This window comes from Phacochoerus africanus, chromosome 13 (genome assembly GCF_016906955.1).
Source record: "Phacochoerus africanus isolate WHEZ1 chromosome 13, ROS_Pafr_v1, whole genome shotgun sequence".
In the NCBI taxonomy this organism is placed as follows: domain Eukaryota; kingdom Metazoa; phylum Chordata; class Mammalia; order Artiodactyla; family Suidae; genus Phacochoerus; species Phacochoerus africanus.
The window spans coordinates 21,401,173-21,545,351 of NC_062556.1; the positions used below are offsets into that span (position 1 = coordinate 21,401,173).

The 144,179-nt window shown below is 48.0% G+C and overlaps 2 protein-coding genes across 4 annotated transcripts; one reads left to right on the top strand and one right to left on the bottom strand.

The window, feature by feature from the left end:
• Positions 1-390: 390 nt before the first annotated feature.
• Positions 391-60,992, top strand: SIAH3 (siah E3 ubiquitin protein ligase family member 3). The gene is made up of 2 exons (XM_047755715.1): positions 391-568; positions 60,336-60,992. Exons 1-2 carry the CDS (start codon positions 434-436, stop codon positions 60,990-60,992), a joined length of 792 nt encoding a protein of 263 aa, XP_047611671.1. The 5' UTR covers positions 391-433.
• A 50,197-nt stretch (positions 60,993-111,189) lies between these two features.
• CBY2 (chibby family member 2) lies at positions 111,190-121,524 on the bottom strand. Of its 3 annotated transcripts, XM_047755658.1 has the most exons (3): positions 121,450-121,524; positions 120,839-120,919; positions 111,365-112,582 (listed from the first exon to the last, which is right to left on the bottom strand). In XM_047755658.1, the coding sequence occupies exons 1-3, from the start codon at positions 121,522-121,524 to the stop codon at positions 111,365-111,367; spliced, it is 1,374 nt and encodes a 457-aa protein (XP_047611614.1). The 3 variants fall into 3 exon arrangements, with proteins under 3 accessions (XP_047611616.1, XP_047611614.1, XP_047611615.1); XM_047755660.1 differs by lacking the exons at positions 120,839-120,919; positions 121,450-121,524 and adding an exon at positions 119,824-119,893 and having other exon boundaries at positions 111,190-112,582; XM_047755659.1 differs by lacking the exon at positions 120,839-120,919.
• Positions 121,525-144,179: the final 22,655 nt, after the last annotated feature.

A 144,179-nucleotide genomic window follows, 5' to 3' on the forward strand; every position in this document is an offset into this window, starting at 1 on the left:
CCAGCACATTAAGAAAGGCTCTCATGTTAAATTAAGTCAATTAATAAATGGAGACACATTAAGCAATCAATTTTGTCAGCCTATCTCCCCAGCATTATGTATGGTTGGCTGTAATCACAAGATAAATGCAATGTGCTGATCTATGGTAATGTTCAATAATACATTCTCCGCCAGGCTCAATTCATCAGGGAGTTTCGGTAGGGGAGGCATTTGTTATTGGCTGTCTCTGCACCTCAAGGATAACATTTCTGTCCTTTTGATTGGCCGCCTCACTGCTGCAAGATTCTAACCGTCTTATTTTGATGATGAATATGAAGGCACGCTAAGCCGGGCTGGAGCGTAGTGTCTCAGAGGCTGCGCTCCTTGCAGAGCCCAAGGACTTAACAGCTTCCTCCGCTGCCTTGCTGTGCCAACAACCCCCCAAAAAGTTGGGATGCTTTTCTTCACCCAGTGCTTTGGGGCTGTGTTAGATCTCATTCACCTCCGCTTTCAGCATTACAAGGCTAAGCGGGTGTTCGCCGCCGCCGGGCAACTTGTCTGCGTCGTAAACCCCACGCACAACCTAAAGGTGAGTTGCTCTCTATCCCGCGGCTCGGGTTCAAGTCCTTCCTCCGGGGTCGTCAGTGAGCCATCCTCCCGCGAGCGCGTGGAGCTCCGGGGCAAAGGCTGGTCGGCTGGGTCCCGGGCACCGCTGCCTCGGCTCGTTCTCCCTCTCCTGGTGGCTGGATGCTCTTGGTGACAGTGTGTGGCCTCCCTGACGGGCGAGAGCAACTGGAGTGAGTCTGTGTCTCTTCCCCAAGGCGGCAGCCTAGGAGTGGGGTGGGGGTCAGGAGTGAGGGTGGTGGAGGGAGTAGGGGGCGTCCCCTTCCCTCTCCCAAATATTTGTGGGCCAGTGTTTAGGAGACAGGATCTGAAAAGTTCGCCAAATTGCAGTCTGTCCCAGGTGTTGGAAAAGCAGGCAAACACCAGGATTAAGTAGCTAGGGTGGGGGTGGGGGTGGGGGTGGGGGGTGGGGGTGGGGGTGGGGGTGGAGGCACAGGAATCCGGAGCCTGGGGTCTGGGGGTCAGGAGCGGGCTCCTGGGCAAAGCGTTTATCCTCGTGCTCAGACTCGGCGTGATGGGGGCGGGCAGGGATGTCAGGAAGAGTTTGTCTTCTTTTCTTGCTGGAAGCTGGATGTGCCGCCGGGGGCACTGAGGACAGGAAAGCAGCATAATGAAACCGGCTCGGAGCCGCCGCTGCCTGATTCACCGCCGGCGCTGCGGTGCCTGGTTGCTGTGGCCGCCGGGCTGCGCTTCTGGCGCCGCTGCCCGGCATTTGTGCCTTCGGGTCAATGCGCTTTAAGAGAACAGCCACAATATGGGATCGCGGGACATCACGGCCAAGACTGGGGAGGGGGAGGGGGGATGAATGAAGAGCCACGGGCTAGGGGAGGCGGGGCAGAAGGGGGAGGCAGGGCGGGAGGGGGCAGTGGGAGGACGCGGCTGAACTCCCCCAGCGTCGAAGTCTGAGCCGAGCCGACACGGCTCTGTCCCAAAATAAACGATGGAGTCCTTGAGAGTTGCTTTCCTGTCCTCATTATACCCAAGGCTGAGTGACGGGGGGAGGGCACGCTGCAGCCGAGCAGCAGAACAGTCTCTGCAAGAATAGATGTGTCTTTCTGACCACTGCTGCTGGCAGGAAGTGTTGCTTGTTGCTCATCACTTTCCTTAAACTCTCTTTCACTGGAGCCCTGCAGGCTGGTGCTGATGGATGCCTCCCAGCCACCCCCAATTCTAGAAGTCCCCAGGAGGGACAGGTGCCCGGAGCCCCTGGGGCCATATACCAAGGCCAGTCCTGAGTGGAGGGGTGATGGGTGACCCTCGGACTGCTATGCTGCTCTAGGAACTGGTTTTCTGTGGTACCCAAGCTGGGACTGACATCACCTCCCTCAACCACCCTCCCTCCCCCCCCCCAACCCCGGCTTCTCCTCATTCCCCTGTTTCCTTTTCTCTTCATGGCTGAGTTTCATAAATGCGAATTCACCCCAGTCATCCTTAGCAAAGCGAGTGTATGATGTCCATATTAAAAATATGATTCTGAATTCCATTTCATGGCCACTTTTGAGACTGCATTCAAACTCCTATTATTCTGTCACTTTACATTAGTTAGTTTCCTGTGGCAAGAAATTTTGTTTACTCCTGTTTTGCATTTTAAGACCTTTACAAACTGTTTATGAGACTTTGCATTTCCAAAGTTTGAATTTGTATGGTTCATTGGCTGCGGCTGATGACAGGGAGATGGATGCTAACATTTTGGTGCGGGGTGGAGGGAAGAGCATCGGTGTGTATGCTTCAGTGATGTCAGCCTAGATACTGACATGTGGCCCTGCTGCCTGCCACATGTCAAGTTGGAGTCCTTGGGTCAGCCCTGATCAGCTGTGACCTTGAATGACTCAACCTCTCCAAGCTTTCCCCTCCTCCCCTTCGAAAAGGACCAATGACTCTCTCTCCTGCCTCCTCCATAACTCTGTGAGACTGAAAAGAGACACTCGAGGTAGATGGGCTTTATAACACCCTCCTCCAAAAAATATGATGTTATTGCACATAATTCATAGGGTTCCATTAGGACCTGCAAAAGTTATCACTTAAAGCCTTCAGCCAACTGAGAAGCCATATAAGCAATAATATGAAAATAGGTGACATACACTCGGAGAGGCTATTTCCCATAGCTCACTTTTTCATGTACATTCTCATTTGGCTTTTCCTTTGCCATAAAAGAAAGCCACTTAGAGATTTTGCTCAGATGAGAGTCAGCACAGGTAAACACATCAAATCCAGGGCTGCTAATGTTACCGGAGGTGTAGCAGGACACACAGGATTTACAGAGGCTCTGCCAGGCAGAGACAGACCTTGACAGCACAGGTTGCCTCTTCGGAGGGCTTATCCAGGCTCCAGGGTGACCCATCCGCTAAGTTTTATCTGCTTCTCAAACCTGAGGGCTGGCAGCCCTTTGCAGAGCTTCTTGAAAGAAACAATTCTATAGAATTTCTTCCCTGTCACTTATATTAAAAAAGTGGAGAAAACCTCGAAGAAAAGTGCTCCTTCTAAGCATCCCTTTTCCATAGACAGACCACGAAAATATGCCTTGGATGTAATGAGCTGTGATCCACACAGGGAGAAAAATTCTTTTTTTCAAGGAAAGAAAGAAAAAAAGAAAGCAAGCAGTGGCAACGTTAACCCAGAAGAGCTATTGATCTGCGGTGCTTTCCCGCACTTTGTGTGACAGGCCTGGCACATGAAATGGTGACCAAGGACAGAGAGACTGCAACGTTGCTTTCAATTGTCTAGGTTGCATGGAGCTACAAAGAAGGCTGGGAAGCCTGTGTTTTTCTTTGTGGAAGCATTTGTTGCACTCTGTCCTGTCCCGGGCTTTCCTGAGAAGGCTAGCCATGCCTTTGGACCTGAGGCAAGGGCGGAGCTATCATCAAAATTCACTTACTGAGCAGAGGAAATTGTCTACCTACCGTGGGCTTCTATGGGTCACCTTCATTCTCAATCTTATTATGGTGATTACTCCATAACGTGGGATTCTTTGAAGCAAGCTGATGCCTGTCCTTCCAAATGGAAGGGAAGGCAGACACCCCAGTTAAAGCTGTCACAGTCCTTGAGCCCACCCTAATTAAAAGGGTATTCAGTCACTTCGCCTCCAACAGAACAGCATTCTGCTTCAAGAAGAATCCGCAGCAGAGCCCTCTCTGGGGAGTGCAAATGGCATTCTGTGTTGCCCTATGTCCGTCTGTCTCTGCCTGTAAGGATGGCTCCTTGGAGGGATTAGCCCCCTCCCCCTCCCCACGTCTCCTCCCCACCCCAAGTAAAGTGACCACCCAGGAGCTGGTGACTTGGCTGGCTGCCTCTACTTCCTCATTCACGAAGGTCACGGGCTTCAGGCTGGCACCAGGGAGGGCTCAGGCTCCTGGCCCTGATTCAGCACTGCTTTCTCCCTCGTGTCCTTTGCTTGTTTCCAAACCAAGAAAGCCTGTCTCTCCTGGCTCCGCTCCCGGTGACACTAGCGGCTTGTACAACGCCCTGCCTGGGGCTGCCCTCCCTTCCTCTGCCCTGTCACCAGAGGTGTCTGGCCAGTCTCTGCAACCCACCTTCTCCAAGGAAGGGTCTGTAGTGGCAGCTGGGGCCCCTCTGGGTTCAGTGCCCGGAGCTTCCCAAGCAGACAGGCACTGAGCAGAAGCTTGCTGGTCCACCTCCTCCCCTTAACCATGGGGCTTGAGCTCCAGAGAACCAGTTGCTAAAAGAAGTCTAGCAAAAGGCTTTCTGGCAAACCTCTGAAAGGGCCTGACCAGGTCCAACATCATTGCTGGGACCCCCAGTGCCCTCCCCAGCTCCCCGGCATATAGAGCCAAGGGCGGAATCTCCCCACCTCTCCTGGGAGGCTGTTCATGCCTCTATGCATCTGGTCTAGACCTAGCTCTTCTCTGCTGTAAGCCCTTAACCTTGAGTTTACAGACAGACACAGACACGGCCAGCCACTCACACACACACAGTGGGAGGAGCATATAGGACAAAGATGGCTTTAATTTAAGTGCCTGACAGATACCAAATCTAAAACTGGAGCATTTTAGTACCATTCCTTGAAACATGCATATGCCTTTCTTTCTTTTTTTAAAATTTTTTTATTATAGTTGATTTACCATGTTCTGTCAATTTAGGGTGTAGAGCAAAGTGATCAGACATATATATCATTTTCTTATATTATCTTCCATCATGCTCAATCATAAGGGATTGGATATAGTTCCCTGCACGATACAGCAGGGCCTCATTGCTTATTCATTCTAAAGGTAATCGTTTGCATCTACTAACCCCAAACTCGCAGCCCATCCCATATGCCTTTCATTCTAAGACCAACTTGAGAGGATGAATGTGTGTTGAGTGATGGTGGGGGTGGGGGATGGGCTTCCTGGAGGGGGAGGAATCATCAAAGGAGGGAACTGCAGAGAGCCGGGTGGCAAAGGCAAGCATCACTTCTACAGGTCATGGGCTAGTTTTGGGAACTCCCGTACCCACCACAGGGCTTTCACCATCTCTGCCTGACACAGCAAGGCAGGCAGCAGAAGGAAGGCTTAAGACCTGAGCATCGTTTCTAGAGACTTAGAGCCGGCCTTGGAGTGCTGAGCCTGCATACCTACCTTAAGGCAGTTAAAGGCTTCAGACAAGACTGTTGAATAGCGCAGGTGTGGTCACCCAGCTCTCCCTGACACAGCCACCTCTAAGGGTCCCATCCCTGGTTCTCTGGACATTTCACCAGCTCCCTTTGCTGCTCAGGCTGGAGCCTCTTCACAGCTCAATCAGCACCTTGGACAGGGCCAGGGAAAGGCGAAGGGAGGGGCAGAAGCTGGTGGTCCTGCCCCTGCCAGCTTTATTCTAACGGCTTTCCCTTGCCACCTCCTCCAGCCCTTTGGTTCCAGTGAATATTGCATGACCTCGGCTCTGCGGGCACAGAGCAGTCATGCGGCTTTTCTGGTTAATGGTGATTGCAAATGAGGCTCCCGTGTCACATAACTGGAGGCCGGAGCTCTGAGCAGTCGTTTGGATAGCGGAGGGCTGGTGATGGAGACACAGGGAGGGCCGTGGCTGGCGTGAAGATGAGGTGAGCCCATCACCTCTGCATTCATCCGACAGCTCCAGGGCAAATTTTGCGGAACTCCCTTCACCACAGTCCCTCAAGCTGCAGGGACTGTTTGGAAGAAATGAGAAAACGGGGACCGCGAGCTTTCTTTGAAATCCGCAGAGAGGTCAGAGTTATTTGGATGGCTTCCCTGGAGTAAGGCAGAGTATTTTTCTAGCAATTAACAGGAAGGGAAAAAAAAAACTGTCTGGGATAGTATTTTACGCTTAGCAAAAACTCAATCAGCTCTGTTCCGCAGAGAGGAGAGTTGGCTTGTTTAGACACTAAGTGTCACATGGGAGGGGTCAACCTGGAGAATGGAGCCACATTCTCCTGTGGGGGTCCGTGAATGCTGCAGAGAACATCAGAGAGGCTGAACCTTAGTTTACGGTTGAGGAAACTGAGGCTGGAGAGGGGAGTGACTTGTATTGGTTTCCTATGGCTGCTGTAACAAATTCCTGCAAACAGGACAGCTTAACCACAGAGAAACTATTTCCCAGAGAAATCAGAAGGCTGGAAGTCCAAGGTGTCGGTGGGGCCGGGCTCCCTCCAAGGCTCCAGGGAAGCCTGGTTCTCAGCCCATCTGGCTTCTGAGGAGTCCCTGATTTCCTGGGCTTGTGGCCACATCCCTCCAATCGCTGCCTCTGTGGTCACATGACCTCTTCTCACCTCTGCGTGCATGTCTTAAAACGATACAGGTGATTGCATTTCAGGCCTACCTGGCTAAACCAAGAGAAGCATCTCATTGCAAGTTCCTTGATATCATTCACCTGTGGCCACAGACCAGTCACTCTTTTGCCATTTAAGGTAATATTCACAGGTTCCAGGTGTTAGGATAGGACTAGATCTTTTCAATCCACTGCGTGATTTTTGCAGTGTCAACTGATTTAGCATCAGAATTGGAACCAGAAGTTAGGCTCGCTAAGGAGACTTATAACCCCTGCCCTGTCCTAGGCTGCCTTCCAATTAGCCCCAACTAAAGAGCCCTTGCTGGCTGCATGCTGTGGGAGCAGACACTTGCAGGGATCCCCCTCCTGCCTCCCGTCAGCCCTGGGCCAGCCGTGTGACCCCCTGCACCACACACCCTACCATCCCCCTCTGCCAGACCCCCATTGCCTTAGAAAACGGAGCCTCTCTCCTCCTCCCCTCCCCCCCTCCATAAATCTCCTTTCCTTTTCTTTTTCAAATTCGTTTAAAACTAATATAATTAACAGGGATACATGCACATCCTATTTTAAAAAGCAAATGATAGCTACATGGTCAAAAAGCCCAACACATTATAGTTTGCCCTTGGTGTATGTATTTTATAAATCCATCAGACCAAAACAGGAAGAAGCAGTGGATGCAGGGGAAAACAAAACAAAACAAAACAAAACACGGGCTTTGGGGAAAAACAAGGCTGAATTCAAATCCAGGCTGTGTCATTGGCGGATGTGTGACTTTGGACAAATGACTGAGCCTCTCAGAGGCTCCATTCGCTCACCTATAAAAAGGAGAAATGAAGACCCACCTTCCATGCAGCGGCGAGGAGTAAATGAGCTCAGGAAGGAAACTGTCTGCCGAGCCGGAGAGCGTAGGTAAATAGCAGCAGTTATTGTCAACACAGGTTATTACGGTCCAAGCTAAAAGCAGCTCCTCCAAGCTGGAGTCTGCTCCCCACAACCCCACGTTCTGTCCTCCTCTGCCTTCCCTCCCTCCCTGCAAGCCCCAGTGCTTGCTGTTCCTCGGTATTCGTGCATTGCCCTTGGCCTTGAAGAGCATCTTGAATAGAACAATGTCTTGCCTTATGGAAGAGTCAGATTTGTCCTGAATGTGGCGCTTCAAAGAAAGCCCTGAACCTGGCGTGGGTTCTGAGCCCAGCCTGGGTTGAGTCCATGAGTCCAGTGGGAGAGAGGATGGGTGGTCAGGGGGCAGGCATGCCCACATTGGAACAGGGGCTGGTGCCCAACGCAGAGCCAGGAACCATCTCTTCCCACCCGAAATGGCCCCCTCATGACTTATGCATGCCTTCTTTTTATTAGCAGCAGTGGAGGTAGCATGCGGGCTAAGTGGCTCTGTGAGAGGCACCTGACTTGGGGATTGTGGGTCTTAGGCTGGGGGACACCACAGAGAGATGCCATGGGTTGGGCAGAGGTAGGTGGGCAAAGCTGTATGTTCCCCAGGAGCCTGGACATGTTCTCTCTGCCCTTGGGTTCATTCTGCCTGGAGGAGGAAGTAGCTTCCTTCTGAGCAGGGCAGGGATGAAGGGGGTTGAGGCTTAGTGGGGGCTGCAGCCCCTGGAATTGGAGTGGGGCGGCGCGAGAAACCCTCTGACCTTTCTTAGCCAAGAAAGAATCCCTGGATCCCACTGTCATCAGACAATTTTATTTTATTTTTTTTGGCCTCTCCATGGCATATGGAGTTCCCCAGCCAGATATCAGATCTGAGCTGCAGTTGGGATCTATGCCCAGCTGTGGCAACTCTGGATCCTTTAAACCACTGTGCTGGGCAAGAGACTGAACCTGCATCCTGGCACTGCAGAGACACCACACATCCCAATATGCCATAGTGGGAATGCCTGTCATCAGACAATTTTTAAAAGCACCAAGCTAGGCCATTGGCTGAGTTCTCTTTTTACCACCCTGGGTTTCTACACACACACACACACACACACACACACAAAATCAGTGGCAATTCTGGGATGCTAACCTGTTTGGACCCCACGTGGTCTCTGACGGAACAAGATCACAGGATGCAAAGCCCAGGGGATGGGCAAGACTGGTCCCCAGCATTGTGGGGGAAAGATGGAGATGAACAAGACCCCCTCCCAGAGTTCCCATTGTGGCTCAGCAGTTAACGAATCTGACTAGCATCCATGAGGATGCAGGTTTGATCCCTGGCCTTGTTCAGTGGGTTAAGGATCCAGCGTTGCTGTGAGTGTGGTGTAGGTCGCAGATGCAGCTCAGATCCTGTATTGCTGTGGCTGTGGCCAGCAGCTACAGCTCCAATTCAACCCCTAGACTGGGAACCTCCAAATACTACCAGAATGGCCCAAAAAACCAAAAAAAAAAAAAAAACCCAACAACCTCCTGCACCCAACCTGTGGCTTTGGGGTCAGACTGATCTGGGTTTGACTCCAATGCTGCCACTTTCCTCGTGTAGTCTCTTTGACCTCCCTGAGCCTGACTTTCCTCAACTATGAAATGATTGTTGTGAAGGTGAAATATCATACTTCATATCAAATAAAGTCCTTAGCACAGCACCCAGCACCTAATACATACTCCATAAATGGCAGCTATCGTTGCTAGTAAGTGGAGTCCCTTAGAGATGTTATCTGATGCACCAGATGTGACCAAGATTTTTTTTTTTTACCCAACTTCATGGGTAATTAAACTTCTCTGATGGAGATTTTGAAGCATGGGAGACTCAGGCTAAGAGCACCAGAGCTATGCTCCAGTTCCGGGTCCTGGTCTGACAGATGAGGCACCAAGGGACGATGCCCAAGGTCATAGCTGATGAGGGACAGGGTCCACTGCTCTATCTGTGGCACAGGTGGGGGCTGGGATGTTGGACAAGGACACTGCCTCTCTAATATGACCCACACATGCTGGGCATCACAACAAAACAACTGGCCATAGGGCTAGTATTGAGTATACTTCATGAAAAACAGTGAGCCGGGATCCTGTCTCATTCACCCTGTGTGTACATCTATCAAGGGCTTCAAGACCTGGAGGACCTTGCCAGGGTATCACGCATCCAGGCAAGAGTGGAGCCTTAAAAAGACAATGTTCTTCACGTCTGGCACAAGTACACAGCAAGGCACCAGGATGAGGCTCTGGGTGAAATCACCCAAGTCATGAAGCCATAACCCTAGACTTTCAAAGAGCAGGGTGGGTAAGTTCTGCGACAAAAGGCTACATTTTCCTCTTGACCTTGGGGGCCCACGATGAAAGCACCATCAGAGAACAGATCTGAAACCAGCCTGTTTTTAGCAGAAGAAGAGGGTCCTTGTGGATAATTTAGAATAATGGTTTAACTGGAAATGTCAGTTTTACTTGCAAGATGCCGTATCTCTTAATAATTTCTCGATCCTTTAATGTATTTTTAATCAGGAAGCAGTGACTAGGAGGAAGCTGTGTGCTGTAGGACTGTCTCTAGGTGGCACCGGGAACTCCCACCAAGAAAGAGTGGCCTATGAAGGGGCAGAGCCTCGCCCTCCATCCCCGCCACCCCAGGATGAAACTACAGAGGGTCCTCTGTGGAGGGGAAAGGCCATTGCAGACCACGTTGGGAGGGGAAGACGGGGTAGCTTGGCATTAGAAGGCTCCACAGAGATGGAACCAAAGCCAAATCAATACCAGATTTCACGAAAGACGGGCCAGAAGTCTAGCCATCTGCCCACCTTTGTAGCCAGGCGCCAAGGTCCCTCAGATCTAATGCTGACAATGTTGCCAAGGATGGGTGTGCTGGGACATCCCAGGCAAGTTGCTACTTAGAAGCTCAGGTCCCCTTTCCATAAATTAGGGCTATGTTGTGACTTAGCCTAAGCCGGCTACATAGCCCGGAACGCACCGACAGTAGTTTCCTACTGTCTCAGTTATGCACACAACAATAACAATAATAAGAACAATCACAGAATAGCTACCATTTATTGGACACATGCTATGTTCAGGAACTGTGTTAAATGCTGTGCATTTAATTCTCCCTAGGAAGTGGCATATTATTATCATTCTATCAAAACAGAGGAAAGTGAAAGAGCTTGCTCAATGGTACACAACTCTTTGTGGCAGAGCTTCTTAAAATTAAAATCTTGTGCTTAAATTTTAAGTACTTCTTGGATTGTCATCCCTCAAGTGTTCTCTTTTCACAACAAACAACTGGCCATAGGACTAATATTGAGTATACGTCATGAAGAATATTGAGCTGGGATCCTGTCTCATTCACCCTGTGTGTACATACATCAAACACACACACATGCCCCAGCTCTTGGTGGACCATCCCAGGAGATGTGCTTTAGGCTTCCCTGGGCTGCCCAGAGGGATGGAGCCCAGTGGCCAATGACAGTGATTTTGTCCCTTCCTCCTGCTTCCTGGAGTCATTCCCAAAGAAACCACTGCATTCAAGTCCTGTCTTAGGCTCTACTTTGGGAGACCCCAAGGTAAAACTGTATACAAGGTTTATTGAGTACTTACTAAGTGCCAAGTGCTATACTAAGTGTCCTGAATAGCCTTTTTCAAAAATTTTCAGAACAATGCCTTCAGCCTATCCCCAAATTACACAGGAGGAAGCTGAGGCTCAGAGCAATTCAGTAACTTGTACAATGACTCATTCAATGAGTGGCAGAGGTTAGCTGGTGCTTTTAACCTCTATGCTAATCTGTCTCTCCCTTTTGGCCACAGAATTGCTAATCTGGAAGCTTCTACAAAGAATTTAGTCTTCCAGGTCAGGTGTGACAAAAAAATGATGATTTGCATAAAATACTTGAGGGACATCTTGGCAACAATGTTACCTAAATGCCCAACTCAAAAGTATCCTGCAGAGAAGGATGGTTGTGCTTCTTGACCATCTTTTTTAAATGGGTTCCATGGTGTGACGGGAAGATGGAGCATCTGTAAGGAGCACTAACCCCCAAATCTGGGACCTGTGATGGACTCATCAATACCTCACTTGCTTCTGAGATGCAAATACTCTCTGGGCATTGGGAGAACATTAAACAGGCTGCTTTTTCTTTCTCTGAGAAAAGAAGAAAAGAGAGGAGTTCCTGTCGTGGCTCAGTGGTAACGAACCCGACTAGTATCCATAAGGATGAGGGTTCTATCTCTGGCCTCGCTCAGTGGGTTAAGGATCCAGTGTTGCCATGAGCTGTGGTGTAGGTCACAGATGCGGCTCATATCTGGTGTTGCCGTGGCTGTGGTGTAGACTGGCAGCTATAGCTCTAGTTTGAGCCCTAGCCTGGGAACTTCTATATGCCACCAGTGTGGCCCTCCCCTGCCCCCTCCCCGCCCAAGAAGCAGAAGAAGACAGAAATCTGTTTATACAAAAGCAGAACTGTCCTTCAGGAGAATGTGGCACTTCCCTGTCACACCTGTTCTCTGAGAGCTAGAGCTCCACAGGCCTTTGAAATTTCCTTTCCCATTAGCAGCCACATTTTACTATGGAATTTTTAAAACACCAAAATCAAAGAGGAGTGACATTTTAATGACCACTTTCTACCTACTTTAACTCAGCCTCTACCTTGATTTCTGGTCAACCTTTTCTCTAAAGCTCTTCAAATATTTTCCCTTTCCAAAACTGCCATGGGAAGAACTGACTGAGAAAGGCGTCAGGGTGAGCGGGGAGCTTCTGGGAGGGAAGTTGGATGATGTTTGTGAACTTTGCTCCCCGTGTACAACCTGGAGCCACATGGGCAGAGTCGATTCTGACTTTAGAACCCACTTGCACAGGGAGCCTAGCCACTGCAGTCAGGTTCTTAACCCACTGTGCCACAGCAGGAACTCCTGCACAATTTTCTCTGCAGTAAACTGTAGCCATATTTTCTTAGGTCAGTCTCCAAGGCAAAAGAAATAACAGCAAGCACGAACTAAAGGGATGAATCAGACTTACGAGCTTTTGCACAACAAAGGAAATCATAAACACAACGAAAAGACAATCTACAGAATAGGAGAAAATATTTGGAAATGTTGCAACCAACAAGGGGTTAATTTCCAAACTATGCCAACAGCTCATATAGATCAATACCAAAAAACACACAACCCAATCCGAAAATAGGCACAAGACCTGAGGAGACATTTCTCCAAAGAAGACATACAGACGGCCAACAGGCACATGAAAGTATGGTCCACATCGCTGATTATGACAGAAATGCAAATCAAAACTACAATGAGATAACACCTCAACACCAGTCAGAATGGCCATCACCAAAAAAATCTACAAACAATTAATGCTGGAGTGGGTGTGGAGGAAAGAGAACCCTCCTCCACTGTTGGGGGGAATGCAAATTGGTACAGCCACTAAGGAGAACTGTGTGGAGGTTCTTTAAAAACCTAAACATAGAACTATCATATGATACAGCAATCCTACTCCTGGGCATATATCTGGAAAAGGCAAAACCTCTCATTTGTGAAGCTACATGCACCCCCACGTTCATAGCAGCACTTCTTACAATAGCCAAGACACGGAAGCAACCTAAGTGTCCATCCACAGACACATGGATTAAGAAGATGTGTTATATATACACAATGGAATAATACTCAGCCATAAAAAAGAAAAATAATGCCATTGGCAGCAACATAGAGATTAACACACTGAATGAAGTCAGAGGACAAGTATTATCATATCCCTTACAAGTGGAATCTAAAAAAAAATACAGATGAACTTATTTACAAAATAGAAACAGACTCACAGACCTGGAAAACAAATTATGGTTACCAAAGGCGGGGGGGGGGGTGAACTAGAGGTATGGCCATTAAGAGATACATACCACTATCTATCAAATAGATAAACAAGAATTCACTGTAGAGCACGGGGAACTATAGTCACTGTCTTATGATAACCTGTAATGTACAAGAATCTGAAAAGAATGTGTGTGTGTGTGTGTATATATATATATATATCTGAATCCCTTTGTTGTATACCTGAAACTAACACGATATTGTAAATCAACTACAGTTGAATCAAAACAAATAAAAAAAATGAGGGGAAAAAAGAAGCTGCCTCACAGAAGCCGAAGCGATACATCTGTTTATGATAATTAAATAAATGCCAGTTGGACCCTTCTCAGCTTCTCAGCGGAAGCCAGTGCCAGGCGTACAAGCTCTCTAGGAACCCAGGAGAAAGAGAATGGAAAGGCGGTCTCCAGGCACTTACCCCTGCTCCGTGGCTCCACCGTGGTTTCCTCAGACCCTGGAGGCTGAGCTTTGTATCTACTGTCTGGCCCCTTTCCTGTGGGGTCTTGAGCAAGTCATTTCACCTTGGCCCCTCCATCTGTCAGGAGGGGGGGTGACACTTGCTTTGTGCCTTTCTCCAAGGTGACCTTGGTGGGCTGAGACGGCTCTGAACCACCGACCTCCTCCACACGCAGCCTCTTTTCAAAGGGATTTGAGATAATTTACTCCAAATGGTGGTGTGAGCAGGTGAATAAAATGGAGGTAAAAATGGAGGATGCAAGTAGTTAATGGTACAAGATTAACGCACTTGCCACAGGGGCAGAACTTTAGTAGAAAGGTGAAAATTCTACAGATGTATTTTTAGACATCTCTCCATGTCCTGGAGGGATCATGGCCTTTGGACTCAGATGCGGCTTCAAATTTAGTTCCAATATTCATGCCTGTGTGACCTTTGGCAAGTGACTCAACCCCTCTGAGCTTCATTCTCCTTGTCTATAATAAGACAAACAGTGCGAAGCTGGTGGAGGGTTAATGTGACAAGTACACACCAAAGCACCTCGATGAGCGCCCAGCACATGGCAGGGGCCTCCTGCATGGTGATTGCTTTGTGCCTTCCTGTCTTCTTTCCTTCCTTCCGCTTTTCTGTTTTTCCCATGTGAAATAAGAAAGTCTCTAGGAAACCCTTCTGGTGTTATTTGATTAGTGGGTAAGAGAGGACTCTTTGGGAATGAGAAAGAGTTTGAAATTACAAAGAGAAGACGAGGAAGAAAGCCTTGTCGTGTAGGAAAGGGGTCAGGTAGGAAAGGGAGACATTTCCAAGATGATGAATGATGCTTATTCCATCACCGGATGTGTCTTTTACATTCTCTGAGTCTTGTTTTTGTTATCTGGGTGTGGAATTAAGAAGATGGGTTCTCTCTATACCTCAGCTCTCCCAAGGGTCTCTGGGAATAGAAAGGGGAATGCTGGGAGGATGCTTTGTCCGTGTGAAGTTGGGAAGACCAGGGGTGCAGCTCCAGACATAGGGGAAGCTCTGCAGCATCAGGACGCCAGGGTGGTCCAGGGGGCGCCGGAACTTGCCGTTCCCTTTTTCCTGGAGCCAGAGTTGGGACAGCAGATGTCTGCATATTTCCTACTAACCAATTAAAAAAATAAAGATGACAAATGCAATTTTTTTTTTTTGGCTTTTTAGGGCTGCACCCGCAGCATATGGAGGATCCCAGGCTAGGGGTCTAATTGGAGCTACGGCTGCCAGCCTACACCACAGCCACAGCAACGCCAGATCCAAGCCACGTCTGTGACCTACACCACAGCTCATGGCAATGCTGGATCCTTAACCCACTGAGCGAGGCCAGGTATTGAACCCACGTCCTCATGGATACTAGTTGGGTTTGTCAACTGCTGAGTCACGAAAGGAACTCCACAAATGCAATTTTTGCTCTCTGAGGTCTTGTGGGTGTGTCCAACAGGCAAAGAGACAATGAGCAAAATACCAGGCAGCTGGTTGGCATCAGGAACATGCAGCAGCTGGAAGCAGCCTGTGCCGCCTCCTCCGTGAAGCCTTCCCTGATCACCCCTCTCCCCTGGGAGAATCAATCCCACCTCATGTACCTCGCTGATCCCTGAATTGATATTCCTCACAGCCCTTACTGCCCAACCATTTGCACACCTGTGTCCCTGTCACACTGTGAGCCCCCAAGGGCTCCGTTTTCCCAGGCTTAGTATAAACGACCAGCTCATAGTAGGTGCTTAGCGACTGTGGGTCTAAATACTAAACAAAAGGCACAGGGCTGTAAGGCAGCCTGAAGGGCAGGGAGCCGGGAGAACTGAGTGAGTGAGCAAGACAGAGGCTCGAAAGCAGGGAAAGAGCGAGAGTCTGTGTCCCAGAGCTTGCGCTATACCGGAAACTCGGTATGATGAAGACAGTTGGGTTACAGAGTCAGAGCGAGACTGAGCAGTGAGACTTGACCCCCCCCCAGGTCCCTCCTGCCTGAGGATGGTGTTGGGTTTCTGAGCCTGGACGGGGTCTGAGCTCACAGTTGGGGTCAATGATACAAGCAAGCGTAGTGTGATGCTGGCGCCTTGCACACTGCCTGGGCTCAAGCTTACTGCCTCTACCGCTATAAGCCATGTGACCTTGGACTTTCAACTTTGCTTTTTTTTTTTCTTTTTAGGGCCGCACCCACAGCGTATGGATATTCCCAGGCTAGGGGACACATTGGAGCTGTAGCTGCCGGTCTACCCACAGCCACAGCAATTCGGGATCTGAGCCATGTCTGCAACCGACACCACAACTCATGGCAACGCCGGATCCATGACCTCGTGCTCGAGGCCAGGGATCGAACTGCATCCTCATGGAGACCCGTCAGATTCATTTCCGTTGAGCCACAATAGGAACTCCCGAAACTTAGCTCTTTTTTTTGCCTTTTCCAGGCCTGCTCCCACTGCATATGGAGGTTCCCAGGCTAGGGGTTGAATCGGAGCTGTAGCCACCAGCCTACGCCAGAGCCACAGCAACGAGGGATGCGAGCTGCGTCTGCGACCTACACCACAGCTCATGGCAACACCAGATCCTTAACCCACTGAGCAAGGCCAGGGATCGAACCTGCAACCTCATGGTTCCTAGTCGGATTCATTAACCACTGCGCCACAACGGGAACTCCAAAACTTAGCTTTTTTATGCCTCGGTTTTCCCCATCTGTAAAATGGGAGTAACAACCGTAGCCCTTGCACTCTAGGGTTGTGATAAAGGTTAAATGAATTAATACAGCAAAGTGCTTGTCACTGAGTAAATGCTCCTCAGGTGTTGGCTATTATTACTGTCACTGTTGTTGTTGTCATTATGGATGCAAGGCGGACGCCCGTAATGCATAGGTCCTAACGGTGGTGCAGAGCCAGGCGAAAGAGGGATCTGGTGGGTTCTGGCTTCCATCCATTCTGTTACAGCTGCTCTAACTTAAACTGGGTAGCTGGTCACCTGAAGGTCAGCTGTCTACATACAGGCTGTTGAGAAATGTTTTAGGTTCCGCTTTTGGAGAGCCTAGGAATCACTCCCAGGATGGTGTCACAGGTACTTTTGAAAAAACACGGGCTTGGGAGTTCCTGCGGTGGCACAATGGGATCGACGGTGTCTCTGCAGCAGTTCGATTCCTGGCCCAGCACAGTGGGTTAAGGATCTGGTGTTGCCTCAGCTGAGTCACAGCTGTGGCTGGGACTCGATCCCTGGCTGGAGAACTCCACATACCACAGGGTGGCCGAAAAAGAAGAAAACAAAACAAAACTAAAAAACATGTGGGTTTGGAGTTGGTTTGCTGGTATATTCAAATGAACCAGAGGGCTTTGTCGTTTAGACTGTCTTTTTATTCTCTCTACGGGGACAAAAGAACATTTAAAAGCTTCTTAAGATGTTAAAGGAAAGTTCCTTTCTGTTTTTAAATGTACACTTAAACCATTTACTGTGAGCTCGGCACACAGTCCCAATTGCTAATATTAACTCAATCCTCAGAATAACTCTGTGAAGTAGGGCAATAATTATTACTACTTTACAGATGAGGAATGAGGCACAGAGAGGGCAAGCCACACAGCAGTGAGTAGGGGAGCCAGGATCATGAACTCGGGAGCCTGGCCCCAGAGCGGATCCAGTGTCTCCTCTTAGGCCATTCTCCCCAAGACCTAAGTTCGAGGAAATGTACAAGAAGGTGAGAGGGCCTTTTCCAGCCCTGGGTGGGTTGAGATGCCTACTGGTCCTAGGGTCTGCCACCCAGAGAGCTCTGACTTCCCTACTGGACAAGAGAAAGGGGCATCCCACAGGCCCTAGGAGGCTGACTCCCCAGGCTGATTCCAGGCGGCCCAGCTTTGGAAGGGAGGTGTTGTGGCTCCCGGAAAAGGAGCGGAGAACCCAAGGTCGAGGACACTGTCTACCAGCCACGGGTCCTGAGCCTCCAAGGGGCAGAATCCTGGAACCTGAGACCCTTTGAGATAGATCAGTTTTCTTTCCTTTTTTTGCTTTTTAGGGCCTCACCAACAGCATATGGGAGTTCCCAAATTAGGGGTCAAATTGGAGCTGCAGCTGCCAGTCTACACCGCAACTAGGGATCCAAGCCGTGTCTGTGACCTACACCACAGCTCATAGCAATGCAGGACCCTGAACCCCGTGAGCAAGGCCAGGGATCGAACCACGTCCTCATGGATCCTAGTCGGGTTTGTTACCACTGAGTCACGATGGGAACTCCAACCCCTGGGTTTTCTAACTACCTCTCAGAGGGTCCCAGATGCAAACACAGGGCTTGGGGCCTGGGGGCCCTGGTCCCTCTTCTCAGCAAGCAGAGGGAGCCCCCAGGGGGCCCCACGGAGGCTAGTGAACAGATCTCCGATGCCAGGCCTTCACAATGGACCGCCTTTCCTTTCCCCTGAAGGAAATAAACGCGGCTGACTCAATGACGATGAAAACATTGCAAAGTGCCAGGCACAGCATGTTTAGCTACAAAAGCCAGGAATAATTGCCTCAGCCTTGCTGCGAAGGAAACCAGTTGTTTGAGTCTGGGATAATTCTGGGAAGAAATTGGCATTCGGGGATTAATTGTTTAGAATGTATTGACCGTTACAACCCAAAGTGATGAGAACAGAAGGCGGTTTCTGATTTGAATCTCAGGAATGAAATAGGCTTTGCAGAAAAGGGGTACAGAAAAGGGGAATGGAAGGACTTTATTGTTGTTGTTTCTTTTTTTTTTTTTTAACATCACTACTGATTGGGCGAAAAATCAGAAAGCATTTTGTGAGAACAGCTTCTGAGGAGACGAAGCCAAAAGTCTGCAGACGCCTCAGGAAAACTCTTGAGTGATTATTAAAAGGCTGGCTGAGCTCTTTCTAGAAGCCCTGAGCAGGTCTTGGGGGCAGAAAGGGAGGAGGGGAGTCATCACGATGCCAGGCGGCGGGGGGGGGGGGGGGGGGGGGGAGGAAGACCCGGAGAAGAGGGGGAAGCCGATGCGCCAGACTTGGAGTCAGACCCGCCCCTGACACTTGGCCTTGACCTTCAGCAGGTCACCTCTCCTTCCTCAATCTGCCCCTTCCTGCAAACCGAGGATGGACTGCACAATTTATCCTGCCAACCTCAGTGGCTTTTGGTGGGATCAAATAAGAAACTATCTGGCAAAGTGCTTGGCTCTCTCTAGATCCCCTGTGAGGGGAGAGTGTCATTTGGATGATGCACTCACTGCCTTTGTCATCCTTTCATTTGCGTGCTTAGCCCTCATTGTTCGACAAAGGACTCGAGGCAACCTGCCTAAGGTTTTCTAATTTCTTGCTGAGCTATAAACACCCTGCAGGGTAGTGAGTCACAGCAAGCCTTGTTCAGTACCAGAAAAGACCCAGGGTGGTTTTCTGGGTCCCCTGGACAGGAGCCTGAGCGCCCCAGTGAGGGTGGAACCCTTGCCAAGGCTTCAGAGCCCTGAATGCATTCCCCACCCCCTCCCAACATCTCTAGCCCACGATTCACTCTCCATAGCACGCACTTCTGTCTGAAATAATTTGAAGCATTTCTTTCTCTCTTTTCTTTTGGCTCTGTCCACAGCATGCGGAAGTTCCTGGGCCAGGGATCGAACCTGCGCCATAGCAGTGACCACAGTTCATCCTTAACCACGAGGCCACCAGGGAACTCCCAACGTATTTTCTTTCTGTATCTATGGTATCCTTGTCTTCTCATTAGAATGTAAACCCTTTTTCTGCCTTTTCCACTGCAGTACCTGCTCCCCCCAGAACAGTGCCTGCCATGTCGTAGGACTCAATAGATATCGATTCGATCGATAAATAAGCAGACTTTCATTAACACCTGCCTGGATTATCTTCTACGCAATGTCTTTGCCTCTGTATCAGGGCTACAAATGTTGATTCGTCCATGGCTCGCTTCTGCTTTAAGCCTCCCATGCTCCCCCAGGGCCTGGAGGTAAGGTCCCTGTGCCTGCTAGAGCATACGGTGGCTGCTCCTGACACACACACCACCCCTTCCGTGTCACTGCTCAAAGATCCCATGCGGGAGGGCCCTAAACTCACTGCATAGACCGTTCTTAGCCTCTCTAGCTAAAACAGGCTCCACACCAGCCTCTCTCCCCAGAACAGCCTTGCCGGCTTCTTTGGTTGGTACTTTCTCACCCATCAAGACTGCTCAGATGGGGTTCCCATAGTGGTTCAGTGGTTAACAAATCCGACTAGGAAGCATGAGGTTGCAGGTTCGATCCCTGGCCTTGCTCAGTGGGTTAAGGATCTGGCATTGCTGTGAGCTGTGGTGTAGGTCACAGATGCAGGATGGATCTGGCGTTGCTGTGAGCTGTGGTGTAGGCTGGCAGCTACAAACCCAACCCTTCACAGTGACTTTGACAATGACAGGAATTGTCTCCTGATTGAGACAAATGATCTCAAGTCTGTAGAACCACCCATGGACCAGACAAAAGGGCATTTTAAGGAGTTCCTGTCATGGCTCAGCAGAAACGAATCTGACTAGCATCCACGAGGATGCAGGTTCGATTCCTGGTCTCGCTCAGTGGGTTAAGGATCTGGCGTTGCCGTGAGCTCTGGTGTAGGTCACACATGTGGCTCAGATCTGGTGTTGCTGTGGCTATGGCATAGGCCGGCAGCTACAGCTCTGATTCCACCCCTACCCTGGGAAACTTCGTGTGCCACAGAGCCTGGGAACTTCTATGTGCCGTGGCCTTAAAAAGATCAAAACAAACAAACAAGCACAAAAGGGCATCTTAAGCCAAGAGTCCTGCGGGCCCCACCTGCCCTTCCTCAGACTGGGCCCCAAGCAGTGGGGTGAGGACTCTTGTCTTTGGCAGATCTGTCCTTCTGAGGGTGCCCCACGCCACCAGCCTGCATGGCCCTAGGACAAGTGGCTGGTCGAGGCTTCCTCTGTGTGGAGACGGTGGACACAGGCATCAGGCATCAGGGATACCTGGGGGGGAGCACGGGGTGGGGGGGGACCAGAAATGGGACGGTAAGCAGGGCCGCAGCCCAGCCTAGAGCCATAGCCAACTCCCTACCACCAGGTTATAGAATCCCAGGGAGCACCCTAAATTCAAGTCCGGTCTTTTCTTGTCTTAGGAAGATGTTTACTCAAGATGGGGAAAAATGTACTTTATCTTACAGTCTGTTGGCTCGGTTGTAACTCTAACATCTAGACAAATGGTCTGTGGGCCCCTATTTGACCCTTGCCTGGGGTCTCCCTAATATTAAGGGCAGCCTGCACCTCAGCCAGACTGGAGGGGGGTGCTCACCACCAAGAGGGGAGCACCATGGGGTGTGGGTCTCAAGACTCAGACACAGAAGCCTCTGGAAATACAAGGTACATTTTACTCTAGATAGAGATTTTATATCTCATTGAACACATGGGATACATACAGGGATTATTAGTGAGGCTGAAACAGAGAAGCGCCTCTTAGTCTTTTTTTTTTTTTTTTTTAATAAATTTTATTGGAGTATAGTTGACTTAGAATGGTGTTCCCGTGGGTTCGCTCCCTGGCCTCACTCAGTGGGTTAAGGATCCGGCATTGCCGTGAGCTGTGGTATAGATTGCAGATGTGGCTCAGATCCCGCATTGCTGTGGCTCAGATCCCGCATTGCTGTGGCTGTGGTGTAGGCCGGAGGCTGTAGCTCCAATTTGACCCCTAGTCTGGGATCTTCCATATGCCGCAGGTGTGGCCCTTAAAAAAAAAAGTTGTGTTGGTTTCAGGTGTACAGTAAGGTAAATCAGCTACCTATCTATCTATCTGCTCCTTTTCAGATTTTTTCCCCATATAGGTTATTACAGAGTTTTGAGTAGACTTCCCTGTGCTATGCAGTAGGACTTATTACTTACCTATGTCATACATAGTCGTGTGTGTATGTCAATCCCAATCCCCTAATTTATCCCTCCTGCCCCATATTTCTTCTTTGGTAACCTCGACCTTGTAATTATCATCCTAAGTGACGTCAGAGAAAGACAAATACCATATAAGATCACTAACATGTGGAATCTAACAAAAATGACACAAAAGAACTTAGAAAACAGAAACAGACTCAGATTTTGAAACCCTCTTCATCTTTTTAGAGGCAAAAATGCAGGAAAGGAAACAGGCAAGATTGTTTTGCCTCAAATTGATTTATGTCAGAAGAGGAATTACGGGGCTGGGGGGAGGTGCTGAGAGAAGTTTCCAGAATGCTGAAAGTGTTCCACATTTTGATCTGAGGGGCTGTAACTGTGTCATATGCATGTTAAAATACACCAAACTGCACACTTGAAATTAATGGGCTTTGCACCCAAGTGGTTCTGGGAGTCAGTCGGCCGGGGCTGGCCAGCTCCATGCCCTCCAGCAAGCTACTTATCCTCTGAAACCTCAGTTTACTCACATCGGGTAACCACAGTGGGTAAGATCAACTCCCTACTTCACGACAGCACGGGAGAGGTGGAAGGAGCGAGTGCTTCACCACTGGTGGTTCTGTAATAGATCATGTCAGCTACGTTAATTGCCAGCGCATGAGCTATGTAAGCTGGTGCATAAATACTTGAAACTTTGAAAGGTATGGATTTATTTAAGCTACAGTTTTTCTAAATGCAACAAAAGGAATTCGTTCTGTCCAAAACTTTCCTCCACCTAGTCCATCAACTGGTTTTCACTGATTTCTCTGACACCACACCTGGGTCTAGGTGGTGACTTTTCTGCACAGCAAGCAGACTTCCCCTTGGCCATCAGGTCTTGCAGTGTGACCGGAACTCCATCCTAAGGGAAACCGGAGCCCGCTGTGGAAACTGGCTTATTGAAAAAGATCTTTAGAGCTCTCTCAATGGACTTCGACTTGGGCCGCCCAAAGAGGCCTGGTCCTGGCTGCCTTTGATTCCTTAAGGTAATGTCTCAGCTCTAAGCTAATTCCACCTGGAGGCTCAGAGGAAGGAGAGAGGAGATTCTGTCTTATGTTAGGTGAACCGGGATAGCAGTTTTTGAGCCTCACAGACTATCGACTACGCATCTTTGTTATACTGCTAACTTATGCTGGCCTCTAAATTCAACTTCAGAAGGAAAGTGGGCATCTCCTAGAGTTCTAGAAGTTTCAAGAGCAGCATCCATGCATCATCAAACCTTTACCTGGTGCCGCCAAAGACAAGGGACCACCCCAGGTACCATGGGAGGCAATAAAGAGGATCTCAGCCTTCAAAGAGCTTAACCGGCAGTCAACCCACCAAACAGTATCAGGAGTGTGAACTGCAGCCATGCAGACGGATGTGGGTGTAATTACCCGCCGTACAAATACTCAAGAGAAGGGTGGGAGAAGGAACCTGAATGGGGCGCCCCCTGCAGGCCAGGCGAGATGGGGCTGCTGTGTTTATGCCTCATTTACTGCCCCCCAACAACAAGGCAAAGCTGTTAAGATTATTATCATTTTCCAGATGAGGAAACTGTGGTTCAGAGAAGCCAAGACATGACCCAAAGTCAAATCTGCACGGAGAGGCAGGACTGATCACATCATGTGGGAGGCATGGTGTGAAGTGAAAACCTAGGGCCCTGGATTTAAAAATGATGAATTTCGTGGTAGTGAGAATAGTGCATTACATCAAGCACTGGACCATTCTAGTGTGAGGCCCTGTGTATGCGCAGTTTTGATGCCCGTGAAGCCAGCCTTGAGCAGAGGAGCTACTAAGGATTGTGGAAGGAAGGGGGGACTAATCTTGGTTGGAAAGATTGATCCAATGAAAAGGTTTATTGACAGAGGTGGCAATGAACTGGAAGAGGACTGTCACTTTGGTTTCATATAGTCAGACCATAAGACTACCCTGGTGATGCTTCTGAACCAGAGCAAGATGTAGCCAGGAGCTTACGTATCTCCTAAAGCCTATGGGACTTCTGAGTCTGCCAGGGCTTGGTTTCATTCTTTGCTGTCTAGGATTTTCCCAGTCTCTCTGAGAACTCTGTGGCCTTCTGAACCAGTTCCAGGCCTGGACTGGACATGCCTGCATAATTCCCTATCCGTGGAGAATAAATTGCAAATAACAGTATTTAGCATCAGTAGCTTGAACAAATAGAGGTCCACTTTTCTCACAAAACAAAGTCAAAGAGTAGATCATTTCTAGCATTAGTTCAGGTTCTCAAGGTGTCAGTATTGGCCTCTCTGTGATTTTCTTGCCCTTTTTGCCATGGTTTCATCTCACAGTTGCAACATGCTTGCTGTGGCGCCAGCCATCTTGACAGCATTCAAAATAAACAGAAGGACAAAGGGTGACACTATGCCCCAAAGGGAAGGCCAAAGCTTTCTCAGAATCCCCAACTCCAAAGTGGTCCTTCAGTTTCATTGACCAGAGCTGGGTCACACAGCCACCCAGAACTGCCAAGAAGAGCAGGAAAACAGAGATCCATAATTGGCTCAGAGCTGGAAATTGTCACTAAGCTGCCACAAAGTACCATTAGCCATGAAAAAGAGAGAGCCTAGTAATGAGTAGGACTTAAGACTCTTGGTTACTCTATGGACTAATCTAGTGCCCTGAGTTCATCTGGTCTATACATAGGTCTCCCAGAAACAGGGCGTCCTACAGGGAGCCTGAAGTCATGGTTGGCCTGGGTATCAATATGGGGGTGCTGGTGCCCCAGGACTGTAGGAGCTAGGCAGCCTTCACAGCCCATGGCCTGCAGCCCCATGTCACCTCACCTCTTCCCTTTATGGCACTTCCAACTCCCAGTTTAGGTCTTTCTGAGCATGCCCTTCTCTCCTGCGGGATTACAACCTTCTAGCGGGCAAATCCACACTCGATTTGAAGAAATGTATTTAAGGATGTCAACCATTAGGAGCTGCGATTTTGCTACAATCCATTAATGCGTAATAAAGACTCCCACACAGCTATGAAGAGAGTGATAAGAAAAAGCACAGAGTTCCTGTGGTAACCTAGCTTGGAGAGGAGAGCCTGCGGAGAAGGCCGCTGATTCATCTGTCCATCACTTAAATATTTATTTAACATGTATTATGTGCCAAAGCACTGTCCCAGGCACTGGGGATTATATGAATGAATAAGACATTCATTCATATAATCATAAGACCTGTTTAGGTCCCTGATCTCACGGGGTTAATCTCAATCGAGTCCAGGGAGGAAGAAAAATAAAACTCAAGGAAATAGGAGTTCCTATCGTGGCTCAGCAGTAATGAACCCAACTAGTTTCCAAGAGGATGCAGGTTCAATCCCTGACCTTCTCAGTGAGTTAAGGATCCGGCATTGCCGTGAGCTGTGGTGTAGGTCGCAGACGAGGCTGGGATCCCGCATTGCTGTGGCTGTGGCATAGGCTGGTGCAGTTCCAATTTGACCCCTAGCCTGGAAACTTCCCTATGCCATGGGTACGTCCCTAAAAAGAAGCAAAAAACAAAACAACAACAACAAAAAAAAAAACCCTCAAGTAAATAAACAGATATATAAGGTAATGTTAAATGCTTTACAGCGAATGACAAGCTTCTGTGGATTGGGTCATCCAGGAAAGCCTTCTCTAAACAAGAGGCACAAGAGCTCCAATCTGAATAAAGTGAATGAATGTTTCAAGGAACAGCCCTGCAAGGCTCAGGGGAGAACATCTGCTGGGCAGAGGTGATGGAGAAACAGAGAAACAAAGCTTTAGGGCTGGGGTGTTGGGGGCCAGAGGGAGGAAGGCAGGGACCTCTGAGTGCTGAGGGTCCTGGACTTTGTCTGCGTGTGTGGTGGGGGAGCCCCTGGAGGAAAGCTGGGTCTTAGGGAGGATGAGTCTACTTAGCAAGGAGTGGGAGGAGGAAGGACCATCTGATGGAAAAAGCAGGATAATGACGACAAAGTGATGGGGAAGAGATGTCTTAAACTCAGGGAAGAGAGTGCTGGTGGGAGACCCTCAAGGGATGTCAAAATATCCAAATAGGAGTTCCTGTGGTGGCTCAGGAGAAATGAATCCAACTGGTATCCCTGAGGACTTGGGTTCGATCCTTGGCCCTTCTCAGTGGGTTAAGGATCCTGCATTGCTGTGGCTGTGGTGTAGGCTGGCAGCTGCAGCTCCGATTCAACCTCTAGTATGGGAACTTCTATATGCCTCAGGTGTGGCCCTAAAAAGACCCCCCCCCCCCGACCAAAAAAAAAAATCCAGAATATAAATGAGGAGGACACATACCTGCAAGGGGGCTGGGTGGTAGGAAACAGAGTCTTTCTGGGAGATGAGGAGGAAGTAGAAATGTGACCAGGCTTTCATCTCTGAATGCCCTGCAGAGCCTACCTGGTACTTTACCTAGGACAGGTGTGCACTGGCATTTGTGGAATGAATGAACAGGTGATGAGATGGCTCAGAAGCTCAGGAAAGAGAGGTTTGTCACAGCAACAGAAAGGGCTGCCTCCTAAGTCACTTTTGTTCACTGAGATGATTCGTCAAAGTCACTGACTTTTTTCTTTTCTCCTACCCTGACCTTTGGCAGGACAGTGAGCTGGGAGAACTGCACTAATTTTCAATGATGTGAAAAGGTCACTTCAGACGTAACGCCCCACCCTCCGCCATGACACCACACTGGGCACATCCCTGACCTGGCTGGGGGCGGGCTCCTGGCTTAGGTGAAGTGGGTTGCCCTTCCTGGGTTTCATGATGAGCAGCAGGGTGGGAAGCTCTGGCGTGGAGGCTGCCATCCCTTCCCTGCCTTTTCTCCATCTTCTTCCTCCCCATGTATGAACGTGATGCTCCCAGAGTCGGGATAATGATTTAAAAGCTCTAATTTTGTTCCATTCTGAAGCCTGTCTGCCATCAAGGCTGATTGTAATGAGATTTGGGAAGGAGCTGAGCTCTTAGCTGGGGTCAATTCATCTCTGGGAGAAAGTGCTACCGTCAAAACGCCCAGGAATTATTAGCACTTAGAGGACAGCTAAAGAGACCTATTAACGCGAGATGCCTGGGGAGTCGTGAAGTGTGAGGTGCAATTATATTTCTTATTTATTTCCCCCGGCTTCGTATTTAAGAGGGAAGAAAAGATGGGTAGGTAAGATCTGGTGAAAAATCACTAAATATTTCGTAAGCTCCCATGATGCTGTGCCAGAGCTGTGCCCGTGTACCACGTACCGGGATTCACAGGTGTGAGCACGTCAGCACACCTGGCTCTCGCATCTGCTTCTCAGCCCAGCCCGGCAGACAGAAGAGAACAGCCTGTTTCCCATTTCTTTTTTTTTTTTTTAAAGAGGAATCTGAGGCTCAGAGGGAATAAGTCCCTTTCTCTAATAAACTGGTAGGGCAAGAAGTAAAGCTGGGTTTTCCAATCCAGGGGCACTGTATTCATAAATGCATCATGCCACTTGCCTTATGTGCCAGGCTCTTTGTGATGTGATCCAGGGTTCCGGTGAGATGTTAGCAAGTGGTCTCTTTTCTTTTTTTTTTTTTTTGTCTTTTTGCCTTTTCTTGAGCCACTCCCGCAGCACATGGAGGTTCCCAGGCTAGGGGTCTAATCGGAGCTGTAGCCACCCGCCTACACCAGAGCCACAGCAACATGGGATCCAAGCCGCATCTGCGCCCTACACCACAGCTCATGGCAACGCCGGATCCTTAACCCACTGAGCGAGGCCAGGGATCGAACCCGCAACCTCATGGTTCCTAGTCGGATTTGTCAACCACTGCACCACGACGGGAACTCTGAGTGGTCTCTTTTCTCACACTGGCTCCCAACCCAACCTGCGGGCTAGACTCAGCTAGGAAAATTTAAAAGAAGAAACAGTGCCAAAACCTGGGTCTCACCCCCAGAGATTCTGCTTTAATTAGATGAGGTCAGGTCCCAGGCCCTTTGAGTTTACAGAGACGGGAGAGAAGGAAGAATCTGGGAAAGACAATGAGTGGTCGGGGGGCGGGGGGGCTCGGTTACTGACTATTTTGTTAATAGCAGCGCTTTAGTGACAACAATAACAAGCAGGTACTTGTCCCACTCGATCCCGCTACCGAACCTACAAGGCGGAGAACATTATTGACACTCTTAGGGAACTGAATACGGCACCGGGAGATGAATCAAGGGCTTGGAACTAATAGGAATTGACTTCAAAACCAAGTTCTGCCGGCTTCTATTTGTGTGATTTTGAACAAATCACTTAAACCTCTTTAAGTCAAATTTGCCTGGTTTGTAAAACTGGGCTGTAAAAATTGCCTTAAGTTAATGTGGAGATCAAACGGAAGAAAGTGTGGCTTTGAACTCTGTAAGGTCTACCCTGCAGGCCATCAAAACGACATCCTGATGATACTATGGAGGGAAAAAAATGAGGCTCAGAGCAGCAAGCCCAAGGTCACGGGTGGGATGGACACACTCCTGGTACAAACCCGCATCACCCCCTCTGCTGTGCGCCTGTTGGGTTAAACCACTGGATGACTCTTTTCAGGGGTCCTACTTGCCCTGAAGGTGTTTGCATCTTCGGACCCCTGTCTTAAAGGGAGGGTCGGATAATGCGGGTGGAGAGAAGAAGCAGCTTCCTAGTGTCTTTGGAGAGTGAAAGGCTGAAGCCAAAACGTTTTCAGTGCTTGGGGGAACCAGCGATTAGACCAAGCTCTTGGGGCTGGGAGTTTATGTTCAGGTAATTGGAGAACGTTAAAGCTGCAAGGCACATCCACCATAGGTTTCACGAAAGAAAAGAAAATTGGAAAAACTCCAGAGGTAGAGTGAGATTTGAGGTTTCTAAAGCAGTGGCTATAAAAAGACCCGCCTCGGAAACTGGGGCAGACTCGCCTTGCCTGTTGCGGTCCTGAGGATCAGCTGCAAGAGCAGACAAGTGCTTTCGAAACTCTTCTTCGAAGCAGCAGCTCTCAGCACAGGCTGCATATCAGAATCGCCTGGGGAGCTTTCACGGGACTCTAGAAACGGGCCCTACCCCAGAATGATTAAGTCAGGAAGCCGGGGGTGGGCTGGGCAGTGAAAGCTCCCCAGGCAAATCAACTGAGCAGAAAAGCAGCATGCAAATAGGAGCTGTAATTCTGTTACGATGCAAGTAACCTAAGACTATTACAGAATGCGGTGCCAGCCTTCTACTGAGATTCAAATAAGACCTGACAGCTTGAATCTTTACAAAAGGGGCCAGTTAAACCCTAGGAGGAGCTGTTGGTCCTGAGGGGAGGATTAAAGAGTCCCCCGGGCTTGCCTCTCTCTAGGGTAATCCCGGTGTGGAGGTCCTTGAGGATCACGTGACTTCCGGCCCGGTGTGGATGTCCTCGAGGATCACGTGACTTCCGGCCCGCCTTTCCTCTTTAATAAAGGAAACGAATAGAACCTCGGGGAGGTAATATTTAAGGCTGGGCTGGAGGTCCTAGGGCAGGCGGTGGTGTTGGAGCACACGGCAGCTTTCAAACCAGAATGAGGAGGAGTTTCCAGCTCTCAGGTCTGGGCACACCCAGCTCTCACACAAGAGATATTTGTCATCCGTACTGAGAATATTGACTTAAAAAGAACAGTTTTCTGATGGTATAAAAAAAGTACACGTTCGTTTTCAAAATTTGGAAATAACAAAATATGAAAAAGTTAAATCACCCATAATCTCATAGCCCAGAGGCAATCCTTATTAATGTTGATTAAAATTATTTTTGCCTTCCCCCCAATCTATGTATACACACACACACACACACACACACACACACACACTTGGTAATGAAAACATTTTCATGGCATCGATCACACTCGAGTAATAAGTAAGAGCTGAAGCTTATTTAAAAAAAAAATTTGGCTTTGCCCATGGCATGCAGGAGTTCACAGGCCAGGGATCAAACCCACACCACAGCAGCGACCTGAGCCACAGCAGTGACAGTGTTGGACCTTAACCCACTGAACCACCAGGGAACTCCCAGAGTTGAAGCTTAGATCAGAAATGATTGAAATTGAAGTGTAGTTTATGTAGTTACAAGATAAATCCTTTTAGCTCAGAGTGTTTTCACATGATCCAATATGCTGCCTACTGTAGAGGCATTTTATTGTGCTTCATGGATATCACGTTGTTTACAAATGGAAGATTTGAAGGTTTTGTGGCCACCCTGTGTTGTCAGATGATGGTTAGCATTTTTTTTAGCAATAAATTATTTTTTTAATTAAGGTATATACTTTTCTTTTTTTAGATGCAATGCTATTTCACACTTAATAGACTACAGCATGGTGTAAACATAACTTTTATAGGCACTGGGAGACAAAAAAATTCATGTGACTTGCCTTATTGCAGGGTCTGGAACTGAACCTGCAACATCTCTGAGGCCTGCCAATACTTTGAAAAAAATCATGCGTGATTATCGGGGAAATATAGAGTTGAAGATCAGGTCCCCAAATTGCCTTCAAGAAAGACTGCAGTTTTTCTGCTCATTGTTCCCAAATTATGGGAGCAGCCTATTAGACAGGTCTGAGCTGAGACCCCAGTATCTTTAGAAAGTGCCCTGGGACTGGCTGAGCGGGTCTCAGGGATACCTCTGAGGAGTGTGGGCTGGAGCTCCAGGAGCCAGAATCCTCTGAGATCCCTGGCTCTCCCCCACCCCCACGTCCCTTACCTCGGGGGACACACGCCCCAAGGGCAAAAGCATGTAGTCTGAGCTGGGAACACAGGAATATGATGCATTCCCTGTGACCGCTGCTGATGGCCTCATAAATCACTCCTGGCTCTTCCCCAGCCCCTCAGCCCTGCTTCCTGGAGGGTGGTGCTGAAAGATAAGACCCAGAAATCAATTTGGCTCGTGAACAACCACCTCCAGGTACCTGTTCTCCCTTCCTACCCAGCTGCAGATACCCTCTTCACCGCCTTTCTGCCCTACTTCATTGATGATCAACCCAATAATCAAGAAAAGGTATGTCCTGTGGGGGCCTATCTAGGTGATGAAATAATTAAGATCCATGTAAATAACACTTGCTTGTAATTTGCATCTTTGTATGGTTAATGAGGACAACTGTTAAAATTCTATCTAGCAGTTTTCCACTTTGAAGTCTGATTATTCTTATGGCACCGACATTTTTTGACTGCCTACTATGTGTCAGGCCCCATACTAGGTCCTGGCAATGTGGTCTGGGTCCTCATAGAGCTGATAGGGTCCTCAGGGAGACAAGAGACCACATCAATGGAACAGGCTGTGACTGGGCTCTTAGTGTCTGTATTAGTTTCCTACAGCTGCTATAACAAAGGACCACAACTTAGGGGACCCAAACCTAAGATATTGATTGGCTCACAGTTCTGGAAGCTGGAAACCCAAAATCCACACTTCATTCTGGCAGCCTCAGGAGTTCCTTGGCTTGTAGAAGGCACTCTCCCTGTGTCTCCACATCCTCTTTCCTCTGTATATGACTGTCTCTGGGTCCAAAATTCCCTTTTGAAAAAGACACTGATAATATTGGATCAGAACCCCTCCAAGCAACCACATTTTAACCTGTTCATTGGCAAAGACCCTATTTCCAAACAAGGTCATGTTCACAGGTCCTAGGGGTGAGGACATCAACATATTTTGGGGGAACATAATTCAACCCACAATGATATCTGCATCTATGTACAAAGCACAGAGCAGAACTCAGAGAAGGAGCAGCAGAGCCTGGAGGGAGAGTTTGAGGAGGAGAGGACTTCTCAGGAAGACAGAATGTTCTGTGCAAACATAACAGGGGGCAGGGGGCAGGGGGCAGGGACAAGCCTCCCAGAAAACAGGGATCCTCAGATGGCACTGGTTTTCCTCTTAAATATCCCCTGTCTCCCAGCGACCACACCTTTTTCTTTTCTCCTTTTCTTTCTTTCTCTTTCTTCTTTTTTTTTTTTTCTTTTAGGGCCACACCCATGGTATATGGAAGTTCCCAGGCTAGGGGAGCTGCAGCTGCTGGCCTACACCACAGCCACAGCAACATGAGATCCAAGCTTCATCTGCAACCAACACCACAGCATGGCAACACCGGCTCCTTTAACCCACTGAGTGAGGCCAGGGATCGAACCCACATCCTCCTGGATGCTAGTCGGGTTCATTACCCCTGAGCCACAACCTTTTTCCATGTGATGTCATTGCTGGTTCCTTGTCAGTTTCTCCCACTGAACTGTTAGCACCTTGGGGATTATGCTCCAGAAACTTCTTGAATGAACGGATGAGTGTTATGGACTTCAGGTTTGTGTCCCCCCAGAAATCAGATATTGAAGCCTTGGCCTCCAATGGGATGATATCAAAAGGTAGAGCCTTTGGGGGTGATTAGGTTTGGATGAGGGTATGAGGGTGGAGCTCACGTGATGGGATTAGTGTCCTCCTAAGAAGAGGAAGACCCCAGAGCTCCCCCAGCCATGCAAGGGCACCACAAGAAGACAGCCGTCTGCAAAACCAGGAAGGGGGCCCTCCCCAGACACTGGAGCTGCCGACAGCTGGATCTTGGACTTTCCAGCCTCTAGAAGTGTGAGAAATAAATGGCTGTCAAAGCTCCGCAGTCTGTAATACTCTGCTACAGCCACCTGAACTACGACAGAGGAGAGGAGAATGAATGGCTCTGTAAGCCTAGCCAGAAGGGCTGATCAGCCCAGAGCCGGCCAAAAGGGCCTCCGACGCAGGACTCCAGGAACAACCATCTCTGGTATGTGAGTCCATCCAGGCTGTTAAAACAAAGAACCACAGACCCGGTGTCAGCTAAACAACAGGACTGTGTTGCTCACTGTCCTGGAGGCTGGATGCCTGAGATCAGGTGCTCTGGGTCACAGGTCCTCATGTGACAGAAAGGGGCAATGAGGGGGTCTCTGGAGCCCCTTTTGGAAAAGCACTACTCCCCTTCCTGCAGGTTCTATCCTTAGGACTGAAGTGCCTCCCAAAGGCCCCACTAACACCGTCACTTTGGGCTTCAGTGAATTCGAGGGGGACACACACATTCAGACCATAGCATCTGGGTTCCCCAGCACCAAATGCGAGGATTTTCCTCGTGTTCCTTATGTCATGGAAGCCAAAACGGCCTCCTTCCTGCCTCACCCTCCCCACTTCTCAGCTGCATGAGACAATCACGGAGTAAAGAGCTGAGGCCATGGAGTGGCTCAGGTTGCTGCTGCGGCATGGGTTCAATCCCTGGCCCCAGAACTTCCACCAGCCCTGGGTGTAGCCCAAAAAAAAAAAGAGAGAGAGAGAGCAAGCTGAGGCCAGCACTAGGAGTTGATCCTGGGGCCAACTCATCACCCTCCTGCTGGGTCTGACCAAACTGCTTCTGAGTGTGGATGGTGCCAACAGCAAGGGCTGGACACCCTCTCACGTCCCAGCAGGCCCCCCAGGAGCCCAGAAGCCTTGGATGGGCCTTGGTACGCAGGCTGTCTTCTGTTCCTGAGACTAGTCTGGGGCCTCATGTTTCCAGTCAGGGACTCAGCACCTGTATTTGCTCTCTGCACTTGATCCCGTGAAGATGCCCAAAGCTTCCTCTAAATTATAGACTCCCTGGGCTTGTCATCTGCAAAGGCTTTCATGCCCCTAAATCATCAGAAAAATGTAGGGAATTCCTGCTTCCTAGCACTGGAAACTCAGGCCTTGCTCTCAGCACCCAGAGCAAGCTGCGTTGCCAGGCCGCTCCAGGGTGTGGGGAGGTCTATGTATATGCATGCGTGCCCATATGTGTCACAGAAAAGCCTGGCATTAAGGAAGCTGCGCCCAGGGCTTCTATGTCATGATAATGATCATTACAATCATTATAATAGTAGCCACTTGCTGCTCCAGAATGACTGTGAGGATTGATGGGATGCTGTTAACACAATCCTTGGGGGAAACTCTTTAGCAGGCACTGTTTTTCACCTCTTTTAGGTGGAAACCAAAAAAAAAAAAGGGTAAACTCGGATTAGGACCACATCCTGGCCATCGACCCGCCATGTTCTAGCTGTGAGGCTTCGGCCATCTGTGTCACCTCTCTGACTCTGTCTCCCAGTCCGTAAAGTGTTCTCACAGGGCCCATCCCTCCTCTCTCCTGGGGTTTGGGTGAGGACAAAAGGAGATCGCATAAGGGAACGCCCTGTGAAAACTGGCAAGCTTGGGACACCTCCCCAAGCCTGGCTCCATACTGGTAATCGTCGGGCTACATTTCTGCACCAAACAGCTTGGGGGTCCACTGGCAGCTTCTTGTCGGAAGTCCCTGGTCTGCTTGAATGTGACTCACTTGTTTTTCCTATTGGATGAGTGGCTTTGGGCTAAATGAGTGCTCAGGGAAAGCCTGGCCCCTGTTCTCTGGACATGCCCTTGCCACCTATATACAGGTGACCTAGCCCTCCCCAGGTGCTCTAGTCCCCCCCAGGTGATCTAGCCCTCCCCAGGTGATCTAGCCCTCCCCACGTGGTCTAGCCCTCCCCAGGTGATCTAGCCCCATCCAGGTGATCTAGCCCCCCCCCCAGGTGATCTAGCCCCCCCAGGTGATCAACCCCCCTCCCAGGTAGTCTTCCCTCCCCAGGTGGTCTAGCCCTCCCTAGTCAACAGCTGAGGGATCTGAAAATTCAGATGGAGGTTCCCACAGGATTCCAGTGCAGAGTCCTCCTCACAACAGGACCAGGTTAAAAATTCCAGAGACCAAATCATCTTCCTTTTGGAAGACTCATTCCCCAAAATGACCTCTAAGCCCCAGGTCCGTAGGGGGTGATGGACATGAGCAGCAGAAGTTCAACTAAGAGCAGTGAAAGCCAAGACAGGATGACCCTGGGAACCCTTGGAAGGAGACACTGGAGCAGGTGACAACAAAAGTGCTTCTCTGCTGTCTGCACTTCAAGATCGGAAGTGTGCCAGGACCATAGCTACCTGGCTCCAAGACCCCTTTGTGGTTTCCTGAAATTAAAATGAACATTCCCATTGTGGCCTAGTGGGTTAAGAACCTGACATACTCTCCATGAGGATGCAGGTTCTATCCCTGGCTTTGCTCAGTGGGTTAAGATTCTGGCGTTGCCATAAGCATTGGCTCAGATCCAGTGTTACTGTGGCTGTGGCATAGGCCATAGCTGCAGCTTTGATTTGACCCCTAGCCTGGAAACTTCCACATGCCACAGGTGCTGTGGCTGTAAAAGAAAAAAGAAAAAGAGTCACCCATAAGAGGTGTCATTTAGAGGGCATTAAAAGTGCTTTTCTAGAACATCTATTTGTCTTATCAACAAAGCCTAAGTGCAGAGTTTTCACGTTCTAGTTAGGCTGAAAATACTCACTTCTCTCTGGAAATGTCCATTGCCTCCCTCATGGCCAAAGCACTAACCACTGTCCCCCTTCACCCCTCCAACTGGTGCTGCATCAGTGAGTTCTGACAACCACCACCCTCCTCCTCCTCCTCCTCCTCCTCACCACCAACACTGATTAGCCGCTCCTCTGTCCCAGACAATGTGCTAAGGTACCTGAATCTCTCTTTTAATTCATCTTAAAAAAATTCGACCGTGGCATGCAGCAGCTTGATATGGGATCTCAGTTTCCAGAACAGGGATCGAACCCAAGCTACGGTGGTGACAATGACGAGTCTTAACCACTAGACTATCTTGGAATTCTGTCTCTTTTAATTCTTTTTTTTTTTTTTGTCTTTTTGCCTTCTCTAGGGCCACTTCTGCAGCATATGGAGATTCCCAGGCTAGGGGTCTAATCAGAGCTATAGCCACCGGCCTACGCCAGAGCCACACAGCAACTCGGGATCCGAGCTGTGTCTGCAACCTACACCACAGCTCACGGCAACGCAGGATCCTTCATCCACTGAGCAAGGCCAGGGATCGAACCCGCAACCTCATGGTTCCTAGTCGGATTCATTAACCACTGTGCCACAACGGGAACTCCCGTCTCTTTTAATTCTTAAAATCACTCTATGACAGAACATCTCTTATTGTCCTCATTTTACATAGGAAGCTCAGAGACGTTGATGAGCTTTCCCCAGGTTGCACAGTAAGTGAACTGCTGACGCAGGCCTCAAACCCAGTTCTCCAAAACTCATGCTCTTAACTTCTTCCCTAGTTTACTGTTCTGGGGCATAACAGAGGAGTTTCCCAACCATATTCCCATGAACGCCAACCAGAAAGACATGGGCATGCGAGCTGTGCCTTTTCCTTCTTTGTGACTCTGTACCTGAATTCTGGAAAGTCTGGCGCAGGCCCTTTCACATGCTGTGCATGTAGACCTTCATTCTAATGAAAGACAATGAACCAGAGGGCCCACATTCGCTTCATAGCTCCAGAGCTGCCTGTAACTGAATCAGTAGTGAGAACGCACAGGCAAATTTTAGCAGCAGAGTCGGTTCTAAAGTAATCATTTTGGTAGGGTATCAATTCTAGTCTCCCACCAGTCACACAAGCAGAGCAGCATATTGTTTCTTTAACGAGGTGCCTCTGACTCCAAGTCCAAACGGGAGAAATTGACTAGCTCCAGGCAAACGCTGGGCTAAAATTCCAGCCCTACATTGGTCCCTGCTGCAGCATTTTTCTATTTCCTGAGGGTGATTTGCTCCGATTCCAGGGCACATCAATACCCTGTGTCTAAACCACCAAACACCAGCCACTGGTTGCAGAGTTTGAAAAATGCCTCCTGGATTTTAAGTATCAAGAGTGGTTTGTGGCGGCACTAGATCAGCCTGACAACACTCGCAAGAGCCAAGATATATGTGAGCTCCTGGTGCAAACCATTCCTCACCCGGGTCCGGTGTGGGAGTTGATTCTGGTGCAAAGCAGAAGTGCTTCCATCCATTCAGCCACCTGGCCACTGCAGAGCATCCCTGATGCACATGGGACAGGGCTGGACCTGCCTCTCTCTCACCTTCACTGGAAGGTGGACACTGGGTTGAGTAATTGGAGGACCCTGGCATCTCCTGGGAGTGGATGCAGAGCTCAGTTTCCTGGGAGGGTCCAGAACTTGACTGTGGGCCATTGTGATCTAAGCTAATGGTTTCTCAGCTACCTTTGCTGAATTGTGCATTCAACTTGTTGGCCCAGGACTTTTCACTGGTTTAGGGACTTTGGATGCTGTGGGTCAGAACTAGCTCAAGGAGTTCCCATTGTGGCTAAGTGATAATAAATCTGACTAGTATCCATGAAGATGCGCATTCTATCCCTACTCCACTCAAGGAGTTCCAAATGGAAATGTTTTCCTCCTCTTCTTTTGCTTTGTTTCATCCTTTCTCCCTCCCTTTCTCTCTTTCTCCCTGATCCCCCACATTATTTTAAACATCACATGTATTTTTCGAATGACCAAACCAGCACATGCTCTGTAAGGATGCCTATAAACGATAGAAAACCACTAAGAAAAAAAGTACCTATTATCAATCCCACCCAGAGATAACCCCGATTACTATTCCAGTGGTGTGCTTCCAGTAAATTTTTAAAGCAAGATGTTGATTGTATTTTTATAGGGAGAGCATTAAATAGCATTATGTATATACAGTCTTCTCTTGCCATTTAAAAAAAATAATATATTTTAGACATTTTACAAGGTTGGTATGAAGGTGGGACCCTCTTGGGTAAGCACTTTGGGAGCTTTTCAGCTACTGGTTCCCTGACTTTAAGGCTCAGCCAGCCTAGAGGAAAATGGTCTAAATTACTCATGCTGTTGGCTGAAACTTCCCTTGCAGTCATAAAGCAGCTCATCTGCCTGCTCAGGAGTCATGCCTGGCAATTTCCCCACGCGACACAGCTCTCCATCTCCAGGGGGCACATATGATTTATCTGGGGTATTTGTTACAACATCCAGCAATTCTCATGTCACAGACCTGCAGGCACACAAAAACAGGTCTAGGTCTTGCAATGATTTCCAAACCACCGTCTCTAAATTTCCAGAGTAGTCTTAAGTATGGAACAGAAATTGTAGAGACCATGTAAAGGTCTCCAGTCTACAGAGGCCCCAACATCCTCAGTTCCCTCCACCGTGATTCCCAGCAGCTCAGCCAATTATCTTAAGGCAGGAGCCAGTGGCGGGTCAAAGGTTCTGCAGGGCAGCCGCAGGATTTACGTCCGCTGCTGGACTCACTGACCCTCATCGACTCCTTTTATGTGTCAGGACCCAGAAGGGACCATCAATATTGTTGCAACAGGGTTGGAAGCCCACGTATTCACCGTGTGGAAGGAGCCACTGAAGGTGTAAGTGGAGGGCATTCTGCTTTCAGAAGCTTCTTCCTCAGTGAAGCTGTTTCAGATGAGAAGCAGGTACAGATCTTACAGTCATCGTTCTGTTTCATCAGGCGATACAGGCAACATTCTTTTCTCTATAACCAAAGTTAATCTATATTTGGGGTACCCATCCCATCAAGCGTGGAAACAATCTTAGCCACGTTGAAGACTGCCCACTTTTGCCCAGAGTCATGTCCTAGTTTTGAAGGGGCTGTGACATGATGTTCTGGGCGATGCTTGACATCAGCTCTCAGGAGCTCTGGTCGTGGCTCAGCGGAAACAAATCTGACTAGCATCCCTGAGATGTGGCTTCGATCCCTGGCATCACTCAATGGGTTAAGGATCCAGTGTTGCTGTGAGCTGTGCTGTAGGTCGCAGACATGGCTTGGCTTGGATCTGGCGTTGCTGTGACTGTGGGGTAGGCCGGTAACTGCAGCTCCAATTGGACCCCTAGCCTGGGAACTTCCATATGCTGCACGTGTGGCCTTAAAAAGACAAAAACAAAACAAAACAAAAAAATGTTTTCATTTCTCTTAGGTATGTACCTTAGGTCATGTGGTAATTCTATGTTTAACATTCTGCGAAACTGCCGGAGTGTCTCCCAAAAGCAAATGCACCACCTTACACTTCCATCCACAGTGTATGAGGGCTCCAACCTCTCCATCTCCTCACCAACACTTGTTATCTACCTTTTTGATTTCAGCCATCCTGGTGGGTGCAAAGGGGTACCTCCCCATGGCTTTGAATCAAACTCCCTAAAATCTGATGCCATCAAACATCCTCGCATGTACTTAGCATCTATACCTCTTCTTTGGAGAAATGCCTATTCACATCCTTAACCCATTCCTTATGCGGGTTATCTGTCTTTCTGTGGTTGAGTTGTACGAGTTCTTTATATATTCTGGGTACAAACCCCTTATCGGATACGTATTTACAAATCGTTTCCCTCGCTTTTCCGCTTTATCACCTATCTTCTCAACATCAAGGAAGATAATTATGTAATTCTTTTTATCTATTTATGGAGGAAAACATATTAATAGCTTTGTAAATACTGAATCCTCCTTGCATTCCTGATATGAATCCTTCTTAGCCAAGGGGTGTTATTCTTCCCCCATGCCGCTGTCATGCTCTATTTGTACCATTTTATTTCGAATCGTGCTTCAATACTCATAAGTGTGATTAGTCTAAGCTTGTTTTGGGGGTTATCATCATGAGATTTCATTATTAGTATTTTGATGGTTTGCTAAAAATCAATTTCCTTTTGGTCTGCTTAACAATTTAAATCAGATAAGGATTATCTATTTGAGAAAGATTTGGTGGAATTCCTCTGTGGAGACACCTGAGCCTGGTGGTTGCATCTTGGGAGAGTGTAAGACGGGAACCACAGCTTTCTCCTTTTTTTTTCCCCAAGGCCACACCCCACTGCGGCGTATGGAAGTTCCTGGGCTAGGGGTTGAAAGGAATCTGCAGCTGCCAGCCTTCGCCACAGCCACAGCAACGCCAGATCCAAGCCACGTCTGTGACCTACACCACAGCTCTCGGCAACGCCAGATCCTCAACCCACTGAGCGAGGCCAGGGAACGAACCCTCATCTTCATGGATCCTATTGGGTTCTTGCCACAATGGAAATGCCTAACTCTTTTTCAGCAATTTTCTGGTTGATTCTTTGATATCATGTCCCAACCTCCATGAAGGACACTCTCCCCTTCTGCTACGTGCTGGCTGCATCTTCCCCGTGGAAGGGAGGCTCTCCACCCAACTCAGCCTCTCTGCCACTGAGTGTTTTTTTGTGCTGACCTAGACCAATGCCTGGAATGTAGGGGGTATCAGCAAAGGCCATCAACTTGGTGACAAGCGCGCTCACCCGTCCCAAAATTCAGGACTACATGAGACACTGGGAATCAAAACACTTCTGAAGATGCTAAAGTGATGGCTCAAGGCAATCGTTCTTGACTGAAAAGATGGCAAATGATAAATAATGTAATGAATGTGTTATTAAAGCTCTGTTAATCTCCTGCTGCCTGAAAAGCTTTACGCACAGGTTTATTTCCACTCTACTTTTTAGACATTACTATTAAAGGCATGGCATATTCTCTACAACCTGTGTATCAAGGTCATAGCTCCAGGATCTGGAACCAATCCAAAGTAAATCCCCGTGCCACCTCTTGAGGGCCCCCACCACCACCACCACATCTTGCTTTCAAAGCTCTTGATAATGCAGTTGCACCTTTCCAACCCAGAGCCACACTCAGGCTGTTCCTGGCCTCCGGGAGTGCTCTCCTCCCATCCCTTCACCACCCAGCTTTCAGCCACTATTTCTGGCCCATTTCAAGGGTCACTCCCTGCACAAGCCTTTTCCTCCAACTCAAGCTGTTTGATGCTCAAGGGAGCAAAGCCTGCATCAGCCACGCACTCTCATGTCATGGAAACATATGGCTTCACATACGGTCCGTGCGGGGGCACCCCCACTGCCCCAAATCGCAACATCAATGCCCGTGTCCCCTTCAACACATCACATGGTATTCTAGTTGCTCCACAGGCACATGCTGGTTGACAAGTACCCTGGGGGAGGGGGGAATGGACATTAGCCTATAATCAAAAGTGGACACAGGCAGAGCTGGCCCTTCTGCTGGGATAGTTGTGGAAGCCAGGTCCCCTCCCTCCGCCTGTGAACATGGCACCGGGAGAGGTCACCCACAAAGACAAGGTTCTACCTCATTACCAATTCAGTCCCCGTGGAAACCCTTGCCAGGGCCCTTAATTTCTTGTGTTAAAACAACAAACGAGGTGACCCCAGCAGGATCGCTAATAGGTAGCACGGGTCAACAATTATTCATTTGTACTAGAGCTTTTCGCATGATGGGCTGAGATGAAAATTTGTCCTCTTCCTGGCAAGAGCTATAAATTAGTTTTATGCTACTGTTAAACCCAGAGGCAAAAAAATGAAGGGATTGCAAGAGGTGGGGGGGGTCAGTGAACAAGGCCTGGCTGCTTCCAGTGACAGAGCTACATCTTGGACCCTGTGGACCAGGGAGGAGGGGGCAAAGGAGGGCAGTGAGATTAGGTCACAAAAGAAATTGATGCAGAGACTCTGAGACAAGACAGTGAACTCTTTGATGACCTGAACTCACTTTTAGTTTTCTTTTTATGCCCAATAACTAGCAAGTCTGCTGAACAAATGAACTAATAAATGAGTGGATGCATGCGGCCCTGGGGTCTCTCTTAGCCAAATCTGAATGAAACTATGCCACTTCTATATGAGTTCTCCGTGAATTCTCTGAGGTCAGTGGAGCCAAGAAAAATAACAATAATAATGGTGTTAACCAACATTTTTTGACATGTATTGTTCCATAAGCTATTAAATGGGGAAAAAAAAACAAAAACAAAAAGAGCTTCAAGACAATACATAATATTTAGGTATTTATGAGTCAAAAGCACTGAAAAAAGTACCCACCAAAACATTAATAGTGGTACTGACAGGAGAGTGACCTCCGGAGTTTTTGATTTTCTTCTTTATATTATGCAGAATTTTCTGAAATTTCTCTGACCAGAACACATTCCCTTGTAATCAGAAAAAAAAAAAAGTGTTTTTTTTTTTTAAACCACCATCACCCTATCATTATCTGGGCTAGAAAAAGAGAGCAGAGGCGTAGATCATCTAGAAGATGGGAAAAATCACCCATGCTTGACTTTGGAATATGCTACATACATTTTTTTCCCCAGCAGATTTATCTTCCTAATTATGCTTTGCTCTTTACTTAATATTAGGATTAGTTCTAAGTCCCTGAGCTCCCTTGCCAACTAATGAGCTCAAGTGGATGGCAAGAAAAAGTCAGCTTGGGATGAAATGAAGTATGAGCTGCAGATAATGCACAGGTGGACGATTGAGCTTTGAGAGGCGGCAGGAAATCCTGAGGGGCTCAGGAAGCCAGTCTCCCTCTAACACCACCCCGACCCAACCCCCAGGTCTAGGGAAAGACCTTTCTCCTTTCTGTGCTCTAGTTTCCCTGGATGCAAATTGCTAGCGATAACTGGTCCTCACCTCCTGAAGCCCAGAGGAGGATTAAGGGAGATGATGCGTGTAATGTGCTTAGCAGAGGCCCCTCAGCAGGTGTCAGCCAGGACAATTCTGTTGGGGGCACACCCTCCCACGATCTGCATCCATACAATACTTTCTTCCAAATGGATTTCACCACTTAAAACACATTCTAACATCTCCTTCATATCCTCCAGTGGCAGGGGGGCCGGCACCATCATTCTCATTTTATAATCACGGAAATGAATGAAGACCTGGAAATGGGAAAAGAACTGCTTTTGGTTTTGTAAGGAGTGGAAGAAGTGGGAACACATCTCATTTCTTCAGGGACCTTCACTACCAGGTGCCCCAGCCCCCTCCTCATCACACACCCTGGAAGTGGCGGAGGGGCTGTTCCACCCTACAGCTCACTTTCTTAGCCAAGATAAAAATATTTGAGTTTCACCCCCAGGCCTGTCCAAAAAGACGTGTGATGATTAGCCAAGAAATGACTGTTAAATAAATGCCCAGCCAAGATCAAATGCTGAAGACATGGCGAGTTCCAGTAATGGGGAGAAACTGAAAAGACTTCCGTTCACTTGTCATGAGGCTGGCACATAAGCAGGGCTAGAATTAAGGTCATTTCTGTATCTTATGGAGGAAGTCCTCCGTGCCATTATCAACTTCTCTCCCTTCTGAAATATTCTCCAATATTAGACGCGTTGAAGACTTGCAGGGTGGCGGTGGAATGAGAGACGCGATGGGGAGGAGGATAAAGTCCTTCCAAATCCGCCTTCCTTTGCAAGTAATTTCTATCCAGATCAGATCCTTAGATTGCAGAGTGGACTCTAGCTCCTTTCTCATCTCCCACCCAAGACACTTTCTTTTCTCTCTCACCTTCCCTTCACTCCTTGGGCTTGACAGTAAGCAAGGAGAAAGCAGAAAGGACAAGGCAGTTGCCCTCAGCTTCTCTCTGCAGGATCCTGCACAGGGTACCGCCCTGCTCATTCTCCTGCAAAGCCCTGCCTGATCCCTGCGAGCCTGTGCTTTGCCTGCCAGGCAGGTTGGCTCTGGAAGGCCAGGCACCACATCGTGTACCCCCCACAGAACATAGTAATTGCTCAATGTAGTTTAGTTGAATGAACGAGTGAGCGAATGAATGAATGAATTCACTATGAGACAGCAGAATGGCAAAGAAATTGATGGATGCTGCTGAAAAGGGTGATGTTTGTTTTTGTATTACTACTTGAAACTCAGAGGGGGGGGCATTCCTACTGTGTCAAAGTGGATTAAGAATCCAACTGCAGGAGATACTGTCGTGGCGCAACAGAAACGAATCCAACTAGGAACCATGAGGTTGCAGGTTCAATCCCTGGCCTCGTTCAGTGGGTTAAGGATCGACATTGCTGTGAGCTGTGGTGTAGGTCGCAGACGCAGCTCGGATCCCACGTTGCTGTGGCTGTGGTGTAGGCTGGCAGCTGTAGCTCCAATTAGACGCCTAGCCTGGGAACCTCCATATGCGGGTGCGGCCCGAAAAAAACAAAAGACAAAAAAAAAGAATCCAACTGCAGTGGCTCGGGTCACTGTGGAATCTCAGGTTCAATCCCCATGCAGTGGTTTAAAGGCCCCGACATTGCCTCAGCTGCGGTGTAGGTCACAGCTGCGGCTTGGATTCAGTCCCTGGCTCCAAGGAACTTCCATATGTGGCCATAAAGGAAAAAAAAATTTCAGAGGAGAGAACTACTTCTAAATTCTGAACATGAAAACCCAATTAAACTAAATAGTAGAAAATTACAGGCAGCCATAAAAAATGAAGAATTTATTAATTAAAGCTAAGCTCACTCCTAAAAAATGAATTTAAATACTGTGAAAAGAAAGAAGATAAACCAACTTCCCACTCTGTGCTTAAAAATTCCCTCAGAGCTATGCTCTCCCGTGCCTCCCCGCCCCTCCAGTGAAGTGGATCTGTGTTGCCAGGCTCTGCCTGGGCACTGGGGACCCAGTATGACTGACAAACCAAGCAGAATAAGACGGTCCAATTGCCGCTGTTATGAAGGTACCCTCCCAGTTTGTTAACGGATCACAGGGTGAAGAGGAATGTCTGAGATTACTGAGAACCTGTCTATTGGATTCCGAAAGGGACGCACAGGAGGGAAGATGGGGTCACACCCCTCGCTCCTCCAAGTGTGGTCGGTGATGCGGCAGCATTGGCATCCGGGAGTTGGTTAGGAACGCAGGATCCCAGCCCCGGGGCACAGCTGCTGAATCAGAGTCTGAGTGTTCACCAGACGCCCAGGTGAGCCGCGCTGCACACCGCCGCGTTTGCAGATGACAGGTCCAGCCCACTCAGAGCAGTCGTGAAAGGGGAGTTTTGCTGCTTATGAAACTGCAAGAGATTCTCTGGGAGATTCCTACACGTGCGGGGCCACGCCTTCGCTTCACAACATCCCCGGAGAGCACAGGGACCAGTGGAGAGCTGGGAAGCCAGCCCATCCATCCCCCTCCCGGGGGTGGGGGCGAGGGGAGCTGACCTCAAAGGGGACCCAGCTGCAGTGCTGGCAGGCTGCAGCAATCCTGGCCTGCAGAGGGCTGAGCCAGAGACTGCGGACCTCAGAACCGAGCCTCCTCCCCCTCGGGCTGGTTGGAGAATTCAGGACCCTTGTGGAAAGTGAGCCTGCTCCAATGGGAGAAATGGGAACAAACCAGGACCAATGTTGAAACGTGGCCATGGTGAATTCTGCAAAGAGACACACTTACGGGGACAATCTCAACTGCCTTGAAGTGCGTGGGACTAATTATCTTAGCGGACACTAATAAACGTGTTCCTGAGAGACGCGGAGCGACGGTAATAAATCAAAGATGAACGCTGGATGAACGTGTTATTAGGGACTGGCCCGACTGCTAGCCCCCCACGCCCAGGGGGCAGCGATTCTCTTCTCTGCCTTCCCAGGTTTTCCCCCTTAAGCCTAAGATTTTTATTAAATATGTACCCAGCTACCGGGAGAGCTTTAGAGTCAATAACACACCTGCCCACCTCGCTTAGGGGGATTTACTTGGAGCCGGCAGAGCTTTCCCTGGCGGTGGGGAGGAGCGCCTTCGTGCAGAGAGAGGAGGCGACAGTTACTCAGCCAGGCCTTGGCCCACAGCCAGGGGTTAGTCTCCTCTAATCCTTGGTCAGGCTGCGGTACTAGTTCCGGCCTCTAACCCAGCCTATGGGAGGAGCCCTCTGCTCCGAGGACCAATAGGCCCTGCTGTGCCGACCTTCGGTTCTTTACTTCCGTTTCCGGTTCCGGGGTGGGGAAAGGTCAGCCATGACCCCACCTTCAAAGCCCAAGGGACTCACTCTCCCTGGATCCCCGGGGCCTGTCCCTGCCGTGACTCCCATCCCCACCCTCCACCCCCCTGGTCATTAGCCTCACAGGCAACCAGATCAACAGCGGGTCAGATGAACACAGGAGAACATGGAAGAAAACGTTTTCCGGATTCGGCCTTAAATTCCGTACAACAGGCCCTTTAACGTGACCTGGACATAACAACCATCCAGACCCATTTCTGACCCATTTCTGTGCTCTCTTTCTTCTTTGTTGTTTTTTCATGCAGAGCATGCAGTGAGATACACAAATCTTCAGTATATCTTTCGATGGATTTTTTTCATATACACGCATCCATCTAACCACCACCTAGATTAAGAGTGAAAATATTTCCAGCCCCCTCCCCAGAAGCCCCCTCATGTCCCTTCCCAACGTCCCCCACACAAATGTAACTAGTGTTCATGCTTCTGTCACCATAGGTCAGTTTTGCCTGGTTTTGAACTTCACACAGAATCATTATGTATGTCCTCTTCTATGTCTGGCTTCTCTTTAGTCAACCTGTTTTTGAAATGCATCCATACTGTAGTGGTCTTTCACTGACTTGTGATAGCTGGGTAGCATTCTTAGGGGACCATAACACAGTGCATCCACCGAAAGGAGATTTAGGCAGGTTTTAGATTTCTGGCTATGATGAATTAATCCTTCTATAAATATCCATGTCAATGTTCTTTGATCATATAATGATCCCTTCTATAAGGTGTTGAATGTCACTATAAAGGGTCTGAGATTTTCCTCAACTTGTAGGCTCACAGAGTAGCCTGCCCATTTCACGGATGCTGGCAAAAGACAGGACAATCCTGGATCAGAGATAAGGGCAGTTTCTCACTCACAGCAATAGCAGCAGCCAGAGTATTTGCATTTTTGCACCAGTTCCTTGAGACCCACTCTCTACGAGGTAATTAATGCAGAAAAGGCCAAATGATACCTGCACACACAGTAGGGTGCACACACAGTAGGGTGTTTTATAGATGCTTGGGGAACCCACATTTTTTATAACGGACAGTAAGCATGCCTGCCCTTAGCCCTGGAGGGAGATACAATCCCTCTGTCCCAAGACTGTAAGCAAATCTGCCTTTTGCTCCAGAGAGAGATACTATCTATATCTCAAGGCTGTTCAGTATACAAGCATCCTTGAAAACATAGTTGGAAGTACCTGACTGGTATCATAAGGATGCAGGTTCAATCCTTGGCCTCGCTCAGTGGGTTAAGGATCTGGAGCTGAGGCAAGCTGTGGCATGGGTCACAGATGCAGCTCCAATTGGAACCCTAGCCCAGGAACTTCCATATGCTGCAGGTTCAGCCCTAAAAAGAAAAAAAGAGAAGAAAATATAGCCGGCAACAAAGGGCATTGAGTGCCTGGCTTGCAAAGTGTACAGAAATGCAAGAGCCCAACGGAGAAGTGCTTCCCAACAGGAGAAGGCCCAGGAGTGGAACCGCTGAGTCAAAGGGGCTGGCCTATATTTAGCTTTAGCAGATACTGCCAAAAACATGTCCCCAAGTGACTGCACCAATTTATACTCCCATTAGCAGCATCTGAGGTTTCAACTGCTCCACATTCCTGCCAACACTCAGTATTCTTTTATTTATTTATTCATATGCCAAATGTATTTGGTCATTTTTTTGCTTAATCAAAAAAAAAAAAAGGAATTTATTAGAAGATCCCCCAAACCCCTGCTATTTTTCCTTTTCCAGAATGTAGTATATTTGGAACCATACAAAACCTTAAAAATATTTTTTTCTGCTAATCTCACATGCCTAATTTATTCCTCCCTCCGCTTTCCCTTTGGCAACCGTAAGTTTGTTTTCTGTATCTGTGAGTCCATTTCTGTTTTGTAAATAACGTCATTTGTATCATATTTTAGATCCCAAATATAAGCGATATCATATGGTAATTATCTTTGTCTAGCTTACTTCAGTTGGTATGATAAATTCTAGATCCATTCATGTTGCTGCAAATGGCATTATTTCTTTCTTTTTATGGCTCATATCCCATTGTGTATGTATGTATCACATCTTCTTTATCCATTCATCTGTCGATGGACATTTAGGTTGCTTCCATGTCTTGGCTATTGTAAATAGTGCTACTATGAACACTGGAGTGCGTGTGTCTTTTCAAATTAGATTTTCTCTGGATAGATGCCCAGGAGACCAACACTTGGTATTCTTGATCTGACTCATTTAAGCCATTGCAGTGTGGCCATGCCTTTGGTTTTTCAGAAACTCTTCTACCTGACAGATGTTTAGATGTTATTTATCATGATGGGTCAGAGCAACATGAATATTATTGCCTTTCCCAAATTTTCATCTGTCAACCATATATTAATAGCCATTTGCCAAGTCAGTGGTGGGCAGTGTAGATATGAGGCTCTGGGGAAGCAGAAATACAGACAGGGCTGGAGTTCCTGTTGTAGCACAGCAGAAACGAATCCAACTAGTATCCAAGAGGAGGCAGGTTCGATCCCTGGCCTCGCTCCCTGGGTTAAGGATCCGGCGTTGCCGTGAGCTGTGGTGTAGGTCACAGATGTGGCTTGGATCTGGCATTGCCGTGGCTGTGGTGTTAGGGCAGTAGCTGCAGCTCTGACCGGGCGCTTAGCCTGGGAACTTCCACGTGCTGCAGGTGCAGCCCTAAAAAGCAAAAAAAAAAGAGAGGGCAAACTCTTCTCAGGAAATGCCTTTTAAAGATGTAGAAGGTAGGATGTGGGTTCCAAGCAGGGCGAGCCAGTCGTAAGGGAAAGCACGGTCTCTGCAATGCTGTTCAGGACGGGCCCCTGTGGCTGAGAGGCCTGAGGAAGGTGGGAGGGCCAATGACAGCCCTGCTCACGCTATGGCCTGAACTTTCCTGCAAGTTCGTGCTGACCAAATACTTGCGGATGGTGATCGTGACAATGCTGATAATGCAGATGATGGTGATCAGTTATTAAGCACCTCTACTTCCCAAGCACTCGGCTGGGCGCTTTGCATGTATCAAAATACGTTGTACGCTGCAGCTAGCATTTATTGCCAGTGAGGAGACAAAAGTATTTCGTAAAAGGCCTTCTGCTAGGAAACAAACACTGGTCTTGGGTGAGAGCGATCATGAGGGTTTAAGGGACATTTGGAGGGGCTTTGGTGTTTTTCCGATTCCAATTCAGTTCTGAGTCTAGAAATGATGGAGGGTGGATTTCCTTAGCCTACATCTCGATCAGCTGGCTATTCAATAACAACAATAATAGTGATGATGGTGATAACGACAGTAATAATAATACCTTCTGACTCTGGGCTGGGCATACACAACGTACTTTGTATTTCATTCGATCCTTTTTTTGTCTTTTCTTTTCTTTTTCGGCCACCCCGTGGCATATGGAGTTCCCAGGCCAGGGATCAGAGCCAAGCCGCAGTTGGGACCCAAGCCACAGCTACAGCAATGCGGAATCCTTAAGCCACTGTGCCGGGCCGGGGATCGAACCTGTGTCCAGCACGCCCAGGATGCTTCCCATCCCGTTGCACCACAGCGGGAACTCCACTCACCCCTATGGGATATTACAATTCCCATGTCATAGAGGAGGTCATTGAAGAATGAGCCCACAGTCTCACAGCGTTTCGGAGCAAAGCCAGGATTCATACCCCAGTGGGTCTGACTTCAGAAATGTTTTCTTTCTCCTTCACAGCAACTGTCTTTCCATCCACCCTTGGTTAAATGACACACTTCCTATTTTAGGGACAGGCATCCAGGAAGGCCGAATGTGCTAACGATGATCACTGGGAATTAAGCCTGCTGTTGCAAGATGGGTCTGTGTGTGAAATGACCTGGTTCTCCGCTCTGGATCTGTGCAGCTCTGGTATTAGCAAGGGCATATGGACAATCACATTAGCGGGAACTCCAGGCCACCTCCACGCCTGGGTGTAGACGCGGCGTATCCTGACCTTGAGGCCTGTCCCCATCCGTCATCCAGATGGAGGCCCGGCCTCAGGGAGGAAGCCAGAATTCTGAGCAGAGGTCCTGGGCAGGCAGAGAGGGACCACCTGCTTCTTTTACAGCCTTGCCACCTTGGGCCTGGAAGGTTTAGAGGAGCACAGACGTGGAGAGCTGGACGAGCATGCATTCACCAGCTCTCAGAGAGCTGGAGACAGACTGGGAGTCAGGATGCAACAGGCTTAAAAGTCCTAGAGGCCAGGTCTAAAATTTACACAGTCAGCTGGGCTGGACCCCAAGCACTGGTCCAGGGTCAAAGGCTGGTCAGAGGGAGCCCAGGCTTACTTCAGCTGCATTTTACTCTGCATCTGCAAATAAGTAGGTCAAAGATACACCCAGGGTCAGGGACACACATGGGTGTACACTGCTCCCCGGCCCGGCTCTGGTTCCCAAGGACACCGGAAGTTCCTGGTCTCAGCAGCCACAAGCCTTGACATACCCGCCAGGTCAGAGTTGGACAAACCTCTGAGGGGGGCACCTGGGGGCAAGGGGTGGAGGGAGGGGGGATGGGGAGAGTCCCAGTCACATCAAACATACCAGTGGCAAGTGGACTTCACCCAGGTCCTCTAAGATGGGAAAGTTTAAGACCCCAGGTAATTTATCCGTTCACTCAAAAAACAAAACTATTGAGCTCTCTTAGGTCCCAGATGATGTTCAAGAGATACAAAGGTGAACACAAGCAAATTCCTCGTCCCAAGAAACTTACATTGCAGTAGGGAGGGCAGACCGTACACAGATAAATACATGACCTACACTATATATACTGCATGTTATAAATTGCATAGTACTGATAAATACCGGGAAGTGAAATAAAGCAGAGTCTGGGGACTGAGAGGGTTTTGTAATAGATGAGTGAGGAAAGCCTCAGAGTGGAGGTAGTTGTGGTGCTGAGATGTGAAGGAAGTGTGAGAGTGAGGCACATGGGTATCTGGTATTGTTCGAAGTAAAGGGCATAGACCATGCAAAGGCCCTGTGGCAGGTATGTAGCCAGCATGTTCAAAGGAGAGCAAGAGGCCATGTGCTTAGAGCAAGGCAACAATGGGGATGCAGGAGTGAAAAGAAGGGGCAGGGAGCTTAGCCAGAGGGCCAGAGTATGGTGGTTCTTGATAGCTTTGACAGTTTGTGCTTCATTCTGGTATTGATGGAAAACCATTAAAAAAGTTCATGAGAGGAGCTTCTGTCATGGCTCAGGGGTTAATGAATTTGACTAGGAACCATGAGGTTGTGGGTTAAGGATCTGGTGTTGCCATGAGCTGTGGTGTAGGTTGCAGATGCGGCTCAGATCCTGCGTTGCTGTGACTCTGGCGTAGGCCAGCGGCTACAGCTCTGATTCGACCCCTAGCCTGGGAACCTCCATATGCCACAGGAGTGGCCCTATAAAGCCAAAAAAAAAAAAAAAAAGTTCATGAGAGAAGTCACGGTCTGTGTGAGGCCAAGAATAGGTACAGGAAAAGTTGTATATTCATTATTTAGGGCTGCCTTACAAATGACCAAACACTTGCCAGCTCAAAATAACCAAATTTTCTGGAGGCCTGAATGTGACAATCAAGTTGCAGGGGTGGGGTGGACATGCTCCTAATGAAGACCCATGTGGATAATCCAGGGGGATCTCACCTTGAAATCCTTAATATACTTAGATCTGCAAAGATCCTTTCTCAAAGTCACATTCACAGTTCTGTGGGTTTGGATGTAGACGTCTCTTTTGGGGAGCGTCTTTCAACCCACTATACCTACTTAGAAGGCTGGCACAGCAGCCCAGCAAGGCAGTAAGGGTGACTTGCTCTGGAGAGGTGGCAGCCAGAGGGCAAGAAGTGGTTGTATTGTATTAGGGGGGACAGCTCGGGGGGGGAGGGGTCTCTCATTCATCATCTCCACAAATACGTCGTGGGCACCTACCGCGTTCTAAACACTGCCAGGGCCAGGGGCACAGCAGCGGAGAAACAGGTGCAATACTCACCCACCTGGGCTCACATCACAGTCCAGCCGCAAGATGGGACATTGAGTAAGCATGTTGTGGGACATAAAGGAACATGGGACAGACAGGGCTGCCCAGCACAGGGCACCAGGAGGAGGAATACAACTTACCCAGGCCAAAGGGTGCCCTGGGGTGGGGGGTGGGGAGAGCGGAGGGTCCAGCTGCAGACAGCTGAATTTGTGGGGTTCCTGGGCATGTCTTTAAAGAATCAGATGAACAAGGATGCCACATGGCCTTGGGGCAGCCTGCCTGGCCCTCAGAATGCCTCAGATCACCTAGGACACACACTCATAGTCTTCCAACACACGTGCTTGTGAAGTGGGCATTTACATATGTGACTGTTTTAAGCAACCCACCCCCTCCCCAGGGTTACTGGCCCAGATCCTAGCAGAGCAACACCGGGCGCACGAGCAAAGCTGTCATCCGCAATCCGAGATTGTCCAGAGTGGCTGAGACTGTGCTCCCAGCCCGCTAGGCACACAGCCCTCCAGTCACACCCCATGGTCCTGAAGTCATCCTGAGGAGATGCTTGTAATTAAATTTTACCCTTTAAACTGCTCACACAGGTCCTAGGTTTCACTTGCCAATTGCAGATATAAAATTCTGACTACTCAAAAGCTTGCATTTAAGAAAAGGTTTTTCATCTACCGGATTCATAAGACTCATCAGCATGCTCAAAAACCTCGCAGATGAAAGGCCGAGTCAAAGAGAAAGTGGAGATGGGGCAGGATCCCTCTGACTGATGGTTTGACTGCAGACCCGCCCTGACCCTTTGAGGGGCTTGAGGCGGAAGTCGGACGGAGGCCCACACGCTGTATGTCTAACCACGTAAAAGTGGAGTTCCCGTTGCGGCTCAGCAGAAACGAATCTGACTAGGATCCATGAGGACGCAGGTTCGATCCCTGGCCTCGCTCAGTGGGTTAAGGATCTGATGTTGCCGTGAGCTGAGGTATAGGTCGAAGACACGGCTCAGATCTGGTGTTGCTGTGGCTGTGACCCAGGCTGGTGGCTACAGCTCCTGATTGGAGCCCTAGCCTGGGAACCTCCATATGTTGCAGGAGCAACCCTAAAAAAAAAAAAAAAAAAGACAAAAATAAATAAATAAACACTTAAAAGTAAAGATCAAGGGAAGACTCTTAAAATATGTCCTACCCTCTTACTTTAATAATTATTCCTTCGTAATGATCAGGATGGCCATGGCTCCCAGTCAGCAACCTGCCTCACTTTCTTCCAAATGAGGCTTAATCCCGCACAGCACTGAGTCTCAGGCAAAGGCAAGGGGACACCACAGCCCCACACCGGCACTCCAAAGACTCACTGTGGGCCTCACCTCACGTCTAGGGGGCCACCTTCTGGATAATGGATCCCAGAAATAGCACAGATAGCACAACCTCCTGGAAGCTGACTCAGAGCCATTGGGTAGGGAATTCCAGGATCCTCGTTATCTGGAGTGGGGTCTAGAAAGGCCATCTCAGGGCTCTGGATGGACACAACCCATTAGCAAGTCATCCTAGGGGAAGCATAAAGCAGGGCGAGGAGGGAGGGGAACAGGAATCCCTGGCTGTGTTGAAGTTCCTTCCTGGTGGTTGTTAACAGGAGTTGCAAGTTCGGGGGTAGCCAGGCTTTGCTTAGGAAACTGGTCCTGCTGAAGTGCCGGAGGGGAAAGTGGATCCAGATCAATCCAGGAGGTGGATCACTTTCCTAGGTTGATCCAGCAGACTGTCCTTCTCAAACAAAGAGTAAGAAACAACCTGCTGTTGATAAAGGGAATGGTTGAGGCTTCACGCAATCTCTGTACAAAGGAAAGGCAAGAGAAGCATCTCACTGGTGTAAGTTTCTTCTTCAAAGCTGCTCTTTCACTTCCCATAAGGGCAGCGGGGCAGGTATCAGGGCCCTGCTCCTGGTTGGATCCCAGGGTCCCATCACTGTCGAGTTCTGGGTAAGGAGCCACCAAACCTACTTGATGAGCCCACAGCTGTGGGCGTGTGAGAGCACACACACTCACACACACTCACACACACACACTCACACACACACACACATTTCTGCATGAAGGAAAGGCAGAGGACAGAGCCTCTGAAAACAAACCGCCTTTCTGTGGATGTGATCCAGAGCAGGATTCCATTTACGAATCATTCATTCCTTCATTCCTTCAATGAATGATGGCAGACACTGCCAAGTGCTGGTTTTGCCCATCACAGGACTAGGCACCGGACAAACTAAACACAGTCCCTGCCCTCTGGACGTTCAACCTAGCTGAGGAGAGAAAGCCACACGCTAGTGAGTTGCAAAATGAGTCGAAATAAGTAGTGACTTGCATGGCCAGATCTTAACCACTGCTGGACTTTGCATGTCAGGGAGGGAGGCAAGCAGCCTCGTCTTACAGAGGCTGATGGTCTCAAAGGGATGACATCAGTTGGGACAGTGACTGACCCGTGCTGGGCCCCCATGGGTCAGGATCTAGGAAAGAAAGGCCCCACGTGCTTGAGAACAGTCATGGTTTTTGTTTTGCAATGTCGCCTACCTATTTCTTTCAGCCTCACACGCAGTCAGAGTCAGAATTTTTTAAGACGACCAGCTCAGTCAGGAGACTTGCGTTCACAGAACCACTGCCTGCGTAGACATCTGTATGGACCCCTTTCCTTGTTTTTTACCCAAAGGCTTTTTTTTTTCTTAAATTTGGTCCACTCCAATTTTTCTTTTCTTCTTTCCACTGTCCAAACTCCCTGCCCCGTGACCTAATTAGTTAACGGCATAGGTAGCTCAGGACTCAAGGTTCCTCTATGTTTACTAACCTATATCTCAGGGCTCAGGATCCATAACCTTGATCACCAGCAAAGAAAGTGTGTTTGCAGTGACCTATCAAGAGCGAGATACTGACATTCCCAGAGACGGCATCGGACCACAGTTAAGTCCTGGACTCAGTGGCCAGACTCGGGAAGAGTTATGGAACAGGCTCCCAGGCTCATCCCTAACGTGGAGCGTATGTCTGAAAATGTTTAAGCCACCACAATAAATAGCTTGAGAACCACGAATTTCATCGAGGGTCCATTTCCAGCATCTATCGTGCCGATTAACAAACCGCTAATTTTGCCAGCGAAGAGCTCTGTGCAAATGTTAATTAGCAGCATCTGCTGTGGATCAGAACTATGGAAACGAATGGAGGCAATTGTAGTCGTCAGCTCTGCTGGGTGGCCTTTCGAATAAAATGGTGGGTGATCGCTTCCAGGTGTGAATTCTTGATGAGGGACTTGACAGCCCCTAGAGCACAGGTTAAAAACGCGCACACTTCTGTCGCATTCTCGCTACTAAAGCGTTTTTGAGAAAAGTACAGACATTATCATGCTGCCCACATGAAGATCTTATTTATCTAGGGGCTAAGTAAATTTAAGTCTGGGGGAAAAGGAGCAGATGACACTTTCTGAAGAAGATGCACTAACCCAGGCAATAAAAGCCCTGTTGTCTACCTCTGTTCACTTATTTCTTAACTGTTGTGTGGACGCTTTCCAGAGTCCTCATGGGCTTTATGTGCACATGAGCAGTCAGGCTAGGTTTTGAGGAATGGGGTGGAGAGCCAGGACATCCCAGGAAAACAGAATAGACAGCGCTAAACCTTCAGCCTTGACTGTCCTCCCCAGAAACAGAAGGGATTTTTAAGCGCTTCAGGGTGGGACCTGGGAGCAGGTTCAGTTACTCTCCCTTCTTTGAGCACCTGCTTCCCAACTAGCTTCCAGCCTTGACTTTATCCCAATACGCTGATACCTGCTCTGAAACAGTACTGAAAACTTCATGAAATGGAGTTCCCGTTGTGGCTCAGTAGTAACGAACCCGGCGAGTATCCATGAGGATGCAGATATGATCCCTGGCCTTGCTCAGTGGGCTAAGGACCCAGCGTTGCTGTGAGCTGTGGTGTAGGTCACAGATGCGACTCGGATCTGACATTGCTGTGGCTGTGGCTGTGGCTGGCAGGTGCAGCTTCCATTGGACCCTAGCCTGGGAACTTCCATGTGTGGCAGGTATGATCCTAAAAAAGCAAAACCAAAACCAAACACCAAAAACACTTCATGAACTCTCACAAATAAGGGCATAAGCAAATGCAAAGCACAAACCTGTCATCTCAAATTGGGTGCAAAACCCACCTTCAGCTGAAATGCATACACTAGCATGGCGCCATTGCTGGGATTGAGTGGAAGGACAGAGCGGTCCTCCAAGAGCGCCAGGGACCAGAGGGCGCAAATGATGGAGAAAGGGTCACGTGACTTGCCAGGGACTGGTTTTCTCTTTAGATGCCAGGATTTGGAGGGTTCACCATTATTAACCACGGGAGTGTGGTGGATGAAATTAAGGAAGACGGGTTTTTAAATTCAATTACCCCCTCAGTGGAAATGGTCTCACTAGTGCTTGGGGAGAGAATTATACCCAGTCCATAAAGCCTAACATTTCTAAACCCAATTTTGCGAATTATTCGAAAGGTTAATTCAAGATCTCTCTTCCAAATGGGAAGTTAAATACAGCCAAAGGAAAGGCAGCCACTGACTGACGGAGGGGTTTATCAGTCTGCAAGAGTTCATTAGTTTTAATTAGTGTAATCACTAATGTTGCATTAACAGTTTAGTGAAGGAAAGTAATTACTCACACATCCACTGTATCAGATGGGAAGATCAGAATTCATTTTCCAAAACGATTAGCATTTTGCCAATTTAAAGAATCCCTTCTCCCTGCCAGCAGCCCCTGTGACCTCTCTCACTCCAAGATTGTTTAAATGAAACATATTTTGCATCAGAAGATGGAGCAGGAAGAAAGGAGGAATTAAGGCTGCGTTTATTCTTAGTGCCTTCTTGGGGGCACAGCTAGCGCAGGGGTCTCCTGAGTGTATAATGTCTCGCTTTATTTGCATAGTCATTCACTTCAGTCATTTTAGATTACACTGCCGGCCGCTTTGTTAGCCTGCAGCAATTAAAAAACGGACAGGGCAGTGAAAGAGAAGGCCAACAGGAAGCAAGGGGACAGTGTGGGTGGAATGATCGTGGCTGGGGGCCAGTGGTTAGACAAGGGCCAAGACCCATCCTGAGAGCCAGCGGGAAGCGGCTTGGCTGGTGGGCTTTGGGGCATTGCACTGCCCCTGGAAACACCCTGAAGCATGAAGCTGTGTCTCTTGGGTCCTCCAACCGATTGCTCCCGAGTGCCAGGGGTCATCTCCACGCCAAGACTTTGGCAATGTAGTCTGACTGCTCTCCAGCCCTGCTCCTCGCCCTCTCTGCCAGATCCTCTAGCCACAGCCACTGGGAACAATCTTCCTTCCTTCCTTCCTTGCTTCTTTCCTTCCTGTCTGTCTTTTTAGGGCTACACCCTCAGCATATGGAGTTTCCCAGGCTAGGGGTCCAATCCAAGCTGCACCTGCCAGCCTACACCACAGCCAGAGCAAAGCCAGATCTGAGCTGCATCTGCAACCTACACAACAGCTCACAGCAACACCAGATCCTTAACCCACTGAGCGAGACCAGAGACTGAACCTGAGTCTTCACAGATACTAGTCGGGGTGCATTGCCGCTGAGCCACAGTGGGAATTCCCATGGAACTTCTCATTTCTTAAACATCTCACGTTCTTTTGGATCCAGCTCTTGTTGTCCACTCCCGTGGCACACCTTTTGCCTATTTTGCTAAAGCATTCGCCCTTCCTGCTTCACCCAGGGTAGATGTCACTTCGCACTGACAATAGCTACCTATGGCCCCCCACTTTGTGTGCTCAGAGCCCCTACTGCAGCCCACATTTCTGCATTGTGCTGTGTTACACGTATTCACAATGAGCTATGGAGATGGGAAGTATTCTCAGCCTGGGCCGAGGCAGTGCACATGTCAGGGGGTGTGTATATTTTTGTCCAATGGCTGAATGATCGCAGACATATATTAACCCTCTTGGCCTCCGCCCATCAGTCTCATCAAAACTCAGCCCAGAAGCCCAACCTAGTAGGATCAGCAAACAACAGCAAGGAGGGAACTGAGACGTTTGTACACAGGCAGACATTCTCTCTGCACGGGTGAGCCTCTCTGGAGAAGCACCATCTCCAAAGGGAGCCAACCCTTTTCAATGCTCCTTCTGGGCTTCCTTCTGGTGCATCTCTGATTGGGTTTGGCCAATGGGAGGCCCTGGCAGGCGATTGGAGGGTGGGAAGAAAGAGGAGGGTCAAGGTGTTTCTTGCCCGCCCCTCCCTCCTTTCATTTCCCATCTCTGACACTAGCTGCACAGAACAGGACACAGAGTATGGACAGTGGATCTGGAGAAGGGCGTGCAGAGAATAACTAGCCTCAGGACCATTTCCGAGATGGGAATTTCAGGACGTTCTGTTCTCATGCATCCATGTTGGTGAAGCAGCCCCAGGCCAAGTGCTTGATTCGGGTCTGCATGGCCTTATGGGGGCCTGGGCTCAGCCCAGGGTGCCACCCAGGTGTGAGGGTCAGCTGACCAGGACAGAGACAGACAGCCATGGAGTGAAGAGAAAGGCCACCGCCATGCTTTGTCCCAAACCATGTCTAAATGGACATGCCATATTGATGGAACACTCGATGTGGTTATTAAAGCTCTTTGACAGGCATTGTTTCATTTGATCTCCTCATAACCCTTCGAGATAAATATTTTGCTAATGGAGAAACTGCTTAATCAAGGCTGCAAGACAAGTGAACAACGGAACAGACCGAAGCCGGCTGACATTTAGTCTGTGATCTTCCCAGGCTATGATCTGTATCACGTTTAACTGATCTGGGCTTCATTCCCAGTTGTACCCTTTTAATGCTGTGTGACCCCGGGCAAGTGACTCAACCTCTCTGTGTCGGTTTCTTCATCTATAAGACACACAAAACATGTTCCTCTCATGACTGTTATAAGCTAAAAAAAGAGAAGGGGCTTCTCAGAGACTGGGAGAGGGGACGGCGTTTGGGGCTTTCCATGAGAAGCCAACACCATGTCCTCTTGATCGAAACAGAAGATGCTGAGCTTCTGCCAGGCCTAAGACTGTTGAAAGGACCTGGGAGAGGCCCTCATACCTGGCTGATGGAGTGTGTGAGCCTGGGCTTCTCCTACAATCCCAAGGGATGGGAGGAACCTGCCCCCTCCTTCACCCACTGATTAAATGGTTTCAGCCACCAGCAAGCAGGTAGGAACGAAGCCAGATTTAGCTCTTTCTTTAAATAAGAAAATTGATCTTTTTGGTGAAAAATTAAATGAAATAATAACACCCAAAATACCTATTTTCCACAGTGCCTAACACTTAGTAGATGCTACATACTGATTAATTCCCTTCCCCGTGTTTGCGGTTGAGTCTGACTCATCACTAGCAGGATTCGGGAACACAGCCCGTTCCTGGGGACAGGTGAGCTCAGTGGGTGTGCAGGATGGGTGACCAGCCAGTAGCCGCCATGTAGGAGCTATGGGGAGGGAGTAGCTCCCCCTCCAGGTCGGCGGATTCCCCAGCGTCGGGGAGAGTGGAAGCCAACAACTGCAGAGCCGAGCTAGCGGGGCCCCCACTTGCCTCTGGTGTAGGGGATATCCCTGAGCACCCTGAAGAAAGGGAAGCTGACCAGGCCTCCGCTCAGCCAGGAGGGGCCCCAGGAGATTCAGACTCTGGCCACAGCAATGGTCAGTGAAAGACAGACCACCACCCATCACCCTGATCCTCTAGACACTGGGAAGGAACCAAGCCAGGAAGGCAAGTGCCCAGAGGCACCACGGTCCAGAGGGGGCTCCGAGAGCGAGGGGAGAAGGCACGCTCTCTGCCTGAGGGCAGCCCAGAAAAGCGGGCATGTGAGTGCCTCACTCCTGGAGCACCCTGCAAAGAGGCCACCTCCCCTGCACAGCCTGAATCCTAAGTGAAGATCCTACAGGCTAAATAAAGAAAAAGAGAACTCAGGGACGGAAGAGGGAGCTGGGATGGTTAGGGGCCGGGGGCTGCTGGGTTCAGAGTCGGGAGGTGTGAAGATGAATCCCAGCCTTTCACTCCCTCGCTTGTAGCCTTGAGCATATTACTCCTGAAGCCTGTTTCTTCAATCGAAAAATAGGAATCATAGTCCTCGTGCCACAGGGAGGATCTTGCCATAAATCATAAGTAATTAGACGCGTGCTAATGTCTATACCAACTACACTGAGAAATGCTGTGTTTAGGTTGCTCAGAGCCTGACCTCTAGCCCCCACCGGGTTCGGGTCATGGCAGTGCGCAATAAACATTTATTGATACTTGATCGGAAGGTGTCGCCACAGCTCCTAGAGCCTTGAGGGCATTTGTGGGCATGTTATCATGAGGACCAAAAGGTCAAGGGTGTCCAGGTTGGAAGCTGCCTGGTGCTGAGCCCCTGGCAGGTTATTCTGGAACAGGGAGCAGCCAGCAGGAAGGAGTGTGTCTGATGGGGCAAAGTCCCATGAGTCACAGGTGAGGCTCCCTCCCTGGGGACTGTGGTCCAGCTGCACACAATCAGCTCTGTGTCCCATAGTTGTCTTAGGAGCCAGGAAAAGGGCACCTCAGATCGTTCAACCCCTGACAGCACAGGAAGGACAAATGGGTATCTATCAAAACTTTGTTCTAAATGTAACAGTAATGCTAAAATAGAGGGAAAATCCATTGACCTCCAGTACCTGCACAAAAATATCAACAGCATCATTAAAGCAAAAAACAAATAAATTGATTTTTTGTTCTTTATGACTAATGACCATCAGAAAGAGGAAAGAGTTATCCAAAGATGAAAACTGCCTATTTGTTTGAGTATCCTATTAAAGAATCAGAAAGGCGTAAATATTGAGTTTTCTTAGACTGAGTTTTCAAAATCTCAACCACCCAAGGCATTCACCATGTCCCTTATTATTTTTAAGGTTTTTGTTTGTTTGTTTGTTTGTTTTTAATATACTCGTATGTTTGGATAATCTCTTCCTACAGGAGAAATCTTTTGAAGAGCTGCTCTTTTTTGAATTTTATGGCGGCATAAATTTTTAACTTCCATGGTAGATGGAAGTTCCGAGGCCAGGGATTGAATCTGAACAGCAGCTGCAACCTAAGCCAGTGTGGTCAGGTTCTTAACCCACTGAGCCACAGCAGGAACTCCCCAGCTTCTATTTTCAATTGAATAAATTCAGATTGTCCTGAAATGCAATGACATGGAGACGACTTCCAATGTTTCAGCATCTAGGTTTAGCAAAACATTCAAAACAATGAATTTTGTCTCATACAAATATTTGTCAAAACTGATAATAGCAAGTGTTGGCAAGGACGTGGAGAAATCAGAACCCTCTTATCTGGCTGATGGGAATGGTAAACGGTGCTGCCGTTTTGGAAAACCATCTGGCAGTTCTCATTTTTTGAGAAATAAAGCTTTCTGCGCCTGTCTTGGGGAGTCTGCTTTCCATACTCTGATAACAAGGGGAGTTTCAGCCAGGCTGAGAGACTGATCTCCAGGCCACTAACATCCTTCTCTGTCTCCTACAGTATGTGTCCAGCCGCAGGGCCGTCACTCAGAGCGCCCCAGAGCCAGGCAGCTTCCCCCCTCACCACCGCCACCACCGCCCCCACCATCACCTCCGCCACCACGCCCATCCCCACCACCTCCACCACCAGGAGGCAGGGCTGCACGGCGCCCAGGTGACGCCCTGCATGTGCCCCTTGTTCTCCTGCCAGTGGGAAGGCCACCTGGAGGTGGTGGTGCCCCACCTGCGGCAGATACACAGGGTGGACATCCTTCAGGGAGCCGAGATCGTCTTTCTGGCCACGGACATGCACCTGCCGGCACCCGCCGACTGGATCATCATGCACTCCTGCCTCGGCCATCACTTTCTGCTGGTGCTTCGGAAACAGGAGAGGCACGCAGGGCACCCCCAGTTCTTTGCCACCATGATGCTGATCGGGACCCCCACCCAGGCCGACTGCTTCACCTATCGCCTGGAACTCAACAGAAACCATCGGCGTCTCAAATGGGAGGCCACCCCGCGGTCTGTCCTGGAGTGTGTGGACTCGGTGATCACCGACGGGGACTGCCTGGTCCTCAACACCTCGCTGGCCCAGCTCTTCTCCGACAACGGCAGCCTTGCCATCGGAATTGCCATCACGGCGGCGGCGGATGTCTGCTCCTCGGAAGCTGAGACATGAAGCAGAGGCTGCCGGACGCTCCTGCGCAGCCACCGGAGATCCAGGACCGCTGCCTACGCCCTCGGGTCTCCAAACAGAGGACTCCAGGCTCCTCCTCTCTATTCTTCTCCCTCCTTCCTTCCTTTTTTTTTTTTTTTTTTTGTCTCAGGTACTTTCTGGTATTAGGTATTTGTCGGCCATGGGCATTATATTATGTAAACATCCTGTGATTCAAGATCCTGGTGTGATGTTGGTCCTGATTTGTTGGTATAGTTTTATAGAACGTTTTTAACCAGATTTAATCAGAATGGTGATTTCTTGCCATCCCCAGTGCCCTTCTGCTCTGCTTCTAAAATGAGCAAAAGTCACCAGGCTTAGGATCCAGTCATTTCTTCCTTCTCTCTTTAATCTACTTCAGAGTCAGCTAACTTGGAAATGTGTGCAGACAGCAGATTAGGGAAGGGGACCTGGCCAGCTCAAAGTGATGTATTTCAGACACGACTGGGCCACCTTCCCAGGAACCTCTGGGGCCTCGCTGCCTGGAAACAAGGAGATGGTGTCTCCGCTGAAAGCCAGGGCACCGGGCTGGAGAAGCCATCACTTGATGTTCCTGGGCTGATCCTGGGTTGATCCCTGGGTTGATGCCCTGGGTTGATCCTGGGGCCCAGGGACCCGGCAGAAGTTGAACCTCTTTCAGGTGGCTGCCATGCCCTTGCTCTCAGGCTGGGCCATCTTTTCCTGCCTCTGAAATCAAAGTCCTCTAGGGTTTGGTGCTTTCTTGAAAACCTCTTTGCCTTCCATCAAGCAAGTCATGGAAAAGGACGGGCAGGATGCAGGGGATGAGAAGCAGCGCCCAAAGCAAAGCATACCTCCATTTCCCACCTCTGGGAGGGAATTCTCTCCTGAGAGTTTCATTAGCAAGTTATAAAGTCCATCAGGCCTTTCCCTAGGGTGGAGCACTTGTGGATCAGGCAAAAAGCCCTCTGTGCTTTGACAGGTGATAAACCAGAACCATGATGCAGCATCAGATACAAGATCACGGAGGGTGCACCCAGGTCCTCTGACCTGGAGGGCTGGCCCTGTCTCTCACACACCTGGGAGGGTCCTGTCTCTTGTCCTTCTAAAAGGCTCTGAGGCCGTCTTCAGTGCAGATGCCAGCACATCAGGCATGCATCCTGCATGCTGTTGCAGTACGACACCAAAGGCCATGAAAATCCACAGCCAACACGCAGACGGCCTTCTCTCCCTCGCCTATCACAACAACGTGCCAGCCTCTCCTTGTGGAAGTCTCGTCTTTTGGAAGAAAGTAAGCATGTTCAGTCACACTGGCTCTTCCGATGGAAGCGCTACACCTGTGAGCCCTCCCAGTAGGCTCTCTTCCCCCTCCTTTTTCATCCTTTTCCTTTTGCCCTTGGCCACTCCCCAGTCGTAGCACAAGCACGCCCCCCCCCCCAGCCCCACACAACACTCACTAGTGGGCCTTTCGCGAACCTTGTTGCTCTCAGCCTTGTTCCCTCACCTCGGCCATCTTGGCTGGATCCTGGCAGGCCTCCCAGTGAATAGTTTCAGGCAGCTTGCCCTCGCTGGCCATCAGTGATCTTTACTCTGCCAAAAATCATTGATCCTGAAACGCAACGCCTTTCCCCCAACAACTGGGTAATCCTGCTGCCACCTGCGCTGCCCGCCCCTGGTCCCCAGCTCCAGCTCCAGTAGGGCAGTCCCGGATGATGAAAGATTTCATTACAGCCCCCTCTGGTTACACAGTGATGGCTGAAACCCTGGAGCCAAGGTTTTGTTCTGTGAGAGCCCTCAGGGGGCCAATAAACATCTTGTCATCAACTGAAGCAAATGCCAGGTTCACGGTCCCAAGGAGAGAATGGTAACATTTTACCTCTCTTTGCACTGTCAAAACATCCGACGGGGACCAGCTCCCCCCCAGCCCCACCCAGAACCAGACTGACAGCCCAGGAACTGACCGAGGTTGGTTGGCCCGTATAGGGAGAAACTGGCTCACTGGCTCCTTTATCCCCAGACCCTTTCCCAGGACCTAAGACCTTGGCTCTAAGTCTGATACCTCCAGAAGCCAAATTCAGTCCCTGGTTCCCGATACTCAAGCACCTTGAAAACGTCTGTGTGGCCTGACAGGTGTCCCAGATAAACAACCAAACAAAACCACAATAAGAACATAATTGGAGTTCCCATCGTGGCTCAGTGGAAACGAATCTGACTAGCATCCATGAGGATGCAGGTTTGATCCCTGGCCTCACTCAGTGGGTTAAGGAGCTGGCATTGCCATGAGCTGTGGTGTAGGTCGCAGACATGGCTCAGATTCTGAGTTGCTATGGCTGTGGTATAGGCTGGCAAGCTACAGCTCTGATTTGACCCCTAGCCTGGGAACCTCCATATGCCATGGGTGAGGTCCTAAAAAAAAGACAAAAGACCAAAAAAAAAGAAGAAGAAAAAAGAAAAGAACATAATTACTGCCCATAGGACCTTAGGGCTCCTTCCAGTATCACCACCTTGGCCTTCTTGTTGTGCCAACTTTCGTGAGCCAAACGGAGAAGGACTTCAGGTTATTATTAGTGCACACAAGGTTGTATTTTGAATAAGTGATCTCAACTGGGGACTGGTAGTCTCAAAATGTTTAGAATAAAGAGCACAAATGTGTTATTTCCATCCATCCAGGGTGCTCCCCGGAAGGCTCTTCTCTCTATAGCCACGTGGCAAGAATTGAAGCAAAAGGAGAAAAACTACATGAATGTGGTTAGAATGTGGTACCCATAAAGTGCTGTGTTGACCTTTAGAGCCACAAAGGGCTCCCCCATTTGAGTCTCGGGTGAATCCTTATCAGCATCCTCAATATACGAAAAAAATAGGAATTCGGAGATGTGAAACGACCTTCCCAAGGTCATACACCAAGTGGCTGGGACCACTACTTGAGCCTGGCCCACTGCCTGCAAATGTTCCTGTCATAGGAAGGCAGACCCAAAGGAGTCAGCATATTCCCGCCTTATCAACAGACTGTGGCCTGAGGACCCACTGGAACTTGGTTCGGGGCACCTGAGGGAGCCTTAGGACGAGAGGGTCTGAAGTGGCTTTGCCTTTAGAGGCATCTCAACTTGAAGAACTGGTCAACCTGGAGGCAGGGGGTGGGGTGGAGGGGAAACCAAGCAGTGGGGCCTTCAGTGGCCTCAGGCCCCTTTCTGTACCCTGTCACTCACTGCGGGTTCCTTGTTTTTTGATTCCCAGGATCTGCTCAGTGCGGAATCCAGGGATCTGACTGCCTCTTGCACACCCGGATGCTGATTTCATGCTCACTCTCTAAGGAGCACAGTCAGCCTTAGTATCTGCAGGAGACTGGGTCAGAGTTATCCCCGCCCCACCTCCACCTCTGACAGCAGATACCCAAATCCCCAGATGCTCAATTCACTTACATAAGGTAGCATAGTGCAGTTGGAACCCATGGGTGCGCACAGCCAATTACAGTTGCATTTAAAAAATAGAAGTTCCTGTTTGGGCGCAGCAGAAACAAATCTGACTAGGAACCATGGAGTTTTGGGTTCGATCCCTGGCTTCATTCAATGGGTTAAGGATCTGGCACTGCCATGAGCTGTGGTGTAGGTTGCAAGTGTGGCTCGGATCCTGCGTTGCTGTGGCTGTGGTGTAGGTTGGAGGCTACAGCTCCAATTAGCCCCTTAGCCTGGGAACCTCCATATGCTGCGGGTGTGGCCCCAAAAAGACCAAAAAAAAAAAAAGTAGACCTAAAGAGAGAGCAACCCTTAACAGCAGCAAGTGAGTTAGTTACATTTGAACTTCAGGCAGGAAGTGTGTGTGTGGCAGGGGTTGGGGGTGGGGGGTTGGGGGAGGACATTCCTGCCTTTAAGGCTAAGCCTGCAAGAATGGTCTGGGCAGAAATGGAGGTGAGGCCATTCAGTTCTCCTTCTCTGAATGAACTTGCACTTGGGATAGATCTCACAACTACTGGTGGCTACTGTGGACATTTTAGAAATGGACCAGGTTAATAACAATAATACTATTCATAGCCACCACTTATTGAGAGTTTACTATCTGACCCGGGGCAGGAGGAGGGGGTAAGGACTTTGAGCATATTAGGTCATTTAATCCCCATAACAATTTTATGAACAGGTACTATTATTTCACCCATGAGAACTTAAGCTAAGAGGGGTTAGACACTGTTTAAGGTTGCATAGCGAGCAAATGGTAAAGTTGTGTCTGGAATTCAGCATGCCCTGCTCCAAAGTCCAGGCTTCAGAGAAACACCACCTATGTTATTTCTAGGAATTTATGGACTCAGGGCTCAGAAGGACCAGCCATAAAGTCTGAACGGCATAGCCTTTTAGTACTAAATTTAGTATTAAAGGTACCCTTTCAATTCTCCCTCTGCTTCCTCTTTTCCCAAGACTGGGTGGTATGCTAGAACTGGTTTGTATGATGGTTCTTAAATGTTTTAGGCATTTTACAAACTGACTGTTAAGCACAGTCACTATTAAAAATTAAATTATACAAATTTACACTTAAATAAGTTATATTAAAAGCAAGGTGATAAATACTCAAAATTCATCACTTCCTAATTATTTCACTCCACTTATTTTCTATGCTCTTGGGTTTATTTACCTCTGTCGTATGTGTGTGGCGAACATACCATGTAATGATGTGCTACCAACACCATGTTTGGTGACATCAAAGCTTGAGACTATTAAGCTTGAAGTGGGCCGTGGTGGCAGTGTTTACACCACAGGAATTGGCAATGCTATAAGAAAGTTCTTCCCACTTCGAGAACTAGTTGTTACACATTTACCAGCACACCATTGCCTGGAAAATTCTAATTCGCACAGCATAGGGGAGAGGGGACTTTGGAAGAAGAAATAGGATCCTGGTGGCCGCAGTGACAGGGACAGAGGTGATAGCCAAGCCAGAGAAACAGTAAAATATTGGGAAAATGCAAACTGTTTTAGAGAAGCAAGTCTGGGGCTTCTAAGCAGCTTCAAGGGCATTCCCTGCCCTATTCCAGACCCTTCCCTGTTACTGTTAGTGTGGGAAGTTCTATCTTATGACTTTCATGGGAAAATTATAGCTCCACAAAACCAGCCTACTGGCAATCCCAATCCCCAAAGACCAAAAGCTACAAAATCATCATCTCCCATGGCTTGTTCTTTAGGTCATCTTTCTTCCCCTCTACATGGAGACCTAAGCTGAACCTAAAAAGAAATTTTTTTACTTTGAAATTAGAGATTGGATTGGATGAGAGATTGAAATTAGAGGCTGGATTTACTTTGAAATTAGAGATTGGATTGGATGAGAGATTGAAATTAGAGGCTGGATTTACTTTGAAATTAGAGATTGGAATATCCAAGCATCGGAGAAGGACAAAGTGGGCAGTGGTTACAAATGCTGCATATGATGTGCGGCCACAAGAATCGGACCCTCACATAGCACAAAGCTGAGGGACAGAAAACGAAAGGGGTTAGGGGATATCACAGGAAGAGCAGAGCCCAGCACTAATCTGGCTACTTCACTGCAACCCAACAAGGACCCTGCTCACAATCCTTAGCCTACCCAGACCAATACTTTTCCCCAACTAAGGGTGTGGTTCCCACTAGGATAGAAGTCATGGGAAACTCCAGGCTGAGTGCCTTGAGGCAGGTGGAATCTCCAAGGTCAATAGTGAATTAGTTATTCTGATCCCAGTGGCTTCCCTGCAAGGGAAAGACATGAGGCTTGTTGGAGCTTCCACTTGGATGCCTTTTCTGGTGGAAAGGGAAGGGACTGTGGCCCGGACATCAAAGAATTGTTCTTAGAGTCCAGTTCGGCTACAAACAGTATCAAGAGTAGGGTCTGCTGATAGATGGTTAAACCTTCTGATTCTTTGTTCTGAGCATCTCCTTTAAGAATTGGCAAGCTCGCCACTGGGTTAACTTGGAAAATGGCCAGCCAAGAAAAACTTCACTGAAAAGAGATCCAAGAAATCTATTGTACATAAGCATTTATTTTTTCCCCCAATCACATGACATGTGGGTGACCTACATGGGTTAGAGTTTGTCTTTCCCAATATTGTATGGAACGAGTTGACCTTGAGTACTAGACTATAAACACCCCCTCCCCCTTTTAACCTTTGTTTAGGGTGTTGAGAGAAGGAGAAAGGAAATCGAGAATCATTTTGCTTGACCTGAATGGATGTATATATAATTTTCTAGGCTTTCTTATGATGTTAAAGACAAGCAGACGCTGACTTAGAATGCTACTTTTTCTCTACCCCGTCTCCCATGAAAAATGTCATTAAACTGCATTTGATATTGTTTCCTTGAACCCATTGGAGTTGTTTTTTGATGGTGGTGGTGGTTTTTTTCTTCTTCGCAGGTCACTGTGCAACACAGGGGAGTAGGAATGAAATGCTATATGGGAAAGTGCCATTTATCAGAAATTCACCTGCTGCCACATTTGACTTCTGTTTCATTATCTTCTGCCCCTTTTCATTTTTGCCTCCATATTTAAAGTCATAATTGGACATAAGGAAGAAGGTACTACTGCAGGTGAATAAAAGCCCTGCCAGCTTGTTCGCCCCCAGTGTTATTCTAGTATCAGATACTACTCTGAAAAGAGAAACCAAAGCCTCCCTTGGTGGGTTGCAAAGATCCAGGCCTCCACTGCCCACCCCCCTTCTTCCCAGCACCCCTTATCTCAGCTCTCCCCTCCCAATGCCTGACAACAGTGCCCCTGAAATTTACTTCTGGGCCTATCAGATCACTTGTCAAGAGAGCCTTCATGGTTTAATTCTTTAATTTCAGGCCACGGTTAGTTACTCGTAAGATCAGGATTGAGCAAGAATTTTAATCCTATTGCCTGTCAATTCATCTTAACCTCTATCTTCTTCCCTGTGTCCTTATTCCCAGAACCTGTTTCCTGCTCTCACAAAGGCTTATAGAGAGCGCCTTGAATTGATCTGAGTGATCAAAACTGACCATGGGACCTGCATGAATATTCATGAGCCAGGTTACTCTTCAGGCCTCTCCTGGGACAGTTCTGTACCCCCTGGCATCCCGGATATTTGCCCTTGCCCTCAAAATACCCCCAAAGATACACGGTAAGGTCACTGAGTGCTAGAGAGAGACGGCACTGAAAGAAAGGGGAAACTTACCCACCTGAAATTCAGCACATGGAGGTTCCCAGGCCAGGGGTTAAATCAGAGCTGCAGCTGCTGGCTATGCCACAGCCACAGCCCGGCGGGATCTGAGCTGCCTCTGTGACCTATGCCACAGCAGGCAGCAATGCTGGATCCTTAACCCACTGAGTGAGGCCAGGGATCGAACCTGCATCCTCACGGACACACAATGTCTGGTTTTTAACCAGCTGAGTCACAAGGGGAACTCTCAGGATTCAGATTTTTCACATTCTCCCGCCAAGGAGTCTGCTGGCAGGATGGGGCTGATGATTAGCTTCTCAAACCCAGAGCTGAGCAAACTGGTGGTAACGGGGCCACAGAAAACAGAGGGGCAGATAAAGTCACCTGAAGAAGTGAGCTGGTCCTTCTGCCAGAGGAGGAAGGCAGGAAAGGGAGTGACCGGAAGTGACCGCAGTTATCTTCCAATGGAGAAGCAGGAAAGGGGTACATGGATTCCAAGAAGGAGCCCGGGGGGAACTAGGTAGGGCTTCCAGCAACCAAGCTGTAGAGGGAACTCTAGTCTCCTGTCATCTGGGGGCGGAGGTGGAGGGCGGCAGTGGCCGGGACAGAGACCCAGGTGAAGGCTGGGCAGGCAGGACGCTGGAGTCATGACCAGGGCTGGCCCACGACGGAAGCCAGCATGGGAGGGTCCCCAGTGCCGAGTGTCACGCAGTGACCATCCAGGCAGCCTGGTGCAGACTGTATTAATCTTCCCTATGAGCACAGGAGGGGCTCATCTTATAAATCCCCCCAGGTTGGGATGATAATTCATATTTAAATCTCTGCCCCCAGCCCTGGTGGGGAGTTACCTCGCAAATCCCCAGGAAGGCATTTATTTATCCTGCAAATCTCCCCAGGATGCCTGAACAGGGGTCAGCATTTCAGGGCCCTCCATGGGGGATGTGAATTATCAGGCCACTTTCAGCTGCGGCTCAGAGCTAAGCCTCATGGAAGCCTTGCCTATGGGGTGAGAGAAGGAAATCACTGAACTAGTTTCTTGTTAGCCTAGAGATAGATACACTCTGTACACGCCCGCCCCTCCTCTTTGAGGGGGCCGATGGGAAAAGCATCTATTAAGGATCCAAGTTGGGGGCATGGATTACCACCCATCCAGGGAGGAAATGAATCTTGCCTTTTCTCTGCCTCTTCCTAGGTTCCAAATCAATTTTGGTTAATACACCGAGACACACACTTCTTGATCTTTCTATCCGACTTGACACATAATTCTGGCAATCACAGATTTAAAAAACAAAGCACAACCAAACAGGAAATCAAGCCCCCCAGTACATCAAAATGCTTCCAGATCATTCAAAGGGCAAGCCTACCACCTACCTTCGGGTCCTTCTCCCTGCAGACAATGACTTTGAAGCCAGCTGGCAAAACTCGAGGCAGGTCTCCTGAAAGTCTGGGTCCATCCTCTCAACATTCAGATCTGCTCCTTCACCAACCCAGGAAAGGTGTTCTATAAAAAAGGAGAATCAGGAAAACCATCATCACGGGACCGGTCTAGTGAGGCACCCAGACCCTGAGGTCCAAGCTTAGTTGGGAAATGGGCTCTAAAGGGGAGACGGCAGAGAACAGGCCTGTTTAGCAGAATGAACATTTTTTATTTGCTAAATCTGGCAACCTAGGAGGAAAGAGGCCATTTGAGTTATTGGGGGTGCAAGTTACTCTATGCAGCAAGCCCCCCTTGCTAATTCTGCCCCTAATCTGGGGGCCCAAGTGTGGGGCCACTTCCCTCTGGCCACAGGGCTGATGAGGCTATTTCCCTCGGCCCCACTGCCACATCCGTGATGGGCTGTTCTCGGGGTGGCACCAGTGGGCTGGAACTAGCCTCCACTTCTAACCAGGCCAGGATGGCTTTAGATCTCAGAGTCTCAGGGGCACTTGGCAGAGCGAAGCCATGGCAATGTTCAAAGGGTCCCAGGTCTTCATGTGCTATTAAAAAGAGTGCTTCAGGGAGTTCCCATGGTGGCTTAGCGGGTTAGGAACCCGACTAGTATCCATGAGGATTCGGGTTTGAGCCCCGCCTCGCTCAGTGGGTTAAGGATCCAGCATTGCTTGAGCTATAGTGTAGGTCATAGATGTGGCTTTGATCTGGCGGCATGGCTGTGGCTGCAGTGTAGGCCAGCAGCTGCAGCTCCAATGTTTCAACCCCTAATCTGGGAACTTCTACAAGCCACAGGTATGGCCCTAAGCAGCAAAACAAAATAAAATAAAAGCTTCATAGAGGAAGAACTTGCGGTTGTTCCCGAGGAACTTGTAAATAACATCCAAGACTCCAGCCTATTCTAGCTGCTCGAACAAATGTTGGCCCACTCTTTCTGTAAAGGGCCAGATAATAAATTCATCTTTACAGCCCATATGCCCTCTACTGCAGCTACTTAATTGTGCTGTGGTGTGAAAGCAGCCTTAGACACCACATGAATAAATGTGACTATGTCCCAATAAAACTTTATTGACAAAAGCAGGCAACAGACTGGATGTGTCCAACGGGCTGTAGTTTGTCACGCCTGCGCTCAAACACACAGCAATGAACTTTCACACAGATGCAGCGGGCTGATCAGATGTTGGAAATGGCAGAAGGGCTTCATTCAACGGGAAGAGGGTTGGATGAAGAAGCACTGAATAATAAGGAGAGCAACAGAGGAAATATCTAGACTAGGCAATTCCTATGGCCCCCTATCACTCCGAAATTCCAAAGGGTTTGGTCGAGTAACTATAAACCATACAGGTATTTTGAGTTTTCTTCCAGATATAAGAATGAAATTAGGGAGTTCCCGTCATGGCGCAGTGGTTAACGAATCCGACTAGGAACCATGAGATTGCGGGTTCGGTCCCTGCCCCTGCCCTTGCTCAGTGGGTTAATGATCCAGCGTTGCCGTGTGCTGTGGTGTAGGTCGCAGATGCGGCTCGGATCCCGCGTTGCTGTGGCTCTGGCGTAGGCCGGAGGCTACAGGTCCGATTCAACCCCTAGCCTGGGAACCTCCATATGCCGTGGGAGCGGCCCAAAGAAATAGCAAAAAGACAAAAAAAAAAAAAAAGAATGAAATTAGAGTCCCGTTAGAATTTTCATCTATGTATTCACTGCCACAATTCTAGAAGAGCTACAAATTCTAGTAGGCCACAGAGAGGCCTTACCTGTGATAGCTCCTAGGTTCTCTGAAATAACCAATGAAGGGGACTTTAAGTCTGATGGTCAGTGACCTGTCCATAACACCAGGATTATCACAATGAGGGGGCGTGCACTGATGGGGAATTCTTCAAATAATTCTTCCCTGAGACAGAAGACAGTCAAAATACAAGGGCTCCATCTTGGGAAATCCTGGTTGTCATAAGCAGTAATGACTTCAGAATATGCTACTATGTAGTGCTGCTCCAATGCTTCTTTCCCAGTGTTTTAAGATGCCCAGGATTTATTTTAATCAGCTATGATAAAGTGATGGACACAGGTACAACTGCCTTTGAAAGAGAAGTTTATTACTTATCATTCCCAGTGGGAGGAGGTCCACCATGCCACCACAACCACACAAGGAAGCCCAGGGTTGATCAGGAGGCAGGAGTGAGGGGAAGTCACCCTGAGCAAAAGCACTTAATGTGTTTTTTCTGAGAGGGAAGGGGTGAGGCACTGAGCAGGTTTAGGGTTGGGTACTGAATCATCTCAGTGGCCTCTTATTTGGCCCTCCGGTGATTTAGGACAAGTGGCGAAAGCAGAGGGTAGGGGTGTGGAGGCAGAATTGCTTAGTGGGCATGTCAAAGGCACACTCTCAGGCAAGTTGTTTGCTCTCTCAAGAAATTATCTCTCTAAACGTAGAAAGGGCTGTCCCTCTCCCAGGTCTTCAAGGCCCCAAGAAGTCAAAACATCATAAAATAGAGAAATATAACACATGATTAATACACCCAGCCCCTGGAAATTTTTGTTCTAAATGTCTAGACAGAAGAACCGATAGCCTTTGAAGAAGGTCGTGTGTGCTGAAAGAGTTGTCATCTCTTTAGAAAATTCTCCCTTCACACTTGGGTGGCTATAGTCCAAGCTGCAGAGCGAGGCCCACACTAAAGCAGTGGGAGCAGCAGAGCTTAGATACTGACAAGAACAGTTCATAAGGAAAAGGTGTTCAGTCAACATGAACCATGCCCTTGGGAGTTGTGCAGTGCACTACCTGCACAGCTGTACACCCCAGCCCTGAGCGTAAATGACCCAGGACACATGGGAAAGGCAGAGTATATCAGTCAAGATTTTTAGTTATGGACGACAAATCGACTGTGGCTCCTTTAAGCAGAAAATATATGCGGCAGTTCACAGGTTGGTCAGAGAGCCGTACAGTCGTACAGCCAGAGAAGATACCCATCTACAACACAGAATTCTTCCAGCAGAAATACTGCTCTGTTGACTTCCACTTCTCAACACCTTCATGCTAGGGGACCAGATACTAGCATCAGAAACTCTGCACATCTGCCTCAGAGGAGCAAAGGCCCCCCCACAATGGGGCTGAAGGAGTTCAGGACATGCCACCCCCAAATAGGCCGAGTTGGTGCACTGAATATTTTGAGCCCTAGGCCCTCAGAAAACAGCAAATATAAGGAAAGTCTTTCTCTGAACTCCCCTTACCTGCCCAGAGACAGCTCCTCCAAAAGGAACTTGGTTGTCATAAATCCCCTCCCTGGGAGATTCATCAACTAGGGAAGATGGACCCATCACAGAAAGAGGAGACCAGAAGTCGGCACCCATTCAAAGAGACTTCATCACAAATTATCATCCCTCCCATGTGTTCTTCTAAGGGCTCATTCATCTTTCCTAAAAATCAACATTCCCCCTCCCCCTGCTAAGAGGCCTACATCCCCCTCCCCTGTCCTTATTAAGATGGTATTTAAGCCTGAATTCTAAGCCACCTCTTTGAGTTACTTGTTTTTCCTGGGTGTCTCCCTTGTATACATGAGATGTACATGTTAATTACCGGTTTGTTTTTCTCTCGTCAATCTGTGTTTTATCACAGGGATCTCAGCCAAGAACTCAGAAGGCTGGAGCGAAAGTATTTTTCCTCCCTTACAAGAGCCAAATATCTCTGCCACTGTGCTTGCCAGAAGATCAAATCCCTAAATCATATGAGTCTTAAATGCCAGGGAAACTGGGCAGAATAGGTCTTAAATTTCAGGCTCTCTAGCTCCGGAAAGCAGACGAAAAGGGATTGGAATCTGCACTACACACGCCAGCTTGCACTACCTGTCATAGTAAAGAATGAGGCTTAGGGCTCAAGGAACAAAACCAGGGATTAGAAGCAGCTGCCACTGAGATTATCCCCTGAGGTCTGGATTGTCCCTAGGCTGGTGCGGGCTGGGACGCAAGGGGTGAATAACCTGAAGTTAGAAGCACCAAAATCCTTTAAATAGACTGCATGTTGCCAATAGACCTACTCCGGAAACAACGACCTAAATCACGAGCTAAGTGCCACATATAATATTTACAACTTAAAGAATCCCATTGCGAATCCTTTTGCAAAGTGAATAACCATCCTTCTATATTTTTTTCATGTGCAGCTGGGTTTAATATATTGAGCTTTCTTAAATCAAGGTATACGATCCCTTTGGAACCTTTAAAAGAATGGAACGTCACAAATCTCCTGAAAGCAGGCCATAAAAAGTCACAGTTTTGACATAACAGGCACGACATAACGGCAGAATGGAAACTGGCAACTGGCAATGCCATCGTTAAGTTCCTTGCCTTCCAAATGAAAAACTGGAACTCATCAGCTTGGACGTGGCGGGACAAATCTGTGTGATCTGAATACCTGGCTGTGTCCACCTGGTAGCTAAAGACCTCAGAGCATCGACTGGAGCAGAGATCAGGGGCCCGCATTCACCTGTGCACTATAAATACTCACTCAGGGGCTGAATGGGAGGCACAGGTACTTAACGCTCTCACCAGAAGCAGCACGCAGATGGTAATTAACGCCTCAGACTGTCCCCCAACACACAAAGCAGATTTGCTACAGTGGCAGCAATGCTGATTCCTGATTTCTTTTCTTTTTTTTTTTAATTTTTGCCCAGAGACCCGGAGGCCAAACATTGTGAGCAATTTCTCTGCCAGTTCGCTCCAATCTCAGCACATAACGGAGACTGGTTTCTCCTTAATAGATTCATGTCCTCCTTCCCCTGTGCCTTGTCGAATAACAGCACGTTCCAAGCCATAAGGGAGGCGTCCACGCTTGCCCCCCTCCCTCACACGTCCAACGGTGGGGAGGGGGTTTGTTTATGACCCTGTCTGGAGCAGAATCAAATTATTTATGCACCATTTAGATGCAAATGTATCATTCATTTAGCAAACACGTGGCATATGCAGACAATTTAGCCAAACAATGGCTCTATAAGGACACCCCTGCTGATCTTTGAAATGGCAACTGTGCCTATTCAAAGGGGATTTGGATTTCCTCTGAATTGATCAAACTTGACAAGTAATTTCTACCTAATGTTCTGGCTAGCCTCCTCTCTCTTCCCCATCTGTAGGTGAGAAATCCTATTTTCTGCTAGTGACGGGGAAACGCAAAAAGGCTCCAGACACAGGTTAAGGAAGAGGAGGAGCTTCTGTGCCCAGGACGAGGTGGCCGCAGCAAAGCAAAAACCACTCTGAAGGATCTATTTTGTTCGGTAGCTTTGAAATGCACAAAATACTTCCGTTCGACCCACGCCCCATCCCCCAACCCACTTATGCTTCCTGAGCTGGGGCCGGAGAGGAGGCTGTGAAGACGGCTACGCCATCTCTGTACAAAGAGAGAGCGAGTTCTCACCCACCTGCTGCAATGAACCTCTCGGTCCCTGGCCGGGAATTGTAAACCCATTGCTGTTTCAACAACTCTCGGAATCAATGAAAACCGTCTTAGGGGGAAAAGACACCAGATTTGCAAACTCGCCTCGCCCTGGAGTTTATCATCAAACCGTCAGCTTGATTCAGTTGTAGTAAACAATTGGGTGAATAGGAGAAAAGCCAGGTGAGAAGCCCAGCAGGTGTAAAATGGAATTAGATGAAAATTTCTGGGAGGGACTGAGGGGCTGTGCTGCCTTCGAATCAACTCACCGATCAGCCTCTATGTATTCTCATCTCATGAGGAAAGCCTACATGGGTTTCTGTCCTGGGACCAGGCAGGTGGCCTTTTTAAAAATATATATATATATATATCACATTTTTCTTTGTCCTTATCCACAAGGAAAAACCTCTCTGATCTGCTCACTGCCTCCTCAAGGAGATTTAGCCCAATAGAGTCTTCTACCAATTCCAGGAGATCCTTCGGCCTGGTCATTAGAAAGCAATAATTAAATTGCCAACGTGTGCTTTAACTGGGTTACCTCTGTTTTACTAGAAGACTGGTCACCTAGATTCAACTGACAGTAATAAAGTAGTAATATTGTGTACCAGGAACACTGGAGCAGACGTCTTTTAAATCTTTTTTTTTTTTTTTCGTCTTTTTGCCTTTTCTAGGGCTGCTACCATGGCATATGGAGATTCCCAGGCTAGGGGTCGAATAGGAGCTGTAGCCACCGGCCTATGCCAGAGTCACAGCAACGTGGGATCCGAGCCGTGTCCGCAACCTACACCATAGCACACAGCAATGCTGGATCCTTAACCCACTGAGCAAGGCCAGGGATCGAACCCACAACCTCATGGTTCCTAGTCGCATTCGTTCACCACTGCGCCACGACGGGAACTCCAGAGGTATTTTAAATCTCTTAAGGAAAAAACAAACAAACAAACAAAAACCCTTGACATTGATATTAGTTCAACAAATTCTATAAAATGTCTTGGGTATAATTCTCCAAGTTCTTAATAAACTCACATCGTATGAATTGTAATTTACCTTCTCTATCCCTACCTCCACGTCCCCATCCACCCCATAACACACACACACACACACACACACACACACGGTACCTGAAATAGTTTCCCACTCCTTGTTTAGGTGGATGCTTAAAACCTGCTGCTCTGACTCCCTTAACCTCGAATGCCTTCCGTTGCCTGTGTTCTAGCTTCATCCCTCGCATCGCAAATGACCACTTTCTTGCCACATTCAGGGGCCTCTTCTTTTACTCAAACTCTCTGCCGCAACTGGTGTCGTGGGCGCTCATGGATTTCCGGGCAATTTCTGAGCCCCGCACAGAGAGGGCCACCCTGCATCTCAAACTCAGCTTTACCCAAAGTCAAGGCGGATCGGCTTCCTCTACCTACAGGCACATCCCCATGGAACCTTCCATTCTTGGGTTCCCCTGCCTCTGGCAAGGCAGCGCTCTCTTCTCGGTTTCCTAGACTAGAAACCCAGAAGCATCTTAACACCTTCCTTATTCTCCTCTGGCTTTTTCAGTCCCCCTCGGTATCCCCTCAGTTCTTCCTTACATTGGTTCCCTCCAAGAACTGTCCTGCATCTCAGAAAATCATATCACGAAGGGCAGTAGCACTCAAGGTGTGCAAATCGCCGTGGTAAGAGCTCCCCTTTACAGGATGCTGTATTTGCTGTTGGCACTTCACAGTGATTTTAGTACGGATGAAAATATCCGACTACTTCATATTGAGATGCATGTTATTTGAGTATAAATGTCTTCCTGGTGTTTCTGCTTTATGCTACACTTAGTGTGGTATAATTTCTGCAATTATGGGAGTAGGTTAGATTACTCACAGGCTTCATTACAGGCAGGATTGATAAACACTTATCTAATCTTTCCTTTCCAGGCCCACTGCTCTGTTGCAATTGCTTACAGCTACTAAAATTTGCATCCATCCCCTACCCCACTGCACGCCAACTTCTTGCCTCTCCAGTCTTCCTTTGATCAGAAAGGTGAACCTGGAGTTCCCATTGTGGCTCATTGGAAACAAATCTGACTAATATCCATAAGGATGCAGGTTCGATCCCTGGCCTTGCTCAGTGGGTTAAGGATCCAGCATTGCCATGAGTTGTGGTGTAGGTTACAGATGTGGCTTGGATCCTGCATTGCCATGGCTATGGTGTAGGCCAGCAGCTGTAGCGCCGATTCGAACCTCCACATGCCACACCTGTGGCCCTGGAAGGAAGGAGGAAAAGAGTGGAGAAAAGAAAGGTGACCCTTACGTAGCACATGTCAGACTGTGTCACTGTCCTCCTTCAAAACCTCCCCACTGTCTTAAGAGGCAAGTCTAACTCTTGAGCATGGCGTGTAAAGCTCTCGCCCGGGGGTCGATACCACTTTTCAGGCTGTGTCCCTCCACTCAGTCTATGCTTCAGACACTGGGGTGTGTTTAGTCCTCTGGTCCTTGGCTTATTCTGTTCCCTCAGCCTGAACTACCTATCCCTTCTGCAAGCATCCGTGCAAGAGTGACCCCTCAGTGAAACCTGCCCAGCCCCCAGGTCCCTCACTCCCCTGAGCACTTTACTTAGACCCATTCAAGGACCTGGTTCATCCTTCCTCCAACCACGGTTCCGTTGATTACATGCCGCTCCCCTAATGGGTGTCCCTGAGCCAGGACTGCCTCCTTTTCCTCTGTATAGAGCACGTGGACATGGTGTGTGCTCTGCATCTCCAGCCCAGCTTTGATCCAAAGTCAATGTTGAGGAGTTCCCGTCATGGCGCAGTGGTTGACGAATCCGACTAGGAACCATGAGGTTGCGGGTTCGGTCCCTGCCCTTGCTCAGTGGGTTAACGATCCGGCGTTGCTGTGAGCTGTGGTGTAGATTACAGACACGGCTCGGATCCCGAGTTGCTGTGGCTCTGGTGTAGGCCGGTGGCTACAGCTCCGATTGGACCCCTAGCCTGGGAACCTCCATATGCCGCGGGAGCGGCCCAAGAAATAGCAACAACAACAACAACAAAAAGAAAGACAAAAGACAAAAAAAAAAGTCAATGTTGACTCTGCTTCCACACAAGCCCTCATGTGGGAGGAGGGCACCAGAGGAAAAGGAGAGGGAGAAGGAGCACCCACTGTTAATACTCAAAGCGGGTGGGGCGCAGGGGAGATGGCAGCCATGGTGAATGCGAGAGGGAGAGACAGGGAGCTCCCGATGTAGCTCAGAGGAAATGAATCTGACTTGCATCCATGAGGACTCGGGTTCCATCCCTGACCTCGCTCAGTGGGTTAAGGATCCAGCACTGCCTGTGAGCTGTGGTTTAGGTTACAGATGTGGCTCAGATCTGGGGTTGCTATGGCTGTGGTGTAGGCTGGCAGCTCCAGCTCCGATTCAGCCCCTAGCCCGGGAACTTCCATATGCCACGGGTGAGGCCCTAAAAAGACAAAAACAAAAAAGGAGAGAACAGATTTTGGAGGGTCATTACTGCCTCTGCCACACAGGCATTGACTCTCTATTTACTGTGTGCTGAGTATAAGGCTTGGTACTTTATTGGCAAAGCATGACCTCAAAGACAGACGCTCTTGGAGCCCAGAAATAAAACCACACACCTACCATCAACTAAACTCTGACAAAGGAGGCAAGAACATGCAATGGAGAAAAGAGTCTCTTTTGCAAGTGGTGTGGGGAAAATTGGACAGCTGCCTGTAAAACAACCCTGTAGAAAAATTGTCAATGGCATGAGAAAAAGCTCATGGCCCCATCTCCAGTGAGGAAAGTAACTGAATACGTGTATATGAAAACCATCACTAAAGAGCTAAAAATGAGTGCCTTGCGGGGGGAGTGGGCTATATGGTGGTTTACGTTATATTCTGTATTGTCAACATTTTTCTTTTTTCTTTTTTTTTTTTTTTTGTCTTTTTAGGGACACACCTGCAGCATAAGGGCCTTCTCAGGCTAGGGGTATAATTGGAGCTGTAGCTGGTGCCACAGCCACAGCCACAGCCAGGCCAGTTCCAAGGCACATCTGCCACCGACACCATAGCTCAAGGCAAGGACCGAGAGAGGCCAGGAATCCAACACACATCCTCATGGATACTTAGTCGGGTTACTGCTGAGCCACAGTGGGAACTCCCTGTCACCATTTTCTAAAATGAAAATATTCTTATTACCAGGTATCTCACATACTGTTTTCGTTTGTTTGTTTCTAAAGGGGCAAGGGTCTATTCACAGATGAGTAGACACATCCTTCCAGGGAAGGCGCTGGGCATAGGCGGTGGGCGTGGCCAGGGCTGCCGGAGCAGGGGAGGGGCCTGGCTAAGTACCTCGCCCTCAGCCACACTCATGAAGGGACCAGGGGTCCGGAGCCTGGCATGGAAGAAAGGTTCATGGGACTCAGAGCGGGGGAACAGCTGACCACACGGCTGCCAATTCCAGAAAGCCCTTATAATCCTAGATCTGCGCACAAAAGGAGCCAGAGACCTGTTCCATCAGACGGGGAAGGAGCCACGGGCATAATTCAGAGGCTATGATGAAAGTTCCAGCAGCTTCTCTGATTAAAACCGCAAATCCACAACCCTCCACCTAATCCCTCGGTGAAAAGGGAAGATTAGCACCAGTCCGCAGCCCTGATAACTCCTTCTATGCCTTTAAGTTGCGTGGTAAAATTTCAGGCATCTCCCAGGAGACCCCGAGCCGGGCTATTGCTGTTGCTTTCCCGCTAATTGGAAAACTATAATAAGAAAGTAAACATTGCTGATTCCATAATAACCTGAATAAAAGAGCAGCCTGCCTTGTGCTCCCTGATTACTCTATTCGTTTACTAAATACACTTGCAGGGTTTGAAAGGATGAGTGATGGAGGCTATTGTAAGCTCCTGATGTCACTGCATTTTTCATTATATTAAAACAATAACATTGGTGCTGGGGGTGATCGTTTGGTCCAGAAAACCTTCTGACGCTTGCGGGCTGGGCTGGAGGCTTTGCAAATTTGAATGACTCCTTTTGGGGACATAAAGACATGTAGCTTTCTTTGCCCCCAACTGAAGCATTAAACCACAGCGGGAGGAGGAGGCAGCATGCGCACAGGTGCCTCTGGGAGGCTGTTGCTTTTTTCTCCCCTTTTTGTTCCAACCCACTTCATGTCCTTCAGGTATGGAGTCTGCAGTGTCTTAAGAGGCTATGGCTATGAGCGCAAGAGGGCAGGGGAAGTCCATGGGGCAGGAAGGGGCTGGAGTGGATGGTGCCCCTGTCCCCACCCTGTTCCGAATTTGGTCACAAGGTCCAGAGAGCTGTTCGATGGCTGGAGCCCCTCTGCTCTTCCTGGGAAAGACCCCAACCACCACCACGCCATTGAAGAAACTACATTCCCAGCCCTGGGGGACCGTTATCAGTCAAATGAGACAGGGGCCCAAGGACCCCTATGCAAAATCCACTGATTTCCTATTTTCCCAGCATTGTCTGTAAGGCTGCTTTAATCACTGAGTTCTGTAGAGTTAGTGAAGTGTAGGAGTGAGCGAGAGCCGTGCAAAACACTGCCCCCCAAAAGAGGATATTTACTCTCATTCAATCACTCGACATTGCTGCTTCTCACATTCACTACACAAAGGTATTAAAACATTCCAGGGCTATTAAAATAGTGGACGATATTAATGGAAATATAATGGAATGATATGCTTTCAAAAGCATCCAATTCAACACACTCAGAAAAAGCATTAATGATGTTTTAATGACATGTCCGCTTACGGTAATTTTACAGGGACTGATTATCTTCATTCCAAAAAACCGTGCGAATAATTGTCTCCACAGCGATGCAAGGTAGTTAGGGAGGTGTGTATTACTAAAAAACCCAGTCCACAAATAGGCCATGATCATTATTTTTCTAAGGGGTGGCAGGGGTGTTAACTGTGAAGCTGTCTAAGGCTTTACACAAAAGAATACATTTTCATGGGTTGCCGATTGGAGATAAAATTACAGGTGCACTTACAGTGTGACAAAGAGGGTCCCTCTGACAAATGCAAAGTAAATTTCCACGGCAGAGGATATGGCAGACGACACCATTTCCCTTTACCTGGAACGAGCACTAGACAATGAGCTACACTTGAACTGAAGAGAGGGAGCTGGCTCAGGAATAAGCCAGGAGCCCCCCACCCCCCAGCAGGTGTGCATTAGCCTGAAAGCAAGACAAGAGGACAGGCTGAAGGATGGCATATAGCGGGGGTGGGGCAGGGGAGAAGATGCTGCTGGACAGGTGTGTGGAGGCCCTGGGCATCGTCCTTCATTTGGCCTAATCCCCAAGGTCGTCTTATTCCAGTGAAATCTGCAAGCTGGCACTGTCCACAACTTTTAGGAAGACGTTTCCCCTACGCAAGACCACTCTCCTCCACACCATCATAAGAGCTAAAGCTGACCAAAGCCGCCCTTCTCGAGTTTTAATAGGCATGAGAATCAGCTTGGGTCCTTGTTAAAAAGCAGACTCGGATCTGATCAGTTTGGGTTGGGGCTCGAGGTTCCTGCATTTCTAATAAGTTCATGGCTGTCATGGATGTGCCTGGTCCACAGACCACACTTCGAGGAGCAGCATTTCAGTGTTACCATGAGTCAGGCACTGTTACCGGTGCTTTTTGCATAGTATGTATACGTCACAGCAAACCTCTTCAGTAGGTGCGATTGTTTTTCTCCCCTTTTGTAAGACGTGCAGGCCACAGAGAGGTTGAGTAACTTGGCTAAGGTCACACAGCCAATAGGGAACAGAACCAGGATTGGATCCCCAGCAGTCAAGTGCCAGAATCTGACTTTGAAAAATCAGTTTTAATTCTTAGAGCTAGAACTCCTCATTATACCCCTATCCCACAATAAAGCCATGTACAGGTTCTGCTTTCTGCCTGTAGACATTTCTCCAACACATTTATTCTGACCCACCTGGGACCACAATATGCATTGGATAAACGTGAAGGGAAGGGAAGGGAAGAAAAGGGAAACTCAGTTTTTTCAAGCTAATACATGATTGGCCTTGTACACATGTTACCTCATTTAACCCTCACAACCACCTGAAATACAGGTGATAGTTTCCCCGTTTTAAAGCTACATTAGACCCTGTCCAAGGTCACAGAGCTCGAGGAGTTGGCATTTGAACTTAACTATTCCTGACGCCAAAGCTGCTGTTTTCCCCATATACTGTTGTTTCTGTTATGCAGGTATTGCTGTGAAACTCCCCCGAAACTTAGTGGCATAAAACATCCATGTGATTACACCCAAGGATTCTGTAGAACAGGATTCAGAAAGGGCACAATGGAGAAGGTTCTCGGCGCCCTGACGTCTGGAGGACCCACCGCCAAGAGGGGTTCTCGGCTTCACATCTGGGGCCTGGGTCAGGAAGGCTTAAGGATGTTCAGCTGGGACCGTCCTTTGGCGCATCTCCATGTGGCCTCTCCAGCATGGCAGTCTCAGGATAGCCAGACTACACAGCGGCTCAGGGCTGCAGACTGTTTCCACAAGGTGGAAGCCACACAATGTTTACTGACTTAAGCCTGGAAGTCACATGGTATCACTTCACACTATAGTCACAGAGCCTGCCCAGATTCAAGGGAGGGGACATAGACCCCCCACCTCTCAATAGGGGGATGTGTCAAAGGACTTGTGACCATGTTATAAAACCATCAGGATCACTTTCACCCAGAGGAACCACCCTCACATGTGGCCCCTGCCTTCTGGAACCACACAGAAGACTCGAGAGCTCAATCCATGAGGATATCAACCAAGACAACATGGATCTACTTGGAGCCCACTTGAAAGAGTGAGTCACTGATGGCTGGAAGGTATCCATGGCATGAGCTCACCTTTAATGCCACCTGTGGGAGAGCTATAAGGACCGTATTCACAGGAAATCACGGGCCTGGCAATGGCCACAGACTTTCCCCCACTAACACTCAGTGCTGCTGTTGGATCTTAACACCGAGGATATTGCCAATGCACAGTAACAGCTTCCCACCCATCCACATCTTTCTTGGATCCACCTCCTCACCTCAGGCAGAGGCTCCTAGATCAGGTGGGATGGGATAAAATAGTCCACATCGGGTTCACATAATCCAATACCCCAGACAGGCCTTGGCTTCCAAGGGACACTCAGTGGGGACATTTGATCACCAAGAAGGAGATCCTCTCAACCTCTACAGCATACGATCACCTTCCACCCCCCCTTGGAATTTCATATCACAAAACCCATGGCCCTTAAAGCCTGACAAGGAGCCAGAGGGAGCCATTCCCCGTTCAATATGGCAGGTGGGTGAGAAGGGGGCACGTAACTGATGGGGAGTTGATTAGGCAGGAAGCCATTTAATCGATCTGAGCAGGCGCTGCAGACCACGCATGCAGAACTCAAGCAGAAACAATCAGCATGTGAGAAATACCTCCTCAACAGTAATTTGGTGCTCTTTCCCCATGCAACGTGGACTTATATTGATTTCGGCTTAACAACCTCCATCTAATATTTAGAGCTTCTAACAAAACGGGGAAGCCTCCCTCCCTTTCTTCCTTCCTCATCCTTCTTTCTTGCCTTCCTTCCTTCCGTCCCTCCTTCCTTCCTTCCCTTCTTCTTTCCTTCCTTCCCTCCCTCCCTCCTTCCTTCTTGCCTTCCTTCCTAATCCTTCTTTCTTTCATCCTTTCTTTTCTTCCTTCCTTCCCTCTATCCCTTCCTCCCACCCTTCTTCCTTCCTGCCTGCCTTCCCAATTTATTAGATAATCTATGCACTAGGAAAACTTTAGTGACCAAAATGAACAAAAACCTCTGCCCAGCTTTCATTCTGGCTGGGAAAAGATAAGACCCACAAGCGCACTAAACAATGTGTACATTAAGCTAAAATGCAGTAGATGCAATGGGAAAATTAAGATTACACACCAGTGCTGATGGGATGGCCAAGTGTTAAATTGAGTGTTGGGGCATCACTGGGAAAATGATATCTGAGCAAGAAGGTGAAGGAAGCAGGGGGGTTATTCATGAGCATATTAAGAAAAAAGCATACCATCTCCTGGGGTGGGGGGTGAGGGTGGGGAGCGGTGCCTGGCATGTCTGTCCAATAGCAAGGAGGCTGTCTGAGCCAGAAGTAGTTGAAAATGAGGTCACAGAGGCAGAGAAGAGCCCCATTATGGGTTTTGGCTTTTATTCTAGGAGGAGTGGGAAAAGAAGGATTTGTAGGCTTTTAGCATCAGAGTCACATAATCTAAATTAAGTTTTCAGAGGATTACCCTGGCTGCTGTATTGAGAAGGGACTGGAGGGGGATGAGGGTAGAACTAAGGAGACCACTTATGAGGCCACTACAGAAGTGCAGGAGAGAGATGATGGTGGCCAGGACCAGGGCAGTATCCGTGGAGGTGCCGAGATATAGTCAGATGCTGGATGTGCTTTGTTGAGTGAACAGAATTTACTGCAAAGGGAGATGGGATACAAGAAGAAGAGTGGCATAAAAGAGGACTCCAAAGTTTTGGACCTGAGCATCTGGAAGCATGGGGTTTTCGTTACTCACAATGGGAAGCATGGGAATGGAGCAGAATGGAGAGGAGAAGATGAGGAGCTCTGTTTGGGATGAATTGAGTTTATTGTCCACTGGACATCCAAGAGATGCCCAATAGGCAGTCACGAGGTGGTAGCATTAACTCAGAGGAACCACCTAGGAGGCAGCCATCTCTAAAGTAATGGCTGAATGTTCAAGGTGACTGCCAGCAGGAGCAGCTTTTCCTAAAGATATGAAGATGTTGGTCAAAATAAGATAGTAAGTCTAAGATCAATCCATCAGTTAGCACGTATTTTCCTGGCACCCACTCCAGACACATGAGGGATGGGGCAGGAAGAATCAGACATGGATATTTCCTTCAAGGCAACTTTAACCTCAGCTGAACTGACACTTGAGTTGCACCCAAATCAATGAATTCTCAGGGCTCCATAGGTCACAGATTATGTGTTGGGCATTAGAGGAAACACAAAGAAGTGCCAAGACACAGCCAAGGGAGTCATCTATAATTAGAGGGTCATCTATAGTTGAGAGAGTCATCTACATTTAAGCCTATGAACATTTAAGGAGAAATCTATGAAAAGTCACCCAAAAAGTCAATGAACTAATGCAAAATAATGGCAGAAAATCCCTGGCAAATGACCTCTTAGTCTGGATGCTTTTTGGAGGTCTGAGTATAAAATTGGGAGAAGTAGACACCTGCTTGAATTTCAGGAAGATTTCTGCCTCTGGACAAGCTCTAGAACACTCCACCTCTGGCTTTCAAAGGTGAGATGCTTCTCTTTGCTGATGAAGAAGTTGAGGAATGATTTCATAAAACATCAGTGTTTGGGGAACTTATAAAAGCTTAGAGTCCTGGACCATATCTCCAGGGAGTTTGATTCAGCAAGTTATCTTTAGTCAGGTGGTCACAGGTTCTAATAACCCTGCCTCATCATCACTGCCACAGATCAGAAGGAGCAGGAAAGCCACCAGCTTCCCCAGGATTAGATTTGGGGAGGGGGCAGTCAACAGGACCTCTGCTTTGATATTAGTCTGTGCTTCTAGTGATTTACTCATTTCCTCAGACCTCATGAGTTCTATTTCAACCCCATATTTTTATACTTTTTACTCTAATGAAACTGAAAACTAGAAATATGGTTTCAATCCATTTTCTGAAAAAATGCAATGGAGTATATTTACCCAGCACTGCATCAATAATGAAGGAATGAAAGCAACCACTTTGGTTGGACTTTTCCTACATTTGGTGCATTTGGGTGTTGTAATTTTAAAAATCAGGTGGCTTACACTCAATAACCTGACAATATCAGCCCCCACCCCACCCTACCCCAGACTATTTTCACATATCTTTCCTTGAAAGGTCTTTTTACTAGTGAGCTCTATTTCTTGACCCCCTAAATACGAACCACGGGTTGAAATATTTAAATTATGGTTCTTGAAGAGATGGGGTGACAAGTTCATGTAAATCTATGCCTCCTGGGCTCCAGGATTGGACCTAAGCAGAACCCTAAGTGTATGTTGCTGTAATAACCCCACAGTTCCTAACATGTCAGAATCAAAGACAAGGTCATGGCAGCCTAGTACTTTCCTTATCTTATGTCTGTTTAAAGAGATCAATTGACACTGATGGTTTTTTATTTTACAGCAGATGAAGAAACAGTTCTGCCCAAGATCACAGACTAATAAGTGGCCCCCCTAAAATTTGAACCCAGGTCTGAATGACTCCGAAATCAACTCCCTTTCCTGTTTTTCCTTGTGGAGACACCCCAGTCAACCAGGTTTGCAACCTGCCTGTCCCCACCATCAGTCAAAGTGAGAAGTAGTGACAGGTCTCGCTCCTCTGCTCTAGGTCAACCCAGAATCAAACTTGATGGCAAGTTTCTATGTGCTGAAGAGCTCTTATCTTACACACACCAAAAATAGTGCAGATGAAATTAAGTCTACCCCTATCGCACAAGGGGTAGGGAAGGAGTCCCACAGAGCTCCCTCTGGTGAGCACTTAATCAGTGGATGATGCACAAGATGTTTACAAATACACCCTGTTCCTCACTCTTTTAATCCTGGTTTTGCTCAACCCTTTAAATCACTGTGAATGAAATCCGCCCTGGAACCTTGCCTCGGGCTGACTGAACAGCATTCCTGGTACAATTTTGGAACCTGACAGGTGGACGGGGGAGGAGGGATGCAGGGAAGCAAAGAAAAATGGATGGAGTAGTCACTGAAGTCAAGAAAACAACTACAAAGCAGCTACATTGACTGCTTTCAATCTAATGCATTTAAGTCAGACTCAGTAAAGCTTGGCACCGATCCCTGTTCACTGTGCTATCAAGATCTCAGCAGATTCTGTTGAGTGTACTAGGGGCTTTCTGAAGTCATCATGTTGGTTCAGACTGAGCCAGGTGGAGGGCATTAATGCTGTTTGCCAACTGCTGCTTTTTCTCCCACATTTCAGCACATATAGCAACTGCACTTGCTGGTCTCCTGTGGTTGGTTGGGGGGTGGGGGCGGGCCATGAAGCCAGTTTTGCCCCATGAATTGTGTTTCTTCCAGGTAGACTCTTTAACTAGCAAATTCTTAGGGACGGAAAAAAACATGTTTAAAATCTGTATTTTCGCTTAAAAATATTTCCCAGTCATCAGTGAAGATTTTTTTTTTTTTCCTGAGACAGGTAAATCTGAGGAAGCATATAAAAGACCATTAAAATATTTTTAAGTGAAAATACAGATTTTTAAACACAACTTTAACATTTTTTCAGTCCCAAAGAATTTTCTAGTATTCTGCTACAGTCATTCAGATGGCAGTGCCTCATCAGGCTTCGTTGTAAGCACTGTGTGGCCATCAAGAGTCCACGTGCATCAGGCCAGGGGGGTTCTACGATTCACAATGCCAGTGTTCTCTGTAGGCTATTGGCCATAAGGAGCTACTATTCTTGGCTCCAGACACCATCATATTAAAGTTCTCCTGGCTGTTAGTGTGCAGGGGTCCCCATGGATATTAGGACACACTGAAACATCCAAATCTTTTGAGATGGAGGCTTAATTTTTAACTTCAGATTGGACTCAATGCTCCATTTTGTTAAAGGACTGTGGGTTTAAGAGTTGTAGGGAAGGAAGTTTAAGGGACAGCCAAATGGTGCATCAACATTTTTCAGGTAATGTTCAGTCTGACTGTCTGAGTCACCAAAGCATCTAAGACACTTGAAGGAACTCCCAGAGCTCAGTGTGCTCAGAAACACAAGTTCCTAGGGAAGGTCAAGCATCCCTTGTGGGCTTTCCAGCTGCTGTCCAAGGTGCTAGGGACCCATCACACAGCATCAGAATGTGGAGCCCTGGCAACTGGACCTGTGCAGGGAAGTTTAGGCAGATAATCATGCCTTCAACCTCAGTCCCACTCAACTCCTCCAGTTTTGGTCTCTCACTTAAAAGTGAGTCTTCTCTATGGGTTACAGAGAAGAAGGAAGAAAATTAGTTAACCCTTATTTTATCCCTGGAGAGTTGGGGCAAACTCTTTACTTTTTTTTTTTTTTAAGTCAGATAGATTGAGCTAAGATTTTTTTTTTTGAGCTAAGATTTATATCCAGTAACATTTACCCTTCTCAGAGGTACACAGTTCTGTTGCTTTTAATCCAAAGATTCAGACACTTCTTCTCCAGGGTCCTCTTGGGTATGCCAGGGAATCTGCTTCAGTAGCTCAGATGTAAAAATATAACTCAGGTCTCTTGCTTCTGGACTTGCATTCTCACCCTTCAATCCCCAGACAAGGGATAAAAACCACTTTTGAACACTTACAAGTAAAGGGCATTGAAGCTCCAGTTTTCTATTAGGCCCTGAGAGACTGAAATGGCACCTTTCAACTCTGCAGAGTCATTTATCTAGGTATTAATCATGCCTTTTTATTTTCTGTATTTCTGATGCTCTGACGCATGGGATCCTGATGACTCTAGAGAAACTGCCCTTCCCAGGGCTAGCCCGTTCCTAGAGACAGTAAAGGACTTGCCTGCAAGTGTGCCTTGTAAATGCAAACAAAGCAATCCAGAGTCCACACTCCAATCATCTCCACTGTTGGGCCCCCACACACTGAACCTAATCCCTCAGGACCAATTAGGTACCAGACAACCTGCACCCCAGAATCCAAAGAAATGATCCCAACTAGCCAAACCTAAACTGCTCACCTTGCCTTGCATTTCATGTAAAGATCCTAATTAAGTCTCTTGCCCTCATGGCCCCCTCACTCCTTCTGCTCCTGACCTGCCCTGGTGCTTTCCCATGTGGCCCTGCATGGCACAGCATGCCCCCTCCTCTTGGGATCTGTGAGTAACAAGCTATCTTCTCAATGGCAATTGTGTCTGACCTGCTGGCCTCACCATACCTGAATAACAATAAAATCTACATTTAAAACAATATACTTCTACATATTATGGACATTTTACAAAGTACATGTCTCACTACTTGGTCCAACTGACTACTTAAGCCTCTCACCAAGAGGCATGTCAGGGACTACCTGAATGCTCTTCAGTAACTCCTGCACAGCTGACACATGGGCCAATTCTGACTCTCAGTTATAGTGCCATTAAAAATACAAACAGCTCAGGAAATGGTTTTGTGAAAGCTAACATAAAATTCATTCATTCAGACATGTACTGAGCATCCATAATAAACCAGGGAGTAGCAGAGATTCAATAATAAGTTGTGGTCCAGATCTCCAAGGGGTTCTAGTATTTTTTAAAAAATGGTATCCATATATCACCTTATATTCTACAGAGTATAGAAAACTATCAACTTTCTCCTGGTCTCCTAGCTGTGGTATCATACATGTTTGGGAGGGGAGCTCCAGGGTCCCAGCAGCAAGGCACCCAGAAAAAAAAGCCAAAGGCATTGGCAAATGTAAAGCATGAATAAGATGCTTCTGCTCCATGAGTACCTTCTCTTGCTTCCTGAAACTCTAGCCTTTGGCTACAAGATTTGGCATATCTGCCTTCAATCCTTTGCTAAGCAAGAAGTGAAGTCCAGCCAAAACAGACTGCTGGCCTGGAAGACTTTCATACCAGAGAAGGCATCACCCAGTGGGATGTCCCAGCAAAGGGCAGTGGTGGTTGAGGAGGGCTTTCTGGTCATAGCTGCTTATGTCCAATATTCCCACTTCTCTGTGTTAAGGTGTAGGGAAGGCTTGCCCTAGCTGGCTCCTTGTGGTTTGATGGAGCCATGTGACAAGTTTTACCCAACGAGTTGTAAGCAGAAAAGGCATGTTTTAGTAACTTCTAGATCAAGGGTGTAATTGTTGAAGGGAGACCCTGGAGCTGTGCTGCCCAATATGGTAGCCACCAGCCATGTGTAATGACTGAGCACTTAAAATGCGGCTGGTCCAAACTGAGATATGCTATCAGCATAAAATACGCATGTGGGAATTACAACATCAGGCTAAATAAAATTCATTTAAACTCATAAGACTAACTTCATCTTAATTGCCCTCATTTTGCCTTTTTAATACAGCTACTAAAAAGTTTAAACTTGCATATGTAGCTCACTCACATTAGAGTTCTATTGGAGAGTACTGCCTTAGAGCTTTTCTCTCCTCTTCTACAGTGACTGGGAATATGCCAGGTAAGGTTACTCCTGATGACCAGGGTCCTGGAGTGGGAATGACAATGATATGGAGAGAGCCCTCCAGCTACCCCCAAAGGACAGGCAACATAAGCAAGAAAGAAATCTCTTATCAGTCTAAGCCACTTGAATTGGGTTTGTTCCTTACCACAGCATGACCCAGTCTATTCTAACTGATACAAGAAGGATGAAGACTCAAGGAGCCAGTCTGGGGGGAGGTGGGGCAGGACTTACAGCAGGAAAAGGACACAGATGTTTCCTATGTCATGATCTTGCCTATACTCATCCCTGGACGTGCAGGAATGACCCTCCCCCCCCACACACACACCTGTTTATTTCTTTTTGAAGGGGAGCCTCGACATGAAATGCTTTTTCTGTCCAGTGACATTTTAGACCCACCAGTGCCAGACGAGGCTATATGGGTCTTATAAAGAACTTGGCTTTTAGGGATCACTGACCCTGGGGTTTTTAGCCTGGTCATGTAGCACCCGTGCATGCTGACATGTTTTTATTTCATTCCTGCCCATGGGACCAGTTATGATATTTTACCTTTTTTTTCCTCTCTTTTTAGGGCCATGTCCGCGCTTATGGAGGTTCCCAGGATAGGGGTCAAATCAGGAGCTATAGCCGCCGGTCTACACCACAGCCACAGCAATGCCAGATCTGAGCCGTGTCTGCGACCTACACCACAGCTTATGGCAACACCAGATCCTTTAACCCACTGAGTGAGGCCAAGGGTGGAATCTGCATCCTCATGGATGCTAGTCATATTTGTTTTCGCTGAGCCACAATGGGAACTCCCTGATATTTTACTTATAGGGCTGACAATTGCCATAATGCCTCAATCAACCTGCATCCTTGATTCAATCAGGACCTTGGTGATAGTGCAAGGAAAAATAATCCTGGGACAAAGTGAAGGAAGTTCTGAAAAGGGCTCTATACCAAGGGCTCAGACATCCGGTCTTCAGTAAACACTAAGAAAGGGGGATAATGAAGTCCTGTTATAAAGGAGGCATGAGTGGTATTTCCAAAGATGAGTTTGCTAATCAGAAATCCAGATTTCTCTACCATTCACTTATCTGCCATCTCCCCCATTCTCTGCTTCCATTACAGGTGCTTTGGCTATAACAGAATATTTAATTAACAGTGGTTCAAAATAATAAATTTCTTGTTCACATATTAAGAAGTTCAGGGATAGCCAGTCTAGGACAAGTGTAACAATTCAATAATGGCATTAAGGACCCAGGCTCCACCCATCTTTCCTTTCACCTTCCTAAACAGGTTAGCACATTGCCTCGTGATTGTAAGATGGTTGCTTTAGCTCCAGCATCACGTCTACTTTCAAGATGGGAAGAAGAAAAGGGGGGAAACCAGCTTCAGTTCCATCCCTGTAGTACAAAAATGGGGCAGATGCTCAAGCCTCATATTCGGGGAAGGGGCATAGTTTAGAGAGGTGAGTATGGGGAAGATGGACATTCCAAATCCATGGGCCTTAACTCAGGGCTTCTTCAGCTGGGAACCTTTTTGTAATTTTTGAAATTTTTCTGCTCAGAGGGGTCTCTCTCTCTCTCTCTCTTTTTTTTTTTTTTTTTTTTGCAATATACACAAAAGCACTACTTATGCTGGTGGACTTGGACCTAGCAGTCTTGGTTGAAGGGCCACTGATTTACACCCTTCAAGGATGGTCCTAGGCAACTGTAATATCACTTTTCCTATAAAAGTGACCAACAGTTTGGCAAACAGTGCCTGTGGGTTAGAATGTGTAGCCCACAGCAGGTCATCTATGCAGTCTCTCTGGCCCCGGGCTAATCCCAAGCCCCACCTCTTTCACACACCATCACCACGAGCAGCAGCACAGCCAGAAACACAACAGGTTCTTACCTGTCCTTGCGGCAGCCGATTGGCAGTTCATTCCCACCAAAATCTTGGCAGGTAATAACCAAGCATTATGCCCCCGGGAGCCCCTGATGCTAATAGGCAACCATGAATGTAACAAAGCTTTTCCTGGAGCCCGAGGGCCAAGAATACTTATGGGGCAGCTTTCCAGAGGTAGGCTCTCTCCCTCCCCGCAATCCCACTGCTGGTTCCGGTTCTGGTTCCAGAGTCCAGATGGGATTTTCCTCCACCCTGACTCTGGGAGGAAGCTGCGCCTATTCTGCAAAGACAATGCTCACATCGGGCGTTTCTGGCTGGGAAAACTGCCCTGCAGCAGAAAGAGCTGGTGCTAATTTAGTGCTCACTTCTCCATCAGCTGAAATGTTTTTATTTTTGGAGAGAATTGGTGAGCCGTAATTATTATTGATCTCTGTCACAGCAATCAGAGAAAGCTTTCGTGTACCCTCAAAAGAGTAGGATCAGAAATAGATGCAGTGTCTCTCTTGGCCAATCAGAGCTTCTTCTTGCTTTGAATTGATTTTATAGCTGATTTGCCATTTAAAGAAAAAGATAATAATAAAATCCTACATAGTGAATCTGGATGTCGTAATCCCTTCCCTGTCAGTATTTATGGAGCATTCGCTGAGGTCCTAGCCATGTAGTCTTGGAGAATGTCTTACCTGACTTTCAACAGATGGATGTTAATGGGATATTTATTTACAGAGTAAAATTAAATTGGAGCTGCATCTTAATGCACAATTTACATAATCGGCTTTGTTCTGAACTGATGAGCTGTTTTTAATAGCACTTGGGACCTTTTAGTCACAGCTGCCTCAAAGCCACTGAGAATGGAGATGAAACGATTTCCCGAAGCCAGAAGTCTTGAGGAGGATCTATTATCCCATCCTGGAGACCTCATAATTTCTCTAGACACTGGCAAAGGATCAAAGATCCATGTTCCCTTCTTGCCAACGTTGGGGATCAAGAGAAAGTCGTTCCATTTGCATTTGGAAATCATTACACTCATGGATTATCTCCACGCTCACCCTCACTTCTCTAAAGTTTCAATTTCTTAATGCCTCACCCTCCAAACAACACACATAATTACCAACGGATCACCCCATGTGCTTGGGGAGCCTGGCGGGAGTCTTTCTAATGACAAATTTCATTGTAATACCTGCTCACGTCAAGCTGGTTTCCTAGGAGCGCTGATCACAGGCAAGACAGGGTCAGAGCCTGGAGGGGTACGGAGTAAATGCTCAAGGGAGAGGCCAGGTTGGCAGAACTGGATCCTTAATAAAGACCTATTATCTCCTTCTCTTGATCCCAGCCCAGAGGGCAGGGCATTGACTCCATACCTCCAGTCCTTCCATCCCATCCATTTTTGACCAGCTCCCAGGTGAATAGTGTTGCTCTTTTTTTTCTTTTTTTTGTCTTTTTGCCTTTTCTTGAGCTGCTCCCACGGCATATGGAGGTTCCCGGGCTAGGGGTCTAATCAGAGCTGTAGCCACTGGCCTACGCCATAGCCACAGCAACACGGGATCCGAGCCGCATCTGCGACCCACACCACAGCTCACAGCAACGCCGGGGATCGAACCCACAACCTCATGGTTCCTAGTCGGATTTGTTAACCACTGAGCCACAACGGGAACTCCAATAGCATTGCTCTCGAGAGCAGTCACAGCAATGAACATTTCCTAAAGACTCAAGCTCTCTCTTGTGGTTGCCAAGGGGGAGAGGGGAGGGCAGGGGATGGATGGGGAGTTCAGGGTGAGCAGATGCAAACTATTCCATTTAGAATGGATAAGCAATGAGGTCCTGCTGTATAGCATGGAGAACTATGTCCAATCTCTTGGGATAGAACATGATGGAAGACGATACAAGGAAAAGAATGGATATATAGATATGACTGGGTCACTCGGCTGTACAGCAGCAATTGGCCCAACATTGTAAATCAACTGTACTTAAATAAAAAAAAAATACTCAAGCTCTTTAAGTTTGCTTTGTTTCATCTTCCCAATAGCCGTTTAAGAGAACAACTATTTACAGGCCCCCCACCCTTTGCAGATGAGAAAAATGAGTCCTAGAGAAGTCAAGCAATTAGCCCCAAATCCCGTAGCATGTCGAATGGAGTAACCACAATTGAAACCCAGTCTGGCTCCAGAACACAAAGTGCCAACCCACGCTGCTTCACGCAGTCTCTTGGGGAAAACAGCACAGAGGGTTCTATTAGTAGACCTGAGGTTCCCATATAGTAATAGAAATGAGAAGAGACTTAAAAGGAGACGTCCATTACCCAGGGCTCTATTTGCTAGCCTTGATTCTTACACTGGGCAGACAGGAACTCCTTATAGGGAAGGTTGATGTAAATGATTTATTCACCTGTTCATTCATGTATTCCTTACGATAGAGTATGTAAGCCATCGGTAAGTTAAAATAGGTCAAAGTCGTCCCTCCTGGGAAGCAAACAAAGTGCACCACTGGGAGCTCCACAAATTTGGGATTTTGCGATGTCAACTGGTTGTCGAAATCAACTTCAATTCTAACAGAAAGGTTTCTATATGTGAAATATATTCCTAAAGTCCACTGAGTTCATTAGAACAAACAAAGATGGTAAGGGAAAGACTCACCTTGGGGTGAGGGGGCTTGTCTATGCATTTCTCCACTGGTTAGGCACGTGACCCTCGGCTCGTGGATCTTTGTTTCAGGCTGGGACAAATGGCTATCGACCTCCTGTTCATGCTCAAAAGCCTAACTCAGTTCCACTGGAGACGCTATCCTTACTCTGGGATGATGATCCAGGACCAAAGAGATGAGAACAGGAAGGCAGTCAGTTTCCCTAAGGTGTCCTGGAAGGCAAGCCCAACATAAGATGCCAAATTAGGAATGACCAAATTTTGACTTTTCCCTCTGGGGGCCCTTTCATGGTTTTGGTCTGCTGGAGCCCAAGATCAAACCATTCCTGCCTTTTATTGCTTTACTAAAATTGTCCCCTTCCGCCAGGATGCTGCTCTCCATCCTGTGCCCATGGGCACTAAAAGTTCAGGTGGCCTTTCTCAGAGATATTTTAGATAGGAGCCCCCTAGAGATATAGAGCTTAAATTTCAGTTCTATTTCTAAATGGTGGTGATTTCAGGCCAAGGTAGCAAGTGGAGAGAGAGAGAGAGAGAGAGAGGACCACTGTAGGGGGTGGAATGGTGGCTCCCAAAATGTATATCCATGTTCTGACTCCTAGAAACTGGGACACTCACCTCATTTGGAAAAGGAGCCTTTGTAAATATAATTAAGCTAGGGAGTTTCTGCTGTAGTGCAGTGGGTTAAGGATCTGGCATTGTGTGTACAGTGGCTCGGGTCGCTGCCAAGGCATGTGTTCAATCCCTGGCCCAGCACAGTGGGTTGAGGATCTTGCATTGCTATAGCTATGGCGAATCCCTGGTCCAGGAACTGCCATAAGCTGTGGGTGCAGGCAAAAGCACAGACACACACACACATATAAGTATATGTATTTACGTGTGTGTATATATGCATACACACATATATACATATTTATGCATATATACATATTTATGTGTATGTGTAAATATGTATACATAAATAATTAAGCTAGGATCTCAGGATGAGAGCATCCTGGACTACCCAGATGGCCTTCCATCCAATAACAAGTCCTTACAAGAAACAGAAGAGGAGACAGACACAGAGGAGAACAGCAGGTCAAGACGGAGGCAGAGGAGTGAGGCAGCCACAAGCCGAGAGGCACCTGGAGCCACCAGAAGCAGGAAGAGGGCAGGAAGGATGCTTCCCCTGAGGCTTCAGCTACCAGACACGCTCTTGGAGAGCTGTGTCCCAGGTATCCACACGGCATGTTTTCCCACCAACCCCACGTGCCTATGCCAGGAAGATGGGGAATAAATATGTCAACATTCTTTTTTTTTTTTGGTATTTTTGTCTTTTTAGGGCACATGGAGGCACATGGAGGTTCCTGGGCTAGGGGGCTCCAATTGGAGCTGCAAGCCACCAGCCACAGCCACAGCCACATGAGATCCAAGCCACATCTGTGACCTACACACGCTGGATCCTTAACCCACTGATCGAAGCCAGGGATCGAACCCGCATCCTCATGGATTCTTGTCGGGTTCACTAACTGCTGAGCCATGATGGGAAATCTTATGCCAACGTTCTTGAGACCACCACCCCCCCCCGCCCAGATCGGGAGTGTGGATCGTAAGGAATAAAATCTCTGGCACCAGGGTATGCTTAAGAGAGAAAGTCACCATTTCCTCAAATATCGGAGAAAGGTTTAACAAAGGGGACTGATGGGATAAAGAAATGATGGGGAGTTCCCATCATGGCTCAGTGGTTAAGAACCCGACTAGGATAGATGGGGATGCAGGTTTGATCCCTGGCCTTGCTCAGTGGGTTGGGGGATCTGGCGTTGCCGTGGGCTGTGGTGTAGGTCTCAGATGAGGCTCGGATCCCGGCTATGGCTGTGGCATAGGCTGGCAGCTCCAGCTCTGATTCTACCCCTAGCCTGGGAACCTCCATATGCCAAGGGTGTGGCCCTAAAAAGACAACAAAAGACCCAAAAAAAAAAATGGAATTCACATGAGAATAGAAACCCTTGGACAAATTCAGGAGTACAAGAACTAAAATTAGACTGCAAAACGATTTCTATAGGTAGGTGATACAAGACTTGTCACTCAGAACATTTAAAGCTAAATCAGTCTGCAGGATATCAACAACAGAGAAGCGAGATGCATCACCCGGGCCATTATTCAAATGATTCCAAAAGAAACAGAAAACTGCTCTTTGGGCGTGAAACTGTCCTCTCATCTGAAAGATCTGCATTTCGTCTTCACAAGGATGGATTTTCCTGGCAATTGCTGGTCTATTTCTTTGTCTAAACCCAGATTTTAAAATGCACGTAACTTTCTTACAAGTATCTAGTCCAGGCTAGGAAAACATCCTCTGCCAGCAAGACAATCAAATTATCACAAAGACAATTTCAACAGATTCCATGATGTGACTTCCGAGACCAAAGGTCTCTGTCCAGGCGGCCTGAGCGGTGAAAGGCAGGGAGAAGGGGGAGGGGCAGGCCCTGTGGCTCCTGTGCGGCCCCATCATCCCCCTCCATTACCCTGGTCCACACCACAGAGGAGATTATTCTGAGGCCATGATGTCATTGCTTAAAGAATCCCATCTGGGTGGAGTCACCTCACCAACTTCCTGGAGGAGGCAGGAGGGGGCGCTCTCCTTCTCCCAGAACTCAGCCCCCGTCACCCTTCCAGAAAAGGCACAGGCTGGGAATGAATGCACTCTGCCTTCCTCCAAAATCAGGTTTGACTCAAGCTTTGTGCGAGCTCCTTTCCTGGGATGAGTGATTCCCATCAGCCGCATGTCCTCTTGCGTTCTGTTTCTTTGGACCACGTGCTGGCGTGAGGAGACACCCGCAAAAAGCAAATGAGGTGGGCAATGTCTACTCTAAATGTTCTTTCTCTGGAGTATGTGTAATGTGTAGAAGTAATCGGGAGTGTGCCATTTCATCTTTTTTTGCTCCTATCTCCAAGATAAATAAGCTTCCATTTAAGATGTAAGACCTAGGAGCTCCCGTCGTGGCTCAGGGGTAACCAACCCGACTAGTATCCATGAGGATGCGGGTTCGATCCCTGGCCTTGCTCAATAGATCTGGCATTGCCATGAGCTGTGGTGTAGGTCACAGACATGGCTCAGATCTGGCATTGCTGTGGCTGTGGTGTAGGCTGGCAGCTGCAGCTCTGAAAAATCCCTAGCCTGGGAACTTCCATATGCCTCAGGTGCGGCCCTAAAGAGACCAAGAAAAAAAAAAGGAAAGAAAAATAAAATAAAGGAGAAGACCTTCCGGTCTTCCCACACGACTTTGCAGATCCCATGATCTAGCCCCTGCCGCCTGGCACCTTCTGCCGTGATGCTCTGCTCAGCCACATTGGCCTCCACACCAGGCTGGACCTACCTTGGGACCTTTGCATGTGCTACTCCCCTGCCTGGAACTTGCTCCCCCCTGCCCCCCACCCATTCCTCACCCCTCTTCATTCGGATCTCAGCTCAGACATCCCAAAGGGGCCGTTCGCTTCCAGTTTCCAGTCAGCACGTGAGGACCCTGGAAGCTGCCATTCCCATCCGCCCTCACGAGAAAAACTCTACAGCCTGAAAATCAACAGCGCTTCTTGGATCTGTCAGAGAATTGAAGTTACAGGGTGAACGCTGCCCCCAGAATTGGAGAGACAGAAAGAGGGTAACAGAGAATCACAACTTAGTGGAGCAGAAACTTCCATGACAACGAGTGCTGAGGTAGGAAAACCTGACCTGTGATTGATGAATGGCTGGAAGTTCCACGTGGACACACCTGAGAGGGACTCGGCCCTGGGGGCCCCCTCACACTCTTGTGAGTTTCAGGAGTTCCAGCAGAGTCTCATGAGGATCAGAGAAAACGCCCCTCCTGCTTCCAGCAAGGGGGAGGAGACAGGTTGCTGTCTTGAAATATGCCGGAGCACTTCGCTTTTTTATTTTATTTTTTGCTTTTTAGGGCTTACATGTGCGGCACATGGAGGTTGCCAGGCTAGGGGTCTAATCAGAGCTGAAGCTGCTGGCCGACACCACAGCCACAGCAACACCAGATCCGAGCCGCATCTGTGACCTACACCATAGCTCACAGCAACGCTGAATCCTTAACCCATTCAGGGGAGCCAGGGATGGAACCCATATCCTCATGGATACTGGTTGGGTTCATTATGGTGAGCCACAATGGGAACTCCCATGCTCTTTTTTTCTTTTTTTTTAAAGGGTTGAACCCTCTGCATACAGAAGTTAGCAGGCTAGAAGTTCCCAGGCTAGGGGCTGATCAGAACAGCAGCTGCTGGCGTACACCACAGCCACAGGCACAGCAATACCAGATCCGTGCCACATCAGCAACCTATGCAGAAGCTCGTGGCAATGCTGGATCCTTAACCCACTGAGCGAGGCCAGGTATGGAACCTGCGTCCTCATGGATACTAGGTGGGTTCGTTACCGCTGAGCCACGACAGGACCTCTGCTTTGCTCTTAATGAGGCTTCAGAATCAGAGCCCAGCCCACCTTGGGGAAAAGAAATACCCAAGTCCCTCACCCTCTAGCCATCGTGTCCACCTAAAGAGGGGGAAACTGAGAGGCACTTGGGAAGGTCACGGCCCAAAAGGCTGACACTACAGGACAATAGAAGGCTTCCCCTCCCCTACACCTTCTCAACACATCAGCGCACAACCTACCTAATAACAGGGGAATAGAACAAAGAGCCTCAGATCGCAGGTCTTATTTAAGAAGTCTCAGCAGAGAGGCCTTTCCTGGTAATGCTGAGTCAGACCACACACACCTTCCAGGCCAGCAGCTCATGTCGTGTTCCTATCTTCATAGCATTCAGCATTACCTAAGATCATCTTGTTTACATGATGACCTTTTTTTTTTTTTGTCTTTTTGCCATTTCTTGGGCTGCTCCCTCGGCACATGGAAGGTTCCCAGGCTAGGGGTCTAACTGGAGCTGCAGCTGCCAGCCTACGCCAGAGCCACAGCAACTCGGGATCCGAGCCGCGTCTGCGACCCACACCACAGCTCACGGCAATGCCGGATCCTTAACCCACTGAGCAAGGCCAGGGATCGAACCTGCAACCTCATGGCTCCTAGTCAGTTTCCTTAACCACTGCACCACAACGGGAACTCCGACCTATTTTTTGTTTGTTTCTCCTGCTGGACTATAAACTCCACGTCTGCCCTGCTCCTCAGTGAAACTCCGGTACCCATAACCAAGCTGTACCAGAGTTAGGCGTTTAGAAAATATTTGATAAATTATTGAGTAACTGAATAAACGCAAGTCCGTTGGCATAAAGGCATTAACAGAACGGCCTCGGCCTCGGCATGCCTTTCTCATTCACAACGTGGATTTTGATCAGTTCTTCCTCTTTGTTTTGGATATTCTCAAGGTGCTTTTCATTTTTCTTGAAAATATGCATATACACACTTATACATGTCAATAAATGTGTGTGTATATATGCGTGTATATTTTATGTGTACACCTGCTGTGGGCCAGGCACTGTATGAGGCAGTAAGGATTTCTAGACAATTAACTTTTTTTTTTGTCTTTTTAGGGCCAAACCTGAGGTACATGGAAGTTCCCAGGCTAGGGGTCTAATCGGAGCTGTTGCCACCAGCCACAGCCGCAACCACAGCAACGCGGGATCCGAGCCGCGTCTGCAACCTACACCACAGCTCATGGCATTGCTGGACACTTAACCCACTGAGCAAGGCCAGGGATCGAACCCGCAACCTCATGGTTCCTAGTCGGATTTGTTTCTGCTGCACCACGACGGGAACCCTTCTAGATGATTAACTTTGAATTGAAGGAAATCTCAGGCTGCAAGGAGGGGCAGATACAAAACCAAATGACTTCTTGGTAGTATGATAAGGAATCTGGTAAAAGAATACTCCTGGCCAGGCCTCTGAGGGCAGACACAAAAAGGGCCCATTGGTCTAATCTTGAATTTCCAGGAAGGCTTCCTAAAACAGACGATTTTCCACCCTTGCAGCCAACATTTCTGCACACCTGTAATCCCACCCAGCATACCAGTGGGGAAGGCCCACTAAAAGAAATAAGGACCCGTTACAAAGCTTTGAAGGAGGGTTATAACATAGTCGGAATTGTAGTTTAAACGGCTCACTCCAGCTGCAGTGCAGAAATTGGGTTTACTTGGGATCTGACAACAACAGATTAGACAAAGGACGGTGAGGACCAGAACTGGGTCAGTGGTCACACGGATAAAGAGAAGGGGACAAGGAGTTCCCACTGTGGCTTGGCAGTAACGAATCTGACTAGTATCTGTGAGGACTTGGGTTTGGTCCCCGGCTCGGCTCAGTGGGTTAAGGCTCTGACGTTGCTGTGAGCTGTGGTGTAGGTCGAAGATGCAGCTCAGATCTGACATTGCTGTGGCTGTGGTGTAGACTGGAAGCTGGAGTTCTGATTCGCCCCCTAGCCCAGGAACTTTTCTATGGCTCAGGTGTGGCCCTAAAAAAAAAAAAGAAAGAAAAAGAAGGGGACAAGTTCAAGAAATATGGAGGAAGAAAAAAATGGCCTTTTTAGTGATTTATTACATGGAGGAAATAAGGGAGAAAGCCTAGTCTAGCCCAGCTTTCTAGTTTCTAGCCTGTTTATTGAATGAATGTGTAAATACATAAATCTACTTTGTCCAAAAGATTAAGATCTTTCCCCATTAATCACACCACACAGAGAAAACTAGAGGGTTGGCTTGTTTGTTTTTTTAAGACTTCCTACTTCAGACAAGCAAAGAAAACACAGGGATTTTGACATTCTTCTTTCCCCAAGTCCTGTCGACCTGAGCCAATGCTCTCAAAATGATACCATTTGAAAAGAAAAAAATTGTTTTAAAGAAATACGGTTTCCTGTGTGACAATCTGATATTAAATTGTCTTTAACTTGGGGCTACTTTCCTCAGCATAAACAGCTTCTTTGCTTCCATTCTTCCCCAAACCTCAGGTCTCAAGATGATAGCGTGGGTCTCAAATCTTTCAGATGACCTTGAGATTAAGGAAGCCAGCCATGGGGAATTATGGGCTCACTGCATCGTAGCTTTAGAGAGCACATTTCTGAGTGGTTCTAAATCAAGGTGGCTTTAAACACACCAAACGGCAATGTTGACGTTTGCTGGGAGATGCACAAAAAACTTTAGAAAACCACCTCAGTACATCTACCCGGGGTCCCTCAGGCCCGCTCCATGTCCCTGGCAGGCTGGACCCCAAATAACACTAGCCAGTTCTGAATGCTCCAAGAACTGCACAAAATTCTTCTGCTATAAAACAAACATGTTTCTTACAAAACAAACACGATGTATGGATATGGTTTGGATTGGACGATGGGAGAAATTTTTATTATGGACTGGGGATTAGATGGTACTCATGAATTATGGTTAATTTGGAAAAGTGTAATAATAATATGGTGGTTACACAATAAAATGTCTATCAGGGATACATTCTAAAACATTTATGTGACATCTGGGATGTGCTTTTGAAAATTCTACCCAAACAATGAATAAATGAAGACAGGTCCATAGATCTATGGAAGCCGTATATTGGAGATGTGGGCGATTATTAAATTTTCTCTCTCCCTATGTGTATGTGGGGAAATTTCCACTTTGTTCTGCTTCTGCTTCAGGCACGGACCACCTAAGATATTTCTTAGCATCATGGCTAAGCCAGTCTGCATTTGTTTTAGCGATGGAGTGGGACATATAAAAGGCAGATTCTTTTCCAAATCATTGACCCTGTTACCATAATATGATAAACATAGATACCATTATCTACTGTTTATTACATTCCAGATACTGAGTTACTTTTGCAGTAAATTTTCAAAGGTTTTATACAATTGTCAAAGGTGACTCTCCATTTACAATTATTACAAAATGTTGGCAATATTCGCATGTTGCACAATAATACATCCTTGTAGCCTATCTCACCCCCAATAGTTTGTATCTCTAACCCCCCTACCCCTGTATTGCCCCCACCACCACTGATAACCCCTAGTTTGTTCTCTATATCCGTAAGCCTGCTTCTTTTTGTATTATATTCACTAGTTTGTTGTATTTTGAATTTATCATTTTTGCATACATTAATTCAGTCATCACAATAAATGTGTGTTTAAGAACATAAAGAGGAGCTCAGATGCTGACTTTATTTTTTATTTTTTTTATAATGATTTTTATTTTGTCCATGATAGCTGGTTTACTGTGTTCTGCGAATTTTCTGCTGCACAGCGAGGTGACCCAGTCACACATACATGTACACATTCTTTTTTCTCACATCCTCAGGCTCCATCACAGGTGACCAGACATAGTCACCAGTGCTATGCAGCAGGATCTATTGCTTATCCATTCCAAAGGCAATAGTTTGTCAGATGCTGACTCTAGAGAGCACTTCCAGGACCACAAAAAAGTTATTTCAGCTAAATAAATTGGAAAATCCTTAAAAATTTTTGACGTGGTTTTCTATGAATTGCACTAATTTCTTTCTTTCCTTTTTTTTTTTTTTTTTTGTCTTTTTAGGGCTGCACCTGTGGCATATGGAAGTTCCCAGGCTAGGGGCCTAATCAGAGCTGTTGCTGCGAGCCTACACCAGAGCCACAGCAACGTCAGATCTGAGCCACGTCTGCAACCTACACCACAGTTCATGGCAATGCCAGATCCTTAACCCACTGAGCAAGGCCAGGGATTGAACCCGCAACCTCATGGTTCCTAGTCAGATTCATTTCCACTGCGCCAAGATGGGAACTCCTAATTTCCATATATATTTTTAAAGATACACCAAAAAATGATTATTCTGATAATAATGGGTAAAATGTATCGGGTACTTACAATGCACTAGTCTCTGTTCTAAGTACTTTCCATGTATTATCTCACCTGATTTGCACAACAACCTCTAAGGCAGTATGGTGGATGAAGGGCCCTGGTGGTCCCAATCAAATACTTCCCTGTATCCATGTCTGCAATACGTCCTCCCATTAGGCGATGAAAGGCATTTTCCAGGCTTTGAATCTGGGCTGGCCTAGTGACTTGCTTTCTCCTATAGAACATAGTCAGTAGAAATAAGGATGAACCAGTTCCAAGCCTAGATTTCAAGAGGTCGTGCACACTCCTGCTTTGTCGCTCGGGCCTCTGCTGTGAGATGATGCTTGGAATAAACTTGCTGGAGGATGAGAGACTACATGGAGGCAAGCCAAAGAGCCTTAACTGACAGTCAGCCAACCAGTGGAAGCAGAGCCACCTAGCAACCTGCCAGCCAACCACAGATGCAGGAGTGGGCCCAGCTGCAACCAGAACCACACCAGCTGACGCCAGCCTAACAAAATAAAGCTGATATGTTTGGAATAGGTTTATGGGGCAACAAGAGTTAACTGACATAGTAGGTGCTATTGTTTTCTCTAGAAGAAGAAACCATGGCACAGAAAGATTAAGTGGCTTGCCCAAAGTCACACAATAAATGAGGGAGCTGAAACAGATACAAACAGATACCCATACTCTGAAGTCCCTGCTGTCGGTGGATTGCTCTTTAGAGCAGATAATCTTCCCTAAAGACAAGGAGCAAGGTGAGAGGTTATTGGGCTTTGTCACCCAGTGGTCCAGTGATGACCAAGGAAGATTCATTACAAGCACCTGGCAACACAGGGCCCTCCACTCCCCCTCACTACTCCCAGGTCATTTTCCCTGGAGCTCTGCCTGCTCTTCCCAGAAGAAGGAACCTCTTTCTCTGGATATAACCTTCAAGAGACGAGGCGGACCCTTGGTGCAGTTATGTTGAATTCTGAAGGAGCCCAGTGGGGACCCTGAGAAACAGTGGTTAACTGAACATTCAGAAGAATCTAAAGTAGCATCCGCACTTAAGCCAGAGACCCAGAGTAAAGTTGTATGGTCCCCTAAAGGCCATGGAAAGCTGGCAATGAGTTCTCAATAGGAAATAATGTAACATTCACATCTCTAAGAAAAAATCAGTCTGGTTGCCACATGGAGAATGGGCTGAAAGGAACCTGGAGATAGGAAAATAAACTTGGAGTTGGAGCAATCATCATGGCAGCCAGGGCTGGAAATACACCCATGGGAACAGAGAGAAGTAGGGTGTGGGGGCTATTTAGGAGATAACACCAACGGGAACTGGTGATTGGCTGAATGAATGACGGAAAGGGAAAATTCAAGGACAACCCAACCACGGGTCCACGAAAGCAACCGAGAAGAGGACAACCAACCACAGATCCATGAAAAGTAGCCAACAACCAGGAAGTACCATTCCATCCCTCGCAGTGTTCCTGAGTGACAACTGACCGATTTCTGAAAAGGGTTTAGGACTCAGTGTTCCTGTGGTGCAAGGATTTCTGATGCAGAGCTCTGAATCATTCCAGCTACAAAGAATAAAGGCAGGCTTAGAGAGGGAAAATGTCATAAATGAAACAGCTGCTTGTCTTGACAGCATTAAAAATAATCTGTCACCTGCTCCTAACTTTATTCTTGGTGACAAAGGCCATTGTTTGAATGAACAAAGGGGGTAAGGAATCTGGAAAGAACTGCTTACCCAGAGAAACCAATAAGAGCTCAAGCTGGAGAAGACTTGCATGCAAATGAGAAGGGCAGTGGGCAGCTCCAAGCACACATATTCTGTCTGCAGCAAATACCCCAGGGGCTCAAAATTATAAGTGGAAAGAAGGCACTTTCCAGCAGCTCTTCTTGGTACATCCAGAATATTCTAAAATTGACCTGGTTTCTCCTGTGAGAAGCTATTTCTCATCTGATGAATCAGAATTTTTTTCTTTTTTTTTTTTTTTTTGTCTTTTTAGGGCTGCACCTGTGGCATATGGATTCCCAGGCTAGGGGTCGAATTGGAGCTGTTGCCACCGGCCTACACCACAGCCACAGCAACACCAGATCCTTACCCACTGAGCAAGGCCAGGGATCAAACCCACAACCTCATGGTTCCTAGTCAGATTTGTTTCCGCTGTGCCACAATGGGAATTTCTGATGAATCAGAAATTTAACTCATGGATGTGAGGGTGACCTGGCTGCAATATCTGTCACCCCATCGATCTCCAGGGTTGATTCAGCTGATCTGCCGGCTAGGCAGGTTCCACATTCTCCCTCCCTCAATGCTCCATGTGTGACCGTCCCAGAGCTGCACGCTCCTTTGAAGAGAACAACCATCCCTGCTAGAGGAGGACCGTTCTTCGGTCAAGGGTATAGGAATAGCTGTGCTCCCCTGCTAGAACCTCCAGACGAGCTCTCAAGAAAGCAGCTCCGAGGCCAATGTAATGATGGTTATTGATAAGGACCTCCATCTCCCTCCATCAACACTTGGACCCAACGCACCCAGGTCCCAGCTGCTTCTCATGCAGCTCAGCCTGACCCTGGCCTCCCGCAAGCGTTCCTGACAGACAGGTGCAGGCCATTCCATTTTATGAAAAGTCCTTCGAAAAGGGAAGCGTTCAAGAATAGAATCTGAGCCTACAAAAGCCTACCGGATTTTCTCCAGAATTGTTTTGATTCTGGTTCCTATTGTTGACATTCTGCTAAACTCAGGATGACTGTCTTTGTATAGATGATTTTCCTCTTGGAAAAATTAGTTGTATTTGTTTCTTCTTTTTCAGGCCATACCTGCGACATATGGAGGTTCCCAAGCAAGGGGTCGCATTGCAGCTACAGCTGCCGGCCCACACCACAGCCACAGCAATGCCAACTCCGAGCCGTGTCTGTGACCTACACCACAGCTCACGGCAAGGCCGGATCCTTAACCCACACTGCGTGAGGCCAGTGATTGCAACCACATCCTCATGGCTACTAGTTAGGTTCGTTACCGCTGAGCCACAACAGGAATGTTCTACTTTACTCTTTGACCTGACCCTCAATTTATGGGCACTGGAGAGGCCTGTGGCCAAGATCCCAGCCGTTTAGTGGAAGATTACAGTTGACTCCAGCAACCAAGAGTGCCTGCCAGCCAGCCAAGCCAAGGGCCACGTGGGAGAGGCTAGGACAGGATAAAATATTTAGCTCTCTAAAGGCAAGCCAAGAGCTGACCTGCAAAGAGAAAACAGCCTTGGCCCTTAGAGAAGAGCTTTAGCTTGGACCAGGGGGCAGACACAAAAAGAGCTGAAAAAAGGAGCAGAGATGCTTAAAGGAAGCCCTCCGCAAAGAATGAAATTTCATTCTGTTCTCCAAGAGGCTGACTGCCACTGTTTGCTAATCTTTGACAGACTGCATTACACAATGAAACACTGTTTTTCAGTAAATCTCCCCTACTCCATAAAAATGACATTTTATGGTTCGTCTTGCTAATTTTTCACCCATTTAGATTCTGCATGACAGAGAAAGTTGACAGTGTTAAATAGTATTAAGTCCTCCGAGCTCCCTCAGCTTGCAAGAAAACATCCGACTGCTGTTAGGTAGCTGAATCCAAGTTAAATATTTGTAACCCAAACATGGCAAGAGAGTGCCTTTTTTCTTCCAGTTGTCTAGAATCGCAAAAATCAATTTGGTTTCGTCAAAAACCAAAAATGAGGAGTTCCTGTGGTGGCTTAGTGTGCTAAGAACCGAACAGTGTCCATGAGGATGCAGGTTTGACCCCTGGCCTCTCTCAGTGGCTTAAAGATGAGGCATTGACCTGAGTTGTGGTATAGGTCGCAGATGCAGCCTGGATCTGGCATTGCTGTGGCTGTGGCATAGCCCAGCAACTGTAGCTCCGATTCGACCCCTAGCCTGGGAACATCCATATGTCGATGGTGCAGTCATAAAATGAAAACAAACAAAAAAACACATGAAAAATCTCCCCCCCCCCCCCAGGTTAGTACATTGACTTAAAGTAAGTTACTTCATGATGCTCAGCATGACGCATTTACCAAATTCAGGAGGGAAAAACTGCAAAGAGCCCGAGACCCATTAGCAACAACTTCCTATTTATCAGAGTTTGGTGGCAGTAGGAGAATTACTCAGGCTCCCAGTGCCCATCAGTCACCTCCCACTCTTATGTGCAGATTAGATGTGCTGTCACCCCCAAAGAGAGAAAATACTTTCAATTGTTCTCCCCCATTTGGAATTTCTGATGCTATTTTGGATAAGGCTCAAGTTACTAAATCTGGAAAACAGGCACCAACACCGTTTTTAAACTTCACTTTTGGAGACCAGGTGTATTTGGCAATGTGCTCAAATAGCAGTTTCAGATCCAGCATCATTAGGTCTGTGTTGACGTCCAGTTTGGCTCTTCCTCACTGGCTAATTTATTTATTTATTTATTTATTTTGTCTTTTGTCTGTTTGTTGTTGTTGTTGTTGTTGCTATTTCTTGGGCCGCTCCCGCGGCATATGGAGGTTCCCAGGCTAGGGGTCCAATCGGAGCTGCAGCCACCGGCCTACGCCAGAGCCACAGCAACGTGGGATCCGAGCCGCGTCTGCAACCTACACCACAGCTCACGGCAACGCCGGATCGTTAACCCACTGAGCAAGGGCAGGGACCGAACCCGCAACCTCATGGTTCCTAGTCGGATTCGTTAACCACCGCGCCACGACGGGAACTCTGTCACTGGCTAATTTAAAGGCAAATCACTGAATACGTTTGTTTCCAGAGCTATGGAAGGAAGGATAACGCCTACCTTACAGGTGTCGAGGTGGAAGTCACATCAAGTGCAAAGTGATGAGCAAAGAGCTCTGCAAGCGTGGGCTGCTGCCTGTGGCTCACCTTCTGGAATTTGCTCAAAGCCCAGAAATCAAGCCAGTGTGAACAATGGATGAGGCTGAAGTTATTCCCGTCTCAAGCGCCTGTCTGTCACTGCTGGTTCTCCATCAGCAAAGTGGGTAATCCCTTCCCCTCACCTGTGTCTACTTGCTCATACCCACAGCTAGTGGGGGGAGCATTATTGAGAATCAGTTGGCTTAACTCACCGTGTCATGTGATGCCTCAATTGTGCTGCATATTGGTACCACCTGAGGCCTTTTAACCCTCCCAATGTCCAGTCGTCCCCAACATCAATTAAATCAGGACATCTGAGAATGGAGCCCAGACATCAGTATTTTTCAAAGACCCCAAGGTCCAACCATAAGCTCTGGGTACCTTTCCACCACTTGCTTCTAAAGAATGCCGACTCTGAACTGGGACTCGAAGCCCGGACACCAAATCTCGAGCCTCTATGCCTCCCTCCAGAGAGCATGTCTACCCCAGCTCTTACGTCCAGCTGGGAAGTATGGACCATAAGCAGAGGGTGCCTGGGGGCAGGGAGCTGAACCTAGGGTCGGGAGAGTACAGAGCCCCTCTCCCCAGACTGGGTGCTCAGCAGGGCCACAGAAAAAGAGATTTCAAGATCGGACAGTATTGGGTAATTCTGGGTTCACCAAAGATAAACAGGTTTCTTCACTGCAGGACCTCTCGGACACTTTAAACTGGAGTGTGATTAAGAATCTTCCCAATCCTGGAGTTCCCATTGTGGCTCCGTGGTTAACAAACCCAACTACGATCCATGAGGACATGGGTTCAACCCCTGACCTTGCTCAGTGGGTTAAGGATCCAGAATTGCCACGAGCTGTGTGTAGGTCACAGATGCAACTTGGATCCTGCGGTGCTGTGGCTGTGGTGTAGGCCAGCAGCTACAGCTCCAATTAGACCCCTGGCCTGGGAACCTCCATATACTGCAGGTGTGGCCCTAAAAGACCAAAAAAGAGTTCCCACTGGGGTTCAGTGGGGTTTTGTGGGTTAAGAACCTGACACTGTGTCCATGACAATGTGGGTTTGATCCCTGGTCTCGCTGAGTGGGTTATAGTGGTTGAGGATCTAGCGTTGCCGCAATCGGCAGCGCAAGTCACAGATGCAGCTCAGATTCAGTGTTGCTGTGGCTGTGGTGTAGGACTCAGTTGCAGCTTCAATTTAACCCCTAGCCTGGGAACTTCCATATGCCGCAGAAGCAGCTGTGAAAAGAAAAGAAAAAAAGTCTTCCCAATCCCATGATAAACTGTAAGGGAAAAGACTATAACTGCACCACTTTGCTGTATAGCAGAAATTAACACATTGTAAATGAACGACACATCAATTAAAAAAAAAAAAGAACCTGCCTGTAGCAGCATTTCCCACACACACATTTCCCCCCCACCCCACCCCATGGCAACCTTTGTTTCCTCAGAGCATTTCAAGACTAGTGTTTCAAGGAATAAACCCCAAGGAACCTAGACCAATGCTGGGGGGGTAGGGCAGCAGTTTTGTCCCCTGGGGAACATTTGACAATGTCTAGAGAAACTCGATTGTCACAGCTGGGGGTCAGGTGGCTGTTAATTGCTACCTAGTGGGCAAAGGCCAAGGTCACTGCTAAACATCGGTCTAACAACAGGACAGCCCCAGAGTTATGCAGCCCAATGTCGCTGGCAGCACAGCTGAAAAGTCCTGGCCTTGAGTGAGCTTTCTTCCATAGGCCACCCCCCAACGCTACGGCCTCAGAAATTGAAGATGAAGGAGTTCCCATGATGGCGCAGCGGAAACGAATCCGACTAGGAACCATGAGGTTGCAGGTTCGATCCCTGGCCTCAATGGGTTAGGGATCTGGGGTTGCCATGAGCTGGGGTGTAGGTCGCAGACTCGGCTGGGATCCTGTGTTGCAGTGGCTGTGGTGTAGGCTGGTGGCTACAGCTCTGATTAGACCTGTAGCCTGGAAACCTCCATATGCTGCGGGTGTGGCCCTAAAAAGACAAAAGACAAAAAAAGAAATTGAAGATGATGAGAGAGCACGAAAGACAAGAGAAAGAGGGGGGAAGAGGGAATGAAAGGGAAAAACAGACAATATTTAAGGTTGAAGTAAAGACGAGATGGGGGGAGGCGGGGTGAGGGCAGGAGGGAAGATAAAGAAGCCAGATTCATAATTACCAAAACCTGGAAGCGGCCAAGATGTCCCTCAGAAGATGACTGGAGGAACACACTGGGGTCCGTCCAGACACCGGAGTGGCACTCAGCACTAAGAAGAAGTGAGCTATCAAGCCATGGAAGGGCATGGAGGCATCTTAAATGCACGTTGCTCAGTGAAAAAAGCCCATCTGAAAAGCCTGATTATTGTGAGTCCCTCTATACGACAGTCCAGAAAAGGCAAACTATGGCCACAGTAAAAAGATCAGTAGTTGCCGGGGGCGGGGAGGAGGGGGGGAGGTAGGACAGGAGGAACAGGCAGAGCACAGAGGGTTTTTAGAGCAGGGAATCCTCTCTGTATGACACCATTGTGATGGATACATGTCATTATACATGTGTCCTCACCTACAGAAAGGATGCCGCCCAGAGTGACCCCTAAGGTGAACCATGGCCTTTGGTTCATCCATTGTAACAAATGTACTCTGGGGGGGGGGGGATGATGGCAGTGGGGGAGGTCGTGAGTGGGTGGGAGGGCAGGGGATGGGAAATCTCCATACTTTATTTTTTTAGGGCCACACTCTGGGCCTCTGGAAGTTCCCCAGCCAGGGACTGAGTCCCCAGTGGCAGCTGTGACCTACACTGGGTCCTTTAACCCACTACCGAAGCAGGGGATCCAACCTGGCCTTGGCAGCAGCTGCCCCAGCAAATGCCTAACCCACTGTGACACATCTGGAACTCCTCTGTACCTTCTGCTCCAGTTTTCTGTGAGCCTACAGATGCTAGAGAGAGAGAGCCAGCGAGAGAGAGAGAGAAGGCAGAGCAGCACGCAGGAGTTAGCGGCCCCAGCCTCCTCACGCCTTTATTACTTCTCTGAGTTGAGCAGGTCGCCCTGGCACAGGGACCAGCGGGTGGGCGCCGGCGGGCGATGACAGGAAGGCAGGCGATGTCGTTTGCCCCCCCAGCTGGGTGCCTCTGTGCGCCTGGGGGGCGGTGGCGGGGGAGGGGGGGGGGGCTCAGACCCTGCTGGGCTTCTTGGGGTCCTTGTTCTTAGCCGGCATGAAAGCGTACAGCTCCTCAATGAGCATCTCCATCCGGGCCGTGACCTCCGTCACCGTGTCGATGACGAGCTTCTGCTGCAGCTTCAGCTTGTTGTTCTCCCACAGCGCCTTGTTCTCCTCCTGGAAGATCCGGTGCTCCTCGCGCAGCGCGTGCAGGGCTCGGTTCTCCTCCTGCAGGAGCCGGTTCTCCTCGCGGAGGACCTGCAGGCTCTGGTTCTCCTCCCGCAGGGCCTGCAGGGCCTGGTTCATCTCCCGCAGCAGCTCCAGCGACTGGCTGCCGTCGGGCAGGCTCGGGCCCGCCTTGCCCGCCTCCTCCACCCCGGGCGCCCCGGACAGGTTGCTGACCATCTCGCGCAGGGCACGGAACGTCTTGGCGTCCTCCTGCGGCCCCGGGGGGCCCTTGGGCTCCTCGAAGGGGGAGGAGAGGCCGGCACCCTGGTCCGGCAGCAGCCCGTGGGGCTCCTCGTGGGGTGAGGACACCGGTTTGATCTCCTCGGCCGAGGCCGCCTTCTCGTCCGGCTGGACCCAGTAGGCCTTTCTCTGCTCCAGCAGCTGCTGCAGGGCCCGGTTCTCCTCCCGGAGGAGTTGCAGGGTGCTGTTCTCCCGGCCGCGGTGCACCTGCAGGGCCGGGTCCTTCTTCACCGCATCCATGGCCGAGGCGGTGTCCTTGTGCAGCAGCGGCGAGGATGCTCTGCTGTCGTCGCGGCCCAGTGCCGCCTGGTGCTCCTCCCAGAAGACCTGCAGGATCTTGTTCTCCTTGCGGAGGGTGCGGTTCTCCTCGCGCAGCGCCTTGTTCTCCTCCCGCAGCGACTTGTTCTCCTCCTGCAGCAGGCACTCTTTGGCCAGCCTCTTGTGATGCAGCTTGTGGTGGAAGGACGAGGACGGGGAGAAGTAGGGGGACTGCAGGCGGCAGTTCTCGCTCACCCAGCGCCCGTCCTGGAAGACGAACATCTCGTCGCTGAGCTGCACCCGGGGAGGGTTGTAATCCAGCTCCAGGTCCGCCTGGGAGGTGGGGCGCTCCATGGGGTCCAGGGGCACGGAGGAGAAGCGGTTCAGCGGGTAGGAGTGCTGGCTGACCACCCGGCGGCTCAGCCTGGGCAGGGCGGCCTGCCTGGCACAGCGCGGGGCGGGGTACAAGTTGTGGAGCCTCAAGAAGGGCTCGGCTGTGCCCCTCTGCGGGAGAGAACAGGGAAGCCCAGAGTTAGAGAAGGCGTGGGGGAACCCGGGGCTGGCTGACCAGGGAAGAGGCTGGGAGACCCTGCAAGAAACCCAATCCGGGAGCCTCGACTAGCGCAGTGGGTGCTTCTGCACTTGGCCTCTGGGGTTCCTCCCGAGGAAATACGTCCATTCTCCCTACTCGCGACAGTTCTGTTCTATACAGTTCCACAAACTCATAGAATGCACGCATACTGAACCATTGCCAGGAGAAGAAACTCAGGTTCCCGCCAGCCTCTGGTCACATTGTCCTCAACCAATCAATATAAAACTTTGCTTTCTGTTGAAAGACACCTTCCTGAAAATGTATTTTTTTATTTATTAACATCAAACTTGCAGCCAATAGCACTGTACCGTATTCTTGTCTCTGTAAGGCACCTCAATATCTTCTTGAGCTTAGGACCATGAGACAGCACGTCAGCGCTATGCTTGAGCGCCACTGTGGACAATGAAGTCACTGACAAAAAGCGTAAAAGTGTGAAAACAACAACATTAAATAAACTGTGAAAAGAGCACTATTTTGCATTCTGAGAGCTGAAACAAGAAGGCGCCTCAACTGGAAACATGTACATCAGGGAACTTAAATTGTTCCTTATTCTCTACATGTCCACGAATAACCACAAACATGCCACGAGTATTGATTTTGGAGTTGCAAACTAATTTCAGTGAGAAAAAAAATGGGCAAATTCACACACATGGAATCCACAAATAATGAGAATCCACAATGTATCATGGAGGTTAAAAGCATTGATGTTGGGAGTTCCCGTGGTGGCGCAGTGGTTAACGAATCCGACTAGGAACCATGAGGTTGCGGGTTCGGTCCCTGCCCTTGCTCAGTGGGTTAACGATCCGGCGTTGCTGTGAGCTGTGGTGTAGGTTGCAGACGCGGCTCGGATCCCGCATTGCTGTGGCTCTGGCGTAGGCCAGTGGCTACAGCTCTGATTCAACCCCTAGCCTGGGAACCTCCATATGCCGCGGGAGCGGCCCAAGAAATAGCAACAACAACAACAATAACAACAACAACAACAAAAAAGACAAAAAAAAAAGCATTGATGTTGGCATCAACAAACTACTCTTGAGTCCTGGCTCCACTCTTTGATCAGTTACAAGAACAGGGACAAATTCCTGTGAGCTTTAGTTTCTACTGTCTTCCATTTGGGATAATTGCACCTACTGCTTTGCCTCATAGTGATATTTTAGGATGCAAAGAGGTCATGTATGAAAGCACTAAGCATGGGCTCTGGCACACTTCTGTTACCCTACAGGAAGAATAAACACTGATCAGCTACCCCAGCTGTAGGTGTGCACGCACAATTGGCATCACCCCAAGAGCCAATCGTATTGTCCAAAATGACAGTGCTTTGGGGAAGTCGCATCTTCTCTCTGGCCCCCATCAGGCTCATCCTTCATTCTTAGCCACCCCTGAGTCTGTCCTGATAGCAGCCCCTTTAGCCCAGAACAATGTGGTGCTAGCTCAGAACAGAGTCCAGCTGATCATTTTGGAAAGAAAGGGCACCATCACTGAGCAATAAGAGTTCCACATGTGGTGATGAAGATTTCAAGGGATTCATAAAGAGGATTTCATGACGGCAGCCACGCGCCTCAAGACCACCACGAAAAAAGAGGATCCAAGCCACAGAACTCAAATCCAACAAGCCAGGAGCTCTCACACTTCTCAGTACAGAAGAACCATCTGAGTGAGTTTTTTAAATTACTTTTAACATTTTTTTGTTAAAGTAGAATTGATTTACAACGTTCCTTCAATGTCCACTGTACAGAGAAACAACCGAGCCCCCCACTACACGTACATATTCGTTTTTTTCCATACTATCTTCCATCATGTTCTAACCCAAGAGACCTGAGGGAGCTTTAAATGCAGGTTTCCGAGCCTCTACTTGGAAGTCACTCACTCTTCCATCTGCATTTCTAACCAGCTCCCTCAGGTGATCCTGGCTTCCAGGGGTGCCAACCGCTCTGAGCCAGGTACAGCGAAGCTTGACCAGGTGAGGGTTACACCACAGCTAAAGGCTAAGGGGTCAAGACTGGGGTCACACAGAGTCTCATCCTGGTTCTGTCGCTGGTGTGGAACTGGAGCGCTCCCTCGCCCTCTCTGAGAGCCAGCTTTTCACGAGTACAAAAGAGAGTCTTGCTTTTATCCAAAGGGCGCTTTCCAACATCGAATGTCAGCAAACCGTACCTGTACAATGGAAGTAATGACTCGTGCCCTGCTTGGTTCACAACACCGTTGTGAGGGCTGAATGAGAGAACGAATGCAAAAATGTTTTGAAAACTGCCAGGTGCCATAGAAGTGGAAGGTATTGTTATTGAGAAAAGGAGGTTTCACTAATGGAGAAGAGACAACAACTGCAGCAATGAATTTAAATAAAAATAAGATCTTGAGAGCTGCTTCTAAGCACACCAAAAGCATTTCATCCGAGTACCCTGCAGTGCTCTCCAAAGAGTAATTCCTCCTTTCTGAGGTTAGTTTCACAATTTGACAGCTAGAGAAGATAGAAAATAAGTCAGGTTGTCCACGTGTATATTATGCATATATATAAATATATAATTTGTGTGGTGTATAAAGTTGGTTAGAATTCTTTAAGACCCAAAGAACTAGATAAATAGAAGGCACGGTTCTATGCCATTAACTCTGCAATAAGCACATGTCATTAACTTTGTAAGGAGGTGCTTAATCTTCCAGAGAGCGAGGGGGCAGGGAGATTCTGCCAACAGAACCTTATTTACTTTAAATACATCCAGCCTCCAGGGTTTTCATCTTTCTCAATTGGGAAAGCACACAGTGGCTCTGGTGGCTGAGCTTGTGATCAGATTGAAACTCACTGGGAAGATCCCACACCATTTCCTTGTAAATTTAAGGTGCCTTGATCCCAGACTGGGATGATGAGTCAGGTCAATAAGGAATGAATTGTGAGAGGTACTCTTCATCCTCAAAGGATGAAGCAAGGCAGGGCTCCATCTCTGCAGACATCGTGCCCTCCAAGATTTACTGTGGAAATGTAGTTTTAGGAGTTCCCATTGTGGCACAGGGGAAACGAATCCGACTAGGAATCATGAGGTTTCGGGTTTGGTCTCTGGCCTTGCTCAGTGGATTAATGATCCAGCATTGCAATGAGCTGTGGTGTAGGTTGCAAATGTGGCTCAGATCCTGCGTTGCTGTGGCTGTAGCTGTGACTGTGGCGTAGGTTGGCACCTGTAGCTTCAATTGGACCCCTAGGCTAGGAACCTCCATATGCCACAGGTGCAGCCCTAAAAAGCAGAAAAAAAAAAGAAAGAGAAAGAAAGAGAGAAAGAAGAAAAAGAAAATGTAGTTTTAGTCAGCAATGTGTATTCCTACCATGAGAAGGTGAGGGATGAAGTTTTGTGCTAGGTCCTGAGCTCAGCGCTCCACTTGCTGAATTCATTTACTCTTTACAACATTGGCTTAATGAGGTGTTATTGTTATGCCCACTTTACAGGTAGAGAAATTGAAACTCAGAGACATTAAATAACCAGCACCAGTACACTCACCAAGTCACAAATCCAATTCTGGCTCCCTGAACTTATGTATAGGAAACACATGGAAAATTTCAAACATACACAAAAAGAGAGACGGTAGTCTAATAAATTTCCATGTAACAATCATCCAACTTCATCAATGATCAAATCAAGGCCACATTTGGTTCATATCTATCTTTATGCAACTCCAGAACCACTGCCCTGCCACTGGGTTCTTTTAAAGCAAAATATCATTTTGGCTTATCCAGAAATACATCAACGTGTATTTTTTTAAACAAAACCACAATGCCATTCTCATCCCTTTAAAATTTAACAATGATCCCTTAATATCAACTGATTCAGAGATCCTTCCATTGTCTCTTTTCTTTTCATGCTCTATTTATGCTTCCTCCATGGTTATGTTAATGAATCAGCTAAGGTTAATTTGGTGACTGTCCATGGACCCTGCCCTCAGGGAATTCCTAGTCAATTTGAAAATAAGAGCATAGCACCAATTATTTCCTGATGAAAATGAGGGAGATTGAAGTGTGGCCAGCATTAATGCTGGCAGTAAAGTATGAGGGACAGGGCCTGGACATCATAAAACTGAAGAGAGTCCTGGTTCTGTGCTGTATGTGTGTATGGCCTTTATAAAATCACTTAATGTCTCTGCCTCAGTTTCCGTAACTAGAAAATGTGGATGCTAGCATGATCCAGAGCCACCACATATGTTTGTGCAGGCTGTACAAAGCCCAACTCTAGAGCTATTCACACCTGTTGTTGCAGTGTACAACCTGTGCAACCATCCAAAGCAGTTTTGCTAACATCTGCCTTATTTATTTCAGAGAGTTTGTTGTAGAGTTAAAAAATAAAAGGAGAATGGCATCTTTTTTATAGAGAGATACAAACAAGCAAGAATAGTGTGGGTTCAGAAGTTGCTTATCATTTCCTTATACTGTATGGAACAAGGAAAAGGGAATAACACTTACTGAATGGCTACTATGTGATGGTGTGCTAATTGATTTCCGTATTTATAGGCAATATCTTACTGAAAGGAGCTACTGTGTTTCTACCTAAGATCACACAGCCAGCAAGGGTTTAAAACCAGGATATCTGACTCCAAACTGCATGCTCATTCTAGCACTTCGCAATGTCCAGATATTTTATTATGCATGTGTGTTGTTATCATTACTTTGCAGTGGTTCTCCTATGTCCCATCCCATCTTCTCCCCGGATGAATAAAGTATAATTCTCTAGGGACAGTGACCCATGCCTTACGTTTTTTTGATGTTCCCAGTCCTGGGAATTAGGACCACACATTTCACAACAAGGGGTTTGTGCCCATAAAAAGCTCCTGGAACACCCGGAAAGTTCCAGAGTGATCCCAGCGCCCAGAGCAGCCTGGCCAGGTTTCCCATGAAGAAAAGGATTGGTCTCCTCCCTGATCTGTGGGCAGTGCCCTGGCATGTGGATGCAGACCCAGGAGGTGGGAGAGGAAAAGGTGGGATTCCCCATGGAAGAAGGGGATGCAAGAAAGGATGCAGGAGGGGAAGACTCATAGCTGTGGGGTTCTTTCCAAAGGCTTTATTAGCAAGGCAACCAAACACGTTGGCCTCAGAGCAATGTGCTCCCAGCTGTGACATAAGTAGGATGCATTTGTGCCGAGGGTCCAGGAAGGGTTCTGGGCACCAACATCTCCCGCACAGATGCCTAAATCCCCCCTGTGGTTGGGAATCTGTCCTTAGCATCAGGCCTGTCCTCCTCCCCGGCATCTCGTGTTTTGTTTTTTGTTTTTTTGGGGGGTTTTTTTGTCTTCTTAGGCCTGCACCTGTGGCATATGGAGGTTCCCAGGCTAGGGGTCTAACCAGAGCTGTAGCTGCTGGCCTATACCACAGCTACAGCAACGCCGTCTACAACATACACCACAGCTCACGGCAGCACCAGATCCTTAACCCACTGAGCAAGGCCAGGGATCGAACCCACAACCTCATGGTTCCTAGTCGGATTTGTTTCCCCTGCACCACACTGGGAACTCCAACCAAGTCCATTAAAGCCCTGCTTTGGCAGCATCACTGAGGGTTACAATCACAGAACATTCAGCCACCAGAGGTTCCCTTTCAGGCATGTGAAGCTGAGAGGCCCCAGGATGCTGGAAGGAAAGACCAGCCACGCCACTAATTTTCAGACCAGGTGACAAGCCTGAGCCTCATTATCATATTTTTAAATTAACTCTGCTCCCGAGTGCCATGAGAAAGTCAATGTTGGTTTTCATAAATGCCACCAGATAAGAGGATAATTCACAGGTCAATGTGATTGATCTTGATAGAATCATAACATTAACAGCAAAGAGGATAAAGATGTCATCTGCCATCCTCTGTGCTCATTTTTGCTAATTGTTGAACACAGAATCTTCTGACATCTTCTTCCTAAAGCTTATTCGAACTGGCAGAGGTGCAGGCATGGTCAGCAGAGTCCATAGCTTCTGAAGAACAAACCCAAACCCAGGCGACTGGGACAAGCGAACCGAGAGGGATGGGGGGCGGCAGGAGTGGAAGGGGGTCGCTGTCAGAATGCATCCTGACCTGGTGTAGGTCCTGCATTAATGGTCTGGCAGTAAACAGTGCCTTTAGGAAGTTCCCAGAGAGCGCTCACTGGGGAACTGGGACCCCCCACCCCCCCACCCCGGAACTGAATCGTTATGTACAAAAGGACCCAGGAGGGGAGAGAGCTTGGGCACTGATGGTTAACGTGCTGGAGGGAAAGAGCTCAGAAAGCACAAATCCTTAATGTGAGGAAGAAAAACTGGAAACCAATAAGACCTGAAAAGACCACAGGGTGATAACAGTGAGCCATAGGCATCTGCAATGTAACTGAGATGCGTGCCTGGCGGCTTGCTTGGGAGCCAGGAGGCCAGAGGCGCTTTCTGGCAACGCAGGGCTGCTTGTGCCTATCCCCTGCTACAACGAATGGACTCGGTCTCAGAAGGAAGCAGAGTGTGGCAGAGACCTGCAGGGAGCTCGGGGGTAGGCAGTAAAGATGGGGGGAGGGGAGGTACCATGTCCTAAAAGCCAGGGAAGACGCAGCTGGTCTGTGCCCAGCCGGGGGCACAGCAGAGGAAGGGGCACTGACCTGGTTTCAAGCCTCCAGCTCCAGCCCTGCCTTACTAGTGGGGCTTCTGGGGTTCCCGGTTTCAGTTCCTACACAGTCTCCCTCACGCTGCTTGGCCCCATGCCCACCACGTGATCACATCACACATCAGTGCTCAGGGCATCTCCCTCTCTCTCCGTGTTAAGCAGATCGGTCCTTGCCCTGCCGCCAGCCATGCACCATCTCCTCTGGGGAGGTCCAGTCAGCACACTGGTCCCTCACAGCCCTAGAGGTGGCCCAGTTCAGATCATCTAAACTTACAGACTACAGCCACACCACCCTGAGCAAACCGGACCTGAACGCGCCCACATCTCATCTAAACTTAGAGACGCACCCTTCCCCCACCCAGGACTGCCGGCCTGGAGCATCCTGGTGAGGGTCCGGAACCTGACACAGGACTTGTGCCCCCTTAGCAGGTGTACCCATGAGGCCACACCCGTCCGTGTGGGGCCCCCGTGCGCAGCAGCAGTGCCTCACGTCCTCCGAGAGGCCAGGATGCCCAGGGGCAGTCAGTCCTGTTCCTACACAGCCCTGGACAGAGCTCTCTGGGTGGCTACCTCTATGCTGGATTCCTCCGCCCTACATTTCAGCCCCTCTGGCTGCACCGCCATGATCTTCCAGCAGGGCCTTAGGTGACTCTGAAGAAGCAAGGCTGCCCCCCCTTTGTGACATAGCCATGGAAACAATCCAATCAGGAGAACCCCTCCAGGGAAACGGCTGCTTAGCAGGCGGAGAGCTGAGAATCTCCAGCCCGTCATCCATTCACGGGCTTCCATTCGGAATCCTGCAAGCCCCGCCCCCCTACACTCTTGTCTTGGGCAAAAAGCAGGTATTAATTCTCCTGACACCCCCAGATGACCCTGCACCCCTTGGGCTGAGTCCTAGGTTGTCTCCTCATGGGTTCAAGTCATATGTTTTTTGGTTTTGTTTTTTTTGTTTTTCTTTGTATGGTCACACCCGCGGCATATGGAGGTTCCCAGGCTAGGGGTTGAATTGGAGCTGTAGCCGCCGGCCTACACCACAGCCACAGCAACATAAGATCCGAGCCTCCTCTGCGACCCACACGAGCGCTCACAGCAACAACGGGTCTTTAACCCGCTGGACGAGGCTAGGGATCGAACCCGTGTCCTCATGGATACTACTTGGGTTTGTTAGGGCTGGGCCGCAGCGGGAACTCCAGGTCTTGCGTTTTTGATTCCAAGTCTCAGATCTCATTCTCTGCCAGCCACCTCCCAGGACCTGCCAGAAATCCAGAGAAGTTGCAGAACAGCCAATGCCAAAAGATCTAATTTTGGAGAGACTGGCTTATTTCAGAGTGTCACAGAGATTTCAAGGGGTAGGGCAGGAAGATCTTATCAGATCACCTAACAAGCTCCCTCCCTACCCCCCATTCAAGACTCAGAATGGCTTAAGTGCCCTCCCCCAGCCACACTGCTGGCTTGGCAGCTGCCCTACAACTAGAATCGGAGGCCTTGCTGGCTCTGCCTGCTCCATGTCCTCAGGCTAGAGTTTTGAAAGGGGAGGGTTATTCTGGCTAACTGAGGGGTTACGTCCTTCTGTGATTATCCCTACCTGAGGCAGAACCACATTGATTGGAATTTCTAGGCTTTCACATCTGGTATCTCTTTTTCTTGTAAGATTTGGCCTCGAGTGCTGCGGAAAAGAGAAAATAAATGGATTTCTGCTTCCCAGGCGCCGTCTCTAGGCCTCAGATGCTCACCCAGAAAACAAGACTTTCTACTGCTCACTTATCCCTTCTTGTTAATAATGTACTTTATGAAAATCTGAGTCTGAAAGGATGTGAAAGTGATATCTGATAAGATATTTTACAGTTGATGGCAAAGCCTTCTGAAAGTTTTTGGAGTGGAGATGCCTAAACCTACCACCTTTTCTAAGATTCTTTTTTTTTTTTTTAGGGCCACACCCACAGCATATAGAGATTCCCAGACTAGGGGTCCAATTGGAGCTGTAGCCACGAGCCTACACCACAGCCACAGCAACACTAGATCCAAGCTGCATCTGCGATCTACACCACAGTTCACGGCAACCCCAGATCCTTAACCCACTGAGCAAGGCCAGGGATCGAACCCACAACCTCATGGTTCCTAGTCAGGATTCGTTTCCACTGCGCCACGATGGAAACTCCTAAGATTCTTATTTCTATCTCAAGTAAAAAGCCATACCAGTGTGAGGTGCCAGGTATAGGTCCTATGCAGAAGTTGGTCACCAAAACACTCAGAACATTCCAGACGTGACATCACAAAACAATATAGGGTTTTTCGAGGCTCATGGTCTCTCTCTGAGCATCAGAGATGGGAATGAGGTATCTGATGGTCCAGGGGAGATCACCCTGGCTGTGTCCACGTGGCTGGTCAGGGTCAGTGTGACACACAATAGCCCAAACACTGGCCCCCTGTTTAGTCATCCTGGCTGATAATCACGTGCCCACAGCCAGGCTGGCTGATCCCCGAGCCTGTGTCCAGAGGTGGCATCTTCTACTTGGATGACTCAGGAAGGAAGAACCCCAAATGGAACTCTTTCCAGACCAAGAGAAAAAAATGTAATCTAGGATTTTTTTTTTTTTTTGGACACCAGCCAATCCTTCCATCTCTGACACCAATGACACATCCTACAAATCAATTCAATTCTGACTCGAGTTGGTCCCAGGTCCCATAAGTTAAAGGGTCCTGTCCCCCCAAACTGCTCCCCACTTCAGATGCCCATTGCAAGTCTTGGGCCACCAGTACTTCTAACTAGCCAGCTATAAAATCAGGAGGTCCCCACAAGCCACTCCTCAGTTTTGATAATTTGCTAGAATAGCTCAAAGAACTTAGGAAAACACTTGACTTACAAATACAGTTTTTGGTTTTGTTTAATGTAAAAGACACAGCTCAGGAACATCCGGATGGAAAGGATGCTTAAGGCAAGGTGTGGGGGAGAGGAACGTGGGGCTCCCACACCCCTCAGGCCATGCCACTCTCCTGGCATCTCCAGGTGTTCACCATGGACCCTGGAGCTCTCCAAACCCTGTGGTTTAGAGGGTATTATAGAAGTTTCATTATACGGTCATGATTGATTAATGCATTGGCCTTTGGTGATTGAATAATAGAAAATGCATCTATCACTCAGGAAATCCCAAGACTTTTGGGGGAGCTCTGTGCCAGGAACTGGGAAGTAAGACCAAATGTATACTTTTGCGAGACCACATGCGGAAACTGCTGACACCTGGGCTTCGTGAAAGGGGCAGCCTCGTCCCCCGGCTTCAATTCTGTCAAATCCTTGGCCTCTAGACACAATCAGTGGGAACCCACCGTGTATCTTAAGTCTCCTATCAGGGGGAAATCTTCAGCTCCACGTTATTAGACCACACGCAAGGGAAGGGAGTGGTGGGCCAAGGTCCCTGTTAACAACCCAGCGGAAGCTCCCACACCCAAGTTCCAAGCAAGCCTCGCTTTAAGAAAATCCGATACATGGAAAAAATCAAAGATACACACATGGAAAAACCAAGGTCATTAATCACATTATCAACACATTTCTCCTTTTACATGGAACCTTCTCCAAGGGTTTCCTTTTTAATTTTTATCTTATTTCTTAATTGATAGAACATGTAACATTAATACAGTGCAGGAATGCCAAGGATGTGCAATGGAGCTCTAGAAATTTTTCATCTGGCAGAGGCTCCTTGGCTGCCCGCTAGCATCTCTCACAAGCGTCCTATCTTAATAAATCTATTTCTCGCCTGTCACTTTGTCTCTCGCTGGATCCCTTCTGCGCGGAGGCATGAAAAACCTGAACCTCAGTGAGTGCAGACACTGGAACTAAAACTCCCAACAACTGAAAGAGGTTAAGAAGCATTCTTCCTTCCAGGACTTATCAGAACCCGTCCCAGGGCCACTCAACACCGACTGTGAAGAAGAACCCAAGTTTGCATCTACCTTGATCCTTAACTGTGGCCCCATTTCCTCTCGCAAACTAGAAAACCACTTCCTATTCTCTCCCAAAGGAGGGCACAGTCTGCTCTGGTCTCCTTTGCCTGCCAAAGCAATAAAGCTATTTTTCTCTCCTTCACCAAAAAAAAAAAAAAAAAAAGCAATTTTTCACCTGGCCAAACTGAAACACTATGATGGTCCTCAGAAGCCACCTTTTGGAGTTCCCGTCGTGGCGCAGTGGTTAACGAATCCGACTAGGAACCATGAGGTTGCGGGTTCGATCCCTGCCCTTGCTCAGTGGGTTAACGATCCGGCATTGCCGTGAGCTGTGGTGTAGGTGGCAGACGCAGCTCGGATCCCACGTTGCTGTGGCTCTGGCGTAGGCCGGCGGCCACAGCTCGGATTGGACCCCTAGCCTGGGAACCTCCATCCATATGCCGCGGGAGCGGCCCAGGAAATAGCAAAAAAAGACAAAAAAAAAAGAAGAAAGAAACCACCTTTCTACTTTGCTGTTTCTGTGATTTTGACCACTTTAGACACCTCTTCTGAGGGGAAGCATGCAGTATTTGTCTCTTTGTGACTGGCTTATTTAGCCTAATGTCCTCAAGATACCTGCATTTTGGAGCATGTGACAGGATGTCCCTTTTTTTTTTTTTTTAATTGGCCCCACCTATGGCATGTGGAAGGTCCTGGACCAGGGATCGAACCTGCACCACAGCAGTGACCTAGGCTGCTGCAGTGAGACAGCAGACCCTTAACCAGCTATACCACAAGGGGACTCCAGGATCCCCTTTTTTAAGCTGCATAATATTTCTTTGTGCTCAGAGACCACATTCTCTTCATTCATTCATTCACTGATGAACATCGGGGTGACTTCAACCTCTCTTTTCATTTCTTTTCTTTTTTTCCCCCCACACTTTTTAGGGCGGCAACCATGGCACATGGAAGTTCCCAGGCTAGAGGTCGAATTGGAGCTACAGCTGCCAGCCTACACCACAGCCACAGCAACTCAGGATCCGAGCCGCATCTGCCACCTACACCACCGCTCACAGCAACGCCGGATCCTTAACCCACTGATCGAGGCCAGGGATGGAACCCGAATCCTCGTGGATACTAGCTGGGTTCATGAGCCACAACAGGAACTCTGGTTTCAACGTCTTGACCGTTGTGAATAACACTGCAATGAACTGGGGTGTGCAAATATCTCTTTGAGATCCCGCTTTTAATTCTTTGGGGTATATGCACAGAGGTAGGAGTGCTGGGTCATGTGAGTTTTATTTTTAATTTTTTGAGGAATCTCCAAACCGTCTTCCATAGCAGCTTTGCCATCATTCCCACCCACAAGACACAAGGGTTCCCATGTTTCCTCATCCTCGTTGACACCTGTCCTGTTCTGTTGCTCTAAGGGTTTCTCTACGTGATTAGCTCTCATACTGTCGGAAAACACAATTCAGTTTTCCCTAATACCCACACCTCATGGAAGCACCTGCATATCCACTTTTGAGGCTGAGCTGGGAAGACTAAACAGGGAGAGAAGTAGCTGGATTCATTTCCCAGGACTGCGCAAACAAAGGACCACAAACCAAATGGCTGAAAACAATAGAAATGCACTTTCTCCCGGTTCTGGAGGCTGGAAGTCCAAACTCAAGGCAACCGCAGGACCAGGGGGCTCCCTGGGAAACCTGTAGAAAGAAAGCTTGCTCACCATCCTCTGAGCTTCTACAGGTTGTCAGCAGTCCGTGGCCTGCCTGAAAGGCATGGCAGCGCCTCAGCCTCTGCCTCGGGTGACAGCGGCATCCTCCCCTCTGCGTCTATATCTGCTCTCTTCTCCTAAGGCCACCCTACTGTCGCATAACCTCACCTTAACTAATTACATCTGCAATGACCTTATTTCCATACAAGGTCACATTCAGAGGTCCTGCCTGGGGGTTATGACTTCAACAGATCATTTTTTTTTTTCCTTTTTATGGCTGCACCTGCATCATATGGAGGTTCTCAGGATAGGGGCTGGATCAGAGCTACAGCTGCCAGCCTATGCCACAGCCACAGCCAAACCAGATCCAAGCCAAGTCTGCAACCTATGCCGCAGCTTGGGGCAACAATGGATCCTTAACCCACTGAGCAAGGCCAGGGATCGAACCTGTATCCTCATGGAGACTATGTTAGGTCCTTAACTTGCTGAGCCATAATGGGAACTCCCTTGACATATCATTTTGAGGGGATGCAATTCATTCCATAACGTAAGCTAATGTTAGCCAAACATATAAGGAACATCAGCACTGTGCTATATACTTTATATGTGTTGTTTTACTTAATCAGAATTGCAGGCAAATATGCAGGTCTTGCTACCCTTGATATAAGCCCACCCTTGGGGTCCCTAAACCCATTGCTCTGGACCATCTCAGCAAGTTCAAGTGTACGCTTTCACCTACCTACCTCTCACACCAAGGGACACAAGCTCTGCCCTGCAAGGCTCCCCAGGGACGAAGTAATCTGCTAGTAAGCCTGATGTACTTTATGACTATTATACATTATTCATATTTATTATTATTCCCATTATATCATCCTGCCTGCTCTTAGACCCCTGGTGTTCTCCATACTTTTTTGGGGGGAGGGCTGTGGCATGCAACAGCTTGACATGGGGTCTCAGTTCCCAGACCAGGGATTCAACCTGGGCTGCAGCAGCAAAAGTGTGGAATCCTAACCACTAGACCACCAGGGAACTCCTCCACACTTTGGCCATCTGGCCCCTAGTTCCTTCCAGGGTGGTAAAAATCCTTAGCCCAACCCTGCTCTGAGGCCACAACTGGAGAAAGAATATCATCCATTCAATACCACCCACTGAAGCATCTCGGGTGTGGTTTTCTAGTCTGACCGCCAGAGTCATACCCATGATATCAAGAGGAGCTTACAGTAAAGTTCACTCCTGGAAAGGAAATCTTGCTATTGAATGATCATGAAAAGGCCCAGCGTCCAGACGCGGGTGCAAACCCTTCCTCTCCCCATCACAGCACCAGCTGGTCTGCGGAACCCTCCTCCGATGGGCATCCAGGGGTGCCTCTCTTTGCCAGCTCCCTTCTTCCTTGCCTCTGCCATAGTCCATCCCCTTTTCTCCTCAGAGGCACTACTCCAGGGCCAGGGGCAGCCACCAGATTTCTGAGTGACAGCGATGGCTCTCACAGCGTCAGGGTGATATTCTCCACCGTTATCTGATCAAAGACCCCACCTTGTCCTAGGAGGGGGAGGGCTGAGGGACAGAGAGGAAGTGCCTGGGCAACGGACCGCCCTGCCACGTTAGATGGAAAAGAACGTGTACTGAGTCCAAAGGCGGGGCACTGACAAGAACAGAGGAGGCTGCAGACAGCAAGGTCACGGGCACTGGCAACGGCAGACCTGTGTGCACATCTGGAGGCCCGGAAATAATCATTACCATGTGTCTTAGTCGGCTCTGCCTGCGCTAACAAAATACCATGGACCGGATGGCTTAACAACGAACATTTCTTTCTCAGTTTTGGAGGCTGGGAAGGGCAACACCGAGGTGCTGGCAGATTTGCTTCCTGATGAGGCCAGCTTTTGGGTTTGCAGATGGCCAGCTTCTCACAGTATCTTCCCATGGCAGAGGGAGGTGGGGGAGAGAAGGAGAGAGGGAGAGGGAGGGAGAGAAAGAGGGAGGAAGGAAGGGAAGAAAAGAGAGAGAGAGAGAGAGAGGGAGCAAGGGAGAGAGAGTGAGTGTTGTGTTCTGCTCTCTCTCCCACTTGTATAAGGACACTAATTCCACCTTTAAGATTTCACCCATGGTGACTCAGTCACACATACATGTACACATTCTTTTTTCTCACATTATCACACTCCATCATAAGTGACCAGACATAGTTCCCAGTGCTATATAGCAAGTCTCATTGCTAATCCATTCCAAAGGCAAGAGTCTGCATCTATTAACCCCAAGCTCCCAATCCATCCTGCTCCCTCCCTCTCCCTCTTGGCTGAGAGAACACTGTAAACCAGATATAATAAAAAAAAGTTTTTAGGAATTCCCATCGTGGTGCAGTTGTTAACAAATTGGACTAGGAACCATGAGGTTGCGGGTTCGATCCCTGGCCTTGCTCAGTGGGTTAAGGATCTGGCGTTGCTGTGAGCTGTGGTGTAGGTTGCAGACGCTGCTCAGATCCCGCGTTGCTGTGGCTCTGTCGTAGGCTGGTGGCTACAGCTCCAACTGGACCCCTAGCCTGGGAACCTCTATATGCCGCGGGAGCGGCTCAAGAAAAGGCAAAAAGACAAAAAAAATTAAAAACATCACATATTAAAAAAAAAAAGATTTCATCCAAACCTAATTACCTTTCCAAAGCCGAACCTCCAGATACCATCACAGTATGCATTAGGGCTTCAAAATACAAATTTTGGGTGGACATATGCAGTTCTTAACACTATGTGACCTGGGCAAGTTACCCCACTTCTCAAAAGCTGAGTTTCCTCATCTCTAAAACGAGGAAATTACATCTAATTCAACAGCGTAAGTAACAAAGCCGACACTTAGCAAGTTCTCAATAATCATGGTTTTGGCTCCTTCATATAAAATTGCCTTGCTCCTTTTGACTTAAAATCCCGAGCAGCTGACACCTAACTGATGCTGCTGTTAAATCGATTTGATACTACAGCTTGGGTGAGGACTTATTTGTTTGCTTGATGAATTGATTTGCCTTTGGGGTTTTTGTTTTGTTTTCTCTTTGTGGCCACACTCACGGCATGTGAAAATTCCTAGACCAGGGATGAAACACAAGCCATAGCAGTGCCCGGAACCACAGCAGGGACAATGCTGGATCCTTAACCCACTGAGCCCACCAGGGAACTCCTTCCTCTTGCTTTTAAGGGAAGAGCATTTTAATACCTGGGTCCCTTCCTCTGCAGCAGGACACATGCATCCATAACCCAGTGCTGAAAAGCTTCCTTGAGACTCTTCCCCAAGTGCCAGTTATTACTCAGATTAACACCATCATCAATCATCCACCTTCCGTGAGCACCCACAATTGGTGGGTGCTACGCAGAGCGCGGAGGCAGACATGCCTCGTGGGTTTCTAATCTAAACAGACAGGTGGAGCAGAGACAAAGGAAAGGGCAAGCAGGCAGCCAAGTCTTCCTGGCTTTCCTTGCCTGCACCTTGTCTGGTGATGAATCACAGGAAAATCCAACACTCAGGAGGGGCCACAGGAGAACACGGGAGCCCTGCCCTTCCCCAGAGTCACAGAAACTGCAACTCCTGGTCTGGGAGTCAGAGATGAGCTTGCGGGGGCGAGGCGCGCGGGGAGGGGGGGGGGGGGCGTGGCAGCGGGGGCGTGGTGATTGTTCTGAGCTTTCTCTCATTGGTGAAGAAGGGGATGGGGATTTGCATGGGTGTCATAAATTATCGTGAGGCCTGACCTCTCCCAACTGCATGGTGTGTTTGGGGAGATTTATCTTGGCCACATAGGGCAGAGGGTAGCTCTACGCTGGAGCCAGAGGCGCAGCCCGAGCCGAGCAAGGCTTTGGATCACGCTGCTCTTGGGACAGGCCGGGAGCTCTCGGCTTCTGAGGAAGCAGAAGGCAGCAGCCAGAAAGAGCAAGGGAGTTTGCACACAGGTCTTCGGGTGACAAATACAGACCAACTGTTGCAAAAGTCTGGGCGGGAAGTTAGTAGAAAAATTGAATGTCAGCTCTCGGGGGTGGCTGGTTGAGATACATAGTTGTTATTGACAGAAGAATCAGTCACATTTGTGGGAATATTGAAGGAGCCCACGGAAGAAGCAGGGGCTGGAAAACAGGGCAAATGACACTCCCACATTCCAGGGATAACAGGAGAGCAAATCCTTCTTGGTGGAGTCAGAAAGGAGACCTGTGAAGGGCTGGTCCCCATAGTTAACCGAAGCTTGGTGAGGGTGGGGTCTCTAGAGCCTGTACCATCCTCAATAAACTTCCCTTCTGAATCCAGGAGCCACTAGAAGGCCCCCCAAAGTTCCGACACTTTCCTCACACTAATTTATTCACTCGATCCAAGAGTGAGTCTGTATCAAAAGACATCCAAGAGTTCCCGTGGTATCTGGATGGTAACGAACCCAACTAGTATCCAAGTGGATGCGGGTTCCATCCCTGTCCTTGCTCAGTGGGTTAACAATCTGGCTGTGGTGTAGGTTGCAGATGCAGCTCGGATCCCAAGTTCCTATGGCTGTGGTGTAGGCCGGCAGCTACATCTTCGATTCAACCCCTAGCCTGGCAACTTCCATATGCCGAGGGTTCGGCCCTAAAAAGACAAAAGACAAAAGACAAAAAAAAAAAAAAGACATCCAAATGGAGATTTTTCAGTATCTAAGAAATTCTGTTTTGGAAAAAAAAATAAATCAAAAGCAGTGACTGCATGGTCTCTGGCCCCATTCTGAGACAACAATTGATCTTGTCATCACAGGCAAGCAGAAGCCATGGAAGTGGATGCTTCCAAATGAAGAGGCAGGTGGTCCCACTTCACTGCTGACCAGCAGGCACAGAACTGAGGGCTTTGTTTATTAGCGCAACTCTAATCGTGATGTATGTGATTCCGTACATTTCAGTCTAAGCGAAATTTTAAAAATCAACAAATTAGCTAAGTGTGTAATCCCTTCAATTAATTATCCATTAGTTTGCCCCTTAATGATGACAGAATGCTTACCAAATAGCATGTGATCTCTGAATAGCACCAAATAAGCTGATTAGAATATTTCTTCAAGAAGTAACACGGGGGGGTTCCCATTGTGGCGCAGTGGAAATGAATCTGACTAGGAAACATGAGGTTGTGGGTTTGATCCCTGGCCTAGCTCAGTGGGTTAAGGATCCTGCATTGCTATGGCTGTGGTGTAGGCCAGCAGCTCTGATTAGACACCTAGCCTGGGAACTTCCATATGTCACAGGTGTGGCCCTAAAAACCAAAAAAAAAAAAAGAAGAAGAAGTAACAAGAGTATAGTCTGCTCAGCTTCCTTAGTGAATCTTAATGTGTTCAGGTCTCTGAAAAATGGGCCTGAGATTGGGCTGGCATCACTGTAAGAAAGGACAACCTCTAAAAGTGACCATGCCAGAGAGACATTTGCCTCCACACTGGGTAGGGGACAAGGCAAAGTCAGCTCCTATGTGAGACCTTTTCCACCCCCAGCTGGCAGTGTGATCTCTGCCACTGACTTTTGCTCAGCCTCAGTTTCTCTGATGGTAGAATGAGCATGACAATCCTCAAAATTTAGGGTTGTAGTAAGGATTAAATTAGATAACACAGGCGATGAAAGGCTTCAACACAGTGGTAGGCAGGTTTCACCTATAGTGGTGATCAATAAATATATATGGATTGAAAAGTTCAGATGAACTGAAGTCATTATTAGTAAACATCACCTCTAAGCAAGACACGGCACTTGGTCATGGAGATGAAGAAGAAAAGGAGGAAAAAGAAGGAGGAGAGAAGAAATCAGATGCCCTTCTTGGCTCTCCAAAGGACTGTAATCTAAATAGGAAGCAGGAGTTCCCGTTGTGGCGCAGTGGTTAACGAATCCGACTAGGAACCATGAGGTTGCGGGTTCGGTCCCTGCGCTTGCTCAGTGGGTTAACGATCCGGCGTTGCCATGAGCTGTGGTGTAGGTTGCAGACGCTGCTCAGATCCCGCGTTGCTGTGGCTCTGGTGTAGGCCGGCGGCTGCAGCTCCGCTTGGACCCCTAGCCTGGGAACCTCCATATGCCGCGGGAGCAGCCCAAGAAATAACAACAACAACAACAATAACAACAACAACAAAAAGACCAAAAAAATAAATAAATAAATAGGAAGCAGAACTGGGGGAGATAGGAGACATGAGAATAACAGCTCTGAGATGTATTGAGCGTTCCCTTGCGTCAGGCACTGTCATGAGCGCTTTAAAGCATCATTTAATCTTCTCAACAATTCTGTAAGGTACGTAATATAATGTCCAGCCCCATTTCACAGATGAGGAAACTGAGGCACTGAGTTAAGTAACTTGACTCTAGGGTCACTCGGTAACCGTCTGAGCTAGGCTATGACCTCCAATTCTGCACCCTTAATACTGCCTATAGCATTGGGGGTGGGGGAGGTCCTAGACTTGGACTTGGAATTCTGGATTCAAATCATGCACACCATCTGTGTAGCCCTAACTACTTCAGACTTCAACACACTGGAGTTTTACCGGAGTCTCCTCATCAGTAAAATGAGATAACAGTCTCCACAGAATGGTTTGTTGAGATCAAGAAATAAAATGAGAATGGGAGTTCCCATTGTGGCGCAGCAGAAACAAATCCGACTAGGAACCATGAGGTTGTGGGTTCGATCCGTGGCCTCACTCAGTAGGTTAAGGATCTGGCATTGCTGTGAGCTGTGGTGTAGGTCGCAGACGCGGCTCGGAGCTGATGTTGCTGCGGCTGTGGTATAGGCTGGCAGCTGTAGCTCTGATTGGACCCCTAGTCTGGGAACCTCCATATGCCACGGGTGCGGCCATAAGAAGAAATAAAAGCAAAAAAAAAAAAAAAAAGTAAGATGAGGATAAGTGCTCTGGGCAGTGCCTGGCACGCAGCATGTATCTAATAAAGTTCAGATATATCTAATCACTAATTATAAACAAGAGTTTCTATCACTTAAAAATGCCCTGAGTCCCCCAGATAAAACCCGGACACTAAATATGCTTCGGATCTTCTCATAAAACTGACCCAGGCTATTCTGACTACATCAGGGAATGAAATCTGCACATTACTAATCTACAGTCAGTGGGCTACAAAATCTTCTCATGGTAAATACCACCAAAAATTACTCTGAGGGCAAATTCCTAAAGGTATATTTCTTAATTTACAAATGTAATGCTGGAGTTCCTGTCATGGTGCAGCTGAAACGAATCTGACTAGGAACCATGAGGTTTCGGGTTTGATCCTTGGCCTCGCTCAGTGGGTTAAGGATCCCGCGTTGCTGTGGCTGTGGTGTAGGCCGGCAGCTATAGCTCTGATGGGACCCCTAGCCTGGGAACCTCCGTATGCCGCAGGTTCGGGCCTAAAAAGAAAAAAAAAGTGATGCTTTTTCTAATACGTTATTTCAGTATGAGTATTATAGAACATACCCCAACCTGAAATTTTACAGGAGAAAGAAAAATAGCTTTTAAAATAATGCTATGTTCTTACTCATTTAAAACACAAAACAATTTTTTACTCCCACAAAAAATTATTGATAGTAATATTTTTAATAAGCACAGTGTATTTTTTTCAATGTAGTTCCCTCTCTCTTAAAATCTTAGTCGAACACAGTGAGTCGCAACTCAAGTTCTTCATACAATTTACTTATGTTTCTGCATTGAATGGCTGTCCTCGCCAAAGAGGGTACCTCACAATGATCTATAGATCCAAGTGGAAAAATACATTATTGGCTGCAATACCTTTCTTTCTTTTTTCCTCTCTCTCTCCTTTTTCTTCCCCCCACTTTGTAGGGCCGCACCTGTAGCATATGGAAGTTTCCAGGCTAGGGGTCAAATCAGAGCTACAGCTGCGGGCCTACACCAAAGCCACAGCAATGCCAGATCCGAGCCCCTTCTGCCACCTACACCACAGCTCACAGCAACGTCAGATCCTTTAACACTGAGCGAGGCCAGGGATCGAACATGCATCCTAATGAATACTATTTGGATTCATTTCCACTGTGCCACAATGGGGACTCTGTCTTTCTTTCTTTCTTTTTAATGTTATGACTGCTCCCAAGGTATATGGAAGTTTCTGTGCCAGGGAATGAATCCGAGCCACAGTTGCAAGTTATGTCACAGCTGCAGCAATGCCAGACCCTTAAACCCACTGCTGCAGGCCAGGGATTGAACCCGTGCCTCTACAGAAACCCAAGCTGTTACAGTTGCATTCTTAACCCGCTGCACCACAGTGGGAACTCCTATTGACTGCAATTTCTAAATAGCAATATTCAATACTCACTCCTGACACCAGATAATGCAAAGGTTATTACTAAAATTTGCATGCAAAATGTTTTCTTCATTAAATGAGATGTTCCCCCCAAAAAAACAAAACTCAAACTCTTTTGCTTATTGTTAAAACACCATCATTTCCACAAAGACAAAAATATTTTTTATCTTTTAAAAAACGGCTCCTAGATAGCCCACTGTTAACAACCACTTGTTACCACAGGAAAAGGTTAGCAAATTTAGAACACTGTTTTTTAGAGAAAGAGACAACTGCAAAATCTCTGTGACACAAGAGATTTTCATGGTCATTCTCCATCTTAGTGCAAAGTACAGCAAAGATCCTGGGATTTGTTACAACTCTCGCTTGTTCAAATCAGATCGATGACATCTGTGATATCATCTAGTTCATTGTGCAATTTGTGGCTTTGACTGCTTTGCAGCAATAGTCTAACTATGAATCACTACATGGTGAATAAATTTCATGAGTGCTGCTATCCCTGTATCCTCATCCTAGCATCCTCTTGATATTCCAAAGCAGCCACTCCATCCAATGTTACCTTAAACAATTGTTCCATCAGAACATTATATCTAGTAAAGTTATTTACAGTTGAGATCACATCTTTTCTGACATGTCTTTCTATAATTGGCTTGCAAAAGAATAGCTCTTTGTATGATTTATTATTGCAGCGGAAGCTGTATCTGTATTTCACTCAGCTGTACAGCAAACAGTACTTGATGGGTTTCAATACTTATTCCTTCAAAGTTTTCTCTGCATCTATCAACAGTTCTGCTGGCGAAGGGATGAATATTCATTTCATTCAGTCTTTCAGAAAGGATTTATTGAGCACTCCGGCTGAGCCAGTCGCTGTCCTAGGTGCTGAGGCAGTAATGAACAAAATTAAGTTCTCTCGGAGCTGGGAGCCTATGCGGGAAGACAGATGGTAAGCAAATTTAAAAAAACTCAAATATATGTCAGGGTAAGCACTCCCAAGAAAAGTTCAACAAGACATTGGGGTACAGAGTGATGGAGCGAGCCATTTCACGTGATGAGGAAGACTTCACTGAGGAGGCAACAGATGTGTGAGCAAAGCTGTTGAGAGTAAGTCATGGAATACCTGGGAGAAGAGCACATCAGCAGAGGAGCAGCAGGGGCAAAGGCCCTGAGGCAGGAGCTTGACTGGTGTGGCTGAATGACGCAGAAGCCAGGGTGGATGGGGAAGTGGGAGAACTCAGGATTTTTTCTGACCAAGATGGGAAGCTACCAGAAGGTGCTTGGCAGAGCATGGCATGATCTGACTTAGTTTTAAAAGATGTCTGTGGCAGAGTTCCCATTGTGGCACAGGGTGATGGGCAGCCTCTCTTCAGCACCGGGATACAGGTTTGATCCTCGGCCAGCACAGTGGGTTAAAAGACCCAGCATGGCTGAAGCTGTGGGGTGGGTTGCAACTCCAGCTCAAATCTGACTCCTGGCCCAGGAACTCCATATGCCTCTGGGCGGCCAAAAAAGAAAAAAAGAAAAGAAAAATTTCCGTGGCCACACTATAGAGAGTACATTGCAATGCGGCAGACAGGAATGGGCGACCCATTTAGTGGGCCAGACAAGAGACGGACTGGAATGGCCAGGGTAAGTAATTGTGAGATTCTAAACATCTTCTCATATAGAACCACAGAGAGCTGCTGATAGATTTGGCAGTAGGGTAAGAGAGACAGGAGCGAGGGAACTACAGGTTTTTAACCTGAGCACTTGGGAAATGTAGTGGTCATTTATAGAGGCAGAGAAGACTGAGAGTGGGGCAAGGAACGGAGGTCAGGCATTCTGTTGAGACGCGCTGAGCTGGAGAAGATTATATTCAAGGGAAGGTGTCAAGAAACCAGTCATTTGCAAGGGTCTGGCGTTACAAGAGCGGCATTTGGAATAGAAATATAAATTTGAGACATGTCAGTGTGTAAACAGCATTAAAAGCCTTGTCACAGTCTTTTTCCATGTATGATTTCAGCTGTATTTATTGCCGGGGGAAGAATGAGTATTTCGCCCAGCAGAATGCAGCTTTTATTTATTTTTTCCCCTCAAAGTAAGAAACCTCAAAAGAGGCTTTTAAGCACTTTCCATTACACTAATTAAAAATGTCGAAGCTATTCCATTGAATGGTACATTATTTAAGTCAATAAAAAACATCGTGGACAACTTTATTGTCTGTTTTTTCCTACCTTGCTGGCTTCACGTCCTTATGAGCGCGTATTCCAGGGCATCACACAGTTCAGGGGAAGGTCATCATCAGCGATAAGTGGGTGTAAATTCGTATTTGTGCAACTACCTGGTCACTTCACTGAAACAGATGCTTAAGGCAACCACGATGTCCTTGAGGTGAATGGATAAACTACGATGCATCCAGACACCTTATGTGATTCTGTATTACATATTATTTAGCGCTGAATGTATATGACTCAGCACCAAAAAGAAATGAGCTCTCAAGCCATGAAAAGACGCGGAGGAAGCTTAAGTGCATGTTACGGAGTGAAAGAAGCCAATTTTAAAAGGCTACGTATCGTCTGATTCCAACTCTATGGTATGCTGGAAAAAGCAAAACGTTATAGATAGCAAAAAATATGTGGTCACCAGTGGGTAGGGGTGGGAGGAGGAATAGACCGGTGGGGCACAGAGGCTTTTCAGAACAATGCAAATACTCTGCATGAAGAAGCTCGTGGACTTGGAGAACAGACTTGTGGTTGCCAAGGGGGAGGGAGTGGGATGCACTGGGAATTTGGAGTTAATAGAGGCAAACCATTGCCTTTGGAATGGATGGGCAATGAGATCCTGCGGTATAGCACTGGGAACTATATCTAGTCATGATAATGATAATGGAGCATGGAGCATGATAATGTGAAAAAAAAGAATCTATACATGTATGTGTGACTGGGTCCCCTTGCTGTACAGTAGAAAGTTGACAGAACATTGTAAACCAGCTATAATGGGAAAAAAATCATTTAAAATAATAAAAAAAGAAAATATCTGCATGATACCACCACGAGGGAGGCATGCCATTATGCATTTGGCTGAATCCATAGACTGTACAACACCAAGAGTGAACGCTAAGGTATGCTATGGACTTTGGGGAATTATGATGTGTCTGTGTTAGGTTCATCTGCTGTAACAAACACACCACTCTGGTGGGGGACAGGGATGGGAGCGGAGCGATGCATGTGTGAGGGCGAAGCCATAGGGGAAGTCTTGGAAGCTTCCCCTCACTTTTGCTGTGAACCTTTAACTGCTACCAAAAAACTGTTTTGATGAAAAACTTAAAACTAAAAAAAGAGAAATAGAGTTCTGAGAGTGGGACTGCCGCTGCTGCCTCTCCTCTTGTGCCCGTATTCTTGCCTTCTTATTAACTTCTACCCACCCTCACAGCAGGTATCTTCTTAAGCCATGTGTTCATTTCGGGATGAATAGTTTCCTGAGACTAGATAACATCATCCCTAAATCCTCGCTCCCTGACACAGGAGACCCGCCATCTACCATCAGACCACGTGTCAAGGGAAAGGTGTCACCACCACCCCTTGAGAAACTCCAGCCATCCCTCAGGATATTCCCTTTTCAAACAAGACCGTGACACCGTTCAGGCCACTGGAAAGTCCAATGCCAGTCCGTGCATTATGCATTAGTGGAGTCTGGTTTCTTCTTTCTAGTTTTTTAGGGCAGATAAACCTAAATCGAAATTGGGGGGGGGTTCCCTTCATGGCTCAGCGGTTAACGAACCCAACTAGGATTCATGAGGGTGCAGGTTCGATCCCTGGTCTCACTCAGTTGGTTAGGGTTCCAGCTTTGCTGTGAGCTGCGGTGTAGGTCGCAGGTGTGGCTCAGATCCCGCATTACTGTGGTTGCGGCGTAGGCTGGCCTCTGTGGCTCCAATTTGACCCCTAGCCTGGGAACCTCCATGTGCCACAGGCACAGCTCCCCCCGCCAAAAAAATACAAAAAACAAAAAACAAACAAACAAACAAAAACTGAATAGAAATTGGAATATTTTCTTCCCCCAGCCCAGTGCATCTCACTGTCAAAGAAATCCATTTCACCGTCACAGAAGATGACAGTGACCCTGCTGCAGAGTCAGAATGAGGACTGGCCCCAGCTTCTGAATAAACAATCCGTTAACACCTCAGTGGTCACTCTCCCAGTGGCACCGGGCAGTGAAGGATGGTATTAAGTTCCCAAGCTTAAAAGTTCCCCTTGTGGTGCAGAGGAAATGAATCAGACCAGTATCCATGAGGACACAGGTTCGATCCCTGGTCTGGCTCAGTGCGGTCAAGGATCCAGCATTGCTGTGGCTGTGGTGTAGGCCGCCAGCTATAGCTCCGATTCAACCCCTAGCCTGGGAACGTCCATGTGCAGTGGGTGCAGCCATAAATAAAAGTTCCCAAGTTTAAATCACAGACATACAGAACAGACTCGTGGTTGTCCAGGGGGAGGGGGGAGTGGGGTAGATGGGGAGTTTGGAGTTAGTAGAGGCAAACTATTCCATTTGGAATGGATAAGCAATGAGGTCCTACTGTACAGCACAGGGAACTATATCCAATCTCTTGGGATAGAACATGATGGAAGATAGTATGAGAAAAACAATATGTATATATGTATGACTGGGTCACTACGCTGGACAGCAGAAACTGACCACACCATAAACCACCTATACTCTGGTAAAAATAAAATAAATTTTTTTAAAAAAAGGATACGCTAAAAAGCCACAGTAACTCTTGTTAAATTTTAAAGGCTTACCTAAAGACGATTAAAATGATAAAACTGTGCTGATTTTCTTGCCAGAAATACGTGGCATTAAATTATTTTTGTAGGCCGGTCAGAAAAAAAAAATATTTTACCATGTCTTCGTGGCCTCGTTTGTCAATTGGCTATTCAAGGCAGATTAGGAATCTGAAATTCTTTCCTGGGGAAAGTTTTACATCTAATTTAGAGTCAAAAATTAAGTGAATTTTTTTATGCTCTATCTGAAACAAAACTCTGAGTTCTACTCAGAAACCAACTAAGCAATGTCCCCTCCTCAGAGGAAACTAAGAAGTCAATAAAAGATGAAACATATTTCAATTTAAAAAAAAAAGATGAAGCATCTTTATTTCTACAGTAAAACTGAGATCTGAGGTGGTGGCAAGAATGTAAATGACTCTTCTCAACTATCTGGTTCCAAATGACCTTGAGCACTAATCCACGCAGGCAGGTCCCTAAGTTCAAGGTCACATTTCCCAGGCCTCCCTTTCTCTTCAGAGAAAGTCAAATCTGAGAATAGGGGAGCCACCCCTGGGTATTCTCCTGCACTATCGTCACACAAAGCAATGTGCAATTCTCTGAAATATATGATCCAGCCCTCACAACAAACCAAGGAAACACCTGTCACATGTGTCTGGGTGACTTTGCCCATAACGTGGAATTAGCTGATTGGACCCCTAGGAGAAAGTCTGCAACCGGATGGCTGAAGGTTTACCACTAACCTGGACTCAGCATGGAGCAGGCTGCTGATCACCGAGACGTCCCTGAAATTGTGGGAAACCTGCTTCAGATCCAAGTGCAATGCTTGTGAAAAAGAGAGAGAAGGAGAAGTGTCTGGGTATTGTACCAAGAAGCAAAGCCATCGTTCACTTAGATGAGTTTCCATAAGGGTCAAAGAACCATTTCAAATCTCTAAAAGGAAGAGGATGGCTTCATGCTTCCCTATCATTGCCACGCTGCCTCCTGCAGGGGAATCAGATTTCTTCCTGGTCCTGTCACCACCCACCCCCCAGCCTAGGAGTGGGGGAGCCTGCCTGCCCACTATCGGGTTTGGTGAGTCAAGTAACAGGCTCCAGCTTTGGACACGAGGGTGGGGGCGGGGGTGGGCGTCAGTGTACAAGATGCGTCGGGTCTGTTCAGCCACTCGATGAGCGGTGGAAGCACTTATCAAAGAGAATTGTGTCACTTTCTACCCTCAAGTACTAATCCCAAGGACAGCTGAGCCTAAGGATAAGTTCTGTACACTTGAGCATTATTGTTCCTTTCTCCCTGAGTAGAAAATACAATAGCTCCAAAAAGAAGACATCAATCCTTTAAAAGTCTGTATACAAATCTATACCCCCAGCTTTATTTTTTGGCCACACCCACAGTATGTTAAAGTTTCTGGGCCAGGGATCGAACCTGCACCACTGCAGTGAGCCCAGCCACAGCAGTGACAACGCTGTGTCCCCAACCTACTGAGCCACCAGAGAATGCCTAGACCCTCATCTTTATTTTTTTATTTTTAGTTTTTTGTCTTTCTGCCTTTTCTAGCGCCACTCCTGAGGCACATGGAGGTTCCCAGGCTAGGGGTCTAATCAGAGCTGTAGCCACTGGCCTACACCAGAGCCACAGCAAGGCAGGATCCGAGCCGCATCTACGACCTACACCACAGCTCACGGCAACACCGGATCCTTAACCCACTGAGCAAGGCCAGGGACCAAACCCGCAACCTCATGGTTCCTAGTCGGATTTGTTAACCACTGCGCCACGACAGGAACTCCCTAGACCCCCCACTTTAAATAGGAGCAGGTTCTAATGGGTAAAGGGAACAGTATTTTCATGAATAGCATTCGTTGGCAAGGGCATGTCGTTCAGAAGTTTCATTAAAGATCAATCTTTCTATTACGATCATTGAAGGGAAGCCAAGAGGGGTCAAAAATTGACAGTCTGAAGCCTAGACTCTTGGCTTCAGCAATGCCTATTAATTCAATACGATAAAACTTACAAACTCCCGGGAATCCTCAAGGTGCTCTTAAAATTGAAATTGATTCTGTGAAACTGCTTTCACCTACTCTCATTAAGGAAAATTCCATTTTAACCCAACTCTTCATGGGGAGGGCATGAAGAGAAGTATTATGTCCAGGACTATAGAATGTTCTTTATGAACCCTGGACCCGGAGGGAGGGGAAACCGAAGGTGAACACCCAGCCCAGACCACGTGTGTGCCTGCAACTGCGGGCTTCTGGCAACTGTTCATCTTCCTAGAAAATTACATGGAAGAAGCAGCTCGTAATTTCCAATCACACAGCACAGCTAAAGGGCAAGCCATTGTCCACAAAAAGGACAGCAACCCAACATTAAAAGAAGTTTGGGGGAACAGTATGGAGGTTCCTCCGAAAACTAAACACAGAGCTACCATATGATCTGGCAATCCCACTCCTGGGCGTATATCTGGACAGAAGTATAATTCAAAATGATACATGCGCTCATATGTTCATAGCAGCAGTATTCACAATAGCCAAGACATGGAAACAACCTAAATGTCCATCAACAGGTGAATGGATTAAGGAGATGTGGTACACAGATACACAATGGAATACTACTCAACCATAAAACAAATGAAATAATGCCATTTGCAGTAACATGGATGCAACTAGAGAGTCTTATCCTAAGTGAAATAAGTTAGAAAGAGACAAATACCATACAATATCGCTTATATGTGGAATCTAAAATATGGCACAAATGAACATATCTACAGAACAGAAACAGACTGACCGACATAGAGAACAGACTTGTGGTTGCCAGGGTGGGGGGGGGGGATGGACGGGGAGTTTGGGGTGAGTAGATGTAAACTATTCCATTTAGAATGGAAAAGCAATGAGGTCCTGCTGTACAGCACAGGGAACTATATCCAATCTCTTGGGATAGAACATGACGGAAGATAATATGAGAAAAACATGTCTATATATGCATGACTGGGTCACTATATAGCAAAAACTGACAGAACATTGTAAATCAACTATAATTAAAATTTTTTTAATAAAAAATAAGAAGAAGCTTGGGGGGCAGGAGGAGCAGAAGACACTTACTTACATGGCCCTAGGAACAAAAGGACTTCCTTTGACTGCAGATGCTGGAGTTGGAAAGTGAAGCTTAAGTTTATCCATGTAGTGAAGGGGTCCCCAGGGCTGTGGTTGGCACTGCTAGACTCCTGGGTCTGGCTCCCTGACAGTCTGTTGATTTAGCATGTAACCTTGAACCAAGGCTCTTAAATGTCCTCAATTTCCCAACACAATAAATGGGAATAAAAACACAGCAAGAGACCCACAGACGTAAAGAACAGACTTGTGGTTGCCAAGAGAGAGGGGAGAAGGAGTGGGATGGATGGGGAGTTTGGGGCTGATAGACGCAAACTATTCCATTTAGAATGGATAAGCAATGAGGTCCTGCCGCACAGCACAGGAGCGATAGCCAATCTCTTGAAATAGAACATGATGGAAGATAACGTGAGAAAAAGAATATGTGTGTGTGTGTGTGTGTGTGTGTGTGTGTGTGTATGGATGATTGGGTCACTCTGCTGTACAGCAGAAATTAGCACAAATTTAAATCAACTATAATTTTTTAAAGATGTGATACATTAAAAAATATGCCTACCTTACAAATCCTATTAGAGTCAAAAATTCCTTTTTCTACAGGTTTGTCCCACTGTACCCAGCAAATATGTCCCAAACTACAATGAAAGGCTTACCATGAATGAGAAGTCAAATGTTTATCAAGTGTTTTTTTGTTTGTTTGTTTTTTGTCTTTTTTAGGGCTGCGCCAGCAGCATATGGAAGTTCCCAGGCTAGGAGTCCAATCGGAGCTACAGCTGCCAACCTACACCACAGCCACAGCAACGCCAGATCCAAGCCACGTCTGTGACCTACACCACAGCTCATGCATGGCAAGGCTGGATCCCCGACCGAATGAGTGAGGCCAGGGATTGAACCTGCGTCCTCATGGATGCTAGTCAGATTCGTTTCCACTGAGCCACAACAGAAACTCCATCAAGTGGTTTTTAATTATTCCCAGAGAGTTGACTCTAAAAGCACTTATTTACGAGAGTAGCTAAGAGACCAGTGTCTAGAGACAGACAACTCTGTTCATTTATTGGAGCGGAAAGATGTTTGGACGCAGATTAACCAACATTTTTTCCCTTTCCCCTTAATTCCTAATATCCCATCACTCTTTTCCTCCAAATAACAACCTTCCGTATTTACTGCCTGTGTCAGTGACAGCTCACAGATCACCAAAGAAGCATGTTCGGCCCCTCCATGGAGTGAAGGCATCTGTTCACCCAGGGACCACACTGCCCAGCCACCACAAGCTAGGACGAGGCCAGGTGACTGAGTTCTACTCAACTCTGGGGATAGAAATGACACATTACTTCGGGACCATCTCTGCCTGGTCACCAGACACATGAGGAACAGAAGAGGATGCCTCATTCAGCAGGGAGTTTCCTTAAGTCCGTGAAAACAGGTCAAGGAAACAGACAGGGACCACTTTGCCTATGAATGAGTCCAGGAGCATCACCTGCCTCCCTGGGAATCAGAGTAGCGGCCTCAGCCAGGATGCAGAGCATGCGTGCCTTTTTAAAAATCAGACTAGGAACCATGAGGTTGTGGGTTCGATCCCTGGCCTTGCTCAGTGGGTTAAGTATGCGGCGTTGCCGCAAGCTGTGGTGTAGGTCACAGACGCGGCTTGGATCCTATGTTGCTGTGGCTGTGGTGTAGGCTGGCAGCTACAGCTCTGATTCAACCCCTCGCCTGAGAACTTCCATATGCCATGGGTGCGGCCCTAAAAAGCAAAAAAAACAAAAAACAAAAAACAAACTAACAACAAAAAAAAACCAGACTAGGAGGACGCAGGTTCGATCAGTGGGTTAAGGATCTAGCATAACTGTGAACTGTGGTGTAGGTTGCAGATGAGGCTTGGATCTGGTTGCTGTGGCTGTGGTGTAGGCTGGCGGCTATAGCTCCAATTCGACCCCTAGCTTGGGAACCTCCATACGCTGCAGGTGCAGGCCTAAAAAGACTAAAAAGAAGAAAGAAGGAAGAAGGAGAAGAATGAAGAGGAAGAAGAAGAAGAATCCCATCAAGGTGGCTCCAGTTGTTGCAGAAGCTCAGGTTCAGTCCCTGGCCCAGGGCAATGGGTTAAAGGATCCAGTGCTGCTGCAGCTGTGGTATAGGTTGCTGCTGTGGCTCAGACTCAATTCCTGGCCCAGGAACTTCCATATGCCATGGGTGCAGTCATTAAAAAAAGAAAGAAGGAAGGAAAAGAAAAATCAGACTAAGCATCCATTTGCATGCCTATGATATGCCAAGACCTTTCACATACAGACAGAAAATCACATTTTTAAAAGTGGTGGCATTCTCTCTCTTAACAGAGGGGGACATTCTGGTCAAAGAGATGCAATAACTCATCCAAGGCCGTTCAAATAAAATGCAGCAGTGACAAGGTTTGAAGCCAGGTTTTCTGGCTTTGCAGTCAGTGATGGTGACACCGTTCCATAGCTCCTTCCTTTGGACAGTCTGCCTGAAGGGATCCCTAACTGTCACTCAGCTGTCACCCTCAAAGACTCAGGCATCCAACGCAGGACCTGAAAACGATGAACCAAGCCCACCTGTCTCTCAGAGACATCCTACTTGAGATTCTGAGCAAAAAGACACATATTTTTTTCCTCCAAACTTCGATCCACATGGATGCATGGGCCATAGCGTCTGACCATCTGTCCACCATTGTCCTAGTATAACTGACCACTGCCAGGTGTCACGCCAGCCGGCAAGGATTAAGTAGTTAGGATAAACCAATCGCAATGCAATTAATCACACGAACTTACGCCCTTACTGTCCAATATGACGAAAAGCATGCCATAAACTCGGGTCACTATACAGGATTAATGACCAAAATGGAGACATGAATAAGGGCTGGAACACACAGGATTCATGTTTGCATCAAGTCGGATCCTCATGTGCCCAGCCGGCGCTCTCCCAACTCACCACTCTTATCAATAAAAAAAATTCATGTGGCCTGAACAGATATGGATTTCTGTTTCTGTGACCCACTGTAGAAAACCCTCTGGCAGTCCCTCAGTGAACCTTCCCTTTGCTTGTTCCCATTAGCCCAGGGCATTCCAGACCTACTTGCCAGACATGATGGGCACACTGCCAAGGTTACCATGGCAGCCCCTCAACGTCCCCCTTGAGAAGGGCCTCCACTTGCCGTCCCCTTCTTCTCCATTACGGGGCTACACCA

Coding starts and splice junctions, on each gene's coding strand:
- SIAH3 (XM_047755715.1), top strand. CDS start 434: ATGCTTTTCTTCACCCAGTGCTTTGGGGCTGTGTTAGATCTCATTCAC. Junction 569..60,335: donor ACCCCACGCACAACCTAAAG/GTGAGTTGCTCT, acceptor TGTCTCCTACAG/TATGTGTCCAGCCGCAGGGC.
- CBY2 (XM_047755658.1), bottom strand. CDS start 121,524: ATGTCACGTCTGGAATGTTCTGAGTGTTTTGGTGACCAACTTCTGCAT. Junction 120,920..121,449: donor ATACCTGGCACCTCACACTG/GTATGGCTTTTT, acceptor TCTTTTCCGCAG/CACTCGAGGCCAAATCTTAC. Junction 112,583..120,838: donor TCAATGTGGTTCTGCCTCAG/GTAGGGATAATC, acceptor TCTCTCCCGCAG/AGGGGCACAGCCGAGCCCTT.